The sequence below is a fragment of the Triticum urartu genome, chromosome 6 (assembly GCF_003073215.2).
Source record: "Triticum urartu cultivar G1812 chromosome 6, Tu2.1, whole genome shotgun sequence".
NCBI lineage: Eukaryota > Viridiplantae > Streptophyta > Magnoliopsida > Poales > Poaceae > Triticum > Triticum urartu.
In genome coordinates this window covers 325759055-325903233 of record NC_053027.1, presented here as the reverse complement: position 1 = coordinate 325903233, position 144179 = coordinate 325759055, and the positions used below count along the sequence as shown (strand labels likewise).

General features: G+C 45.1%; 1 long non-coding RNA gene across 3 annotated transcripts; it reads right to left on the bottom strand.

The window, feature by feature from the left end:
- Window positions 1-13283: 13283 nt before the first annotated feature.
- Window positions 13284-15786, bottom strand: LOC125513385. 3 transcript variants are annotated; one of them, XR_007285888.1, is made up of 4 exons: window positions 15489-15786; window positions 14761-15416; window positions 13690-13893; window positions 13284-13508 (listed from the first exon to the last, which is right to left on the bottom strand). It is a non-coding gene; the product is annotated as an uncharacterized LOC125513385 (long non-coding RNA). The 3 variants fall into 3 exon arrangements; XR_007285887.1 differs by having other exon boundaries at window positions 13284-13893; window positions 14761-15023; window positions 15364-15416; window positions 15489-15783; XR_007285886.1 differs by having other exon boundaries at window positions 13284-13893.
- Window positions 15787-144179: the final 128393 nt, after the last annotated feature.

Sequence of the window (144179 nt, the reverse complement as noted above, 5' to 3'; positions counted from 1 at the left end):
AACAGCCATCGATCGATCGCTTGGGTTCAGTAACGCGTAGCCTGCAGTGCAATCGCTCGAGTTCAATAGGCGAACGCCTCGCTCGGGTTCAGTTAGAGCCCAACGCCTCGCACCCACGTGTGCTCGTGTATGAGAGAAAGGCGCATCGCTCGGCCCCGACCACCCACCGTAACCGGGAACACCCTGATATTATTCTCGGCCTCGCTTCTACCATGGTTTTTTCCATCATGGACGGCCCAAAGAATGTCATGTAGCTGCGTCTCCGGCCCACCCAGGATGAAAAGCCCATTTTCTGTCATGATTTTTTGTCATAGAAGTAGGAGGATACCACATCTATGATGATACCGGATATTGTCCCAATTATCATCATAGAAGTGTCATAAGTATGATAGAAAAAATTTTGTTCGGCCCAAAATGTCACGGATGTGTCTTTTTTTGTAGTGAATGTTGCCTCACATTTCATGGACGGGATCCTTCCAGTTGGAAGAGCACAGACCCATGCTGCACTCTCTGATGTCACAGATGGGCTGTTTCTGTTGGGTTCTACGGTAGGGTGCGTCGACTGCAAATTAAAAATTCCTACGTGCAGAATAACCAAGAACATGCTACGGGAGATGGATCACAGTTCGTTAGCACTAGACGCGCAGTGTCGTGCAGCGGAAGAAGAGTTGGGGCAGCGCGTCCGCGTGGATCGTCTCCTCCTTGTCTGATCTCCCTCGTACAACCGGTGGTCGGTTCCCACGTACAGGTTCGCTGGAGCGGCGCAAGTGCACCGCCTCTAACGGTATCCGCGCGTGCAGGAGGAACATCGTGCGGCGGACTGCTAGTTCCGATCACACAACCGGCGGCGAGTGGAGGTGTCTATTCGCAACACATGCAAACCCTAGTGACAGCGCCGAAGCGATCAGCCCATGAGTGTGTCGCACCTACACTACATATAGGTGTCCGTCACGGGCTCAACACTTGGGCCTCGCACGGACCCTAAAGCCCATTAGTCTACTCGGCCACAATCCGAATACAGTTCGGATCACATCCGACCAGTGTCCTCGGGTCCGACCTCGTAGGTTCCTTCCCTTAAGCGCGCGACCCCTTAGGTTCAAGTCGTCTTGGTCGCAGTTCGGATCACCTCTGAACTGCGCGGTTGATAGCGGCCTCTAGCAAGGCATGCCGAACACCAAGCAGACTATGAAGCTGGTTAGCGAACCTGTACATCACACTTCCATTCCTTTTGCCACACGATATATGTTGTCGAGCTCAAGGCGAGTCTGTCATCCTTGTGCTAGCCCGACCTCTTTCTCGTTCCAGTGATGCCGACCACAAACCGGATTATCTCATAATCCTTGTCACATGGCCATGCTTATCCTGGTCGGATCACACGAGGGGCCCAGAGTATATCTCTCCTGATCGGAGGGGAAAATCCCATCTTGCTCGACCACGTCTCGCAGCATGGTTCTGGACAAACTTGAAACCTACCTTTATAACTACCCAGTTATGGAGTAGCGTTTGGTTGGCCCAAAGCAAGTCTGTCATCATCCTGAGTACATGCGTCAGCTCAGGTCTTAGGACATAGAACATATGTTGTACTAGAGACTCACAGATGACATATTGCTGCGCCTCATAGTTGGGTTTGTCCGACTTTGGACCTTATCTCGACTCGGATCTGACTACGTCGAATCCGACCAGATCCTTCCAAGTCCATATTATCCGGTTAGCATCCAATGCTCCATGGCTAGTGAGACCAAGCCATCGACCGTGTCATATGCTAGTCTAGTTGGCTGCGCGTCCACACAGCCCTTTCGACTAGGGACCTTTTAGGACAGTCATCATACAATGCATAGTCCCACAAACAAGTCACGTACTTGTTGATACACATCATTGATAATGTCCAAGGACTATCTTTATTCATAAACACATAGGAAATATCATCATACATGATTGCCTCTAGGGCATATCTCCAACAGTTTCACCTTGGAAGAACCTTCGTGGGTGCCCTCCTCGTGGTCGTGGTCGGTGAGATCTGAGTTGCCAATTGAGGATCCCAAGCCACCGCCGTAGATTGTTTACTTCAGAAATGACAAAATGGGCTTGATGGCGTATAAAGCTCACAAAACCTTGACCGCTTGGCGGAGGAGATCAGCGGCAGGGCCGTCGAAGAGATCGACGGCGGTTGAACCAAAGGGGTGGGGATGGACCACTTAACCTGTGACAAGGCCCGCGTGAAGCCGTTGGTGTGGACGAGCTTCATGTCGTAGCCAACTTTCCCGAGATACAGTAATACACTAGCCCACTGACATGAAGCCTTCGGCATGGCAACATAGTCAACGTCTTCGCCGGCTTCCGCAGCGACGTGTTGCTCCAGGATCGACATGTCGGGGCGAACGGAGGGGCCATGATAAACCTCGTCTTGGCTGAACGCTCATCGGGCTCCCTGGGATACGTGGTCTAGCTTAGGCTGCGACATTCTGGAGCAGGGATGTGGATCTGGCAGGGAGGGACACCGCAGGCCTCATCTAAAAACTCAGGGGAGTGGGGCGACGGTATGGGAATCATTGGGTAACCTGAACTTTCTTACCTAAGCTAGGAGGAACGGGCAGACCGGCAGGGGTTGGCGGCGGCGCCAGTGGCGGCCGCGAGCTAGGGTTTGAGGGGGGAGGGGCGGCTGGGGGACTGTGGAGGGGGTGGGGGCTTGGTGTTTGAGGATACGCTGCAGCTACTGAAAATTTTAGTAATGGTGGGTGGATCGATGGTGGTGGAGAGGGATGGCGGCGGTTCAAATGCCTCGTCTACTGCAATTTTACTATAAGGTCGGTGCTGGAGGAGTGTGGGCGACGGTTGAAGTACGACGGCTACTACAATTTTGGTAAAGGAATTGATCCAGGGCGGGAGTGCCCAAGATCGCGCACGGTCCAATAACAATATGTGTGTATGATAATAAGGAAAAGTGGCGTGGAACCGCCGATTTTTGCAACACTCAAAGCGGATAGTTTGTTTTTTATATTTCTAGCTAGCTAGTCTATCGCACACGGTTCGTCCTAATTTCCAAATAAACTTACCCACCTTTAGCTTGCATAGGTAGTGGTTTTACAACGCACTTGCATCGCACACGATTATGCCAGTACCTCCACACTTTGCTCGCGCTTGCGCGGTCGTGGTGATTTCAGCGCACTTGCATCGCACACAGTTGAGCCAGTATCTCCACCTTAATTTGCTCGCGCTTGCGCATGCGTGGTGATTCACAACGCACTTGTACCACACACAGTTAAGATATTATACCAGTGTCCCTTGAGCGTCATCAGAGTATTTGCAGCAAAAAAAACGTTAGAGAGGGTTAAAAGACAGCCACACCAGCATGTGGCCCAAATATATATGACTGAAAAGGGTGGTCTGTGATGTTCAAAATTCCAATGCACAACTTTGACCGCGCGGGCCCACGGTTGGGCACGTCGTTGAAGATCGATGAGAGGGGCTAGAAGTAAAGAACCACCTGGAAGTGGCCAAATACATGAAGGAATATTGCGGATGTTTAAAACTTCAAATACACAATGCATAACTTTGGTGGCACCTGCCTCGCAAACCTGAAAGCACCCTTGGATATATATATATATATATATATATATATATATATATATATATAATGACATATTGTCGTACCTAGCTAGGATGCTTGGCCCACCACCTCCCACTTCGTGTCAGCGGGGTGGATGCATGTAATGATCGATACTTTGGTCATACATGCATGTCGCCATGACCTACCATAAGACGAACCAATGAATATATCGTTTGGTCAAATAACTGTTGTTGTTGTCAATAAACTGCTTGGGCCAATAGATTGAAGCATCATAAAAATCGCACGAGAGGGACCATAAAACTAGCACCTCTTGCATGCGGCCCAAAATGATGTACGTTGGGAAGGGTGATGTGTGTTTTCAATATAAAATAATGTACAATTTAGATGTGGTGCCTACCTCTCGATACAGACAACAACCATGAAGGCAAGGTAGTTAAGGGGGAGATGGATACGTCTCCAATGTATCTATAATTTTTGATTGTTCCATGCTATATTATATCCTGTTTTGGACATTATTGGGCTTTATTATACACTTTTATTTTTGGGACTAACCTATTAACCGGAGGCCCAACCCAGAATTGCTGTTTTTTGCCTATTTCAGAGTTTCACAGAAAAAGAATATCAAACGGAGTCCAAACAGAATGAAACCTTCAGGAACATGATTTTCAGAATGAACATGATCCATAGGACTTGGATCCTACATCAAGCAATCAACTAGGAAGGCACGAGGTAGGGGCGCGCCTACCCCCCAAGGCGCGCCCTCCACCCTCGGGGGGCCCACATTGCTCCACCGACGTACTCCTTCCTCCTATATATACCTATGTACCCCCAAACTACCTGATACATAGCCAAAACCCTAGTTCCGCCGCCGTAACTTTCTGTATCCATGAGATCCCATCTTGGGCATTTTATGGAGCTCCGTCGGAGGGGGTATCAATCACGGAGGGCTTCTACATCAACACCATAGCCTCTCCAATGAAGTGTGAGTAGTTTACTTCAGACCTACATGTCCATAGTTATTAGCTAGATGGCTTCTTCTCTCTTTCTGGATCTCAATACAAAGTTCTCCCCCTCTCTTGTGGAGATCTATTCGATGTAATCTTCTTTTGCGGTGTGTTTGTTGAGATCGATGAATTGTGGGTTTATGATCAAGTTTATCTATGAACAATATTTGAATCTTCTTTGAATTCTTTTATGTATGATTGGTTATCTTTGCAAGTCTCTTTGAATTATCAGTTTGGTTTGTCCTACTAGATTGATCTTTCTTGCAATGGGAGAAGTGCTTAGCTTTGGGTTCAATCTTGCGGTGTCCTTTCCCAGCGACAGTAGGGGCAGCAAGGCACGTATTGTATTGTTGCCATCACGGATAATAAGATGGGGTTTATATCATATTTCATGAGTTTATCCCTCTACATCATGTCATCTTGCTTAAAGCGTTACTCTGTTCTCTTGAACTTAATACTCTAGATGCATGCTGGATAGCGGTCGATGTGTGAAGTAATAGTAGTAGATGCAGGCAGGAGTCGGTCTACTTGTCTCGGACGTGATGCCTATATACATGATCATACCTAGATATTCTCATAACTATGCTCAATTCTGTCAATTGCTCAAGAGTAATTTGTTCACCCATCGTAATACTTATGCTCTCGAGAGAAGCCTCTAGTGAAACCTATGGCCCCCGGATCTATTTTCCATCATATTAATCTTCCAATACTTAGTTATTTCCTTTGCCATTTATTTTACTTGCATCTTTATTTCTCTTTATCATAAAAATACCAAAAATATTATCTTATCATATCTATCAGATCTCACTCTCGTAGGTGACCGTGAAGGGATTGACAACCCCTTTATCGCGTTGGTTGCGAGGAGTTTATTTGTTTGTGTAGGTGCGAGGGACTCGTGCATGGCCTCCTACTGGATTGATACCTTGGTCCTCAAAAATTGAGGGAAATACTTACGCTGCTCTGCTGCATCACCCTTTCTTCTTCATGGGAAAACCAACGTAGTGCTCAAGAGGTAGCAAGAAGGATTTCTGGCACCGTTGCCGGGGAGTCTATGCAAAAGTCAACATACCAAGTATCCATCACAAACCCTTATCTCCCGCATTACATTATTTGTCATTTGCCTCTTGTTTTCCTCCCCCCACTTCACCCTTGCCATTTTATTCGCCCTCTCTCTCTCTCCATCCTCCCTCTCTTTCTCTATTCGCCTCTTTTTGCTCGTTTCTTGTTTGCTTGTGTGTTGGATTGCTTGCTTGTCATGATGGCTCAAGATAATACCAAATTGTGTGACTTTACCAATACCAACAACAATTATTTTATTAACACTCCGATTGCTCCTCTTACTAATGCTGAATCTTTTGAAATTAATGCTGCTTTGCTGAATCTTGTCATGACAGATCCGTTTTCCGGCCTTCCTAGTGAAGATGCCGCTAACCATCTAAACAACTTCGTTGATTTGTGTGATATGCAAAATAAGAAATATGTGGACAATGATATTGTTAAATTGAAGCTATTTCCTTTTTCGCTTAGAGATCGTGCTAAAGCTTGGTTTTCGTCTTTGCCTAAAACTAGTATTGATTCGTGGAATAAGTGCAAAGATGCTTTTATCTCTAAGTATTTTCCTCCCGCTAAGATCATCTCTCTTAGAAACGATATTATGAATTTTAATCAACTTGATCATGAACATGTTGCACAAGCTTGGGAGAGGATGAAATTAATGATACATAATTGCCCTACACATGGTTTGAATTTGTGGATGATTATACAAAATTTTTATGCTGGATTGAATTTTGCTTCTAGAAATCTTTTAGATTCATCCGCGGGAGGCACTTTTATGGAAATCACTTTAGGAGAAGCTACTAAACTCCTAGATAATAATATTATTAATTATTCTCAATGGCACACTGAAAGATCTACTAATAAGAAAGTGCATGCGATAGAAGAAATTAATGTTTTGAGTGGTAAGATGGATGAACTTATGAAATTATTTGCTAATAAAAGTGTTTCTTCTGATACTAATGATATGCCTTTGTCTACTTTGATTGAGAATAATAATGAATCTTTGGATGTGAATTTTGTTGGTAGGAATAATTTTGGTAACAACGCGTATAGAGGATACTTTAATCCTAGGCCGTATCCTAGTAATTCCTTTAATAATTATGGTAATTCCTACAACAATTCTTATGGAAATTTTTATAAGATACCCTCTGATTTTGAATCTAATATTAAAGAATTTATTACCTCGCAAAAGAATTTCAATGCTTTGATTGAAGAAAAATTGCTTAAGATTGATGGGTTGGCTAGGAACGTTGATAGAATTTCTCTTGATGTTGATTCTTTGAAGCTTAGATCTATTCCTCCTAAGCATGATATCAATGAGTCTCTCAAAGCCATGAGAATTTCCATTAATGAGTGCAAAGAAAGAACCGCTAGGATGCATGCTAAGAAAGATTGCTTTATAAAAGTGTGTTCTTATAGTTTCCATGATAATAAAGATGAAGATCTAAATGTTATTGATGTGTCCCCTATTAAATCTTTGTTTTGCAATATGAATCTTGATAATGATGGGACTAAATATGATCCACCTTTACCTAGAAGGCGTTCCAAAAATTCAGAGTCTTTAGATCTTGATGCTAAATTTGAAAAAAGTGGGATTGAAGAGATCAAAACTCTAGATGTTAATGAACCTACTATTTTGGATTTCAAGGAATTTAATTATTAAAATTGCTCTTTGATTGATTGTATCTCCTTGTTGCAATCCATGCTAAATTCTCCTCATGCTTATAGTCAAAATAAAGCGTTTACTAAACATATCGTTGATGCCTTGATGCAATCTTATGAAGAAAAACTTGAGTTGGAAGTTTCTATCCCTAGAAAACTTTATGATGAGTGGGAACCTACTATTAAAATTAATATTAAAGATCATGATTGCTATGCTTTGTGTGATTTGGGTGCTAGTGTTTCCACGATTCCAAAGACTTTGTGTGATTTTGATGATTGCTCCTTAAACTTGCACCTTGCGGATTCCACTATTAAGAAATCTATGGGAAGAATTAATGATGTTCTTATTTTTGCAAATAGGAATTATGTGCCCATGGATTTTATTGTTCTTGACATAGATTGCAATCCTTCATGTCCTATTATTGTTGGTAGACCTTTCCTTAGAACGATTGGTGCAATTATTGATATGAAGGAAGGGAATATTAGATTCCAATTTCCATTAAGGAAAGGCATGGAACACTTCCTTAGAAATAAAATTAAATTACCATATGAATCTATTATGAGAGCCACTTATGGATTGCCTACCAAAGATGGCAATACCTAGATCTATCTTCGCTTTTATGCCTAGCTAAGGGCGTTAAACGATAGCGCTTGCGGAAGGCAATCCAATTTTATTTTTATTCATTGCTTTTTGCTCCTGTTTAGTAATAAATAATTTATCTATCCTCTGTTTTGGTTGTGTTTTTTGTGTTTAATTAGTGTTTGTGCCAAGTAGAACCATTGGGAAGACTTGGGGAAAGTCTTTTTAATCTTGTTGTAAAAAACAGAAACTTTAGCGCTCACGAGAACTACTGCCATTTTTATTTGGAAAGTGATATTTAGTTAATTATTTTTGCAGATGATTAATAGATAAATTTCTCACGTCCAGTAATTTATTTTAGAATTTTTGGGGTTACAGCTCTTGCGTTAGCTACAGATTACTACAGTCTGTTCTGTTTTTGACAGATTCTGTTTTTCGTGTGTTGTTTGCTTATTTTGATGAATCAATGGCTAGTAAAATAGTTTATAAACCATAGAGAAGTTGGAATACAGTAGGTTTAACACCAATACAAATAAAGAATGAGTTCATTACGGTATCTTGAAGTGGTGTTTTGTTTTCTTTCGCTAACGGAGCTCATGAGATTTTCTACTTTAAGTTTTATGTTGTGAAGTTTTCAAGTTTTGGGTAAAGATTTAATGGATTATGAAACAAGGAGTGGCAAGATCCTAAGCTTGGGTATGAACATGGAACCCCCAAGATAATCTAAGGACACCTAAAAGCCAAAGCTCGGGGATGCCCCGGAAGGCATCCCCTCTTTCGTCTACTTCTATCGGTAACTTTACTTGGAGCTATATTTTTATTTACCACATGATATGTGTTTTGCTTGGAGCATCTTGTATTATTTGAGTCTTTATTTGTTATTTTTCCACAATCATCATTGCTGCGCACACCTTTTTGAGAGAGACACACATGATTCATAAATTGTTAGAATACTCTATGTGCTTCACTTATATCTTTTGAGTTATATAGTTTTTGCTCTAAGTGCTTCATTTATATCTTTTAGAGCACGTTGGTAGATTTGTTTTATAGGAACCATTTTTCTCTCATGCTTCATTTAGATTATTTTGAGAGTCCTACAAAACAGCATGGTAAATTGCTTTAATTATGTTAGGCATTCAAGATTAATAATAAAATTTTCTTATGAGTGTGTCGAATACTATGAGAAGTTTGATACTTGATAATTGTTTTGAGATATGGAGATGGTGATATTAGAGTCATGTTAGTTGAGTAGTTGTGAATTTTAGAAATACTTGTGTTAAAGTTTGTCATTCCCGTAGCATGCACGTATGGTGAACCGTTATGTGATGAAGTCAGAGCATGATTTATTTATTGATTGTCTTCCTTATGAGTGGCGGTCGGGGACGAGCGATGGTCTTTTCCTACCAATCTATCCCCCTAGGAGCATGCGCGTAATACTTTGCTTTGATAACTTGTAGATTTTTACAATAAGTATATGAGTTCTTTATGACTAATGTTGAGTCCACGGATCATACGCACTCTCACCCTTCCACCATTGCTAGCCTCTCTAATATCGCGCACCTTTCGCCGGTATCATACACCCACCATTTACCTTCCTCAAAACAGCCACCATACCTACCTACCATGGCATTTCCATAGCCATTCCGAGATATATTGCCATGCAACTTACCACCGTTCCGTTTACTATGACACGCTCCATCATTGTCATATTGCTTTGCGTGATCATGCAGTTGACATTGTATTCGTGACAAAGCCGCTGTTCATAATTCTTTCATACATGTCACTCTTGATTCATTGCATATCCTAGTACACCGCCGGAGGCATTCACATAGAGTCATATTTTGTTCTAAGTATTGAGTTGTAATTGTTGAGTTGTAAGTAAATAAAAAAGTGTGATGATCATCATTTTTAGAGCATTGTCCCAAGTGAGGAAAGGATGATGGATACTATGATTCCCCCACAAGTCGGGATGAGACTCTGAACTAAAAAAAAAGAGGCCATAAAAAAGAGAGAGAGAAGGCCCAAATAAAAAAATGAGAGAAAAGGAGAGAAGGGACAATGCTACTATCCTTTTACCACACTTGTTCTTCAAAGTAGCACCAAGATCGTCATAGAGAGTCTCCTATGTTATCACTTTCATATACTAAGTGGGAATTTCTCATTATAGAACTTGGCTTGTATATTCCAATGATGGGCTTCCTTAAAATGCCCTAGGTCTTCGTGAGCAAGCGAGTTGGATGCGCACCCACTTAGTTCTTTTTGTTGAGCTTTCATATACTTATAGCTCTAGTGCATCCGTTGCATGGCAATCCCTTCTCACTCACATTGATATCTATTAATGGGCATCTCCATAGCCCATTGATACGCCTAGTTGATGTGAGACTATCTTCCCCTTTTTGTCTTCTCCACAACCACCATTCTATTCCACCTATAGTGCTATGTCCCAAACACACAACTTCGATGAGCCACCAACTACATTACAAACCGAACACCGTACCCAACACCAAGCCTAGTTCAATATGTACGATGTCAGTTTCCCAACTTCGAGGGGGGGTTGTCCCACGCATGTTCTCAAACTTTATTTTGTCTAGCATGGGAACATATATAGTGTGCGAATAACTTTGAAAGTTGGTCATTGGATGAAGCCAAGCCAACAGTACAGAGATGGCAAATCTGAGCACTACTGGCAGTTGGATATCATCTACATTCCGCTAGATTCTGCCACATGTACAATCTAGAACACTCCATGGTTGAACGTAAGCATAGTGCACAAACCTCAAAACACAAGCACTTCTCCTTTGTTCTTTGGAATCTTCCATATCTTAATTGCCCAAACATTTTTTTTCTAAATGAATTGTCACTTTTTTACCTTGAAAATGCACAATTCCATGAATCTTAAATTAGATTTTTTATATAAAACTAATTGATTTTGGATGAGATGAACTATAAGAATTAAAAGAACATCTACATCATGCATATATGACTCAAAGTTTGCATATTATAGTGTGGTATTTATTCATAATTTGGTTACCAAATCTCATGCGTGCAATGCACGTGTACCTTAATTTTACATTATAGAACTTGGCTTGCATATTCTAATGATGGGCTTCCTCAAAATGCCCTAGGTCTTCGTGAGCATGCGAGTTGGATGCACACCCACTTAGTTTCTTTTTGAGCTTTCATACACTTATAGCTCTAGTGCATTCATTGCATGGCAATCCCTACTCACTCAGATTGATATCTATTGATGGGCATCTCCATAGCCCATTGATACGCCTAGTTGATGTGAGACTATCTTCTCCTTAATGTCTTCTCCACAACCACCATTCTATTCCACATATAGTGCTATGTCCATGGCTCATGCTCATGTATTGCGTGAAGATTGAAAAGTTTGAGAACATCAAAAGTATGAAACAATTGCTTGGCTTGTCATCGTGGTTGTGCATGATTTAAATACTTTGTGTGGTGAAGATAGAGCATAACCAGACTACATGATTTTGTAGGGATAAATTTCTTTGGCCATGTTATTTTGAGAAGACATAATTGCTTTGTTAGTATGCTTGAAGTATTATTGTTTTTATGTCAATATTAAACTTTTGTCTTGAATCTTTCGGATCTGAATATTCATGCCACAATAAAGAAAATTACAGTGAAAATTATGCTAGGTAGCATTCCACATCAAAAATTCTGTTTTTTTACCATTTACCTATTCCAGGACGAGCAGGAATTAAGCTTTGGGATGCTTGATGCGTCTCCAACGTATCTATAATTTTTTATTCTTCCATGCTATTATATTATCTGTTTTGGATTTTAATGGATTATATATACACTTTTGTATTATTTTTGGGACTAACCTACTAACCCAAGGCCCAGTGCAAATTGCTATTTTTTTTGCCTATTTCAGTGTTTCGCACAAAAGGAATATCAAACGGAATCCTAACGGAATAAAACCTTAAGGGGAGTTATTTTTGGAACAAATGTGATCCAGGGGACTTGTAGTGGATGTCAAGCAACCAATAAGGAGTCCACGGGGCAGGGGGGCGCGCCCACCCCCTGGGCGCGCCCTCCCCCCTCGTGGGCCCCTCGTGGCTCCACCGACCTACTTCTTCCTCCTCTATATATATATATATATATATATATATATATATATAGACACACCCCGAAAACATTCAGGAGCACCACGAAACCCTATTTCCACCGCCGCAACCTTCTATACCCTAGAGATCCCATCTTGGGGCCTTTTCCGGAGCTCCGCCAGAGGGGGAATCAATCACGGAGGGCCTTTACATCAACTCCATGGCTCCTCCGATGATGTGCAAGTAGTTTACCTCAGACCTTCGGGTCCATAGTTATTAGCTAGATGGCTTCTTCTCTCTCTTTGGATCTCAATACAACGTTCTCCTCGATCTTCTTGGAGATCTATTTGATGTAACTCTTTTTACGGTGTGTTTGTCGAGATCCGATGAATTATGGTTTTCTGATCAAGTTTATCTATGAACAATACTAGTAAAAATGCCCGTGCGTTGCACCAGGCGGTAAAAAGGGGCACAACCTGCTTCATGTTGTGTGCTTTTTTTATATCCAGTTCTAATAAACGTCGATAATAAGGTTAAACATGGAAATACCCTTATTTTTAATAAAAGTTAATGTTTTCATGCCCCTTCAGCCCATCAACCGTGCTACAATCTTGAACTTCAATATCAAGCATGCTATCATCAGAGACGCCCGAGTAGTTCCGCTGTAGTGAGAGCGCTCTGCTAATGTTGTGCAGTGCAGCCTGCTTGTGCTGCTGCTCTTGCATGCTCAGGCTATCAGGTGTCCGGAAAGAAGAAAAATTATTAGAGCTGCGGGAGCAGCAGCGTCAAGTGCTGACGTGCTCTCAAGGAATCCTTCCGTGTCAGAAAATTCATTCTCCAATTTCTTAGCATAGATAAGATATATATCAATTTCTTAGTCTGTGTTACTACTCATGAATTCTTTTAGCCACTGATGTGGTTAATAAAAAGATCAAAAAGTTCAGCATAACTCAGACCTGAGGTGTCAACTCTGTTGTTGCTTGTAATAAATATGGGCAAAGAGCACCGTTTGAGTGGTGCATTATCTCTCCAAATATATAGCGCTTGTACTCAACCATGGACTTCTCGTGTATGATGTAAGGCCAGATTAGCTATATGAACTTTTTCAAGTAATAATATGACAGCCAGCAAAATTTCACATCAACAAGCTCAAAAGGCAATGTTTCGAATGTTAGGATACGCTAAACAGGAATAGATTAAGACTGCTCCAGTTTAGCTAATTATCACTACATTCTAAAATTAAGAAAAACAATATGGTGAAATGTGCGAGCTTGACTTTAAATTGTGCATTAGAAACATGACAAAAAACCCCTCTCCAATAAAAGGGAGTAGATCCATAAAGAACACACATGAGTAATTCAAATTATGAATTGGACAGAGTTTTTCATGGTTGCTCAGCATAGCAAATGAAAATAGCACCTTATCATATATTGGGTCTTCAATAGAATCGAATACATGGTCACAACATTCCTGAGATTGATGGTTTTTGAACTTTATAACAATAATAAGAGGACCACAGCAGCAGCTGAAAGGTTTGCTACGAACCTATAATTTGCTTGCTCCTGAGAAGATAAAACCGACATAAAACTGATTATCATCCTGCAATAATTAAAATCAAGACTCCTAGGTCCCAGCAAATTACCATGCTAAAAGGAAAAAATACTAAAACTCAAAAGCAACTGAAATTAGAATGTAACAACAAATAGTTTTCCATTATCCCATTCCAAGTTCAGCACGGACTACCTCTTTTGGTTGGTCCCCCTCATCGAGGATAAGTAATGTTCAGAAGGGCTTCTTTTTTCCATAATCAGGCATGCAAATTAATTTCCCTTCCAATGGAAGGATCATCCCTTGGTGAGCCTCGCCTTTTCTCTAGTAGGTTGGCAAAGCATGGTTTGGCAGCCGGGGTACACCACCAAAGTCTGACAGTTGCTGAACACAGTCGTTCTGTGAGAAAAAAATATAGTAAGTTGGATTTTGTCATGGAAGAGAGATAATTAACAATTATATCAGATTATGTAAAGACCCCATGGACAGGTAAGTTGATTTAGCCGAGCGCAGTGCAGGTTCCGTGTAGATTTCTAAGCTAGATTTGCCTTGCGTTACATAGATTGCCTATTTCGTGGACTGTGAATTAAGTGCTTTGGCTGGACCTGCGCAGATGGATGATGCATACAACTCCCAGTCTAGGAGCTTTGCGGACTGTGAATTAAGTGCTTTGTGCTTGCTGAACTTCTACTATGCAGCTAGCTTGTGTGAGTCAGAAACAATGTAACTATGCAAGTGATCTATATTTTTTTAATAAGAACAGAAACATATCAAATGATGGTATTATGGTTAAAGAAAAGGACTACTCCAGGAACGAGATATTAGACCAATACCAAAGCACACTATCAGCTAAACCAAAAGAAAATGTACCTGCAGGAAACTACTGCAAATTACTTAGCTTTGATGCAAAAATTTCCCTATTTTTTCAAGTGCACATCTATGTCTTGCATTTGAGGATAATGACTGAGAACAATTATGTTGAAACTAATCCAGATTAATTAGGAGTACAAAAGCAAATCTCTCATGCTTTTCTAATAGAAAAGTGCAGAATTTGTATGGCAATGACATCTATTAGTGTATAGAAAAGGATATATAGAGAGGTCTGGTCACAGAGGCATCTCCATGAGCTGTCTTTACCCTCAGAGATTTAAACAAACTGTTATTGCACACAATCCAACCTCAAAATAGGAGAGCAAAAGAATGCTATAGATCAGACTGGAATTTCATGGCTGGGTGAGAAGGCTACATAAAGAACACATGTTATACCTGAGCATGGTTCAGGAGTCCTCGCCGGCCGAGGCGGCTCCCGCATCCTTGAGAGTTGTGGTGTGTGAGTGTGCTCACGTACTCGCTGGCCATGGAGACTCCCGTGTTCTCGGAAGTTGCAGCGCCCACATGAGCTCGCGTCATCGCTAGATGCGGTGCCGTCATCATGAATCTGGACCCGCGATGAACGTCTAGAAGAAGGACGACACCATGGTGGTAGCCGCTGGCCTCGGCCCACTTGGACGGCGCCACAGGAAAAACAACTGTTCATAATGATTTACCACAAACATGACAATTTGTTTGGGCACACATCATAGGCAGCTAACTACTCATAACAAACCCTAAACTCCCAAATCCTTGGGCTACATGTGGACAAATTAATTAAGGATCCCTTCACTCAAGCCTCTCATACATCATAATAATCATACACGAGATAAAGAACTGTATATCAGCATTGATGCGGTCACTGCTTAGGCATATTGTCGGACATCATAAGTGCAAACCAAACATGGGGCATTCAAGAGATATTTTCGAGGAGAAGTAGAGCATTAGGCAGAGTACTGCACTCAGATTAGCATAGAGATGCAGGGGTGGCGTAGTTACATGCGAGATGCCGTCCCGAGCCTCACCTAAGCCGCCTCACCACTCTCTCCTCGCTGCAGATTGATATAGTCAAGAATCAAATCAAATTGAATAAAACAACTTTTACAGATTGTACAAGGATGTACCTCAAGTGGGCACGGCTAGCAGGACGGCGTTTCAGTTAAGTCCATGTTCCGGCGAGATTGGAAGGGCTTGACAGCATGAGATTGGAGGTTGAGGAGGCTTCAGGTGGCGCCGGAGAAGATTGGTACGGATGGGGAGGGGAAAGAGAATAGGCGGATGGCAGAGAGGCGGCGCGCGGCAGTGGCGGCGGATGGCCGGAGAGGCCGCGTGCGGAGGCGGCAGCGGCGTACCCGTACGCATCGAAGGCGAGCCCTCGTGCTCGTGTGTGCCTGTGTTTTTCTTTTACAATTCTGCTCGCTCGTGTGTATTTCTTCTCCATTGTAAGGCCCAGGCCCACCCACGAAACGTTTTCTCTACAGACATAAAATAGCACTGCGGGTTGAATACGTAATTTATGAGGGATTTTTTTTTATAAAAATGCCGCGACGGTGAACCCGAGAGACTCCACCCGTGCTTTATTATTATTATTATATTACTAGCACAAATGCCCGTGCGTTGCAACGGGAGAAAACATTGATCATGAGAAACTGTATCGTGGGACAATGGACGCTCATGAGAAAAAAAGATGGATCATTTGAGAATTGCGCATGAGCTCATGACATGGGGCCCATATTACTCCGAGTAAATTTATGTTTCTGAACCAAAAAAATTAGCAATATCAATAATCTTAAGTAATAGTAGCAGCAAACAAACCAACCTAGAATAACAATTGCAGCAGCAAGCAATTCCAAACATTATTTTGGTCCATTTAGCAGACGATGAGAGCGTTGTGGGTGGAGAGGGATGAATGTCCTGAGGAATTCGATCGGTGCCTTCCACTTTGCAGCATATTCTTTGAGAGTTTAATAACTGCTATTTCTAAATGGTGCATCATTGTAACCTTTACAAAATTATTACATGTCACTAAGGTGATGGACGAAAGGTTTATACATGTGCACTTTGTGAACCTCCACTCATTTAATCAGATTGGTAAATTCACGTGTAGTCGATGTGCAGAGTTTATCCCAATCACTACAAATAACCACCATCCGTCCCAAAGCAGAGGAATATTCTAAATCTGAAGGTAGCGGTAGTTAAGTTCTATTTTTTTGGTAGAAAGCTAAAACTCAAATTGTTGACCGTACTGGTTTACAGCCAACGAAACCTCGGATACATGTCTAAAGTTCATTAGGGATGCCAGCCAACACACGAAAGCTCCTTTCTCTGAACATCACACATGTCATGTTCACTTGTTTAGAGGAAATGTAAATTTTCTCCATCAAGTAAATCAACCTTCACAAAAGAATAAAGTTACCAGATGTCCTTACATGATCATTTTGCACAAACATACGCCACCTATACTGGAGAACAAAGTTGTCCGGCAACCCACAAAATGTTCAGATTACTGTATAAAGACTGTCAGTTTTTATTATGATGAAACCTTTAAAATTGTGTACCAAAGGTTCGGATCAAAGGAAATGTAGGATCCTCATTCATACAATGGAATTTTCCAAGAGGTGCCACATCTGGAGTCTGTGTGAACCATACACGATACTCTCTCTGGTAAAACCACCCTAAATATGGGTCATTTGACATATATCAGTTTTACTTTGGGTTTTCTAGATATGACTTACTAATTGCAGGACACCAGCATGCATGTTGTCTTAATTTTCTTTTGCAATCTCAGGAAGAAAGCTGCAGATGTTCAGTTTTTTTTCTAATGTGAGTTGTAATTTGGGTAACATAATCTTCAAAATGACTGTACAGATGACTCTTCCATGATCTACTTTTCTGAGTAAGATATTTACATATAAAGTATGCAATCCTTTGATGTTTAAGTACTTCTCAGGAGCTGAATATATGTCCTATGAAAATTTCTTACCAGATTCTGGAAGAATTTTCATATCAGCAGAGGCCGCTCAGCTGTCATACTCAACGACCCAATGTACAGACTCTACTAAAATTGACAAGTGGTGCCTGCTTAGTGTGATATGAAAAATGGTTACAATTTGCAGAGAAAACTAAAAATCAGAGCCTTTCTGTGTGTGGCAATGGAGATGAGTTGAATGAATCTGCAACTGAATTCAACTGAAAAAATCATGGAAACCTGAACAAAAGGGAGGATCGTATACAGCTACATAATTTTAATCTGAGTGGAGTTGGTCATGCCGCATGCAGACCGTGGCGTTGTGCTACTGTGTGCAAAACATGGAGTTTCGAGTTGCTGCCTCTATGCTCATAGCTCTACGGGTGCCTGCAGCAGCGCAACCATCTCCTCATCGGTGATGGCGCCCAGCCGCACGAGCTCCACGTCAAACACCTCAGCCATCCACTCCTCGCGCACCACCGACTATACCAACGACGTACGGCAGGTCGAGCGCGCCGCTGACATCGTCCTGCATGGATGCGTGTGTCGGGGACTTGCAGGTAAGGAGCTCCAGTAGGAGCACTCCCAGGGAGTAGACGTCCGCCTTCAGCGTGGGCTGCCATGTGTCCAGCACCTCCGGGGCGCGGTAGCCGCCGGCGCCTGCGATGGCGAACGTGCGCGCAGATGGGGTGAGTCGGGGAGCGCGTGCATGCTCCCCCGTCTCCGTCGATCTCGGCCGTGCCTGTTGCTGCTGCTGCTGCTGGCGGCGGCGGCGGTTGCTGCTACATAATGGGATTGTCTTCGAGCCCGGTGATGGATCGCGATGAAGACGGGGAGGAAGGCCGGCGAGGTCGGGATGGCGCGGATCCAGCTGCAGGAGGTCGATTCCGGCCTGATCCGGGCGAGGCGGCGTTAGTCGTTGGCCATGGTTGCTCCTGTAGAAGAAGTGAGAGGCAGTCCTTGTGTGAGAGAGAGAAACAGAGGGGAAGGAAACGGAGAAGAGGGAGAGCAGGGAGAGGGTTGCGAGGCATGGAGGTCCGGCGGTGCGGCAGCCGGTGGCGAGGCCGAGCGCGAAGGCGACGGGGCGGCAAGGGGCTCCCGGATCGGCGGGGGAAAACAACAACGCAGCCGGGATATATACAGATAGATTAGTTCCACTTTGGATATGGTAAATAAATATAGATGTGTTACAGAAAAAAAACTGAAAGCGTAAATTCATGAAAAGAAAGCGTATTGTGACGGTGAACCCACGGAGTCAATCCGTGCTTTATTATTAGGGATAGATTAGGGATATATATATATATATAATGACATAATGTCAAACCTAGCTAGGATGCTTGGACCAGCAACTCCCACTTCGTGTTAGCAGGGCGGATGCATGTAATGATCGATACTTTGGTCATATATGCATGTCGCCATGACCTACCATAAGACGAACGAATGAATCTATCATTTGGTCAAAAAACTGTTGTTGTTGTCGATAAATCGCTTGGACCAATAGATTGAACCATCATAAAAATCACACGAGAAGGACCACAAAACCAGCACCTCTTACATGCGGCCCAAAATGATGTACGTTGGGATGGGGTCATGTGTGTTATCAATATAGAATAATGTACAATTTAGATGTGGTGCCTACCTCTCGATACAGACAACAACCATGAAGGCAAGGTAGTTAAGGGGGAGATACGCAGGGTTTGATGTAGGTCGAACCCAGCAATCCGAGCATGTGAGAGGGAATCCTGACAACGCATGAGCTCGAGCTTTGGTTGATTGACATGTGACGGTGACCGGCCCTAACACGAACTAGGAGGAATCCATTCATGGCCAACACACACCCCTCATTATCGGTCAAAGGGATGATATATATACACTTGGGGAGCCAACAGATATGCGTGTCGTCACAAAAAACTGCACAAGGGAGACGTGGTCGATCAAAAGACCCCGTATACACTGCATGCGGCCCGAAAATATGTATGGGTATGATGGTGTATGATGTGTTTAAATCCCGAATGCACAACTTCGATGAGCCACCAACTACAGTACAAACCGAACACCGTACCCAACTCCAAGCCTAGTTCAATACGTACGATGTCTGTTTCCCAACTTCGAGGGGGGGGGGTCGTCCCACGCATGCGCTCAAACTTTATTTTGTCTATCATGCGACACACACACACATATAGTGTGCGAATAAATTTGAAAGTTGGTCGTTGGATGAGCCAAGCCGACGGTACAGAGATGGCAAATCCGAGCACTACTGGCAGTTGCATATCATCTACATTCCGCTAGATTCTGCCACATATACAATCTATAACACTCCATAGTTGAACTTAAGCATAGTGCACAAACCTCAAAACACAAGCACTTCTCCTTTGTTTTCTAGAATCTTCCATATCTTAATTGCCCAAACATTTTTTTCTAAATGAATTGTCACTTTTTTTACCTTTACAATGCACAATTCCATGAATCTTAAAATAGATTTTTTTATATAAAACTAATTGATTTTGGATGAGATAAACTATAAGAATTAAACAAACATCTACATCATGCATATATGACTCAAAGCTTACATGCTATAGTGTGGTATTTATTCATAATTTGGTCACCAAATCTCATGCGTGCAATGCACGTGTACCTTACTAGTATCAATAGGAAACCATCATGGTTAAACCCTTCTCGTTGTTGGGTCAAAGGGATAGATTGTGTGGGGCCCCCTAATTGTCGGTAAAGGATAGTATATATACCTCGGGGAGCGCACATATATATGTGCCGCATCTATAAGCCGCACAAGGGATACTTGCTCGAGAAGAACACCCTGCCCCCTATACCCTGCATGCAACCTGAAAAAGGTTTATATAATCGCCATGACAGGTCAAGTCAATCATTCTTTAATTTTTAGAGGAAAAAATAACCGATAAAAACATAGTAGGTTTATATTATCGCCATGACAGATCCAGTCAATCATTCTTTAATTTTTTTAGAGCAAAAAATAACCCATAAAAACATAGTCTACAAATTAGGAAAACAAGGATCCCAAGGTTTATATAATTGGCATGATAGGTCACTATAGAGATATAATATATCTTTATAATGACCGTGTGATGGCATTTAAATGAAGCTTGAGATATGCAACTTCCCACCGGGTCACCCATCCTTGGACTACTCCAGCCCGACGCTTAACTTTTGCGTTCTATTCGACTAGGCTAGCGGATGGGAAGTCGACCCTTGCTGATAAGAATTGCCTCCTTGCCATTAAGGCGTTTCACGCTGGTCACCCTGTGGGACCTACTCCCTCCTATCACACACATTTGTGCTTTTAGAAACTACTTGGGATATTTTACATGGCCGGTGTGTCGCCGCTAGCCTTCAATGAGCACTGACACTAGTAGCAGGAAAACGATGGGAGAAGAGGCGGGAAACCGATGAGAGGAGTGGCGATAAACGGTAGCCTGTTTTGAATGAAAACCTAGTAGAGAAGGAAGCATGAGCTACACGATGCATGCACACAGTGCTTACCCATGTACTGCATGTGCTGTCGAAAGGGCTCAGGGTTGCCGTTCGATCTTGGAGCAACCAACGATGCACACATACGATCCGTGGGGTTTGGGTTCTGGCCAATCAGAACGCAGACTCAGATCGCGCGCGCAGCAGGGGGTGGAGAATATCATACGGAAACCAACATTCGGTGGAAACCGGTGAAAACCATGAGAAAAAGATGTTCTGAAGTTTTTTTTTAAATGTGGGATGTTAAGAGGATGATGTTTTATTGCCACACAAAATTTCAAGTTGAAACACATTACGAGATGTGAGCTATGAAAAAGACAAAATCAGCATTGAATAGTGACGAATAGTAATATCACTATTCGGGGCTGAATTTGTCTTTTTCATAGCTCACATCTCGTAATGTTTTTCAACTTGAAATTTTGTGTTGCAATAAAACATCACCTTCTTAACATCCCACATTTTTTTCTTCAGATTTTTATGAAACTTTAAAATATGGTCTCCACGAAGTTTTCATTGAATATTGGCTTTCGTGAGTGAACCATGTGCTATTTGAAAACATTTCGTGAGAAGAATCTCGGTTTTTAAATCCCCGTAAATCCAAAACTAAGCCAAAAATCATGAAACCTGGCATGGTGTCATGACATGGTACTTATATGTCGAGGAATTTTTTTCGTCCATTGTGGCGCAAGTTTTATTACAAGCCTCTTACAAACCGAAGCTTCTCTCAAAGAAGCCTCATGGTTCCGATATGAAAATGTGTCCCCCTTGTGGGCGAAACTATAATCACTGCCTCTTTTCGCCTTGTCTTTTCTTCTATGGGCAACATGGAACGAGAGGATATCCGTGCTGAAATTTGAACTTATTTAGGGTTCGTTTGGCCTGTTTATACACTAGTAGTTTCCTAGGCATTTAATGTCCATAATTCAAATCTGAACTTCAAAATACATGCTCCAGTTCACCAAAATGGCTAGAAAATTTGTAAATGTGTCCTTGGGTGCATGTTTAGGTCCCATGCTAGGAATGGGAACGAATTACAACCGTACCCGCATCCTGGCTCGTCCTCAAACATTTGGAATCTCTTTTTTAAATCCCCGTAAATCCTAAACTCACCAGAAAGCCATCAAAGGTGGCATGGTGTCACGTCATGGCACATATATTTTGTGGTAAAAACATTGTCCAATTTGGGCCAAGCTTTATTACAAACTTCTTACAAAAACCGGAGCTTCTCTCAAAGAAGCCTCGTGGTTCCGATAGGGAAATGTGTTCCCCTTGTGGGTGAAACGTAATCATTTCCTCTTTTTGCCTTGTATTTTCTTCCACGGGCAACATGGAACAACATGATATCCATGCTGAAATTTAAACTTATTCAGGATTTGTTTGGCCTTTTTATACACTAATTGAGTTTCCTAGGCATTTAATGTCCATACTTCAAATCTAAACTATAAATACATGCTCCAGTTCACCAAAATGTCTAGAAAAATTATACGTGTGTCCATGGGTGCATGTTTAGGTCCCATGCCAGGAATGGGAACGAATTACAACCATACCAGTGTCCTGGCTCGTCCTCAAACATTTCAAATCTCGGTTTTTAAGTCCCCATAATTCCAAAACTCTCCAGAAAGTCATCAAAGGTGGCATGGTGTCACGTCATGGCAAAAAAATTGCCAATTTGGGCCAAGATTTATTACAAACCTCTTACAAACCAGAGCCTGCCGCAAGAACCCTCGTGGTTTCGATAGGGAAATGTGTCCCCCTTGTGGGCCAAACGATAATCACTCCCTCTTCTAGCCTCGTATTTTCTTCTACACGCGACACGGAATAACGGGAGATTCGCGCTGAACTTTGAAATTATTCAGGGTTCGTTTGACCTTTTTGTTCATTAATTGAGTTTTCTAGGCATTTAATGTCCATAATTCAAATCCGAACTACAAATACATGCTCCAGTGCACCTAAAAGGCTAGAAAAAATGTACATGTTTCCTTGGGGTGCATGTTTAGGTCCCATGGAACGAATGGGAACGAATTCAACCGTCTCGCCGTCCTGGCTTGGCCACAAACATTGTGAACCTCGCTGTCCTGGCTTGGCCACAAACATTGTGAATCATGAAACTTGGCATGGTGTCACTACATGGTACATATAATTGTCCAATTTGGGCGAAGCTATATTACAAGCCTTTTACAAACCGGAGCTGGTCGCGACCCTCGTGGTCCCGGTTGGGAAACATGCCCCTCTAGTGGGTGAAACGATAATCGCTGCCTCTTCTTGCCTTGAACTTTGTTTTCTACAGGCAACATAGAATAACATGAGTGTCAGGCTGAAATTTGAAATTGTTCGGGGTTCGTTTGGCCATTGTATATATATTACCAATTACTAAGTTTTCTACGCATTTAATGTACCCCATAAATCAAATTTGAACTACAAGCACATGCTCCAGTGAAGCAAAATGGGTGGGAAATCGTACATGTGTCATTGGGTGCATGCTTAGGTCTCATTCAAGGAATGGGAATGAATTACAAACTTGTTGTCGTCCTGAAACATTGAGAATCTTGGATTTTAAATCACAATAAATAAAAAATTCACCCAAAAAACATGAAACTTGGCATGGTTTCATGACATGGCACATATATGTCGTGGTAAAAAAATTGTCCAGTTTGAGAAGATGCGCACACATTAGTAGCCAACGAAGTCCTTTTTGAAACAAAAAGCTGACACGTTAATATCGCAAATGGTTGTATAATATTAGCCATGTCAAAATTTAACCATACTCGGTGGCATGCGTGGAGCTGTTTGATTAGATGGGACGAGCGCGAGAAGTCTGCCTTGCAGGCTCGATGGGACGCGTGCGAGCATTCCGCCGCGCATGCTCGACGGGACGCGTGCATCCTGTCCACCTCACAGGCTCGACGGGACACGTGCAAGCAGCAAGGCCGCCCATGCTCACTGGGAAGCGAGCTCTTTGACCTCCATGCACCAGCCATCGCCCGCCTCGCTCACAACTTCTCCATTAATGGGTTAATTAAAGCACCTAGACGGAGGGTGTTTCCTTTTGATCCCATGGCAACATTTTCTTCGTTCGTGTTTTCAAGTCGTATTACACCCTAATTTAAATTGCCACATAGGGCAACGGATAATACGACCATAAATAAAATGGCAACAGATAATACGACGACAAATTTACAATGGCGCAGATAATAATTGTCTTACATATTCTAGATAATTTAAAATGCCACATGCGGCAAAGCCCGGAAGACACCGGGGAAAGAGAAGAAGGAAATTGCACACAACGATCTAGGTCGCTACTGTCTCTACTCGTCGATGGATCGCCGGGCGACGAAATCCTCCAGCTCCTTCTTCAATTCCTCACGACTTTGCTTGAAACCAGCCATGGATTCCTCCACCTCCTGCTCGCGCTCGATTCGGAGCTTCCTCAAGACACCCATTAGTTCCTCGACGACCGCTTTCAACGTCATCTCTGAGGCACTGCTCTGCTCATGCAGCATCTTCCAGCCGGCGACCTCCTCCTCCTTCTCGGCAACCAACTTGAGGAGCTTCGCATTGTCACCCATGAGTTGCTCGACAAGGCCGGTCGCCTTGTCAATCGAGGCATCACTGATCTTGAGCGGCTTCATCAAGCCGCCGACCAGCTCCTGCTACATAGTGAAGCCAACGAGAATGTCGTCGTCACTGGCGAAGGACTTCAGGAATGCTGGCTCGTCGCGATGGCCAACGCCGTGAATGCGCTTGTGAGAGCCCTCGTGGGCCCATGAGAGCTCGTTTGAGGGATCCGCGGCGAGACCTCTCTAGTGCTTCCGCGGCCTTGGTCTTTGCTGCCTGGTTATATGTCCACCCTAAACTCCTCCTACCGGTCATGGCGGAACGACTTGATAGAAAAACCAGTTTTGTGGGTGATGAGGAGAGGAACTGTGAAGTAATTTTCGAGTGGGTAGTTTTTATATAGGTGTGAACACATATTAGTTTGATAGGTGTGAACAGATTTGCAATTACTTATTGCGTTGTAATCAACAATGTGATGAGAAACAAGGTCAAAATTTATTGATGGCAGAAGGTTGACCACGTGGTTGCTCGCCATTGAGGCGGCCGCGGCGCGCTCCGCTCTGGCATCTCTACACGCGCTCTACTCGCCATTGAGGCCAAGTTACAATGGCAACGGTTAATAATTCTTAATAATTGTCTTACATATTCAGGATAATTTAAAATGCCACATGCGGCAAGGCCCAGAACACTCACAACCTACATATGCATACAATTATAATAAAATATAAGCTAAAAGGCTGAGCTGGCGGCCTTCTGACGATGGTCTTCTCGGACTCCATGATCAGCATAGCACCCTTGCGGCCGTTCACTCCAAGTGTCCCGACCCGCCTCCGCCTACGGAGCTGCTGGCGCTGGGAGGCTCTTGGGGCTGCTGGGCCTCTTCCAGAAGAGCTTGATAGCATGCAATCACGCGCATGACAACTCCGTGGAACTGCTCCATTTCCATGTCTCTGGCCTGATAGCAAATCCCGTCGATCACTTGCATCCTCAAGATATCACGTTGGCAATGTTATACTTCGTCGGGGACGTCAACTCCTCCAAGGATGCGCTCGATCCTAGCCACCACATCATCGGGATCGAGGTTGACACGGCTGTCAGCGTCCTGGGAACGGGGGTACCCAGACTTGCCTGCCTGCGGCCCGGGGCGTGGCTCATCCAGCGGACTGGTACGGCCCACCTTCACCAGCAACCACTCAAGACCCTCGCGAGGGGCCAAGCCTCGCGAGGCGGACGACACCAAGGCCTCCTCCGGGGCGGCCTCCCTAGGATGGCCCCCGAGGAGCGGAGATATCTATGCAAGGGGCACCTCACGAGGTTCACGTGACGTGAGCCATGACGACCAAGGCCAGGCGGGCGCCAGCGGCGTAGGGTGCCAGTTTCCTCTTTGGTGTTAAAGGGACAAGCGCAGGCGAGGAGTCCCGAGGTATCAGGAAAAGGTTTCCATATGGGTGCAACAAGACCAAGACCAGCAAGACAGAAGGGCGGAGGTCACCGTGGAGCCCACAGCAGCGTCACCGCCAGAGCCTTTGGCAGGCGAAGACCACCTTTTGTCAGGATAACTTATACTAGTTGTCCCCCTTCGAATTTGGCCGTTGTGGGATCCCTTCCCGCCCAAGCATTTGGGAAGAGGACCAGGGCCTCTATAAATAGGACTAGCCACCACCGTAGTCAAGGATCGACTCATCTTGGACCGGATCCACTCCACCAAGGCCACCTCACCAGCTCATGGAGCTCAAGAACGCCTCTCCTCAGGAGGCTATTCGTCGCCTGTACTAGTTCATCCTCATCCTACAAGGCAATCCACCACACCACACTGGAGTAGGGTATTACACCACAACGGTGGCCAAACCAGTATAAACTCTCGTGTCTCTTGTTCCTTGGGTTCGGCGAGCTAGGCCTAGAGATCGTTATGAGAGTGAGTGAGGAAGGGAGAGATCTTTGTGCGCACCCCAGTGTTCGAACCTCAAGGGTTTGCCGGAACCCACGATCCAACAACGGCCGCCGCGGGCAATGATGAAGCCGCAGGCTGCCTTTGTCTTGACTGAATCGCAGAGGTCCTCTGCCCATTCCTTGCGGGGCATCAGGCTCTCGATGAGCACTGGTGATGGAGGCTCTTCGGGTGGGTCATCGATCATGCCGCCGAGCAGCTCTGGATCTTTTGCACGGTGGATGGTAAACTGCTCATCACACCTCCACTGCAATATGTCGATTGTGCTCCTAAGGACTGTGACGCCGATATCGCCGCCGATGGGCCATGGTGCCTGCACCGGCCGATGAAGCTCTTTCTCCCCGACCTGCTCTGGCTCATTCTCCTCGCCGAAGATGTAATGCAAGTAGGCGTCGATGTCGAAGCTTTGGTCATTTCCTGGCATGCTTGGAATAACTAATGGCAGAAGGGTGAGGACTAGATCTTCGCAGAGTGTCGCGGTGGTGCGTTGCTGCCTGGAATATATGCAGCAAGCCGTTAGCTGGTGGCGGGAAACCAGTGAGGGAATAGGCGTGGATTTCACGATTCACCCACGTGGAGTGCGGGAAGCATTTGCTGGAGCGCGGGAAGACTAAGTGGAGCACACACACCACTACAAAAAAACACACATCCGTGACATTTTGGGCTGAATGAATTTTTTCTGTCATGCTTATGACACTTCTATGACGCTAATTGTGACAAAACCCGGTATCATAGATGTGATGGGGTCCTACTTCTATGACAAAAAATCATGTCAGAAAATGGGCTTTTCGTCCTGGGCGGGCCGGAGACGTAGCTGCACGACATTCTTTTGGCCGTCCATGACGGAAAAAACTGTGGTAGAAGCGAGGGCGAGGAAAATATCGAGGGAGTTATCGGTTACGATGGGTGGTCGGGGGCGAGTGATGCGTGTTTCTCTCGTACGTACGCGCGTGTGTGCAGGGCGTTGGGCTCTAACTGAACCCGAGCGATTGCACTGCAGGCTACGCGTTACTGAACCCGAGCGATCAATCGATCTCTTGCTGTTAACTGAACCCAAGTGATTCCTTCGCTACTGCTGCTAACTGAAGCCGATCGATGCTGCCTCTGGATGGACAGTGAGTGTTGTTGGGGGGTTTGGATGAATAGTTCCCGGTGGGGGGTTGGATGAACATAACCCCGTGGTAGTAGAGGCCGTTGCCACTTGATGAACAGGACCCCGATCAATCGAGCCAGTGGAGGGGTGGATGAACAGGACCCCGTGGAGGGCTGGATGAATAGGACGACCCTGTGGAGGGCTGGTTGAATAGTAGCCGATGGAGGGCTGGATGAATAGTAGCCCATGGAGGGGTGGTTGACCAAGACCCCGTGGAGAGGGCTTGTTGAACAGTAGCCGGTGGAGGAGCGCACGGTGGAGGCTGGATGAACAGGAGCCTGTGGATGATCAGTCACAGGTGGAGGCTGGAGGAGGTCAACGGTGGATGAACAGTAGCATGCCGACGGTGGAGATGAACAATATCCCATGGAGTCCCGTTTTGCGGTATGCCACACCCCTCCCGACAAACAGTACCCCCGTTTCACCCGTAGCGCTCCAACACAAGTCTGTTTCCTCCATTTTGCGGTATGCCACACCCCTCCCGATCAAAAGGACCCCATTTTGACCATAGGAGGTCCAAGAGAAGTCCATTTCCTCCGTTTTGCGGTATGCCAGACCCCTCTCAATGAACAGGATCCCGTTTCGACCGTGGCCATTGAACACAAGGCCGTTTGCTCCGTTTTGCGGTATGCCAGGCCTCGTTTCCATCGGTTGTTCCGTCCAAGCCGGTTGGCTCCCGATGAACAGCACGCGTTCCGTTGCCTCCCGATGAACACGGCACATTCCATTGCATCCCGATGAACACGACGACGACGCAGTTTCTCCGTTCCGACCCAGCCATGTACATGAGCCCTGGCCGTACGTATGCGCGAGTGATACGTCTCCAACGTATCTATAATTTTTGATTGCTCCATGCTATATTATCTACTGTTTTGGACATTATTGGGCTTTATTATCCACTTTTATATTATTTTTGGGACTAACCTATTAACCGGAGGCCCAGCCCAGAATTGTTGTTTTTTGCCTATTTCAGAGTTTCACAGAAAAGGAATATCAAACGGAGTCCAAACGGAATGAAACCTTCGGGAACGTGATTTTCGGAACGAACATGATCCAGGAGACTTGGACCCTACGTCAAGAAATAAAGGAGGAAGCCACGAGGTAGGGGGGCGCGCCTACCCCCCAGGCGCGCCCTCCACCCTCATGGGCCCCCTGTTGCTTCACCGACGTATTCCTTCCTCCTATATATACCTACGTACCCCCAAACGATCAGAAATAGAGCCAAAAACCTAATTCCACCGCCGCAACCTTCTGTATCCACGAGATCCCATCTTGGGGCCTGTTCTGGAGCTCCGCCGGAGGGGGCATCCATCACGAAGGGCTTCAACATCAACACCATAGCATCTCCGATGAAGTGTGAGTAGTTTACCTCAGACCTTCGGGTCCATAGTTATTAGCTAGATGGCTTCTTCTCTCTTTTTGGATCTCAATACAATGTTCTCCCCCTCTCTTGTGGAGATCTATTCGATGTAATCTTCTTTCTGCGGTGTGTCTGTTGAGACCGATGAATTGTGGGTTTATGATCAAGATTATCTATGAACAATATTTGAATCTTCTCTGAATTCTTTTATCTATGATTGGTTATCTTTTCAAGTCTCTTCGAATTATCAGTTTGGTTTGTCCTACTAGATTGATCTTTCTTGCAATGGGAGAAGTGCTTAGCTTTGGGTTCAATCTTGCAGTGTCCTTTCCTAGTGACAGTAGGGGCAGCAAGGCACGTATTGTATTGTTGCCATCGAGGATAACAAGATGGGGTTTTATCATATTGCATGAATTTATCCCTCTACATCATGTCATCTTGCTTAAGGCGTTACTCTGTTTTCATGATCTTAATACTCTAGATGCCTGCTGGATAGCGGTCGATGAGTGGAGTAATAGTAGTAGATGCAGGCAGGAGTCGGTCTACTTGTCTCGGACGTGATGCCTATATACATGATCATACCTAGATATTCTCATAACTATGCTCAATTCTGTCAATTGCTCAACAGTAATTCGTTCACCCACCGTAAAATACTTATGCTCTTGAGAGAAGCCACTAGTGAAACCTATGGCCCCCGGGTCTATCTTCATCATATTAATCTTCCAATACTTAGTTATTTCCTTTGCTTTTTTACTTTGCTTTTATTTTACTTTGCATCTTTATCACAAAAATACCCAAAAAATTATTCTATCATATCTATCAGATCTCACTCTCGTAAGTGACCGTGAAGGGATTGACAACCCCTTATCGCGTTGGTTGCGAGGAGTTATTTGTTTTGTGCAGGTACGAGGGACTCACGCCTAGCCTCCTACTGGATTGATACCTTGGTTGTCAAAAACTGAGGGAAATACTTACGCTACTTTGCTGCATCATCCTTTCCTCTTCAAGGAAATCCAACATAGTGCTCAAGAGGTAGCAAGAAGAATTTATGGCACCGTTGCCGGGGAGGTTCGCACAAGTCAAGATTTGACTCCCGATAACAAGCCATTTCTGGCGCCGTTGCCGGGGAGTCTACGCAAGAGTCAACATACCAAGTACCCATCACAACCCTTATCTCTCGCATTACATTATTTGCCATTTGCCTCTCGTTTTCCTCTCCCCCACTTCACCCTTGCCATTTTATTCGCCCTCTCTCTCTATCCTCCCTCTCTTTCTCTATTTGCCTCTTTTTGCCCTCTTGCTTTTTGTTTGCTTGTGTGTTGGATTGCTTGCTTGTCACGATGGCTCAAGATAACACTAAATTGTGTGACTTTACCAATACCAACAACAATGAATTTATTAGCACTCTGATTGCTACTCTTACCGATGCTGAATCTTGTGAAATTAATGCCGCTTTGCTGAATTTTGTCATGAAAGATCCGTTTTCCGGCCTTTCTAGTGAAGATGCCGCTACCCATCTAAATAGCTTCGTTGATTTGTGTGATATGCAAAAGAAGAAAGATGTGGATAATGATGATTTGGCTAGGAATGTTGATAGAATTTCTCTTGATGTTGATTCTTTAAAGCTTAGATCTATTCCTCCTAAGCATGATATCAATGAGTCTCTCAAAGCCATGAGAATTTCCATTGATGAGTGCAAAGAAAGAACCGCTAGGATGCGTGCTAAGAAATATGCCTTTATAAGCGCGTGTTGTTCTAGTTCCTATGAAAATAAAGATGAAGATCTAAATGTTATTGATGTGTCCCCTATTAAATCTTTGTTTTGTAATATGAATCTTGATAATGATGGGAGTGAATATGATCCACCTTTACCTAGAAGGCGTTCCAAAAATTCAGAGTCTTTAGATCTTGATGCTAAATTTGATAAAAGTGGGATTGAAGAGATCAAAACTCTAGATGTTAATGAACCTACTATTTTGGATTTCAAGGAATTTAATAATTAAAATTGCTCTTTGATTGATTGTATCTCCTTGTTGCAATCCATGCTAAATTCTCCTCATGCTTATAGTCAAAATAAAGCATTTACTAAACATATCGTTGATGCCTTGATGCAATCTTATGAAGAAAAACTTGAGTTGGAAGTTTCTATCCCTAGAAAACTTTATGATGAGTGGGAACCAACTATTAAAATTAAGATTAAATATCATGAGTTCTATGCTTTATGTGATTTGGGTGCTAGTGTTTCCACGATTCCAAAGACTTTGCAATTCTTCGTGTCCTATTATCCTTGGTAGACCTTTCCTTAAAACGATTGGTGCAATTATTGATATGAAGGAAGGAAATATTAGATTCCAATTTCCGTTAAGGAAAGGCATGGAACACTTTCCTAGAAATAAAATTAAATTACCTTATGAATCTATTATGATAGCCACTTAAGGATTGCCTACCAAAGATGGCAATACCTAGATCTATCCTTGCTTTTTATGCCTAGCTAGGGGCGTTAAACGATAGCACTTGTTGGGAGGCAACCCAATTTTATTTTTATTCCTTGCTCTTTGCTCCTGTTTAGTAATAAATAATTTACCTAGCCTATGTTTTGGTTGTGTTTTTGTGTTTAATTAGTGTTTGTGCCAAGTAGAACCGTTGGGAAGACTTGGGGAAAGTCTTGTTATCTTGCTATAAAAACAGAAACTTTAGCGCTCACGAGAACTTCTGCAATTTTGATTTGGAAAGTGATATTTAGTTAATTATTTTTGAAGATGATTAATAGATAAATTACTCACGTCCAGAAATTTATTTTAGAATTTTTAGGGTTCCAGATCTTGCGCTAGTTACATATTAGTACAGACTGTTCTGTTTTTGACAGATTCTGTTTTCCGTGTGTTGTTTGCTTATTTTGATGAATATATGGCTAGTAAAATAGTTTATAAACCATAGAGAAGTTGGAATACAGTAGGTTTAACAGCAATATAAATAAATAATGAGTTCATTACAGTACCTTGAAGTGGTCTTTTGTTTTCTTTCGCTAACGGAGCTCACGAGATTTTCTACTTTAAGTTTTGTGTTATGAAGTTTTCAAGTTTTGGGTAAAGATTTGATGGATTATGGAACAAGGAGTGGCAAGAGCCTAAGCTTGGGGATGCCCATGGCACCCCCAAGATAATCTAAGGACACCTAAAAGCCAAAGCTTGGGGATGCCCCAGAAGGCATCCCCTCTTTCGTCTACTTCCATCGGTAACTTTACTTGGAGCTATATTTTTATTCACCACATGATATATGTTTTGCTTGGAGTGTCTTGTATGATTTGAGTCTTTGCTTTTTAGTTTACCACAATCATCCTTTCTGTACACACCTTTTGAGAGAGCCATACATGATTTGGAATTTGTTAGAATACTCTATGTGCTTCACTTATATCTTTTGAGTTATATAGTTTTGCTCTAGTACTTCACTTATATCTTTTAGAGCACGGTGGTGGATTTGTTTCATAGAAACTATTGATCTATCATGCTTCACTTAGATTATTTTGAGAGTCTTAAATAGCATGGTAATTTGCTTAATAATCCTACTAAGCTAGGTATTCAAGATTAGTAAAAAATTTCTTATGAGTGTTTTGAATACTAAGAGAAGTTTGATGCTTGATGATTGTTTTGAGATATGGAGGTAATAATATCAATGTCGTGCTAGTTGAGTAGTTGTGAATTTGAGAAATACTTGTGCTGAAGTTTGAAAGTCCCATAGCATCCACGTATGGTAAACGTTATGTAACAAATTTGAAACATGAGGTGTTCTTTGATTGTCCTCCTTATGAGTGGCGGTAGGGGACGAGCGATGGTCTTTTCCTACCAATCCATCCCCCTAGGAGCATGCGTGTAGTGCTTGGTTTTTGATGACTTGTAGATTTTTGCAATAAGTATGTGAGTTCTTTATGACTAATGTTGAGTCCATGGATTATACGCACTCTCACCCTTCCATCATTGCTAGCCTCTTCAGTAATGTGCATTGCCCTTTCTCACATTGAGAGTTGGTGCAAACTTCGCCGGTGCATCCAAACCCTGTGATATGATACGCTTTTTCACACATAAACCTCCTTATATCTTCCTCAAAACAGCCACCATACCTACCTATTATGGCATTTCCATAGTCATTCCGAGATATATTGCCATGCAACTTTCAACCATTCCATTTATCATGACACATTCATCATTGTCATATTGCTTAGCATGATCATGTAGTTGACATAGTATTTGTGGCAAAGCCACCGTTCATAATTATTTCATACATGTCAGTCTTGGTTCATTGCATATCCCGGTACACCGCCGAAGGCATTCATATAGAGTCATACTTTGTTCTAGTATCGAGTTGTAATCATTGAGTTGTAAATAAATAGAAGTGTGATGATCATCATTTTCTAGAGCATTGTCCCAACTGAGGAATATAAAAGAAAGAGAAAGGCCATAAAAAAAGAGAAGGCCCAAAAAAAATATGAGAGAGAAAGAGAGAAGGGACAATGTTACTATCCTTTGCCACACTTGTGCTTCAAAGTAGCACCATAATCTTCATGATAGAGAGTCTTTTGTTTTGTCACTTTCATATACTAGTGGGAATTTTTCATTATAGAACTTGGCTTGTATATTCCAACAATGGGCCTCCTCAAGTGCCCTAGGTCTTCGTGAGCAAGCAAGTTGGATGCACACCCACTTAGTTTCTTTTGTTGAGCTTTCATACATTTATAGCTCTAGTGCATCCGTTGCATGGCAATCCCTACTCCTTGCATTAACATCAATCGATGGGCATCTCCATAGCCCATTGATTATCCTCGTTGATGTGAGACTTTCTCCTTTTTTGTCTTCTTCACATAACCCCCATCATCATATTCTATTCCACCCATAGTGCTATGTCCATGGCACGCGCTCATATATTGCGTGAAAGTTTATAGGTTTGAGATTACTAAAGTATGAAACAATTGGTCGGCTTGTCACCGGGGTTGTGCATGATGAGAGCATTCTTGTGTGACGAAAATGGAACATGACTAAACTATATGATTTTGTAGGGATGAACTTTCTTTGGCCATGTTATTTTGAGAAGACATAATTGCTTAGTTAGTATGCTTGAAGTATTATTATTTTTATGTCAATATGAAATTTTATCTTGAATCTTCCGGATCTAAATATTCATACCACAATTAAGAAGAATTACATTAAAATTATGCCAAGTAGCACTCCGCATCAAAATTATCTTTTTTATCATTTACCTACTCGAGGATGAGCAGGAATTAACCTTGGGGATGCTTGATACGTCTCCAACGTATCTATAATTTTTGATTGCTCCATGCTATATTATCTACTGTTTTGGACATTATTAGGCTTTATTATCCACTTTTATATTATTTTTGGGACTAACCTATTAACCGAAGGCCCAGCCCAGAATTGCTGTTTTTTTGCCTATTTCAGAGTTTCGTAGAAAAGGAATATCAAATGGAGTCCAAATGTAATGAAACCTTCGGGAACGTGATTTTCGGAACGAACATGATCCAGGAGACTTGGACCCTACGTCAAGAAATAAAGGAGGAAGCCACGAGGTAGGGGGCGCGCCTCCCCCCAAGCGCGCCCTCCACCCTCATGGGCCCCCTGTTGCTCCACCGACGTACTCCTTCCTCCTATATATATACCTACGTACCCCCAAACGATCAGAAACAGAGCCAAAAACCTAATTCCACCGCCACAACATTCTGTATCCATGAGATCCCATCTTGGGGCCTGTTCCAAAGCTCCGCCGGAGGGGGCATCCATCACGGAGGGCTTCTACATCAATACCATAGCGTCTCCTATGAAGTGTGAGTAGTTTACCTCAGACCTTTGGGTCCATAGTTATTAGCTAGATGGATCCTTCTCTCTGTTTGGATCTCAATACAATGTTCTCCCCCTCTCTTGTGGAGATCTATTGGATGTAATCTTCTTTTTGCGGTGTGTTTGTTGAGACCGATGAATTGTGGGTTTATGATCAAGATTATCTATGAACAATATTTGAATCTTCTCTGAATTCTTTTATGTATGATTGGTTATCTTTGAAAGTCTCTTCGAATTATTAGTTTGGTTTGGCCTACTAGATTAATGTTTCTTGCAATGGGAGAAGTTCTTATCTTTGGGTTCAATCCTGCGGTGTCCCTTCCCAGTGACAGTAGGGGCAGCAAGGCATGTATTGTATTGTTGCCATCGAGGATAACAAGATGTTTTTTTATCATATTGCATGAATTTATCCCGTTACATCATGTCATCTTTCTTAAGGCGTTACTCTGTTTTCATGAACTTAATACTCTAGATGCATGCTGGATAGCGGTCGATGAGTGGAGTAATAGTAGTAGATGCAGGCAGGAGTCGGCCTACTTGTCTCGGACGTGATGCCTATATACATGATCATACCTAGATATTCTCATAACTATGCTGAATTCTGTCAATTGCTCAACAGAAATTCGTTCACCCACCATAAAATACTTATGCTCTTGAGAGAAGCCACTAGTGAAACCTATGGCCCCCGGGTCTATCTTCATCATATTAATCTTCCAATACTTAGTTATTTGCTTTGCTTTTTACTTTGATTTTATTTTACTTTGCATCTTTATCACAAAAATACCAAAAATATTATTATATCATATCTATCAGATCTCACTCTCGTAAGTGACCGTGAAGGGATTGACAACCCCTTATCGCATTGGTTGCGAGGAGTTATTTGTTTTGTGTAGGTACGAGGGACTCGCGCATAACCTCCTTTTGGATTGATACCTTGGTTCTCAAAAACTGAGGAAAATACTTACGCTACTTTGCTACATCATCCTTTCCTCTTCAAGGAAATCCAACGCAGTGCTCAAGAGGTAGCAGCGAGTAGGCATTTGAGACCGCTCCCGTATGTACGTACATGGCCGTATTTACTTTCTTGCACCCTGCCCCCTGTACGTACATGTACCTGCTACGTGCGCGCCTCTACTACGACAAGTGCCCTTCCCTACACGGCACGGTTCGTCGCTGCAACCTGCAGATAGACCGATCGTATGTACATACACATTCGCGACCAGAATGGCAACGCTACGTACGCTTCGACCAGGTGGGTCCCGACTGTCAGGCACTTTCTTGCGTGCTAAGATGTAGCTAGTGGGTCCCAGTAGTCAGGGGGCGAATCATTATTTTTTTCCCGTAATATGGACGCACTTCCTTGCATGCAAAGATGTAGCTAGTGGGTCCCAGCAGTCAGGGGGGAATGTTTTTTTGCGAAATACGGTGGCCTGTCCGGTGGGTCCCTGCTGTCAGGTGGAGGAATCATTATTTTACGCGTAATAAGGAGGCATTTCCTTGTGTGCGGCCGGGGACCCAGCTGTCAGCCTCTCCACGTACAGTCCACGTTCGATAGATGTCGTTCATTGACCACGTTGACCATGGCGCGCCGAGAGCACCAGGGCGGTGGACAATGGCGAGGCCTAGGAAGGGAATGACATGGAGCCAGGGAAGACTCGGCAGTGGTTGCCCATGCGGTGGGGAGTACGAGGGTATACTGGTCCGGCTGCCGTCGCTGGAAAATAACAGGAGGTGTGGGTGAGTACAGGAATGGCATGGCCAACAATGGAGTAGGGTGGGGCGGTGCGGCCTGTGCGACAGCACAGCCGACCACGGGAGGCGGGAGCAGGCAGTACCACCGGCGCTGGTTTGGGCGGCTGAAGCAAGAAGACCAGAGGTTGAAGAAGCACTACGGCCATTGGATGGACATTATACGGTCTCTGCAGCTAGAATCGTTTATATTGACTAAGTTGACAAAGCCCTTGGTACGTGTCAACTCAGTAGGCCCACAGGCCAGCCTCCGAAATGGTGCGCCCCAGATGTCAGGGGGAGGAATCATTTTTTGGGCGGCTGAAGCTAGAATATCCTAGATTGAAGAAGAAGCACGACATCTGTTGGATGGACATCCAACGACCACCGCTGCTAGAATCATGTGTTCACTATAAGTTGACAAAGCCTTGCATACGCGTCAACTTACTTTTTTTAGGGGACACGTCAACTTAGTAGGCCCACAAGTGTGTGGTAGAGAACTTATAGCCCATTTGCGATTTGTAAGAATGTACAACCCATTTTGGAATTCTAATGGAATTTTACTACATCCCAATTATAGTTTGTTAAAAGTACAACCCACTTTCTAGCTAGGACAACGATTAATAATTTCAACCAACCGTTCAAAACAAAATTCAATAAAATTTCCCACATTTTGATGGGATCCGAAATATTTTCATCCCGAAATTTCTAGTCAGATTAAATACAATTTCAATATAAATTTGTATTACGTAAAAATCCAATGAAACATTGCGCGCGCAACAATTAATGAAATTAAAATTTTCAAAATCCAAAAAAATTATAAACTAATTATGTGTTTGGTGCATTTTTTATAATTATTGCCTAGTTTTTACAATTACATCCCTTTTATTATTTCTTAAAGCCCATTTTCTTGTTAAGCCTAATGCATCCCTCCTTGGAAAGATTTGCAGCCTAGCGGGGCGGAGAATAACAAGTTGACCTTGCCTGGGTATTCCTCAAGAAAAGTATAGCTGGGCTAGCCATTTTCATCTTGAAAAAAAAATTAATATCTGGGCTGGATATCTGGCCTGGGCTAGGTGGGCCATAGCCTGCCCAGTTAATACCCTACTCTCCTCTGAACAACAATGAAAACATCGCTCAAGAAAAACTCTGCAGTGCTCACACCTCAAAAACTCAAATACTGCTCGCACTGCTTGGTCCCAGTTGTCGGCCGCTCCTTGTGCAATCCTCTCGTTTATTGACTACATAGGTTGACAATGGTGTGGGACCGTGATGTCAGGAAACCAGGAGGAAGCAAAAAAATAGTTGTATATAATAAGGAGGCACTTGGGTACGTGTGGCTATGGCCCTGGTGGGTCCCCACTGTCATCCTCTCCAAGTAAAGTCATCTCCTCATTCCTCATGTCCGTTGACCATGTTGACAACGCGAGACGGCGGCACCACGGCGAGCACAACAACTTGAAGGACGATGGAGAGGGCCTCGCGGGCCCTACGAATGGTCTGATACAGCGCCAGGTGTTCATTCGGGAAGCCAGGATCATAGGGCCACATGTCCGCAACGGCATTGTCGTTCGCTTGTTCACCGGTGCTCGTGCGCTGGTAGCTCTTCCGCCAATAGGTCATCAAAGTGCGGCCGCGCCTGCTCTATGGTGAACACGGCATGAACTGGCTTGGACAGTGGTGCCGGCTCCTGGTCGGAAGCTATGTCCATCGTCTGATTGTAGACGCTCAGCTCGGCAAGCTCGTTGGCAAGCCAGGATGTCCGGCTGCTGGACCGACCCACTGCCAAGCACGAGTCTGACTGCCATGGCCCACTCAGATTGCCTCCCTCGCCCACGTGCGCTTTCAGCCCGAGCGGTCAACAGCCCGCCCCGTTTCCCGGTGCAGGCGATTGCTCCACCTTCAAACGACACAAGTGCCGTCCGTCCGTCCGTCTGCCACCCACATTAATGATATGCAGTTGCTGAGGCGGCTACTCCGGCGCCACACGTCCGTCCCTCGGCCGCCCACCATTGCCATATAAACTGCTGCGCCAGCCATAGCCGCAGTCATCCGCCTCCGTTCCCTTTCTCTTGTCCACACCACTAGTGCCCACCATGGCTTCCTCACGCTCCATCGCTCTTCAGGATGGGCGGACGACGGACCACAAGGAGATGGCAGCCATTGCTACCGACTGGCTGGCCGGCAGCCAGCCAGAGGACGACGATGTCCCAATGGATAACATGGTAGTCGACGATCCGGCGCCAACCCCTTCCTCCGCGCCATCCTCGCCAGTGCATGGCACCATGACCATCGGTGAGTCCCGTGCCCAATACATGGACACGGTGAGGCAGAAGCGTCAGGAGCAGTTCCAGGAGGCGCAGGCTGACACTGCCTACAACCACCATCTCCTGCAGGAGCACCTGCAGGTGGAGGAGCAGATCGCCACGGAGCAGGCGGAGTAGTTGCTCGACTCGTACCGCTCCGCCCACGAGGTCCACCTTGAGCGCTGGCGGTACCGCATGCGGGTGGCGGAGGCTGCGGCCGCCTACAAAGAGAGCGATGAAGCGGGCGAGGCGCTGTTTGGCGAGACCGAGGACGAGGTAGAGGACAATGTCGGCTCTGACGAGTCCCCGCTCCGCTGGCGTCGATGAGGCCCTGCTCCGCCGAGGCCCAGCGGCGCCAACAACAAGGCAGAGGACACCGCCGGCTCCGTCGAGGCCCCGCCCTGCCAGCACCGAGGCGGAGGACCTCGCCGGCTTCAGCGAGGCCCTACTCCACCGAGACCCCTCCCCGCCAACAACGAGGCAGAGGACATCGCTGGCTCAGTCGAGGCCCCACCCTGCCGGCAACGAGGGGGAGGATTTCCCCCGCTTTGCCGAGGCGTCGCCCCGCCAGCAATGAGACATAGGACATCGTCGGCTCCATCGAGGCCCCGCCCCGCTTCCAACGAGGCTGTGCCACACAGAAAACAAGGAATAGTAGAACACGGTCGGTCGCCGCCGCTCGTGTCCAAGTAAGGCCATCGCTGCTACCCTTCAGTTGAAGCTAAGCTAGGCGAGTTGACAATTGACGGCCGGTTAGCTTCTTGGCGGCGACCAGGAGTCAGAGAGCTATGTTGGAGAAGGACGCTGCTTCAGTTACTTAACTGCTGGTGCAGTTGGGTCACTGACATGTGGGCCCAACAGGCATCTGGGTCACATGTCAGTTATGCAACTGCACATGTAGTTAAGTCACTGAAGCTCAGTCCGCTGGAGAATAAGCTTCTTTCGGCTCAGCCGTACACATGTGGTTAGATTCAGTTAATTAATTATACCTCCAGTGCACCCCTTTTTAGTTGAAGAATGTATGAAATGTAATGAAATCCGGCATGTTTATATGAAATCCGACCGTGTATGAATGAATTTAGTTTGATTAGTTTGAATTCTTGTATCACTGGCATTGGATGAACATGCAAAACAATACGTACTAGGATTATTCCCAGGGTGATCACCTCGTTTGCCGCAGTTTCACATGTACTCCATCCGGTCCTTTTTAGTCTGCATACAAGTTTTTTCTGCAACCAAAGTATCTCCACTTTGACCAATCTTTTAGAAAAAAAGTATGAACATTCACAATGTAAAATCAACTGACTTGAAAGAAATCTAATATGTGAAGTAAAAAGGAACAGATGGAGTAGAAAGAGTTGGAGCTGCTTTTTAGCGTTCCTGTACATTGCAATCAAGCACACAGGCCTGGCAATTCATAGAGAACATTCAAAACAATCGATGATTATGCACCTCAGCGATTCACATGTCAAAGCCAATATTTACTACACAACTAAACAATAAAGAAAAATCGATCGATGCTACTGACAGCAAAGGGCGTCCCATTCGAAAATATCAAACGCATGTCTTCTTGCTAACATCAATGAGCAAAATTTGACAAGGTTGTCCCATTCCAAAATGTCAAATGCGTGTTGTTTTGCATACATCAATGAGCAAACTTTGACAAGGTTTTCCCATTCCAAAATATCAAATGCCCACGATTATGGAATGTGCAGGGTTTGCCATCAGTTCGTACATTGACATGGCACCTCGTGCTAAATAAACCAGCTATTCTTTTTGTGCAGTTCCACCAAAATCAACCAAATTCGCGTGTAGCTTGTATGATTTTGCCTTTATATGTTGCAACGTCTTGAACATATCGGCACCTCCTTTCTTGTGTTGGAAATGAATGATTTGATGTATTCATGAACATTTTGTGCAGTTCCCATTGAAATCAAGCTGAGCACCCCTGTTTGCATAAATACAAAATAAGTGATTAGTATAAAGAAAACTATACTATGAATTGACAGTTTAAATAGGCACCTACATGGTCCATGTAGAGAACACTTAAAAAATGGAACTCACAGGAAAGAATCCTAGAACAACATTGTACTTGTGCATCACAGCAAAAAAGATGGAGATCTGTCAGTCCTTCTGAGCTGAAGTTAGTTTGGTCTTGTGGGGAGTAATGTAATCATCCTTCAACTGCTCCTTCTTATGAGAAGATAGACAGGGCTTCGTCATCCTGGCATAATCAGAACTAGTCACTTCACGTACTCCATATTCTTCTTCGGAGGAGGATGATCCTGTTGTGCAAAGACAAGAGGACAACTAAATGCTAGCATCCTTGTTTGCTCGAAAAAAGTACAGGAAATATTTAAAATAACACAAATGAAGAACTTCTCAAGGACAATATCACTTTCTCATGACAATATCTAAACAGTAGCACAACACCCATAGAAATGACAAAGCTCAATCATATGGATGAAATCCGTGGGCAAGTAACAACCTTTGCCAGGAGGCTTATTGTGTAGAGCATACAGATCAAGCACTTCTCCGGAACCATCTGTTGTTATCTACTATGGTTGCCATGCTTACTATATACTCCTCGATTAGTTTAATGTTTCCAACATTTTCTTCTGCAGTTCCACTAAAATATATGGTATCTTCAAAGAAGATCCCTGTTTGCACAACTAGAGATAATTACATATTACATTAAGAGTGACATCAAATCAGTGGCAAAACAATTGCTCGTTCCAGCATAACAAAAAATTAAGATGCAAAACTATATCATTACTTGTGTCTTCACAGTTCCAGTGCTTCATTACAGCACCGGGAGTTGATTTTTGTTTTTCTTCCGCTTGTTCTTCCCCTTCATCACTTGGTTCAATAACAGACACACTTTGCCTTCAATGTAAGATTTGGCATGTCAATTAGGGAGCACAAGTATAGCACTAAGCAACGAGATTAATTTTCTGATGAAAGTGGTAAAATACATGCCAAAAGTTGTGCAATATCCTTATCTTACCTCAATGGGATATTACGGTGCACATACAGATTGGAAGTCTTGTCTCCATTTGTGCAGTTCACTAAAATCAAGCAATATTACCGTACAAGTAGCACAACATATGAAAGCACACTGCACAATCATGTGAAAGAAGGCTAGTACTGACCTCTCATGATGCGGAATTCAAACAACTCACAAGAAGAAGATCCAAACCAAATTTGCCAACACGGACAAGAAGTAAGATCTCCTCTTGTGCAGTTCCACTAAGATCAAGCAATCAAGAAACGTTTTCAGTGTGACATTTTGGTTAAACTGCACAAAACACTCTTAAAACAAAAGTATTTCGTGCAGTGCAACAAATGGTCACAATAGCAACGAGGTGAAGTAGATAACCCTATTTACACAAAGGTGCAAAGGAAACAAAAAGTGGTCAATAACGGTGGATGACACAGAAGCCAACAAAAAGAAGCATCTAACTTATCTAATTGGGAAATAAAGAAAGACAGTAGCATTTCTCAAACGGTGGCATTGATTCATATTAACAAAGATATTATATTAACAATAAAATTCATTAAACATGTAATTTCCTTTAAATGTGGCATTGCATCAATTTTCCAGCGGCATTATTAGAGGGTGTTTGTTTACAGGGACTTTTTGGTGTAGGGACTAAAAAAGTCCCTTTCAGTCCCATCTAAACCAAACAGGACGGACTTTTAGGGACTAAAAGTGGGCATTTGGGACTAAAGAAAGAAGACCCCGAGGGAGAGTCTTTTTGGGACTTTTTCCAACATTTTCCCCTGCCCCGCATCGCACCTTATCTCTATTAGTTCATTACTAGGGGTAACATGGTCTTTTAGCATGTCATTTAATAACCTCTAGTCCATGTATAGTCCTTGGAACCAAGCAGGTAGGGACTGGGGACTTTTTAGTTGGGACTAAAAAAAGTCCTAGGACTTATTAACCAAATAGGGCCTTAGATTAACAAGAGCTAAAGAGTTGCACGGGACAATGGACTCACCATCACCATGTGCATCTACCGATGTTTGAAGGGGTGATGCACAATATGTTGCAACAAAGAACAAACAACCAAGGAGCATATTTGTGTTGGTCCTAGTTTTGTTATCTTTAGACACCTTTCCCTATGTGAGCGCAACAAATCTAGTCCTGCTGAAACTCTACAGCCTTGTCCCCCAAAACAAAAAGATCAGTTCGTTACAGATGTGTGTACTTCGTTTGTCATTGTTTCTCTTTTGGACCAACGTAGGTGCTGGATAGCCAGTCTGTACTAGTACTTTCCCCCTTCCTTTCCTCTTTGAACCACTTCCTAGATTCATGCTATACAACTTTCCCCACAACTTTCCCCTTCCTTTCCTCTTTGAACGACGTCCTAGATTCATGCTATACAACTTTCCCCACTACTTTCCCCCTTCCTTTCCTTTTTGAACCACGTCCTAGATTCATGCTATACAACTTTCCCCACTACTTCCCCCCATTCCTTTCCTCTTTGAACCACGTCCTAGATTCATGCCATAAAACTTTCCCCACTACTTTCCTGTTTGATCCAACACCAAGATTCGAGTGCAGAAGTGGAAAAAGCCCACATGCAGCTAGAGCAATGCATGTGGAGTAAGTAAATTATACCTTAAGGTTCTTGGGGTATGGTTCGGTGGGCGACCGGAGGCCGTTCTGCCCACACTATGTACGATGGCGATGAAGAATGGGTCGGAGGCCCTCCCGCGCCGCCGCTGGGTGAAAGAGAATAGCTGTGCCGGTAGTAGATTCCCGCCCTCACCGACGGCGACAACGTTAAGCCTCCTTCCCTTCCCGGCGGATGGATCCTGCCGGCTCTTTGACCAGCAGTGAGGGGAGAGAGAGAGGGAGAGGCCAACGAAGTCTTGTTTATATCTGGAGAGGGTGAGATAGTGTGGAGAGAGCAACTACAAGCGTTGAGACTTCAGCGTGTATATATATAGTGGAGAGAGAGTGTGAGGATTGCAAACCCGAGAAAACAACAAAATTATGCTCAAGTGCGCTTATCGAACCCGAAACCTCAAGTTTGATGAGAGAACAGGCTAACTAGCTACACCACCCTCAAGTTTGATGTCGTGTTTTTTTTGCGTGGGAGTCATTGGGATTTAAATCATAATCATGTCATGTGGCTTTGGTGATAAGGTCTTTTGGGATTTAAAGCAGTGTTGGTAGTACAGAAATAATGCAGCCTTAGTCACCTTACCTCTCTCCATGTAGTACGTTGGGCCCCACTAGTCAGAGGGTGAAACAAACAAATTAATAAGAAAAATTAAAAGTGCCAGCGGTGTATCTTACCTCACACATCTCACTACTACTCATGAACACTGTCGAATTGATCCCTCTGTTCGCTCATGTACTATTTTAAGTGAATCCTTATTATAACATGCACACAATTTTGGGCACTGGTATTCAACCTAAGTCAGTGTGCCACCATATCTCGTACTACTCCCTTCGTCTAGGTGTAATAAGTCACGTTAGAAGGTGCAGCGGGACCAAGGTGCAAGAAGATTGGAGGAGAAGGAGAAACTTGACCGGTCCTTCCTCCAATCAAAGCCCTTGATTTCTGTCTCTAAATGCAACAATTAATCACAACAACTAAGAGATGCCGTTTTAGCTACCATGGAGGGCCACATATTAACTCGCATGCAAGCCGACTTTCATTTCTTGGCTGATCAACGCGTAGTTGCGCTCCATGCATTGGGTTTCCGGGGGAGATAACAAGGCAGAGTAAGGAGCATTTGGTTACATTGCTAGGCTGGTCATAGTGGTGAGTAAGTTGGACTAGTAACATGCATATGGATGGTAACATGCAAGTCTTCATTAATTGAGATATAGACTCATTTTACATCGGCGTGTGTGTGTGTTTAACAGCATGTGTGTGTTAGAGAGAGCGACACATCGACCTACGCCTACAAAGAGATGGTGTGTAGTGTACGATTTAGCCGCAAGAGTCGGTGCATCCTCTCGTTTCCGGGCGTCCGGTCGGGATAGGTGGATAGCTGCCATGCCCGCTCCTGACTAGCCTGGCCCACCGAAAGCCCATCCATCGCTCGCGCGCGCTTCCCGCCCTAAACGGTCAGCGCCGCTCCAAAGAATTGGTGCCGCATGCATGACCGGGCAAAGCGGACGCTACCTCTCACTAGCGCCTGCGTTGAAGGGAGAAGCGGATTCAAGAGTGATGGTTGCTTTGTCCGTCCAACTTACTGCTGGGTCTATGTGATTTGACGGCTCATTGGTCATTATTACTGAGGTGGTACGACTTCTGGATGTCCCACGCTTTCGGCGAAAGGAGATACTACTAGAATACAATTTTCTCCATTCTTATAGCGGAGAAGTGCCAAAGTAGTGAAAACATGCAGACTCAGTGATTACATGGCCCATCTCACACTATCACCATATTTTCTAGACACCATGCGACACCTAACTCTTTACATCATACTGTACTAGTATAGTACATACTGTAATTTCTCAGCGAGATAAATTTGTACAATGCTATGAAGCTTCCAGCTTCTGTTTCATGTATCTTGCGTCCAAGGTTGCCCGTTGCAACATTTCATCAAATACAAAGGAGACTAACATGCATGCTATTGCATCTCAATGATTGACAGATCATAGCCAATATGTACTCCCTCCATTCCAAAATTAGTGTCTCAACTTTATGCAAACTTTAGCACAAAGTTGTACTACTAATAAAGTTGACACTTATTTTGGAACAGAGAGAACTAAAGAAAAAAACGATCCATGCAGTCCCTAGCCCTTGAACCGTAAACCCAAACCAGGCTTTAATTTGCTGGCAACGTTGGAGCTTCTGAAGAAATGAAGTTTGCAACCCTTTGACCATCGGATCATTTTGTGCGGTTTCACCAAAATCGAGATGAGCATCCTTGTGGCAACGAAATTGAAGAAGCGTGATTAGAATAAGATTACTGGGACTAGTTGATGAGACATAAACTCATCACAAATACAGTACGTAGAAGCCAGTAGAGGTATGTGTGGGGCAAAGAAGTAGAGAAATATCCACATGGAGTGATGTGGGCAGCTGGAGCAGTGGTGCAAGACGGTTGTAAAGGAAGTTGTACCTGAGGGATGTCGGGATGTAGCTCAACCTAGAGGAGGGCGGCGGGAGGCGGCAACTGCCCACGTCGCGGCAGTGAGCAAGTGACGAAGGCAACCTCACCGGCTTTGTGAGAGAGAACGGCGGGGACCCCTTTTTGGGACGTGCCGACAATGCCTCCATATGAACCTATTTATATTACGTATGTGCCACTAAATAAAAATACTTTATTTATAAATGACGCGGCACCATTCATGCATGGTTCCCGACCCTCCATTATTTATAAGTGAGTAACTACTAGTGGACGCGTCAAATTATCACTTGGCCTGCATCATCTTACAGAAATGATCTCCACCATGTCACGTGTGTGGTTGGGGAAGACGCAAAAGACGCAAAGAGTGCTACTATTAAACTACGTGCGTGGGTGCGTGCACCTCTTCTCTTCAAGCATGGTTATTAAAAGTATAGCGCACTACCGTACTACCACGCGGTTATTATATATGGGCAAAGAGTATAGGCAGTAATAATGACTAATAAGCCGTGAAATCACAAGGCCCACCTTTCTCTATGTTTGACCGAGGAAGCAACCATCATTTCACTCCTCGTTGAATATCCATCCGCTGCTACCTCCGCGAATAAATAGAAATCCGCTTCTACCTCCGTAGCATGGTTAATAATATAGCCATGTCAATCACGACGTAGAAATATAATTCACTGATACAATAGGGCTGGATCTAAGGCTGGTGATTTTTTTACTTTGTCTCTTTCTCTTTTTGTCTCATTTACTCATTTTACATAGGAGCACGTGTAGAGGATGGCTATTCCTTTCGATGGGACTTCTTCATGGGGTTTAAGACTAAGGCTAGTCATAGTGGGGAGTAACTTTGACTAGTAACATGTTTTTGTTACTAGTCCATGTTACTACCTTCATAATGGGTAGTAACATATATATGGTAACATACAAACCTTCTTTAATTGAGACATAGACTCATTTTACCTCGGGGTGTGTGATGTTACAGTAACATATTATGTTACCACAAGCATCTCTTCCCTCATTAACTCCATGCCACATAAGCAAATTTGTCTTGGGATGTGTCATGTTACTGCATAAGTTACTCCAACTATGACTAGCCTAAGTAGCTCCGAATTATGCCCGCTGCCCACAACTCTAAATCATGCCATCTATGATAGGGAGAAGTCCCATTGCAACAATGAGGTCCACTAGGTCTAGCACGTCCTGTAAGAAGAGACTGTCACACAAAACATACATCTTGTTGCCTTCTTCCTCGTACAGTACGTACCACTGGTACGTACTACTAGTACTACTACTCGTTCTCCTATAAACCTTGCACTTGGCATCTACAAAATATTAACCTTGCGATTGGCTCTTCGCCTCTTTGGGAAGTTGAGCAATAATGGTACTGTAGTTTATATCGTTCTGGCTATATGAGACCGAATGAATTGTTGCACGTCCACCACGTGGGCGAGGGAGAGTGCGTACTATTACGTCTGTTTCAATATTGACTACATACGGAGCAAAATGAGTGAATCTACACTCTAAAATACGTCTATATACATAAGTGTTTGGAGTATGTACTAGTAGTTCATATTGAAATCTACTAAAGGATATATATTCCAAACAATATGATAATCTCTCTAACCAAGGTAGGGACGAAGAGTAAACACAGGGAGTAGTAAAATTTTCTCCTTGTCTTGGGAGCCACCGCGCGCGTGGGCGAGGGAGCAGGCATAAGGTGTAGTAAGCAAGATTCATCTCATCCTGCGAGCCACCACGCCCGTGGGCGGGGGTGACGGCGTACTAAGCAAGCTTCTCCTCGCTCTGTGAGTTGACGGGACACATCAAAAGTAATACGCATAGAGCATCCTGAGTGCATAGAGAATTGCCTCTAAGGGAGGCCCCACATGGTTTTCCTCTTTTTTAACATAATGCGTCAAGTTGCAAATTGTTTGTTCACCCGTGTTAGACGATCCTCCATCAAGTGGACAACCAGTACATGTGCCAAATTACCATGTGGGCTGCCTTTTCATACATAAATGAGCTCCATCGTGTACCTGCGCGGGTGTGGTTGGGAAAGAGATGGGAGTACGTGCGCCGTGCGTGCACCTCTTCTCTTCGTGCACGCCCCCCACGTACATGGGTGTGTGTGAGCGAGATACAAACCTAGATAGATGGCGTGTGCATTTGTGAGTGTTTTTTGTTTGGGGGGTGATTTCGTGAATGTATTTGTGGGAATATGTGTCGATGACATCTCAAACAAAAATTTGACACATGCAATGTGTGTGAAATAGAGGCCTATCGTTATCATATATAGAGGGGGCGATCCATGAGAAGAGAGGGAGGGATCTTAGATATCGATAGAGTCGAAGAGAGGATAAAATGGGTGGGTGCGAGATCGATGAAGAGAGCCATCAAAATTGTGTGTGTGCAAGTCAAAGATATAGGGCGACTGACCTACCGGAACGTCGGAGGGTATAGGGCAAGTTTGTGTGTGGTAGGGAGACATGACTAGAGCGCTTGATGTATCGGTGTGTGTGGGGGAGGAGGGGGAGGCAGAGGCCTAACTAGAGAGGTAGAACAACTCATATATGTGTTGAGAAGGAGAGACCCAGCTATGTCTTGAGGGAGATCAGTCGACATCCATACATAACTGAAGGACAGGAAATAGGTTGGGACAGAGAGAGAGAGAGAGAGAGAGGAGAGAGAGAGAGGAGGGGAGGGAGAGAGGTAGAGTGCTGGATGGGTGATGGAGTTGCTCCTCGAAGATGGTGGGAGAGGGCTACTAGATAAATTGACGGTAGAACTGCAATATTATCAATAAGAGTGGGGATGTGTTTCTGTGTGTGCCTGTGTGTGATAGATGTGTCGGGACGCATGCATGGATGATGAAGGGGAACCATGTGTTTGGCAAGCAAACCTAACTAGATCGGTAGATCAATTGTTGTTTGTCGGAGGAAGGGAGAGACTTAACTAATGAGGTAGATCGATCGACGCATGGGGAAACGAGTTATAAGGACCTAGCTAGCTATATGTATAGTGGGAGATCGGTCGGTGTACATCCATTTGTTAGAGGCAAATAAGGCCCAGCGAGACGGATAGACAGAGAGCATGGAGCTAGGAGGTGGTGCGAGATGCCGAGCTACTAGCTAGATAGGGGGAGGAGTGTGCAATTGTGAGATCGATGAAAAGAGGGGCGAGAGTTGATACGTCTCCAACATATCTATAATTTTTGATTGTTCCATGCTATTATATTATCTGTTTTGGATGTTAATGGGCTTATTTTTACCCTTTTAGGGACTAACCTATTAACCGGAGGCCCAGCCCTGATTGCTATTTTTTTGCCTATTTTAGAGTTTCGCCGAAAAGGAATATCAAACGGAGTCCAAAAGAAATGAAAAACCATCGGGAGCGTTATTTTTGGAACAAACATGATCTAGGAGACTTTGAGTGGACGTCAAGAAACAATCGAGGAGGCCACGAGGCAGGGGGGCGCCCACCCCCTGGGCGCGCCCTCCACCCTTGTGGGCTCCTCGTTGCTCCACCGACCTACTTCTTCCTCATATATATATATATATATCCATATACCCCGCAAACATCCAGGAGCACCACGAAACCCTATTTCCACTGCCGCAACCTTCTGTACCCAAGAGATCCCATCTTGGGCCTTTTTCCGGAGCTCCGCCGGAGGGGGCATTGATCACGGAGGGCCTCTACATCAACTCCATGCCCCCTCCGATGATGTGTGAGTAGTTTACTCTATACCTTCGGGTCCATAGCTAGTAGCTAGATGGATTCTTCTCTCTCTCTTTGGATCACAATACAAAGTTCTCCTCGATTATCTTGGAGATCTATTCGATGCAATCTTCTTTTGCGGTGTGTTTGTTGAGATCCGATGAATTGTGGGTTTATTATCAAGTCTATCTATGAATAATATTTGAATCTTCTCTGAATTCTTTTATGTATGATTGGTTTATCTTTGCAAGTCTCTTCAAATTATCAGTTTGGTTTGGCCTACTAGATTGATCTTTCTTGCAATGGGAGAAGTGCTTAGCTTTGGGTTCAATTTTGCGGTGCTCGATTCCATTGACAGAAAGGGAAACGACATGTATTGTATTGTATTGTTGCCATCAAGGATAAAAAGATGGGGTTTACATCATATTGCATGAGTTTATCCCTCTACATCGGGTCATCTTGCTTAAGGCATTACTCCGTTCTTATGAACTTAATACTCTAGATGCATGTTGGATAGCGGTCGATGTGTGGAGTAATAGTAGTAGATGCAGGCAGGAGTCGGTCTACTTGTCTCGGACGTGATGCCTATATACATGATCATGCCTAGATATTCTCATAATTATTCGCTTTTCTATCAATTGCTCGACAGTAATTTGTTCACCCACCGCAGTACTTATGCTATCTTGAGAGAAGCCACTAGTGAAACCTATGGCCCCCGGGTCTATTGTCCATCATACAAGTTTCCAATCTATTTTATTTTGCAATCTTTACTTTCAATATATATCATAAAAATACCAAAAATATTTATCTTATTATTATCATCTCTATCAGATCTCAGTCTTGCAAGTGGCCGTGAAGGGATTGACAACCCCTTTATCGCGTTGGTTGCGAGGTTCTTATTTGTTTGTGTAGGTACGAAGTGACTCGCGCGTGGTCTCCTACTAGATTGATACCTTGGTTCTCAAAAACTGAGGGAAATACTTACGCTGCTTTACTGCATCAGCCTTTCCTCTTCAAGGGAAAACCAACGCAGTGCTCAAGAGGTAGCAAGAAGGATTTCTGGGGCCATTGCCGGGGAGATCTACGCCAAGTCAAGACATACCAAGTACCCATCACAACTCTTATCCTTCGCATTACATTATTTGCCATTTGCCTCTCGTTTTCCTCTCCCCCACTTCACCCTTGCCGTTTTATTCGCCCTCTTTTCTCGTTCCCCTTCTCTTTTTCAAATTGCCTCTTCTGCTTCTTCACTTGTTTGCTTGTGTGTTGGATTGCTTGCTTGTCATGATGACTCAAGATAATACTAAATTGTGTGACTTTGACAATACCAACAATAATGATTTTATTAGCACTCCGATTGCTCCTCTTACCGATGCTGAATCTTGTGAGATTAATACTGCCTTACTGAGTCTTGTCATGAAAGATCCGTTTTCTGGCCTTCCTAGTGAAGATGCCGCTACCCATATAAACAACTTTGTTGATTTGTGTGATATGCGAAAGAAGAAAGATGTGGATAATGATATTGTTAAGCTTAAGATATTTCCGTTTTCTCTTAGAGACCGTGCTAAAGCTTGGTTTTCATCTTTGCCTAAAAATAGTATTGATTCATGGAATAAGTGCAAAGATGCTTTTATCTCTAAGTATTTTCCTCCCGCTAAGATCATCTCTCTGAGAAGCAATATTATGAATTTTAAGCAACTTGATCATGAGCATCTTGCACAATCTTGGGAGAGGATGAAATTAGTGATATGTAAGTTCCCTACACATGGATTGAATTTATGGATGATTATACAAAAATTTTATGCCAGGTTGAATTTTTCTTCTAGAATCCTTTTAGATTCGACTGCATGAGGCACTTTTATGTAAATCACTTTAGGAGAAGCTACCAAAATCCTATATAATATCATGGTTAATTATTCTCAATGGCACAATGAAAGATCTACTAGTAAAAAAGTGCATGCAATCGAAGAGATTAATGTTTTGAGTGGAAAGATGGATGAACTTATGAAATTATTTGCTAATAAGAGTGCTCCTACTGATCCTAATGATATGGATTTGTTTACTTTGATTGAGAATAATAATGAATCTATGGATGTGAATTTTGTTGGTAGGAACAATTTTGGTAACAACGCGTATAGAGGTAATTTTAATTCTAGGCCGTTTCCTAGTAATTCCTCTAATAATTATGGTAATTCCTACAACAATTCTTATGGAAATTATAATAAGATGCCCTCTGATTTTGAATCTAGTATTAAAGAATTTATTACTTTGCAAAAGAGTTTCAATGCTTTGATTGAAGAAAAATTGCTTAAGATTGATGAGTTGGCTAGGAACGTGGATAGAATTTCTCTTGATGTTGATTCTTTGAAAGTTAAATCTATTCCACCTAAGCATGATATCAATGAGTCTCTCAAGGCCATGAGAATTTCCATTGATGAGTGCAAGGAAAGAACCGCTAGGATGCATGCAAAAAGAGATTGCTTTGTGAAAGCGTGTTCTTCAATTTTTCATGATAATAAGGATGAAGATATAAAAGTAATTGATGTGTCCCCTATCAAATCTTTGTTTTGCATATGAATCTTGATAATGATGGGACTGGAGATGAGTCAACTTTAGTTAGAAGGCATCCAAAAATTCAGAGTTTTTAGATCTTGATGCAAAAATTGATAAAAGTGGGATTGAGGAGGTTAAAACTTTAGATAGCAACGAACCCACTATCTTGGATTTCAAGTATTTAATTATTATAATTTCTCTTTGATAGATTGTATTTCCTTGTTGCAATCCGTGCTAAATTCTCCTCATGCTTATAGCCAAAATAAAGCTTTTACTAAACATATCGTTGATGCTTTGATGCAATCTTATGAAGAAAAACTTCACTTGGAAGTTTCTATCCCTAGAAAACTTTATGATGAGTGGGAACCTACAATTAAAATTGAAATTAAAGATCATGAATGATATGCTTTGTGTGATATGGGTGCTAGTGTTTCCACGATCCCAAAAACTCTGTGCGATTTGCTAGGTTTCCGTGAATTTGATAATTGTTCTTTAAACTTGCACTTTGAGGATTCCACTATTAAGAAACCTATGGGAAAGATTAATGATGTTATTATTGTTGCAAATAGGAATTATGTGCCCGTAGATTTCATTGTTCTTGATATAGATTGCAATCTTTCATGTCCTATTATTCTTGGTAGACCTTTGCTTAGAACGATTGGTGCAATTATTGATATGAAGGAAGGGAATATTAAATTCCAATTTCCGTTAAGGAAAGGCATGGAACACTTCCCTAGAAAGAAAATTAAATTACCATATGAATCTATTATGAGAGCCACTTATGGATTGCCTACCAAAGATGGCAATACCTATATCTATCTTCGCTTTTATGCCTAGCTAGGGGCGTTAAACGATAGCGCTTGTTGGGTGGCAACCCAATTTTATTTTTATTCCTTGATTTTTACTCATGTTTAGTAATAAATAATTTATCTATCCTCTGTTTTGGTTGTGATTTTTGTGTTTAATTAGTGTTTGTGCGAAGTAGAACTGTTGGGAAGACTTGGGGGAAGTCTTTTTGATCTTGCTGTAAAAAACAGAAACTTTAGCGCTCACGAGAATTGCTGCCATGTTTTATTGGAGAGTACTATTTAGTTAATTATTTTTGCAGATGATTAATAGATAAATTCCTCACGTCCAGAAGTTTATTTTAGAATTTTTGGGGTTCCATAAGTTTGCGTTAGTTACAGATTACTACAGACTGTTCTGTTTTTGACAGATTCTGTTTTTCGTGTATTGTTTGCTTATTTTGATGAATCTATGGCTAGTAAAAGAGTTTATAAACCATAGATAAGTTGTAATACAGTAGTTTTAACACCAATATAAATTAATAATGAGTTCATTACAGTACCTTGAAGTGGTGTTTTGTTTTCTTTCGCTAATGGAGCTCACGAGATTTTCTGTTAAGTTTTGTGTTGTGAAGTTTTCAAGTTTTGGGTAAAGATTTGATGGATTATGGAACAAGGAGTGGCAAGAGCCTAATCTTGGGGATGCCCAAGGCATCCCAAGGTAAAATACAAGGACACCAAAAAGCCTAAGCTTGGGGATTCCCCGGAAGGCATCCCCTCTTTTATCTTCGTTCATCGGTAACTTTACTTGGAGCTATATTTTTATTCACCACATGATATGTGTTTTGCTTGGAGCGTCTTGTATGATTTGAGTCTTTGCTTTTTAGTTTACCACAATCATCCTTGCTGTACACACCTTTTTAGAGACACACACATGAATTAGAATTTATTAGAATACTCTCTGTGCTTCACTTATATCTTTTGAGCTATATAGTTTTTGCTCTAGTGCTTCACTTATATCTTTTAGAGCACGGTGGTGGTTTTATTTTATAGAAATAATTGATCTCTCATGCTTCACTTATATTATTTTGAGAGTCCTTTAGAACAACATGGCAATTTTCTTTTAGGCATAATAAAAACATTCATATTAGTGCATCGAATACTAAGAGAAGTTTGATACTTGATAATTGTTTTGAGATATGGAGATGGTGATATTAGAGTCATGCTAGTTGTGTAGTTGTGAATTTGAGAAATACTTGTGTTGAAATTTGTGATTCCCGTAGCATGCACGTATGGTGAACCGTTATGTGATCAAGTCGGAGCATGATTTATTTATTGATTGCCTTCCTTATGAGTGGCGGTCGGGGACGAGCGATGGTCTTTTCCTACCAATCTATCCCCCTAGGAGCATGCGTGTAGGACTTTGTTTCGATAACTAATAGATTTTTGCAATATGTATGCGAGTTCTTTATGACTAATGTTGAGTCCATGGACTATACACACCCTCACCCTTCCACCATTACTAGCCTCTCTAGTACCGCGCAACTTTCGCCGGTACCATAAACCCACCATATACCTTCCTCAAAACAGCCACCATACCTACCTATCATGGCATTTCCATAGCCATTCCGAGATATATTGCCATGCAACTTTCCACCGTTCCGTTTGCTATGACATGCTTCATCATTGTCATATTTGCGGTAAAGCCACCGTTCATAATTTTTTCATATATGTCACTCTTGATTCATTGCATATCCCAGTACACCGCCGGAGGCATTCACATAGAGTCATATTTTGTTCTAAGTATTGAGTTGTAATTCTTGAGTTGTAAGTAAAAATAAGTGTGATGATCATCATTATTAGAGCATTGTCCCAGTGAGGAAAGGATGATGGAGACTATGATTCCCCCACAAGTTGGGATGAGACTCCAGACGAAAAAAAGAAGGCCCAAATAAAAAAATGAGAGAAAATGAGAGAAGGGACAATGTTACTATCCTTTTTCCACACTTGTGCTTCAAAGTAGCACCATGATCTTCATGATAGAGAGTCTCCTATGTTGTCACCTTCATAAACTAGTGGGAATTTTACATTATAGAACTTGGCTTGTATATTCCAATGATGGGCTTCCTCAAATTGCCCTAGGTCTTCGTGAGCAAGCAAGTTGGATGCACACCCACTTAGTTTCTTTTGTTGAGCTTTCATACACTTATAGCTCTAGTGCATCCGTTACATGGCAATCCCTACTCACTCACATTGATATCTATTAATGGGCATCTCCATAGCCCATTGATACGCCTAGTCGATGTGAGACTATCTTCTCCTTTTTGTCTTCTCCACAACCACCATTCTATCCCACCATAGTGCTATATCCATGGCTCACGCTCATGTATTGCGTGAAAATTGAAAAAGTATGAAACAATTGCTTGGTTTGTCATCGGGGTTGCGCATGATTTAATATTTTGTGTGATGAGGATAGAGCATAGCCAGACTATATGATTTTGTAGGGATAACTTTGTTTGTCCATGTTATTTTGAGAAGACATGATTGCTTAGTTAGTATGCTTGAAGTATTATTATTATTATTATTATTTCTATATCAATATTAAACTTTTATCTTGAATCTTTCGGATCTGAACATTCATGCCACAATAAAGAAAAATTACATTGAGAAATATGTTAGGAAGCATTCCACATAAAAAATTATGTTTTTTATCATTTACCTACTCGAGGACGAGCAGGAATTAACTTGGGGATGCTTGATACGTCTCCAACGTATCTATAATTTTTGATTGTTCAATGCTATTATATTATCTGTTTTGGATGTTAATGGGCTTATTTTTACACTTCTATATTATTTTTGGGACTAACCTATTAACCGGAGGCCCAACACAAATTCCTGTTGTTTTTGCCTATTTTAGAGTTTCGCCGAAAAGGAATATCAAACGGAATGAAACATTCGGGAGCGTTATTTTTGGAACAAACGTGATCCAGGAGACTTGGAGTGGACGTCAAGAAACAATCGAGGAGGCCACGAGGCAGGGGGCGCGCCCACCCCCTGGGTGCGCCCCCACCCTCGTGGTCCCCTCGTTGCTCCACCGAGCTACTTCTTCCTCCTATATATATCCATATACCCCGCAAACATCCAGGAGCACCACAAAACCCTATTTCCACCGCCGCAACCTTCTGTACCCAAGAGATCCCATCTTGGGGCCTTTTACGGAGCTCTGCCAGAGGGGGCATTGATCACGGAGGGCCTCTACATCAACTCCATGGCCCCTCCGATGATGTGTGAGTAGTTTACTTCGACCTTCGGGTCCATAGCTAGTAGCTAGATGGCTTCTTCTCTCTCTTTGGATCTCAATACAAAGTTCTCCTCGATTCTCTTGGAGATCTATTCGATGTAATCTTATTTTGCGATGTGTTTGTCGAGATCCAATGAATTGTGGGTTTATGATCAAGTCTATCTATGAACAATATTTGAATCTTCTCTGAATTATTTTATGTAGATTGGCTTATCTTTTCAAGTCTTTTCGAATTATCAGTTTGGTTTGGCCTACTAGATTGATCTTTCTTGCAATGGGAGAAGTGCTTAGCTTTGGGTTCAATCTTGCGATGCTCGATCCCAGTGACAGAAAGGGAAATGACACGTATTGTATTGTTGCCATCGAGGATAAAAAGATGGGGTTTACATCATATTGCATGAGTTTATCCCTCTACATCATGTCATCTTGCTTAAGGCGTTACTCTGTTCTTATGAACCTAATACTCTAGATGCATGCTGGATAGCGGTTGATGTGTGGAGTAATAGTAGTATATGCATGCAGGAGTCAGTCTACTTCTCTCGGACATGATGCCTATATACATGATCATGCCTAGATATTCTCATAATAATTCGCTTTTCTATCAATTGCTCGACAATAATTTGTTCACCCACCATAATACTTACGCTATCTTGAGAGAAGCCACTAGTGAAACCTATGTCCCCCGGGTCTATTCTCCATCATACAAGTTTCCAATCTATTTTATTTTGCAATCTTTAATTTCAATCTATATCATAAAAATACCAAAAATATTTATCTTATTATTATCATCTCTATCAGATCTCACTCTTGCAAGTGGTCGTGAAGGGATTGACAACCCCTTTATCGCGTTGGTTGCGAGGTTCTTATTTGTTTGTGTAGGTACGAGGTGACTCGCATGTGGTCTCCTACTGGATTGATACCTTGGTTCTCAAAAACTGAGGGAAATACTTACGCTGCTTTACTGCATCACCCTGTCCTCTTCAAGGGAAAACCAACACAGTGCTCAAGAGGTAGCAAGAGTTTACATGTGTGTGGGACCGTATGAGAGACACGAGGCATGGATACAGAAAGGAGGAGATGGATGGTGCATGTGTATGTTGTAGGCAGACATCGCTGAAGAGGTTTATCGATCGGTGTGTGTTGGAAATGATTTGTGGGGACTGTGGGAGAACAACCTAAAGAAGAAAAAAAGAATGTGCGTGATGGATAGAATGCTGAGGGAGGGGGAGGGCGAGGAGGGTGTGTGCATGCACGAGTGAAAGTTAGTGCTAGCTACAAAGGTTAGAGGATTATGTGGGTGTAAGAGACTAACAAAGATGATAATTTGATATGAAAGTGGATTCATATATTTGAATAGGAGATCATAGTGTTATAAACATATGCATGCATGAATATAGCGGTGATACGCATGCTGTGGTTTTGCACATATTATACCATACCGTGATAATGCATGGCGTTTGCAACTCACAGCTAAATGTCGAACAATCTAAACCATACTATACATCGAACAATCTCACATTTTATTTGAATTTGTGATAATGTGTGGCGTTTGCAGCTTACAACTAAATATCGAACAATCTAAACAATACTATATATCAAACAATCTCACATTTTATTTGAATTTGTGGTAATGTGTGGCGTTTGCAACTGACATCTAAATACTTGTAGGAGTGGGGGCGGGGCACCATACATTATGTGATAAACACGTTATACATATGGGACATGGTTTAGATTATGAAGATCTAGACAGAGCTTGAAATGTACTGTGATTTGAAATCAACATAAAGTGGATTCAAAAAATCAATTTCGAGTTCATATAGTACACATAGTTCATATCTAACTCAACAATAATCATGTGGTGTACTGTGAAGATAATACACAAATGATGGTTTAACTTGACAATAATGATGATTGTAAATATTATTAAAATAGAGAAAAGAACTCAAATGGTTTGACTTCACAACAATCATTATTGCAGATCTTATTCAAATAGAGAAACAAATTCAAATTTAGCTCATATTGAAGCGGTAGTATATACGTTTGGAATGCACTAAAATGTTCATTTGAGTAGCAGGTTGCATGCAGTAGACACGTAGTGAAATATTTTGATTGAACATAACATGAATTCAATGTTTTGAATGGCATTTGTAGTGCGAATTTATTTGGTATAGTAAACGGGACTAGACTCTCTTGTGTTGTGCGGATTGATTTCTTTTTGGTTTTTCGTCGACGGAAGTGCGAATTGATTTGGTACAGTACACGTTAGGCTTGTCCGGAAATTTCAACCTGCGCCTTGTTACCTGAAATATTTAAGATACTTCTTTGTCTTGTTGTGCTTCAAAAACTCCCTCCATGTCAACCCGCGCCTTGCTATCCCAAAATTACAACGTGCGCGAAAACTCCCACCTCCTGCGAAATCCCGACACGTGAAATGCCCGTGATACCCCTGGACCGAAAGAACCACCTAGCACAAATCGGTGGGGGTACTTCCATAACTTACCCCACATTTTGGACAAGCGCGTCCCTAAGCCATGGTTCCCCACTCCCATCGCATCAGCCCACCCATTCGTACACCGAAGCCCCACACCCTCCTCCGCCCGCCACTTAGCCGGATCCTCTTCCCCGACGATGTCGTCCACAACAACACCTCGACGTCCCTCATCCACCGTACCGGATGAGGATCCGTCGTCGATCTCGTCGTCCCGCCGGTTCAGCCACCCCATCCTCCACCTCTAAGGAGCTGCCCCGATGTTCCCCTCATCTTTCACGCCACTTCCATTCCCACACCGCCGTCTTTACCTGCACCACCGGAAGAGCAGCATCATCACCGTTTCCTCAAATGAAGTTGAGGCCTAATCGGTGCCACCAAAGAGTTTGTACACTAATCGCCACATTTTCTTCTTGATTCGATCTCACGGTGCTGCCGGCGCTCGGTCCCGAGTCGACATGGCGCGGCTCCATCCACGGTGGTGTCGCCGGCCACTTCCTCCACGGTGTCGCTCCCTCGGCAGTGACGTCCACATCAGTAGGAGCTATTGCTGCTTTAGCTCTCGCTCGCGCTGCTGCTCTGCTCTTGCTCTCGGTCCCCTGCCTGGTCTCCTCTTGCTATTGCTCTTGCTCTTGCTCACGCTGCTGCTCTCGCTCTTGCTCTTGCTTGCAATGCTGCTATGATTTGGCTATAGTTCAGTCAACTGAATCGACTTTTGGGTCAGTCGATTTTTAGGGGTGGGGGGCTCGCCGGAGTTAAGGAAGAACCAGCCGCAGCAGGGAGGTGGGTTCGCCAGAGAGGTACCCCACTATCTATCTTAGGGTTCAGGGTGGGGGCGGTGGTGAGGCGGTGGCATGGGAATTGCCGGAGAAAAAGCTTGGCACGGGGGGCCTAGAGGGATGACCGAGGCGGCGGCGGACCGGCGGTGGGCTGTGATTTCGGGGCGCCGCACCGCCGGTTGCGGGCGGCGGGGGCGGCGGTTTGGCCGGTGGTGTCAGTCGACTGATGCTACTACACGACCAGTTACCCTGGCTCTCGCACGCGCTACAGCTACTGCTTTTTTGCTACTAGTGCGTTCAGTTTCGACAGTAAAATTCAGTTTCAATAGCAAAATTTAGTTTCGACAGTTAAGTTCAGTTTCAATAGTTAAATTCAGCTTCAACAGTTAAGTTCAGAGATGAGCAGCTGATGTATTTTACATCTAGCACTTTGTGGTTGTGTATTTTACGTCCTCTATTGGAGATGCTATTAAAATTCCACTCAGGTTAACGTTGTCTCTCTTGTCCTGCTTCAGCCTCGGCCTCGTACAACTCACCGGAGCCGCTCCAATAATGAAACCCTCCATCACAGCGGAGCAGTACCCCGGGCTCCATCTCAAGGTGCCTAAGATGTTCTTCCCCTCCTCCGACAACCAAGTCAGCCGGATCATCTGTTTGGATCTACGGTAGGATGCGTCAACTGCAAATCAAAATTTCCTACGCGTAGAACATCCAAGAACATGCTACGGGAGATGGATCACAGTTCGTTACCACTAGATGCGCAGTGCCGTGCAGCAGAAGAAGACTTGGGGCAGCACGTCCGCATGGATCGTCTCCTCCTCGTCCGATCTCCCTCGTACAACCGGTGGTCGGTTCCCACGTACAGGTTCACCGGAGCGGCGCAAGTGCACCGCCTCTAACGGTATCCGCGCGTGCAGGAGGAACGTCGTGCGGCGGACTGCTAGGTCCGATCAGACAACCGGCGGCGAGTGGAGGTGTCTATTCGCAACACATGCAAACCCTAGTGACAGCGCCGAAGCGATCAACCGCGTGAGTGTGCGGCACCTCCACTATATATATAGGCATCCGTCGCGGGCTCAACACTTGGGCCTCGCATGGACCCTAAAGCCCATAAGTCTACTCGGCCACAATCCGAATACAGTTCGGATCACATCCGACCAGTGTCCTCGGATCCGACCTCGTAGGTTCCTTCCATTGAGCGCGCGGCCCCTTAGGTTCAGGTCGGCTTGGTCGCAGTTCTGATCACCTCCGAACTGCACGGTTGGTAGCGGCCTCTAGCAAGGCATGCCGAACACCAAGCAGACTATGAAGCTGGTTAGCGAACCTGTACATCACACTTCCATTCCTTTTCCACATGATATATGTTGTCGAGCTCAAGGCGAGTCTGTCATCCTTGTGCTAGCCCGACCTCTTTCTCGTTCCAGTGATGCCGACCACTATCCGGATTATCTCATAATACTTGTCGCATGGCCATGCTTATCCTGGTCGGATCACACGAGGGGCCCAGAGTATATCTCTCCTGGTCGGAGGGGCAAATCCCATCTTGCTTGACCATGTCTCGCAACATGGGTCTGGACAAGCTTGAAACCTACCTGTGTAACTACCCAGTCATGGAGTAGCGTTTGGTCGGCCCAAAGCAAGTCTGTCACCATCCCGAGTACATGTGTCAGCTCAGGTCTTAGGACATAGAACATATGTTGTACTAGAGACTCACAGATGACATATCGCTACGTCTCACAGTTGGGTCTGTCCGACTCGGACCTTATCTTGACTCGGATCCGACTACGTCGAATCCGACCAGATCCTTCCAAGTCCATATTATTCGGTTAGCATCCAATGCTCCATGGCTAGTGAGACCAAGCCATCGACCGTGTCATATGCTAGTCTAATTGGCTGCGCGTCCACACAGCCCTTTCGACTAGGGACCTTTTAGGACAGTCATCATACAATGCATAGTCCCACAAACAAGTCATGTACTTGCTGATACACATCATTGATAATGTCCAAGGACTATCTTTATTCATAAACACATAGGAAATGTCATCATACATGATTGCCTCTAGGGAATATCTCCAACAGTCTCCCACTTGCACTAGAGTCAATCAAATAGACATTGAATGCCCATAGCTCTAACGTGCCCCTTATGCTTGGGTTGTGGAAGCGGCTTAGTCAACGGATCCGCAACATTTGCATCCATGTGAATTTTGCATAACTCTACATCACCACTCTTTACGATCGTTCGTATTAGGTGATATTTCCGATTTATGTGTCTGACCTTGTGGTGATTCCTCGGCTCCTTGGCTTGTGCGATGGCACCAGAATTATCACAATAAAGGTCCAACGGTTTTACCGAGGCTGGGAAAATACCAAGATCATCCAGAAAGTTCCGGATCCAAACACCTTCCTTTGCAGCTTCACAAGCCGCAATGTATTCGGCTTCTGTAGTAGAATCGGCCACCATATCTTGCTTGGAACTCATCCAGCTCACTGCTCCTCCATTCATGACGTACACGAATCTGGACTGTGATCGACAATCATCTCTGTCGGTTGGGAAACTAGCATCGGCGTAACCCCTTACGACGAGCTCTTCCTCACCTCCATAAACTAGGAACATCTCTTTAGTCCTTTTTCAGGTACTTCAAAATATTCTTTATCGCTGCCCAGTGACTCTCACCTGGGTTGGCCTGGTATCTACTTGTTAGGCCTATTGCAAAAGCAACATCGGGCTGCGTACATATCATGGCATACATGATGGATCCGATTGTCGAGGCATATGGAATCCTACTCATCCTGCTTCGCTCATCAGATGTCGAAGGACTCTGAGTCTCGCTTAGCCTTATACCATGTGAGAGTGGCAAGAACCCTTTCTTTGCCTCACTCATGTTGAACCGCTTCAACACTTTATCTATGTACGTGCTCTAGCTTAAGCCGAGCAGCCTCCTTGATCTATCTCTATAGACCTTAATGCCTAAAATGTACATTACCTCACCAAGGTCCTTCATCGAAAACTTGCCATTCAATGACTCCTTGACCGAGTTCAGCATCGAAATATCATTTCCGATCAGTAGTATGTCATCCACATAAAAGATCAAAAACACTATCGAGCTCCCACTTAACTTCTTGTATAAACAAGAGTCCTCTTCGCTTTTGATGAAGCCGAAACCAGTGACGACCTCATCAAAATGAATGTTCCAGCTCCGAGATGCTTGCCTCAACCCATAAATGGATCTCTTGAGCTTGCATACCTTACTAGTGCTAGTCGGATCGACAAAACCCTCGGGCTGTATCATATACACGTCCTCGGTTAAATTTCCATGAAGGAAAGCCGTCTTGACATCCATCTGCCATATCTCGTAATCGAAATATGCAGCTATAGCTAGTACGATCCTCACCGACTTCAGCATCGCTACCGGTGAGTAAGTCTCGTCGTAGTCAATTCCTTGAACTTGTCCATAACCCTTAGCGACAAGCCGAGCTTTGTGGATCTAAACATTCCCATCCACATCGGTTTTCTTCTTAAAGACCCATTTGCAACCAATGGCCGTTATGCCAGGTAGCGGATCAACCAAGTCCCAAACTTGATTCTCATCCATGGACTTTAACTCGGATCTCATGGCCTCCAGCCATGCCTCAGAATCTGGGCTCACTATCGCTTCCGCATATGTGGCTAGCTCGTCGCTTTCTAGCAACAATACATCACGCACTCTGCGCAATCTTCCCGACCTCCGTGGTTCCGGTGCCGCTTCCACTACGGGTTCCCTGACTGACTCCGGTATGATCTCATCACCAGCTGAGCCGTCCCCGAGTTGTCCTCGAATTTCTTCGAGTCGGATCGTCCTCCCACTGGCCTCCCGACTGAGAAACTCTTTCTCAAGGAAAACCCCGTTTCGAGCAACAAACACTTTGTTCTCTTCCCGGTTGTAGAAGTTATATCCCAAGGTTTCCCTCGGATATCCCACGAATATGCATTTATCCGACTTGGGTGTAAGCTTGTCTGACATAAGTTTCTTGACAAATGCTTCACAACCCCAAATCATTAGAAAAGACAAACTGGGACTCTTCCCGGTCCACATCTCATGTGGTGTCTTGTCTATGGATTTTGATGGTACCATGTTAAGTGTGAAAGCTGCAGTTTCTAGAGCATATCCCCAGAATCACAAGGGTAAATCCGACTTGCTCATCATAGATCAAACCATGTCCAACAAGGTGCGATTCCTCCGTTCTGATACACCATTTCTCTGTGGCGTACCCAGAGGTGTGAGCTGAGGTACTATACCTCTGCTTTTCAGATGATCATCAAACTCCTGGCTCATGTACTCACCTCCACGATCAGATCGTAGAAGTTTATAGTCTTGCCGAGGTGATTCTCCACCTCGTTTTGAAACTCTTTGAACTTTTCAAAAGTCTCTGACTTGTGCCTCATCAAATAGATATATCCATATCTAATCAAGTCGTCGGTAAAAGTCACGAAGTACTGATAGCCACCTTTGGCAGTTGTGCTCATTGGTCCACACACATCACTGTGTATCAGTTCCAACAGCTCGGATGCCCTCTCACAACTCTTTGTGAAAGGAGACTTAGTCATCTTGCCGAGCAAGCATGATTCGCATGTCTCGAACGACCCAAAGTCAGTCGAAGTTAGGAGTCCATCATCATGGAGCTTCTTCATGCGTTTCAGACTAATGTGTCCAAGCCGACAATGCCAGAAGTATGTCGGATTTATCTCATTGGGCTTATGCCTCTTGACATTCACGTTATAGACCGGTTCCTGTTCTAGATTCAATATAAATAACCCATCAATAATGGGTGCATAGCCGTGGAACATACCATTCAAATAAATCGAACAACCATTGTCCTTTAAATTGAATTCATAACCCTGACTCATCAAGCATGAGGCGGAAATAATGTTCCGACTAAGTGTAGGAATGTAATAACAATTATTCAATTCCAAAATAAATCCAGAAGGAAGCTGGAGCTGCATCGTGCCGACCTCCAACGCAGCAACTCTTGCTTTGTTGCCGACCCTGATGTCAATATCCCCTTGTGCCACACGCCTAGTTCTTACCAGCCCCTGCATCAAGTTGCAAATATGAACAACCGATCCGGTATCAAATACCCAAGAGCTACTAGGTATGTCAGCAAGGTAAACGTCTATAACATATGCAACAAGTGTACCTTTGCCTAAAGCAGCATTCCCGGCCTTCTTGCCATGCTCTGCAAGCCACTTGCTACAGTTCCTATTCCAGTGACCAGTTTCCTTGCAATGATAACAAATGGTCTTTGAGTCCGGTCCAGACTACGGCGCAGCGGCGGAGGTTACCATCTCTGTGCCCTTTGCCTTAGCCTTCTTCTTAGACCAACTCTTCTTGAACTTAGCCGATTTCTGCACCATCAACACTTGATGCGTACCTCTCTTAATATCCTGCTCTGCCACTTTGAGCATCCCATGGAATTCGGTGAGCTTCTTATCCATGCCATGCATATGATAGTTCGAGATGAACGTCCCATAGCTGGGCAGAAGAGAACCCAGAACTGCATCAGTAGCCAGCTCATCCAAGAGCGGGAAGCCCAACCGATCCTGTAACATCCCAAAATTCTAAATTTTGGAATGTTATAATAAATAGATAGATTGATTGTTCTTTGATTGTTGTGTGATTGATTGAGTGAAATTCGAAACCTTTTTGAAAGATTAATGAGAGGGAATAAAAGGACTTTCCCAAACTTTCACCTTTTTGCATTTTGATCTCCGTGAATTCAAATACTTTTCATCACAAAACCCTGGAGAGAAGATGCCATGACTTCTTCCATTTATTTAAATGAAAAGAGGTGTTGAAAATATTTGAATTTCATTTGAAAATATTTCAAATTCAAAAACTTTAAGCAACTCAATGATTTTCATGAGAGAAGATAAAATGACTTCTTCAAAACATATGAAATATGAGTTGGGAGTTTCAAAGAATTAAATTCAAAGTTCTTTTGAATTTATTTTCAATTTGGAGTTATTTGAGTTTTATTCAAATTATTTTTCTCCAAAAATAAAATATATGGAAAATAGGGTAACATGATTCCCTACATCAGAAAATTGGAGAGAAATAAATTTGAATTAGTTTTGGTTTTTTAAAATGACTTTTATTTGATTTTAGTAGGGCAGTAGCACTCTTTGATTTATTTGAAATTGTGTGGATTTTATTTGACTCTAAAAAATGTTCATGTTCTAGGAAATCTTTTTCTGAAAATTTTGATATATTATATGCCTATGTAATATTTTTTTTATTTTTTTTGTCTGAGAAAATGTTTAAAAAAACCTTTTCGGCGAACTGGGCCGGCCCAGCCAACCGGCCAGGCCACGGCCCAGCCCAGCCGCACCGCCTCCCTCCACCCGAGCGGGAGACCGCCGCCGCCACGACTGCCGCCACCGACCTCGGCGTCCGTGCCGAGGCAGGGGACCTCTGCCCCCTTGCCCAAGGCGCTCTGCCCCGCCTCCCATAAATAGGCCGCCGCCACCCCGCTCCTCCTCTTCTCGCCGCCGCCTGCACAACCGCGCCGCCGCCGCATCTCGCCACTGCACGCCGCCGCAACCGCCGCTTGCCGCGCCGCCGTAGTCCACCTCATCGGCTCCGCCGTTTGCCGCGCCGCCCCACGCTGTCTTCGCCTGTCGCCGCCGACGCCCGCAGCCATGGCCCCGCTTCTCACCGCCGCCCGCCGCCGCGGGAAGCCGCCGGAGATCCACCGCCGGTTTTTGACGAAGGACCGCACTGAACCGGTAATAAAACCGCTCTGGTCTGGTTTAGTCGTTTGGTTTTCTTAGGTTTTGTTTTTAAAAAACCGGTTTTCTTTTAGTTGGATCTAATTAGTGAATGTTCATTAGGTTAGGTTCTGTAGTGAACGGTTTCATTCGTTAGCGTTCGGTAGCGAACGTCCATTCGATAGGATTTTTTTCTTTTCTTTTAAATTTTCTGCCAGGGACCCATTTGGGAATAATTATTTGCAGAATAGCCCTTGATCTTCAAAACACCGTAACTTTTTGCACGTTTATCCAAATTCAACGAAACCAACGCCACTTCTTCGTTATGATCTCCTCTATCCAATAAAACAACTCAAACATGTTTCTGAAAGTTTAAAATTTTGAATTAGACCAGATTTGAATTCAAACTTCGTTTGATCATAACTTGAGTTTCATAACTCCGATTTAGTTGATTCTTTTTGCAAATCGAAGCACTTGACCTAAACTTTCTGATAAGGCCAAATTCACATAATTTTGGTACTGTTAGAAATTGTTTTATGTTGCAAGAGTTATTTTCTTGGTTTTGATGTTTTCCGAACTGTCTTCTTCGTTCTTCCTGATCTTCTGAGTGATTGCTTATGTGTGGTTACTATTGCTTGATCACGATAGATTGAACGGAGTATGACGAGTAGAACTATCAAGAGTTTTGAGTGTGAATCATCTTCATCAACATTGCAGGCAAGTTCACTTTGATCATATTCCTTTCATACCCAGTTTTATGCATTAGTTTCAACCTCAAACATTGCATGAGTAGGATTGATAACATGTGGGTATTGGGAAGTAGTTGATGAGGTAGGAACCTATTTCCCTGCATTCAAACCTTGGGAGTTACTATTACGTTGCTTATATTGCTATGCTATGCTCGTAGACGTGGATTGGGTTTGAGAGTATTCATGACAGATGTGAGATTGTTAATTAATGGTTTACTTAAGGTGGCCACTTTAACACACATCTGGGTGGATTGAGGCACCTGGGTATTCCAGCGATTGCCTGTTTTTCTTTATGGACTGCCACCCAGGCTCAAAGGGATCATGAGATTATTCATACTAGAAACTTCTATGTGCAGCCACAAGTTACTATGGGCTCTAGCATAGTTGATTAAGTCGTGCGAACTCTTACAGTGGTAGACTAGCAGATGTAGGGGAAAGTAGGTGTAACGGTCTACCCGATCGTAAGGTGCTAGCGCTTCTGAAAGACTATGTCTCGGTAATCCATCTCTCAAACACCATGTAGTGCGAGAATCCCAACGGAGGAGATCGAGGAGTCTTGTGGGGAAAAGTGCGCAAACCTCTGCAGAGTGTATAAACTAATCATGATTAGCCGTGTCCCCGGTTATGGACATCTTGAGTATCTAGTACTTGGATTATCATGTGAATCTCATCATGTGACTTTAATTAATTTTGTTGGGTTTTAATGATGATGCTTAATTGGGATTGAGAGGGTGTCTACACTCTCAATGTTTAACAAACCATTGATAGTTAAATAAAATGTATTCCTTTGCAGTAGGGAAAAATTGGCTTTTCGCAAAAACTATAACCATAGAGCTTTTCCACCAGCCAAATATGCATGTAGTGATAGCCATTGTTCATCATTTCTCTATGGTGTGAATTTGCCAGTACATTCAATGTACTGACCCTTTGTGGCTGCAACGTCTCATGTTGCAGGATTTCTTACGACGAGTAAGTGATACGTTAGGGTTACGATTTCTACACTCAACTTTGCCGTTGGTGTTGATGGGAATCCACAACCTTGTTACTTCCGCTATTTTGGATTGAGGTAATAGTATTTACGTTACTTTATACATGTGATTTACCTCTGTTATAAATCCTCGAGTACTATGTGTGTCAGCATACCGATCCAGGGATGACACTTAAGCACAGAGACTTGACCGTCTGAGGTTGGGTCTCACTACAAGATGGTATCAGAGTACATGTTGACTGTAGGACGTGACCCCTAGAAATTGGCAAGCCCATAGGAAGGATTTTCTCTAAAACTTTCTTTTTCAAAAAAGATCTTTTACCTCTCTTCTCTTCTGAGCTTATTCAAATATTCCCTTTTAGTGAGACCAAATACCCTTTTCCCCTTTTGACCACACGAAGATTCGGCTGATGAGACCACTTCAAGAAGTACAAGATATCGGACAACTAAGACCACTTCGGAACGAAGAGGATTTTACCATGTATTATAATAATGGAAACCACAACGGTTGAAGACTCCGAAGACTAGGAGAATTTGAAGGCTCTGTAGAATTTCCAGATTTGTATGACCTAGGAAAGCTACCCTTATGGAACCTGGCAGACTAGGGAAGTTGTCAATACCCGAGATCAAGGTGTATCGGAGAAAGACTGAAACAAGGAGCATGGAACTTAAAGTTTTGTCAAGAAAACCCTAAGCTAGGAGATATCAATTATGGAAGATAGCTCATGACAATGACAAGGGCAGAAACACGGCTATCCCCGATGATACCGCCCGTTGATGCTATCGTCACCGTGCTGAGCTAAGGATGCATTTCTTCAGAATGGATTGGATGGAAGAAGGCTGATGGAGCACCTATCAGCAAAAGATGAAGTTTTAACCTAGGCCGGTGTATCACCAAGATCTGGAGTAATACATCAAGAAGTTTAAGATGGACTGGTAGGAAGTCATATTTGACAAGGAGGCCATTCGTCAAGAACTTAGGACCCAGAAGCTGAAGTAGACAAATTAGAGGAACAAAACCTCGAGATACCGGAGATTTGTCAGGAACTAAAGGAGAGTAGGACCATGGCTCATGCCAAGGGTGTTGAAACCCAGAAGTTTGGAATGCAACTCCAGAAATATTAAAGGATGTCATGAGAGACTTCGCGTCAACAGGAATGATCTGGCAAAAGAACTTGAGAAGGACAAGCACGATCGAAAGAAGCCATCGAAGTGAGGAACAAGACTTGAAGAGTTTAGTGATGTTGACCTTTAGAAGACCAATCCCCTGTTATATACCTACGTTAGATGCGACGATTGTGAGCTGTCATTTGTTTGATGTTTTTCGACAGCCACAATAAAATCTGTCTTTTCAAAACTGTTGTTTGCATTGTGTGTATCCCTCTCTATCTCTCTTATCTCACCCAAACCCTTGGACCCAATAGAGGATGAATGGAGATGAGCTTGTATTTTCTGAACCGATGAGTCAGTTGGAGACAGACAGATGGATTCAGAACATGGAGGATCACATGGAGAATAACTCTATAGTTGGAAATGATATGACATAGCATGCTCTTCAGTGCTTTGAAAGAGGTGCTGCTACTTGGTGGAGGATGTACCAAACCATGAATGGATGGCAAGGAGTAACCACTTGGAGAGAATTAAAGTTGACTCTGCAAAGATCTCACCTTGCGTCCCAGAAGTTGAAGCCTTCTGGAAAGTATATGAAGAAACCTTGTGCATGCAAGATCTGTGGAGAAATAGGACACACCCATAAAGAACACAAGGATGAATGCCCTAATTGTGAAGGAAGTAACCCAGTTGAAGAATGCCCAACTAGGCAGATTACTTGTTTCTTGTGTGAAGGGACTACCCACTATCCTGCTCAGTGTCACATTTACCCCATGGTACAATGAACCATCCAGCAGAAGAAAGAAGTAATGAAAGGAGCCCTCATGGAAATTTTAGAAGAAGCTGTGATGAAGGAAGAGATGGAGGACACACCTAAAGAAGACCCGAGTAAACCCTGCACTAAGTCTTGCTATTCATGTGGAGAAGAAGGACACATCTCCCAAAATTGTTTGAATGGGGATCTAGTAGAATTCCCGACAGCGGAAGTAGAATATGACCCACAGGAAATAGAAGCCCTGATTGGAATGGAAAAGTCCAGGAAGAGAAGCTGATTGGATTCCAGGAAGGACCTGAGTCATATCACCTGTTACAGGTGCAAGGAGTCAGGGCACTACCTCAGCAGTTGCCCAAAAAGGAAACCTTGAGACTTGTCAGAAGTAATATGTTTTGTTGTAATGAAGCAGGGCACTTTGCTAGGGATTGTCCCAAGGAGAAGGAGACTTGTGATAATTAGTTGTGTCTGTGAGAAGTAATGTAGTAGTAGTAGAAGTAGTGGGAACAACTCTTTTGTATCAAGGTGTTGAAGTTGAGACATGTAATGGAAAAGCGAGAGATTGTAATCATTGGAGAATGAATAAAGTTAGCATTGTTGGTACTGATATGGATTTTATGAGTTGTTACTCTATGAAGAAGATTTTTGACCATTTTCAAGGATATGAGAAATATGGTCTATGGATGAATTTGTGCATTTCAAGGGTGGTAGTACCCTGTAAGAACCCTTGACCCCTGGAAAAGATAAGGATACTCCACTGAGTGGATTTCGGACAAAATGAATACGAGTTTTGTCTCGATATGTGTGATGCCCCAAGACTATGTGGGATAAAGTTGGAGACCGTCAGTTGTTTGGACCAAATGTGATCAAGGAGTCATAAGAGAATGTTAAGTTGATTCGAGATAGACTGAAGGTAGTTCAGTCCAGGCAGAAGAGTTATGCAGACTCAAAAACTCAAGGAGGTAGTCTATGAGATTGGAGAGAGAGCATGTCTTCATTCCCTCTACGAGGAGTTAAACGATTTGGAGTTAAGGGACAGTTAGGCCCGAGATTTGTAGGACCATACCGAGTTTTGGAGCGTATGGGAGAAGTGGCCAACAAGTTGGAGTCACCCGAAGGACTGTCAGGAGTTCATGATGTGTTTCACGTTTCCCAGTTGAAGAGTGCCATGCAGAGATGGCCAATATTCCCCTATAAGGATGCTTGACCCTGGAAAGGATAATGATGTTCCACGAAGTGGAGTATGGACTTCATGAGTATAAATTTTATCTCGGTATGTGGGATATCCCACGAGGATGAAGAGATGAATTACTATTGGATATAAAGGAGGTATGATGTTAGAAATATGGATCAATGGAAATTCCATGATGAGTCTGAGTAATCATGCATGTCCTAGTTTGGTGCCAATAGAAGGAAGGAAGACAGTACAATTTGATGGATTTAAGAATACTAAGAAGTTGGAAGTTGGAATAATGATCAGTTGCCCCTAGGATGAGCTCAAGGATTACAAGTAATGAGATGGGCCATAACCCACAGGCCCCAGGACCTGCCAAGGAGCTAGCACACTCTTGCTGAAGGAAAACCCTGGAAGAGATTGCGACCTTACCCACAGATGATTTTATAGGAGTAACGCAAAACCCAAGAGTTGTGAAGAAATGATAGATGTTTGTTCGGCTTGCAGAATCTATGGATATATTCGAACTTGGTTCGTCGACAAGAGAAATTCTGCAATGCTTGTGAGGATGACCGAGTGTTAGAATGCGAGATTCGCTAAACCGTATACAGGGTAATGATTTGGGTGCGGGATGGATTGATCACCATACTGACTTACTCTTATTATTCGCCTTGCTATATGGGATGGTAAATCTGAGTGACTTACCTATAGTAGAGAGACAACGACATTTAACCATGTTTAAACCTTAGAATAGTATAGCAATTTTTCCCTTTTACGAGGCAGCTTTTGCTAACCGTAGGTGATACGGTGGGGATCAAGCAGACCCATTTCCTGCAGAAGAAACCATAATTGGATGACCGCCATGAGATATCGACAGTTGTTTAGTATTGGCGCCAGACCTGTTAGCTAAGAAGACCCAGTCTCCGGACAACCTTACCAAGAAAAAGGAAAAAAGAATTGAGGAAAAGGTTATGCCGCTACTAGAAGAGCCCAGAGAAGGAATTATCTTGAAGATCTGAGAAGACCGACACTGTTAACAATATGGATGAAATATATGAGTTTTCATGAAACTGTAACCATGCTTCTAAGGGTGGTAGCACCCCAGACCCCATCCTGCGACAATTGATGTATTTTGAGGAGACCCCAACCCTAACCTATTTCTTGCTAGCCTCTCCAAATCTCGAGGACGAGATTCATTTTAAGGGTGGTAGGTTTGTAACATCCTGAAATTCTAAATTTTGGAATGTTATAATAAATAGATAGATTGATTGTTTGTTTGATTGTTGTGTGATTGATTGAGTGAAATTCGAAACCTTTTTGAAAGATTAATGAGAGGGAATAAAAGGACTTTCCCAAACTTTCACCTTTTTGCATTTTGATCTCCGTGAATTCAAATACTTTTCATCACAAAACCCTGGAGAGAAGATGACATGACTTCTTCCATTTATTTAAATGAAAAGGGGTGTTGAAAATATTTGAATTTCATTTGAAAATATTTCAAATTCAGAAACTTTAAGCAACTCAATGATTTTCATGAGAGAAGATAAAATGACTTCTTCAAAACATATGAAATATGAGTTGGGAGTTTCAAAGAATTAAATTCAAAGTTCTTTTGAATTTATTTTCAATTTGGAGTTATTTGAGTTTTATTCAAATTATTTTTCTCCAAAAATAAAATATATGGAAAATAGGGTCACATGATTCCCTACATCAGAAAATTGGAGAGAAATAAATTTGAATTAATTTTGGTTTTTTATAAATGATTTTTATTGGATTTTAGTAGGGCAGTAGCAATCTTTGATTTATTTGAAATTGTGTGGATTTTATTTGACTCTAGAAAAATGTTCATGTTGTAGGAAATCTTTTTCTGAAAAATTTGATATATTATATGCCTATGTAATATTTTTTTAAATTTATTTTTTGTTTTATTTTTTTGTCCGAGAAATGTTTTTAAAAAAAACCTTTCCGCCGAACTGGGCCGGCCCAGCCAACCGGCCAGGCCACGGCCCGGCCCAGCCGCACCGCCTCCCTCCACCCGAGCGGGAGACCGCCGCCGCCACGACTGCCGCCACCGACCTCGGCATCCGTGCCGAGGCAGGGCACCTCTGCCCCCTTGCCTAAGGCGCTCCGCCCCGCCTCCCATAAATAGGCCGCCGCCGCCCCGCTCCTCCTCTTCTCGCCGCCTCCCGCACAACCGCGTTGCCGCCGCATCTCGCCACTGCACGCCGCCGCCCGGACAACTGCGCCGCCGCCGCATCTCGCCACTGCACGCCGCCGCAACCGCCGCTTGCCGCGCCGCCGTAGTCCACCTCGTCGGCTCCGCCGTTTGCCGCGCCGCCCCACGCCGTCTTCGCCTATCGCCGCCGACGCCCGCAGCCGTTGCCCCGCTCCTCATCGCCGCCCGCCGCCACAGGAAGCCGCCGGAGATCCACCGCCGGTTTTCCATGAAGGACCGCACCGAACCAGTAATAAAACCGCTCCGGTCTGGTTTAGTCGTTTGGTTTTCTCAGGTTTTGTTTTAAAAAAACCAGTTTTCTTTTAGTTAGATCTAATAAGCGAATGTTCATTATGTTAGGTTCTGCAGAGAACGGTTTCATTCGTTAGCGTTCGGTAGCGAACGTCCGTTCGATAGGATTTTTTTCTTTTCTTTTTAATTTTCTGTCAGGGACCCGTTTGGGAATAATTATTTGCAGAATAGCCCCTGATCTTCAAAACACCGTAACTTTTTTCTCGTTTATCCAAATTCAACGAAACCAACGCCCACTTCTTCGTTATGATCTCCTCTATCCAGTAAAACAACTCAAACATGTTTCTGAAAGTTTAAAATTTTGAATTAGACCAGATTTTAATTCAAACTTAGTTTGATCATAACTTGAGTTTCGTAACTCCGATTTAGTTGATTCTTTTTGCAAATCGAAGCACTTGACCTAAACTTTTTGATAAGGCCAAATTCACATAATTTTGGTACTATTGGAAATTGTTCTATGTTGAAAGAGTTATTTGCTCGGTTTTGATGTTTTCCGAACTGTCTTCTGAGTGATTGCTTTTGTGTGGTTACTATTGCTTGCTCACGATAGATTGAACGGAGTGTGACGAGTAGAACTATCAAGAGTTTTGAGTGCGAATCATCTTCATCAACATTGCAGGCAAGTTCACACTTTGATCATATTCCTTTCATACCCAGTTTTATGCATTAGTTTCAACCTCAAACATTGCATGAGTAGGATTGATAACATGTGGGTATTGGGAAGTAGTTGATGAGGTAGGAACCTATTTCCCTGCATTCAAACCTTGGGAGTTACTATTACGTTGCTTATATTGCTATTCTATGCTCGTAGACGTGGATTGGGTTTGAGAGTATTCATGACAGATGTGAGATTGTTAATTAATGGTTTACTTAAGGTGGCCACTTTAACACACATCTGGGTGGATTGAGGCACCTGGGTATTCCAGCGATTGCCTGTTTTTCTTTATGGACTGCCACCCAGGCTCAAAGGGATCATGAGATTATTCATACTAGAAACTTCTATGTGCAGCCACAAGTTACTATGGGCTCTAGCATAGTTGATTAAGTCGTGCGAACTCTTACAGTGGTAGACTAGCAGATGTAGGGGAAAGTAGGTGTAACGGTCTACCCGATCGTAAGGTGCTAGCGCTTCTGAAAGACTATGTCTCGGTAATCCATCTCTCAAACACCATGTAGTGCGAGAATCCCAACGGAGGAGATCAAGTCTTGTGGGGAAAAGTGCGCAAACCTCTGCGGAGTGTATAAACTAATCATGATTAGCCGTGTCCCCGGTTATGGACGTCTTGAGTATCTAGTACTTGGATTATCATGTGAATGTCATCATGTGACTTTAATTAATTTTGTTGGGTTATAATGATGATGCTTAATTGGGATTGAGAGGGTGTCTACACTCCCAATGTTTAACAACCAGCTTGATAGTTAAATAAAATGTATTCCTTTGCAGTAGGGAAAATTTGGCTTTTCACAAAAACCTTATAACCATAGAGCTTTTCCACCAGCCATATATGCATGTAGTGATAGCCATTGTTCATCATTTCTCTATGGTGTGAATTTGCCAGTACATTCAATGTACTGACCCTTTGTGGCTGCAACGTCTCATGTTGCAGGATTTCTTACGACGAGTAAGTGATACGTTAGGATTACGATTTCTACACTCAACTTTGCCATTGGTGTTGATGGGAATCCACAACCTTGTTACTTCCGCTATTTTGGATTGAGGTAATAGTATTTACGTTACTTTTTACATGTGATTTACCTCTTTTATAAATCCTCGAGTACTATGTGTGTCAGCATACCGATCCAGGGATGACACTTAAGCACAGAGACTTGACCGTCTGAGGTTGGGTCGCTACAGATCCAAAGCTTGCACATATCCGATCATCTTGATCACATGCGGGCTCAGTGGATCACCTTCCTTCAGCTTACAATCCATCAATGATCGCCAGACGTTGAACCTTTCGGTCCTAGCTTGCACCTGAAACATGCTCTTGAGACTCTCGATCATATCAAAAGCCCCAATGTCTTCGAAATGCTGCTGCAAATCAGGCTCCATACAAGCCAGCATGAGGCAGCTAATCTCGTTTGATTCATCAATGAGTTTCTGGTAGGCATTCTTGGTTGTGGTACTAGCATTATCGGCCGGTTCCTGTGGAAGCGGATCCTCTAGAACATGTTCCTTTTTATCATGCTTGAGAACAATTCTAAAATTTCTATACCAGGTAGTAAAATTTGTTCCATTCAGTTTATCCTTTTCTAGAATTGATTTCAATGCAAAGTTGGGTTGAGCAGGTGGTGCCATTGATCTACAACAGAAAAATATGCAATCACTAAGCAATGTGTTTATGTAGAGTAATTCTAGCCTTAAACAGAAATACTCCCACTGAAGTCAGCATCCCTCCGCAAACTCTCAGTGATTCAGGATCCGACTAGCACATGCGACTAGTGAGCTTTAGCATCACTACTAGACAACATGCCTATCCGGTAAGCAACTGCTTGCTAATCGTATCTCTATACGACTCCTATCGGTCGGGTAGGTATATCACACCCCAGCTCCCGACCTCTTTTGCCACAAGGCCCAAAACCGTTTTGATAGCCTTTTCAAGTCAACCTAATGCAATGCATGTCTGTGTCCGACACGAACCCTTCAGTTCAAGGACACCTAGCAACACCCCAATTTTATGATCCCACTACTAGACGTACTTGACGTGCGAAGGTGCAACATCGGGGATGGCAATTCTCTTGATATTCATGAGGGATCTTTCTACCATTCTAACATGCATAGAAAACAAGGAAGCATAACAATCACAAATAAACACATATTGTGAAATAATATGGCTCCTTCATGGATGTTCTTCTAGGTTGGCTCCGACTCCGATGACCATCTAGGAACTCCATCTTGTTTGTCTCGCCGGGACACCAAGCCACCAACCTGATCTCTATTATCCAACTACTACATCTAGTAATGAATATTACATAGAGTCACAAGTCGACACACAGGTTGTTATACAATTAGTGACGGCACTCTGGCTCCTGCCGGCTGCCAAACATGACAGGCAGGCCATGTATAATTTACACACGTGCATCACATACACATGAGCCATACTATTCACATCAAACCCTGCAAAATAAAGTTATTCATAGAATCGTATTCTACCGGTTTGAGTGATCGGATTTACGTTTCACTATTAACCCCGATGGCGGATAACCGACCGGTAGGGGTAGGTTGTGTCACAACCTCATCGACTCCGATCATCAGAAAACATAGCCACATAGAACCCCATGTGCAGTTGATCTCATCAACCGTGCACATAGCCGATCTCAACAATGACAACAGATCTCATCTATCGCCTCCACATATCTAATACGCATACGATCTGAATGCAAATCCTATAGCAGAGGCTCTGATACAACTGTTGGGATCTATGATAGGATGCGTCGACTACAAATAAAAATTTCCTACGTGTAGAACATCCAAGAACATGCTACAGGAGATGGATCACAGTTCGTTACCACTAGACACGCAGTGCCGTGCAGCGGAAGAAGAGTTGGGGCAGCGCGTCCACGTGGATCGTCTCCTCCTCGCCCGATCTCCCTCGTACAACCGGTGGTTGGTTCCCACATACAGGTTCACTGGAGCGGCGCAAGTGCACCGCCTCTAACGGTATCCGCGCGTGTAGGAGGAACATCGTGCGGCGGACTGCTAGGTCCGATCACACAACTGGCAGCGAGTGGAGGTGTCTATTCGCAACACATGCAAACCCTAGTGAAAGCGCCGAAGCGATCAACCGCGTGAGTGTGCGGCACCTCCACTATATATATAGGCGTCCGTCGCGGGCTCAACACTTGGGCCTCGCACAGACCCTAAAGCCCATAAGTCTACTCGGCCACAATCCGAATACAGTTCGGATCACATCCGACCAGTGTCCTCGGATCCGACCTCGTAGGTTCCTTCCCTTAAGCGCGCGACCCCTTAGGTTCAAGTCGGCTTGGTCGCAGTTCGGATCATCTCCGAACTGCACGGTTGGTAGCGGCCTCTAGCAAGGCATGCCGAACACCAAGCAGACTATGAAGCCGGTTAGCGAACCTATACATCACACTTATATTCCTTTTGCCACACGATATATGTTGTCGAGCTCAAGGCGAGTCTGTCATCCTTGTGCTAGCCCGACCTCTTTCTTGTTCTAGTGATGCCGAACACTATCCGGATTATCTCATAATCCTTGTCGCATGGCCATGCTTAACCTGGTCGGATCACACGAGGGGCCCAGAGTATATCTCTCCTGGTCGGAGGGGCAAATCCCATCTTGCTTGACCATGTCTCGCAACATGGGTCTGGACAAGCTTGAAACCTACCTGTGTAACTACCCAGTCACGGAGTAGCGTTTGGTCGGCCCAAAGCAAGTCTGTCACCATCCCGAGTACATGCGTCAGCTCAGGTCTTAGGACATAGAACATATGTTGTACTAGCGACTCACAGATGACATATCGCTGCGTCTCATAGTTGGGTCTGTCCGACTCGAACCTTATCTCGACTCGGATCCGACTACGTCGAATCCGACCAGATCCTTTCAAGTCCATATTATCCGGTTAGCATCCAATGCTCCATGGCTAGTGAGACCAAGCCATCGACCGTGTCATATGCTAGTCTAGTTGGCTGCGCGTCCACACAGCCCTTTCGACTAGGGACCTTTTAGGACAGTCATCATACAATGCATAGTCCCACAAACAAGTCACGTACTTGCTGATACACATCATTGATAATGTCCAAGGACTATCTTTATTCATAAACACATAGGAAATATCATCATACATGATTGCCTCTAGGGCATATCTCCAACATCATCCTCACTGACCAACCCAATCATGCTGAGATCGACATGGCTTCGCCAAAGAGGTTGTACACTTGTTGCATCTCTTTTTTACTCTACATATTATATATATTGTCCACTGAGCACACATAGTAACGTGAAATACGATTAGTTTCTCCTACTATACGACAAGCAGTGAGGTACCAGGATACTTAGCTATCCGTGATGGACTCTCTCGAATGCCATCATTATTTGTATCTGCGCATTTGAGCTGTGCATTTGTCGATGGACCTGGGAGTTGAGCTAATAGGGCAGTGGCCTGGGTCCAAAGTAGTAGAAGTAGCACAAATACATTTTTCGAGTGTAGGCTTTTCCTTGCTCAAGCCTGCCTACTAGAATCGCCAATGCTTGAAAGGAAAAGTGAAGGAAAAAATATATGAATTGGAAAGTTTCCTATGGTACTACTATTCATGCATTTGGTTCAAAGGAACGGAGCAAAGGAAAACTGCAGGATTTGTTCTTTTAGTGTCTCCTTGAAAGAAAAATCGTAGGAATTTTAATATCCACTTGTCCTCCTTTCCAAGTTCCTATTCATGAAGCACAAGACTAAGAGATAGTAGCATAATAGCATTATAAGCGAACATTTTCTGGTGGTTTGACTTAATCTGACCATCCTTCTTTGCATCTTGTGATCTTCCAATTCTTGTGAACCAGACACCCAGATTGGCAGAAATCCTGGGTTTTTAAATTATCTGTTTTGCACATGCATTCCTATCCTATTACTGTGTATTTCATATCCATGCATTGTTAGAATCCTCCAATTCAAACGAGCCCTTACGAAATTACTTCTCTTACAGATAGTTGTCAAAGAAAACCTTGTGTGGTTTGTCCCGCTCCTGCTACGCCGTCGTCCACCCCAGCTCAGTTGCTCCAACGACAGAAGGGTCCAGCACAACAGGGATCCGGCCTCCTGACTATCTTTTGCTGCCTCAGATCTTCTTCCCCCCTGCGGGCAACCATGACAACTGCATTACCATCATCAACCGAGCAGATGACCTCGAGGACTACACGGGACCGCAAGAGAGGTCGCACTCCTTCGTGTCTGCTTACGTTATGCATCGCTTAATATTACATGCTACTTTATCGTCCTGTTCACTGATTAGACTCTAAGTCAGCTCCAAACTAATGGTGAAACTTGAGTTTTTAAATGGTTGTGAGGTACATATCGGGGCCGCAATCAATAGTATCTATCTACTATCTAGTTAACCTCTAGTGTCTAGTATGAGTTTCATGTTGAGTGGGAAACAAATAGTAAAGAAGCCATTATCCGCATTTTTTAACTAAAGACATTATCTGCCTGCTATCATTGGTTTTGGGTCTATCCATAGGTTGCTACCATCACTCTGGATTTCTGCATGCACTCCTTACATAATCTCACTATGTTTTATTCCTGTGCATGTTAGTTATTGTACAAAGTGGAACTGAACATGCAGAGCAAAAGAGACGAGCCTTACGTGGCAACAAAATTTCATGCAGACGTCGCTCCATGGTAGGTGCAAAGGCAGCCCCCGTCCACCCATTTTGGATTATAACCGAGAGGAAGATATCTGTTCTGAGGGGGATTCAGAAGGAGAAGGCCACTCCTATTTACCCCCTGAGGTCTTCACTCAAACTTGGCATGCCGATGTTGGTTATATCATGCATATGGTGCCTTGCATTGCTTACTTTATACATCAAATATGTCATGTTCTTAGTTTAGACAGGCTTTGTGCGAATGCCATCTGTTTAGTTTATTCATCGTTTATGTGAATTATGCAACGCCATCTTGTTTAGCCAGGCATCATATCTGTGAATTTTGCAATGCCATCCTGCTTAGCCAGTCATCTTATATGTGAATTATATCAGGACATCCTTTTTTTCGTTACGTATTACATTTGTCAACAATGTTAGTACATTAAATTACTCTTCATGTGCATCAGCCATTTGACACGGTGATGGAAAATTCTAGAGTGAAAACAAGGTCTTCAGAGTAGACTATGCTATCTGATGAAGTGCATATCTCGCTGGTTACGGATAGCTCCTCAGAGGAGGATTCAGAGACAGATGACTAGCCCTATTCCCGCCGAGGTGTTTGCTCTAACTTGGCAGGGTTATGTTGCTCATATCATGCGTATGGTGTCTTGAATTGCTATGTCATTTGATTAGTTTAGACATGATTTGTGTAAATGCCACCTGTTTAGTGTCTAATTACCATATATATGAAGTATGCATTGCCATCTTGTTGCAAGACATTATATATGTGAATTATGCAATGATATCTTGTTGCAAAGGCATTATATATGTGAATTATGCAATGCCATGCTGTCACTACTGCAGGATGCTGCTAACGCGACAGTACGATCAGAGACCCTTCAAGAAACTGTGTGCGATGCAATAATCGCAAACGGTGTTGTATGAAAACCGTCAGAAATGCATAAAACATTTGCGATGACAGATGCATCAAACACAGTCCAGGTTTTATTTGCGTGTGCAATGAAGGGCATACGGTTCAGTTCAATGAACTATTTGCGATGAGGAGAAACAAAAGAAATGGGCAGCCAGATGAAGGTGTGTGCGATACACAACATACGGTTCACTCGGCTGAACTGTTTGTGATTAGGCAACACAAAAGAAACGGTCAGCCAGATCAAAGGTGTGTGCGATATACGGCATGCGGTTCACTCAGATGAACTGTTTGCGTTGAGACATGAGAACAGAAACGGTTCAAATGAACAAGATGTGTGTGATACGAGGCAAAAAGGTCTGTAATCAGAGACGTGTGCGAAGACCGATAACAACACAGACGAGCACTGCTAACAAGCCATGTGTGTTGTGAGAGCAAACGATTGCTGGTGTAAATTGTGAGTGATTGATGAAAAAATCACCGACGGGTTCCATTGTTTAGTCCGTGTGCGATGTGATTTTCTTTGTCCACACAACATCTACGCTCTGTCTACATCATCAACATATATACTTAAAAAGACAACATTGCATAACCAAATTAAGCATACGATTACACAAGTGACTACGCACATAACATTTCCGCACACCAAAGAAAGCAATTACATGCATACTAGAGTAGGAGAAACGGGGATCTAATCATCTACTTATTGTTGCAACGACGCTTGCCATTGCTCTGCTTCCGGTTGGATCCCTGGCCCTTTTGGGGAAGGAGGGACTTCCTCATGTCAACGATTCGCCTGTACATGTCGTAGCTCGTGTATGCCTCCTTGGCCACGTATGACGTGACCTTTGTCGAGTTTCTCCATCCAGGCCGAGTGCCAGGCACGCTTGTCCTTGTTGCACGAATCCTTCATGTCTCTGTAGTAGGGGTCGATGATGGCCTCGGCGAGGTGAACCAGTGAGTCCTTCTCATGCTCCTTGTTTCCCCTGATCTTGTATTGGCCCTGGATGTCGACAAGATTCTGGCAAGCGATGCCTGAATTCTCGAGCGCCTTTACATCGTTGGTGATGTCCACCGCAGCGAACATGTAGTGGGGGCTGTTGACAAACCTGGGGAAACGCTCGCAAGGCCTTGTGGCCAGGCAGTAGTGGTAGACGAGGACGTGGTGGAGCACGCACATTTGGGCGACGGCGACCTTGGGACGAGACCCGGCACGAGCGCCGGTGTACTCGAGGTCGAACCCGACCACCTTGTACTTCTCCTGGCAAGCAACAACTCCATGATGTGGATGGAGTGCTCCGCCCAGACCGGGTCGTTAGTGTACACCACTGAGAGGTCCATGAACCATCTGTGGGTGTCCACCACGGCACGCATGGTGAACTGCTGCTCGTCGTCGGTAGCCGCTCAGAGCGCCATTGGACCCGCGCAGGATACCCTCTAAGAATTTCTCATGGTGGGTGTGCTTCTTGCAATGGTGGGGCGCGATCGAAAGGTTGAAGAGACACAAGGGTAGGTTAAATGGCCGCTGTAATAAATGGGGGCTGACCAGCCTGTAATCATCACGTCTTGTCACGGTGTTCATAGCGGAGGATTCCAGAATCCAGTGCACGCTTGACAACACCACACCCCAGGCGTGGGCTCGAAGAGCCTGTTCCTGCGCTATCGCGCTGTTTACCATGCAAGCTTCCCGCCCAGCTAGTTTGGCCACGCGTCGGCTAGAAGAGGGACAAATCGTGGGCATTTATTGGCAAAAATCTTTGTAAAAAGGATGTGTGTGGAATGACTTCGGTCATAAGTTTACCCTTGGGTGATGAGGTCAAAGTTACACAGAAGGGTGATGATGGACACTCGAGTGCGATAATTAATTCTGGGCTCTGCAGTGCACATAGTGGAAGAAACCAAATGTGTGCAATATTGTCAAAGATCGCAGTTGAGTTAGCTATATAGACCGTGTGTTGTGAGATCGACAAGGTAAACTGATTCGAGAACGGTTAATAAAATCTAAGAACATTGCATATTAAGGTCAAGATAGTGCTACCAATATATGAGTCCCATACGATGCCATTTCAATGATTGTACCACAAAAGCTCGAAATGTTACAAGGTTCAAATTCCAGAGTTTTATGGCTCAAATTCGAAGATTACAAGGATTCAAACTGATATTAGAAATGAAATTCAGCTCATCAGCTCCAAACGCCTGCGTTGATGCGCTGAACATGGATATCAGAGAGGTTCAAACTAATATCACCGCTTCTAAGTCTGGCTTCGAAACCTCACAATTTTTGCAAAGGGGTCAGCCACTAAGAAGTCATGTATGGGGTTGACCCGATGACTTGTGATTACTTTGTCATCTAAAGTTCCAAAATGAAATTCAGCATTTTTGGAGCCTACTCCATTCTGCCGCAGGCACCAGCGCTGATCAACAGACCATTCATTTTTGTGAAATAAATGTAGGGCAAACCTCATTTCCTTCAGCACCCTTGCTCTGAGAACAAAGAACCTGGCGAATATAATCTCCAGTAAGGTCCCTCGGTAGGAGTTCAAAGTAATTTCCGAGAGATGCAGATCTAGGCATTCGACGTGATTGTTATATTGTATCACATTATCCACCACTGGGCCTAATCTTATCTGCAAAAGAAGAAAACGTGTTAGTTCCTACATGCAGTTTTGAACATTACTATAGGCCTTGCTATTTGGTTTGTAGGATTTGTAAAATGCACTAACATGCCATCTTCCATCTGATATGATTAACATGGGAATTTGATTTCATTCTAGAAAAATGTAGCCTTCTTCACAAGAGGTTGGAGTGGATGAAAATTTCCCTAAGAAAACTAGTACAGATGAATCCAAAGGAGAAATGCTTATTGAATGTAACCATATGGATCAAGCAACCAATATGGGGGGCATTTATGTACTAAAATCCTCCAAAAGAACCTTCAGAAATTGTAGTACATTGTCATTGTAAACTTGGAAAAAGGTATCACAAATTGAAATCCCTTATGGTTAACATTTAACAGGAAAGGAATGCCACCTCGATATATAGCTTCTCCAGGTACGAAAAGCATCTCAGTAAACTGACAACTTGCTCCTGGTCGGGCTCGATAGATTCTAGTGTCAAGACCTTCACTGTACGTAGTTTCGGGGTCAAACTTGTCGGAATCATTTTCTGAATGACAGACAAACAAACATCTTCAAAATTAGAAATAATGCTAATTTGTAGAAGGAGAGGTAGAAGGCGGCTGTTGTTCCTGAACGGGTGTGGATCCAGTAACAAGTTCGGAGTATTTGTCAGACAAGTAGCCCACCACTGTCAATTTCGGCGCAGAAATGACATTGATTCTTGTTGGACCTTCTTGATCAACTACAAGTAATTTCTCAAGTGCAGGTGTGTCCTGGATGACCATACCATGTTCCACCTTTTGTGATGTCTTCCTGCCGCACCAGCAACACACAAAAATAGTCCGGAGAGTCATGGAGGTGATGTGGAAGGTACTCAACCCATTGACCGCCTGAAGACGAATGTATTCAAGTGCAGTATAGCCACGGAGCAGGTGCTCCATGTCACCCTTTGATAGGCAGACGACGACGAGCTCGAGGTGCTTCAGTCGTGGTAGAATAAGAGCGTGCGCGTCATTAAGAGGCGGGAAATGGCAGTTCCTGAACCTGGTGACGAGTAGCGTGGGTGCGAGGCGGAGTGCGGATGTTGGCAGCGACCGCATATGCCCATCATCAAAAGTGAGCTCCTCGAGCTGATCTAGGGCGGGGGATCGGAACCAGTCGTCAAGCTTGGCTCGGTCCTTGCCGTTGGAACGGAACTTGCCCATTCTAAGGCCTTTGGTTGGGCCAAGGTGACTGCCAAGGATCTTGTAGAACGCATCCAAGCTTTTGCGATAGCCATGGCAGAGCTCGTGGGTGTCGATGAGGTCGAGATGGCTGGAGTTCCATAGGGTGCGCCACCGCCGGGAAAGGAGGGTTGTCCGCGCCCCCTATTTGATTGGGAGGAGGGAGATGATGACTCTCAACATATCATCAAGGAGGCTGCTGATTAAGTCTAGGCCTGCTGGAGTCGCTTGCAGTTCTAGCTCGCCCTTCCTCTTCTTGTTGGCATCCCCATTCTCCACCTCCGGAGTCTCCTTGTCAATGGCGTTTTCTGATAGAAATGGGAGTACAGGGAATATTTAGTTAAAACAGGGCAATATAAAAATGTATTGGTAACTAGAAGTTATTAGGTAGGGATATAGTAAGAAAAGGGAATAACAATTGGTTGCTTAAATACTACACAATTCATTTGACATTGCTGGGTAAGTCAACATATGCAGATAGTTGAAAAAAAAACTTACTTCGAACAAAGTCTGGACGGATGATTTTGTCGGGGAAGTTAGCATATATCTCATGACCAGGCCCTTCTATGTGCAGTGCAATTTTAGTGCGAGCTTTCAGTACATAAAGCATTGCAATTTCATTCCGAAAGCCAGTGCCAAAATAGGAGTCACCACGTTCATCAAGTCTTAAAGTAGCAACGATTGTAAATCCATGGTTTGTGTGCAGTATGACATTCATGGAGCCTTGATGTATGTAAAGGGAAAAATTGTGAACTACATAATCTGTTGCATAGGGAGGGATATCCTACAGAAAATGGTAGGATTGTTAAAGAAAATATGGTAAGATGCAAATATGGGCCCAAATTGAAAGAACTGTACAGCAGTTGAAATCGAAGGACAAAAGTCTATAATTAAACAGATAGGGTAAACATGATGTCATGGAAATATGAGAGTAATCAAAAGAACAATACATCATTAATTTTCCTAATATAGAAAGAAGATGGGAAAAATCCCCTTTGACGTATATGGTGCATGTGGCACCTTTTATCCAAATGTAGCAATATTTAGAATATGTTCAGGAAAGTAGGCCATGCCAACCGATTTAGGGTGAGATTGAACATACCGCACACGTCCTCAAGTTATCTGGTACGATGAGATGGAATCGCTGGCGGCGGTCGCCAAGTCCTGAAGTGTCGGTGCACTATACACTCTATGAATGAAAGAAACCCCTCAAATCAGCTCGAATAAAAATTAATTCACGGCGATTTCCGCCGGGTGATTAATGGAGGCAGATGAACTGGGATAACAGATGAGATAATATCTCGTTAAATGAGTTACCTTGTCTCCCATGAGAAACAACCCTCAGTACGGCAGATTCTCCAACCAAGCGGAGCTGGGTCGACCGCGAGCAGCATCGAGAAACTCTATGGCGATAGGCGGCGGTAAGCAGAAGTGGCGAAATGCGGCGGGCTTTGCCAGCAGCCTGGCAGCAGCGGCAGGCGTCGAGCTAAGTGTTTACCACCGCGATAGGAGGTGCCATGGCATAGACGCGGAGGAGCTTGTGCAGGTGTGAATGTGGAATGTACCGGAGGGGCCGAGGGGGTGGCAGGCGGGGTGAGGGTTTTTTGTGGCGTGGAGATGGTGAGGGTTTTCTTTTTTATTTTTTGAATTGGGTGGTGAAGGTTTTCTGTCCCACAAAGAATTTTGGGGGCGACGATTTGCTAGAGCGAACCGTGTGCGATTCACGTAGCAGGCAAAATGAAAGTCATTGCACACGCTTCCAATTTTGGGAACCGTGTGTGATTGACGCACTACCTCCGTCCTGGTTTATTGGTCCCCGGTTGTAATTTTTACCAAAATTTGGCGAATTTTTAACATACTCATACATAGATAATAAGCGTACATGTACATAAGCATAGTTCAACCGTCATTAAGTATACTCAAGCGTACATAGTTCGATCCATCCCACATCTCATCTCACATGCGGCCGACACGATCCTGAAGCTTCTCTAGGTATTCGGCATACGCGTCGTGCGCCACCCATTGAGAATACTTCTGCTTGAAGGAGCCAACGACCCATCCTCTTGCATGTGCCAGAACACTTAGATACACGTCATGAATCTTGTGGTGGCAAAATGGGCATCCATACCCGTCGTTCCAGGTCCTAATACGCCTGTTATGCATTCCCGCATAAAGCTCCCTCAGGATTCTCCTCTTGTACCTCCTCTGGGCATCTTCATCCTCGATGTCCACATCGTCAGATAGCACCTATACAAATAGTAACACAAATTTGGCATCAAATCACTGATTACATGTCGTGAAGTAGGATTAGGAATTTATGGCTATTTATTTATACATATCCAGAGATTATGGTTTGATTTTTAAGCACAGTCGTCTATGTACAAACCAATCTTGAAGAAAATAATGGCAGAAACATAGGTAGGTCATTCAAAATCAATTGTCAAGTCCTGGATAGGAATTATTAGCACGAACACTAACCCTAGTCGGATTACTAGCAGAAATCATTTGCACATATGAAACAACTAATCACTTATTACCTGTACCATTCAAACAATCAATACACTACATGGATCTAATGGAACTTACTCAGATTTCATGGATTGGGAGAACATAACCACATGATTTCGATTCCAAAAAGGGGGAGGCAGGAGTAACCAGAGAAACCCTATGATCTATTTGACACATAAATGGATATAGATGACTAACCAGCTGTCCGTCGTTGTCGGAGTCATCGCTGGAGTGGTCGTCGGAGTCGGTGTGGAACTCCGCCTCCGGCTGTGGAAGCTCGACACTGTCGACAACGTCAGGGTGCAGCGATAACTCGCCGGTGGTGACGGCAACCTCTGTCTCCATCTCCACACGATGTTCCGGTGCTTTAACAGCCCCGATATCGCCACTCCCTCCGATGGGGCGCTTCGGCGACATCCTCATACACTGAAGGCTTTGAGGACTGAGAGCGGCGTCGAGGATGCAATCGGAGAGATAGGGTTGTGTGTGTGCATAGTGACGATGGGGGTGCGGCCGCTCGGGAGCACCATTAATATGGAGTAGTGGGAGTTGTTGGAGAGAGGCGGGCGGCGGTCAAACCGATGGCTCGCCTCCCGGTGAGCCTGCGCACCGGACTGCTGGCATGCCTACCAAAGTTTCACACAGCTACTCGCACGCCTCCCGATGACACTGCGCAGTGAGCACGCCTCCGTCAATTCACACACCTGCACGCACGCCTCCCCGTCTGCCTGCGCGGTGGACTTCTCGCATGCATCCCGTCAACTCACGCCTGCTCGCACGCCACACGGGTCGTGCGGCAACAAGTATATTTTTTTTCTATTTGGATGATTAATGCTGCCGCTTTATTGCTTAACCGAAGCATGGCACGTATCCATTGTTGGTCTAATGCTCACGGTTCAAATAAATAATCTGTTTGGGATATTGGTTCCCAATTATTAATAATCTGCCATCTATAATTAGAAAAAGATTACATCAAAACTGGTCTCAAATTTGACAAAAAAGTACAATGCCACTTTGTATTGGTGTCCATATGACAACACAATAAGTTTCATGAACTTCAAATAAGTTTTGGATGTACTAGAATTTAAAAATCAAGATTCTCAGTGTTTGAAATTTGTTGCACGGGGAGTAAACATGCACCCAGTGAGACACATGCGTTTTTGTAATCCATTTAGGTGCATTATCACGTGTGCACGTAGCTCAAATTTGATTTTTGCACATTATACCCATAAAAGATCAATCAATCAATGTTCTAAAACGTCTTAATGATCTCTGTGAATTTTTTGAAATTAAAGCGTCCCTCCTTTGGTAACATGTATGTTCACCACGGGATAATTAATTTAACATTCATCATAGTTGCGGTGGATTCGTGGTGTGTGTGTGGGTGTGTGCGTCTGGGGGTGGCGGGTGGCTCGCAGTAACTATGAGTAGTGAATCACCGTGTGGGTTGGCTGTTTTGTTAGGCAGGCTGGTGCCACATCAGAGTCGTGAAATCATTATTTAAAAAATTACACAACCCTTTCATATATTACTCAGTGTCAGGACTTTTTGGTTACCGAGGCACGTGCCACATCAAAATTGTGAAATTGGTTATTCAAACATCACACAACACCTTTTTGGGCCACATGCATATATATCCTAGCTAGGACACTCGCGTGTGACGCTTCCATCTGTGGGCCCACGAGGCCATCGTTGATGCATGCATGCATGCATGCATCACTTTGACCTACATCGGGAGAGGTTAATTAATTTCACCATCGATGAGGATTCATTTGGGTTGTACATATATTACGGCAGGAGCATATGGTATGCGGTGAAGAGGGGGGAAGGGGACCATCATATGTAGCATGCTTGATATGAACCTCACTCTGTGTGGGTGCATGGTTTACGGTTTTTGAGGCATGTGGCACATCAAAGTTGTGCATTTTGGGTATTCAACATATATATGTTTTTCCCACATGCAAAGCGGTGGTGGTTGTCCTCTCGCACCCACTTAAGCGGTTATCAGCGATATCGATGCTTTCCATCTATGGGCCCGCTTGGTCCATCACTTCTTTTTGCCCGACAACAAGAGAGGTTAATTTGACTTAGGAGGGGATTATTATTTTTGCTCTGGGATGACATGCATGATACACTTTGAGCACACACACATGCATGTGTATGCATGGATCCCTCCCATCGAGTCGAAGTGGCTAGTACAACGGCGCCATCATGAACCGATCTCTCTTTGTGTGGGGAGCTAGTGTATGATTTTTGACACGCGTGCCAGATCAATGTTGTGTATTCAAACATGCATGCATGCCTCACCTCCATACATATGCATGTAGTGGTTTCCTTCAAATGATACACTCCCTCATGTGGTTATCGGCGACAAGCCTATATATTCGTGGGCCTGCATGGACATCCATGATCACCTTGAGAAACAACAAGATAGGTTACCATGGCAGATTCTTCATTTGGTTCGTGTTATCGTAGTGTAGGTCATGCTGAGATTCAGACCTAATTATGTTTGAGCGCATATACTATGCACGCATGCATGCATATATGAATCCCCGTCGTTGGCTTGAAGTGTGGTGTAACATACATATGCATCATCAACCTAACCCTCACTGAGTGTGGGGATTTCTAGTTTGAAATCACGGTGCCACATCAAAGTTGTTCCATTGTTACTCAAAAACACACCTCTCCATACATATGTTTAGGCCACACGCATGTAGTGGTTGTCTTCGGGGACTAGCTACTTGCGTGATTATTGGCGAGCTAGCGCATCTACGGGGTCGCATGGACGTCCATCACTTTGACCAACAACAAGAGAGAGGTTGTACATCCAAGGTGGATTATTCTTGGTCCGTTTACGATCCATCTTGGTGAGATATATGCCTCTCTGGCCCGCCAACTGAAAGTGTGTGTGTGGGGGGGGGGGGTTGCTACATCGCACTTTGCTAGGTGAACCTCGGTTGGAGGGCATGCATTCATAACTTAATTAGGATTCCCTTCGTGGCGACACAAGGGGGGTGGGGGCTGCTAGCTACTTTGCAGTTTGCTAGGTGAACCTCGGTTGGGGGGGGGGGGGCATGCTCATAGCTTAGGATTCCCTTCGTGCCGACACGAGGGGGGGCTGCTAGCTACTTCGCACTTTTCTAGGTGAACCTCGGTTGGGGGGCAGCATGTGCATTCATAGCTTAGCATTCCCTTCGTGCTGACATGAGGGGGGATGGCTTCTTGCTAGTTTGCACTTTGCCAGGGTGAACCTCGGTTGGGGGGAGGGCATGCATTCATAGCTTAGGATTCCCTTCATGCCGACACGAGGGAGGGGGTTTGCTAGCTATTTCACACTTTTCTAGGTGAACCTCGGTTGGGGGGGGCATGTGCATTCATAGCTTAGGATTCCCTTCGTGCCGACACGAGGGAGGGGTGGCTGCTAGCTACTTCGCACTTTGCTAGGGTGAACCTCGGTTGGGGGGGGGAGGGCATGCATTCATAGCTTAGCTAGGATTCCCTTCGTGCCGACATGAGGGAGGGGGGCTGCTAGCTACTTCGCACTTTGCTAGGTGAACCTCGGTTGGGAGGGCATGCATTCATAGCTTAGGAATCCCTTCGTGCCGACATGAGGGAGGGGGCCTTCTAGCTCTACTTCACACTTTGCTAGGTGCACCTCAGTTGGGGGGCATGCATTGATAGCTTAGGATTCCCTTCGTGCCAACACGAGGGAGGGGGCTACTAGCTACTTCACACTTTGCTACGGTGAACCTCGGTTGGGGGGCATGCATTCATAACTTAGGATTCCCTTTGTGCCGACACGAGGGAGGAGGGGCTGCTATCTACTTCGCACTTTGATAGGTGAACCTCGGTTGAGGGGGAGGGGGCATGCATTCATAGCTTAGGATTCCCTTCGTGCCGACACGAGGGGAGGGGGGGGGTAGGGGCAAGCAATACCGTGCGCTTTGTGTAACACCCACGATGCGGCTATATCTCCCACGTGTCGGAGCACGACTTAGAGGCATAACCGCATAGTAGGCATGTCGCAAGAGGGGTAATCTTTACACATCCCATGTACTGAATAAGAGAGGGGATAAAGAGTTGGCTTACAATCGCCACTTCACACAATACATAAATATAGCATTACATCTTCCGGAATACAATCAAGGTCCGACTATGAAACCAAATAAAGAAAGACAACCCCAAATGCATAGATCCCCGATCGCCCCAACTGGGCTCCTCTACTGATCGTCCGGAAAAGAAACATAGTAACATCCCGAATCCTCGTCGAACTCCCACTTGAGTATGGTCGCGTCCCCTGCACTGGCATCATCGGCACCTGCATCTGGTTTTGGGAAGTAATCTGTGAGTCACGGGGACTCAGCAATCTCACACGCTCGCGATCAACTATTTAAGCTTATGGGTCGGAAAAGGTAGTGAGGTGGAGCTGCAGCAAGCACTAGCATATGTGGTGGCTAACTTACGCAAATGAGAGCGAGAAGAGAAGCAAAGCTCGGTCGAGAAGCTATAATGATCAAGAAGTGATCCTGAAACTACTTACGTTCAAGCATAACACGAGACCGTGTTCTCTTCTCGGACACCACCGAAAAGATACCATCACGGCTACACACGCGGTTGATTCATTTTATTTAAGTTAACTTTCATGTTCTCTACAACCGGACATTAACAAATTCCCATCTGCACATAACCACGGGCACGGCTTTCGAAAGTTCAAAACCCTGCAGGGGTGTCCCAACTTAGCCCATCACAAGCTCTCACAGTCAACGAAGGATATTCCTTCTCCCAGGATGACCCGATCAGACTCGGAATCCCGGTTACAAGACATCTCGACAATGGTAAAAAAAACCAGCAAAGCCACCCGAATGTGCTAACAAATCCTGATAGGAGCTGCACATATCTCCTTCTCAGGGCACACCAGATTGTCCAAGATTCTGGTAGGCCAGCCCAGAGTTGCCCCTGGTGGCCACCGGCTGCTGACAGGTTGGACCAACAGTCAGAGGAGCACTGGCCCGGTGGGTTTAAAATAAAGATGACCCTTGAGTCTGTGGAACCCAAGGGAAAAAGGCTTAGGTGGCAAATGGTAAAACCAAGGTTGGGCCTTGCTGGAGGAGTTTTATTCAAGGCGAACTGTCAAGGGGTTCCCATTATAACCCAACCGCGAAAGGAACGCAAAATCAAGGAACATAACACCGGTATGACAGAAACTAGGGCGGCAAGAGTGGAACAAAACACCAGGCATAAGGCCGAGCCTTCCACCCTTTACCAAGTATATAGATGCATTAAAGTAAACAAGATATAATAATGATATCCCAACAATAAACATGTTCCAACAAGGAACAAACTCCATCTTCACCTGCAACTAGCAACGCTATAAAAGGGGCTGAGCAAAGCGGTAACATAGCCAAACAACGGTTTGCTAGGAAAGGTGGGTTAGAGGCTTGACATGGCAATATGGGAGGCATGATATAGCAAGTGGTAGGTATCACGACATAGCGATAGAGTGAACAACTAGCAAGCAAAGATAGATGTGATTTTGAGGGTATGGTCATCTTGCCTGCAAAGTTCTCCGAGTTGACGTAAGCTTGATCCTCGTAAGCATACTCAATGGGTTCCTCGATCACGTAATCGTCTCCCGGCTCTACCCAAAGCAAGAACACAAGCAAAGGAAACGACAATAAACCACGGTGCAATGCGCAAGCAACATGATGCAAAACATGGTATGATATGCGGGATGTGATATGCAATGCATATGCGAGCTCCGGAAGGAAAATATTGTTCAAGGAATCAACTTGGCAAACCAAGTGCGCCGCTGGAAAGATGAGTTGATTTCAGTCGAAAACGATATAAAGATCACCGGAATCGGATGCACGGTTTGCAAATGGCAAGCAAAACAAGAATGACACAATTCTACGATTAACAGCACGATGCCATCTAGAATGCAACAAGAAACTAAGCTACTGCACTCCAACATAGCAACAAAGCACATGGAAGTGATATACTCAAGATGCTTGACAAAAGATGAACACTGAGCTATGGCTAAATCACACAAGAGTAGGTTCAAACAACCATGGCAAAAGGGAAAAAGATATCAGCTTCACAGACTTAGTGGAAATACTAACATGTCAGGAATTAACATCAGGAAGCAATGTTTAGAGCAAGAAAACAACATGCTATAGGAACTTATCATAGCAATACAAGGCATGGAATGAATCTACTCAAAGCATAGAAAAAATTCCCTTACTTAGCATAGTTAAGGCAAAAGGAATCAAAAGATATGATGGCACCCATGTAAACATAGCAAGTTTCGTTAACAGATTCAGACTTAGCAGAAAACTGGACATGGCAAAAACAGAGTTATGAAGGCACGTTTGCGAGCTCGATGCACTCAACAAAAGGCATTGCATGACAATATCACGAGAGCTTCTTTTGCATGCTTGTGCTAGTCACCACACTGATCACAAAAATACATGGCATACACCCCTGTAAAGATGGAATGGCATAGCCCAAAACACATGTAGAGCTCAAGTCCATATGCAGCACACAATAAATGTAGCAAAAATGACAAATGCTCATACTCTGCTAAGAATCAGCACCTAACATTTTATAGCACTCTGGCAACAATGATTTGGTCATCAAGATGGACTCAGAAGAGCATGGCACAATGGAAAAAAATGAAGAGCACATCCTGATGAACATTTTGATATATCGCACACACAAAACGGACCTACGGTCATGAAGTTATGATGCATCGAACAGGGGCATAAAAAATAGCAGAAAAAGGACTTAGACGAAAATATCACCTCCGAAACAGATCTAGGGTTTCGAGCACTCGAATCGAGGAACGCCGGAAGACGGCCGGAGTTGGTCGGAGACGAAGAAGGAGGCGTCACCGGAGCTAGAGCTCGCCGGATCCAGGGCCGGGGAGGAGGAGAGGCGGCGGGGCGCCGGTGGGGACAAGGAGGCACGGGCCGAGGACGGAGCGGCGCGGCCCCACAAGGCCGGCGGCGGCAGCCGGCGTCGGAGCAGGCGGCGAAGGGCGGTGGCCGGCGGAGGCGAGCAGCGACAGGGCGTGTCGGCGGCGGCGGGCACGGCGCTCGGGCGCAGTCGCGGGCTGCGGGGTGCGGGACGGCCGGAGGTGGGGACAGCACGGCGGAGCGCCACGTGGCAGGCGGCGGTTGGACGAGCGCGGCGGCGGAAGCGTCCGGCCGATCTGGACGTGTCCGGCGGCGCGAGGAGAGGGGGAGCTTGCCCGAATTTTGGATGGGGAGGACATATTTATACATAGAAGGAGGTGCGAGTGTCCAAATGAGGTGTAGTTTTCGGCCATGCGATCATGATCGAATGGCCGAGAGGATGGAGGGGTTTTGGATGGGTTATTGGGCCACTTTGGAGGGGTGTTGGGCTGCAACACACACGAGGCCTTTACGGTTCCCCGATTAACCGTTGGAATATCAAACAGACTCCAAATGGCACGAAACTTGACAGGCGGTCTACCGGTGGTGTACCAAGGCCACATGGCAAATCTCGGTCCATTCCAAGAAAGTTTAACACCCGCACACGAAAAGAGACAAAAGGGGGTGCTGGAGGACGTAGGAGTGCTGGATTGCAAAATGGACAATGGGGAAAATTCTCGGATGCCTGAGACGAACCCGTATGCAAAAGCGATGCACATGATGACATGATATGAAATGCATGACATGGACAAAATGCAAACGAAGACAAAAACCCAACCACGAATCTGATAACTTAGTGCCGAAAATGACAAGAGTTGGAATACAAATATGGTAAGTTACATCCGGGGTGTTACAACACTCCACCACTACGAAAGGATCTTGTCCCGAGATCTAGGAATGAAAGAACTCTGGATATTCGGAACGGAGGTGGTCCTCGCGTTCCCAGGTGGCTTCTCGGTCGGAATGATGTTACCACTTCACTTTCAGGAATTTGATAGACTTGTTGTGAGTCTTGCGCTCAGTTTCTTCAAGAATAGCAACGGGATGCTCATGATAAGACAGGTCTTCTTGGAGATCAATCTCTTCGAAGTTGATGCTGCACTCAGGCGTCTTGAAGCACTTGGGAAGCTGTGACACATGAAACACGTCATGCACATTTGCAAAGTTGGACGGAAGTTCAAGTTGATAGGCGAGATCGCCTCTTTTGCCAATGATCTTGAAAGGACCCATGTATCTAGGGGCAAGCTTCCCTTTGATACCGAAGCAACGAGTACCTTTCATTGGAGAGACGTGGAGGTAGACATGGTGTCCTATCTCAAAAGCCAAGTCACGATGCTTGCTATCATAGTAACTTTTCTGGTGTGATTGCGCGGCTTTGAGATTTTCACGGATGACTTTGCACATTTCTTCAGCCTCTGTAATTAAGTCATTGCCAAGAAGTTGGCGTTCACCAGTCTCTGACAAATTAAGAGGAGTACGGCACTTTCTGCCATAGAGAATCTCGAATGGGGCCTTGCCCGAACTCGCTTGGAAGCTGTTGTTGTAGGAGAACTCGGCATATGGAAGACAATCTTCCCACTTCATACCGAAAGAAATAACATAAGCCCTGAGCATATCTTCAAGAATTTGATTGACTTGCTCGACTTGTCCACTAGTTTGAGGATGGAAGGTTGTGCTGAAGCGAATGTTGGTGCCCATGGCCTTCTAAAAGGAGTCGCATAACTTAGAAGTAAAGATGCTTCCATGATCTGAAGATATGAACTGCAGATTGCCGTGCAAGGAGACAATCCTGGAGGTATATAGCTCTGCCAACTAAGCTGCTGTGATAGATTCTTTGATAGGAAGAAAATGAGCCACTTTAGTAAGCTTGTCGATGACAACAAAGATATCATCATTTCCACGTTTGGACTTGGGGAATCCAGTCAAGAAGTCCATCTCAATATGGTCAAACTTCCATTCTGGAATGGCAAGAGGTTGGAGGAGACTACCTGGCCGTTGGTGTTCTGATTTCACTCTTTTGCAGACATCACATTCATTCACGAACTGAGTAATTTCTCGCTTCATTCGAGTCCACCAAGAACAATAGGAGAAGACAGAAACTTATAGTTGCCCATCTTGATTGAAACATCCGGAACCATGGAGTTGGCGTTCATGCATTTACCCAGTGAGACAACTGCTAGCGGACTAGGCAAAACTTGGAAAGCCAACTCATGCTTAGATGCAAATGGTCTTGAGATGAAACTAAGTGATGCACCAGTGTCAAAAAGAACTTCTGCAGGAATATCATTTATAGGAAGATTACCCATGATTACTTCTGAAGAGTCCTCTGCCTGAGCTGCGTTCATCATGTTGACCTTTGCAAACTTGGGATTATGCTTGACCGCTGCATTGCTGGCAGATCTCATAGGAGGAGGAGGCGGAAGGCGCCTTTGGTTGAAGCATTTGTTTGCATAGTGCCCTTTCTATTGACACTTATTGCAAGTAACCTCTGAGAGCGGACGGTGATAAGGAGCACTTGACCTTGGAGCATGAGACGGAGCTTTGTTCTGATAGCCTGGGTTGGGTGGGTGGGACGATTCATTGCCACCTTTGCTCTTCTATTAATAAGGCTGACGGAACGGAGGAGGAGGAAGCACCCAGAACTTCTGTTGCTTAGCTGCCACTTCAGTTGAAGAAGAAGAAGGAGTTGCATCCTTGACTCTCTTCTTAGAAGCATCACACTTGAGCTGAGCAGCTTCTTGCTTTAGTGCCATGTTGTAGAACTCATCATACTCGGTCGGCTCAAAAAGCACGAGAGCTAGTTGTAGATCTTCTCTGAGGCCACCTCTGAATTGATAAATCATGCTCTTCTCGTCAGGGACGTCTTGTTTGGCGAAGCGAGCGAGCCTCTGAAACAGGATGTTGTATTGGTAAACAGACATGCTGCCTTGCTTCAGATTGCAGAACTCCTCATGCTTCCTCTCAGCAACACTTTGAGGAATGTGGTGAGCTTTGAAGTCTCGGCGGAAATCATCCCAGGTAATCACACGACCTCCTCTGGAATATTTGTATTGTTGATACCACTCAGCAGCTTGGTCTTTGAGTTGGAACGAAGCAAACTTGACAAAGTCCTCAGGCCTGACGTTACTACACTCAAAATGTTTGCAGATATCCACGAGCCAATCGTCAGCGTCTGTGGCCTCGACACAGTTACTGAAAGACTTCGGCTGGTTTGCGAGGAACTGATTGAGGGTAGCAAACTGAGCTTGATTGTTGCCTTGGCCTTGATTTCCTTGGTTGCACTCTTGCAAGAGTTGCAAAAGCATCTGCGTGTTGGCGTTGGTGGCGGCCATGACAGCTTGCCATGCCTCCTGAGGTGGAGGTGGTGGCGGAGGTTCCGGATTCTGACGCGTTGGAGGAGCCATCCTGAACAGGGTGACATCCGTTAGCATCTTTAAAGACATATATTCAAGCTGAATCAATGGATCGAAATTGCAACATATAGCCTTAACATTCGAACAAGGATGAACGGATGAATTCCAAAATAAATGATCACACTTCCATAAAGTTGAGAAGCCACTTAGATAGATATAGATGAATAAAACAACAAGGTACGGATATGAACAGATAATTAGTAAGTATTACCCAATCACAAACCAAATATCTGCAGGAAGAAATACTAGAGCTACATGAATTCCCACCTATAAAACTCCCGAAACTTTCTGGTTATGCAATCGGGTGTTGGGGATACAGGGGAAGCATTATATCTCACACAAAACTAGCAAATCCTACATCCAGTTGTATCCATCCTTCAACACATAACCAAGAAACCCTCGGAAATCATTCACCTCAACCTTCGAAAAGCATCCGTTATACGAGTTATGGCAATACTCCCGAACTCCCGCCCCAGTATTGGGTGGTGTCGAGGTTATCTCACCAACAACTGCACAAAGGAGATTTTCGATGTCGGCAAACTCAGGTAATCCAGAACTGAAACGATAAAATTGTGACGACAACACCTCGGAGCTCAATTCCCCAGGACACTTCCACAACCCCTAAATGTCAAGAGGCACCAAGAACAATGTTCTCGTCACAAAACCATCGAAATGATTCCAAGATACCAGCGTGATCCTAATTTTTTTAGTGAAATTTGAGAAGAGAAGAGTCAAAACTCTACGTCAGGAGGCCTCACCAGAGCGACGAAGGGACTGAGGAGTAAAAAGAATCCTACTCTCCGATATATATATAACCCTATAAGACTCAAAACATTTTTCTAGACTCAACAACGTCAGCGATTCGATCAAGCAGGGGGCTCCTAAGTCGGGGAACGCTCTGAATACCAACTTGTAACACCCACGATGCGGCTATATCTCCCACGTGTCGGAGCACGACTTAGAGGCATAACCGCATAGTAGGCATGTTGCAAGAGGGGTAATCTTTACACATCCCATGTACTGAATAAGAGAGGGCATAAAGAGTTGGCTTACAATCGCCACTTCACACAATACATAAATATAGCATTACATCATCCAGAATACAAGCAAGGTCCGACTACGGAACCAAATAAATAAAGACAACCCCAAATGCATAGATCCCCGATCGCCCCAACTGGGCTCCTTTACTGATCGTCCGGAAAGGAAACATAGTAACGTCCCGAATCCTCGTCGAACTCCCACTTGAGTTTGGTCGTGTCCCCTGCACTGGCATCGTCGGCACCTGCATCTGGTTTTGGGAAGTAATCTGCGAGTCACGGGGAGTCAGCAATATCACACCCTCGCGATCAAGACTATTTAAGCATATGGGTTGGAAAAGGTAGTGAGGTGGAGCTGCAGCAAGCACTAGCATATGTGGTGGCTAACTTACGCAAATGAGAGTGAGAAAAGAAGCAAAGCTTAGTCGAGAAGCTATAATGATCAAGAAGTGATCCTGAAACTACTTACGTTCAAGCATAACACGAGACCGTGTTCTCTTCCCACACTCCGCCGAAAAGAGACCATCACGGCTACACACGCGGTTGATTCATTTTAATTAAGTTAAGTTTCAAGTTCTCTACAACCGGACATTAACAAATTCCCATCTGCACATAACTACGGGCACAGCTTTTGAAAGTTCAAAACCCTGTAGGGGTGTCCCAACTTAGCCCATCACAAGCTCTCACAGTCAACGAAGGATATTCCTTCTCCCAGGATGACCCGATCAGACTCAGAATCCCGATTACAAGACATCTCGACAATGGTAAAACAAGACCAGCAAAGCCACCCGAATATGCAAACAAATCCCGATAGGAGCTGCGCATATCTCGTTCTCAGGGCACACCAGATTGTCCAATATTCCGGTAGGCTAGCCCAGAGTTGCCCCTGGTGGCCACCGGCTGCTGATAGGTTGGACCAACACTGAGAGGAGCACTGGCCCCGGGGGTTTAAAATAAAGATGACCCTTGAGTCCGCGGAACCCAAGGGATAAAGGCTTAGGTCGCAAATGGTAAACCCAAGGTTGGGCCTTGCTGGAGGAGTTTTATTCAAGGCGAACTGTAAAGGGGTTCCCATTATAACCCAACCACGCAAGGAACGCAAAATCAAGGAACATAACACCGGTATGACAGAAACTAGGGCGGCAAGAGTGGAATAAAACACCAGGCATAAGGCCGAGCCTTCCAACCTTTACCAAGTATATAGATGCATTAAAGTAAACAAGATATAATAATGATATCCCACCAATAAACATGTTCCAACAAGGAACAAACTCCATCTTCACCTGCAACTAGCAACTCTATAAAAGGGGCTGAGCAAAGCGGTAACATAGCCAAACAACGGTTTGCTAGGAAAGGTGGGTTAGAGGCTTGACATGGAAATATGGGAGGCATGATATAGCAAGTGGTAGGTATCGCGGCATAGCGATAGAGCGAACAACTAGCAAGCAAAGATAGAAGTGATTTCGAGGGTATGGTCATCTTGCTTGCAAAGTTCTCCGAGTTGACGTAAGCTTGATCCTCGTAAGCGTACTCAACGGGTTCCTCGATCATGTAATCGTCTCCCGGCTCTACCCAAAGAAAGAACACAAGCAAAGGAAACGACAATCAACGACGGTGCAATGCGCAAGCAACATGATGCAAAACATGGTATTATATGCGGGATGTGATATGCAATGCATATGCGAGCTCCGAAAGGAAAAGATTGTTCAAGGCATCAACTTGGATAAACAGGCGCGCCGCTGGAAAGATGAGCTGATTTCGGTCAAAAATGATATAAAGATCACCGGAATTGGAAGCACGGTTTGCAAATGGCAAGCAAAACAAGAATGGTACAATTCTGCGATTGACAGCACGATGCCATCTAGAATGCAACAAGAAACTAAGCTACTGCACTCCAACATAGCAACAAAGCACATGGCAGTGATATACTCAAGATGCTTGACAAAAGATGAACACTGAGCTATGGCTAAATCACACAAGAGTAGGTTCAAACAAGCATGGCAAAAGGGCAAAAGATATCAGCTTCACAGACTTAGTGAAAATACTAACATGTCAGGAATTAACATCAGGAAGCAATGTTTAGAGCAAGAAAACAACATGCTATAGGAACTTATCATAGCAATACAAGGCATGGAATGAATCTACTCAAAGCATAAAACAAAATTCCCTTACTTACCATAATTAAGGCAAAAGGAATCAGAAGATATGATGGCACCCATGTAAACATAGCAAGTTTCGTTAACAGATTCAGACTTAGCAAAAAACTGGACATGGCAAAAATAGAATTATGAAGGCACGTTTGCGAGCTCGATGCACTCAACAAAAGGCATTGCATGACAAGCTAAGCATACTACCAGCAAGAAGACATGTTCAAGAAACTAATCATGGCAAGAACAAGATCATAGCATGCATGGATCAACTACAACAACCTTGGTAAAATTGATTAACATGTAAACTATCGGCCAGGAACATTTCATAGCAAAAGTAGAGCAAGATTGAGTCATGCTAGGGCACTCCATAAATGCAAACATGGGCATGGATGGATAGAGCACAACCATATGTCCAAATCATCCTTACTAGACATACTCAAAAGAAGCATGGATCTCTCTATAGCAACATGAAAACATGGCATAAAAATAACAGCAGAGCAAAGACTTAGTGAAATTCTAAGTCCCTAAAATCAGCAATATCACGAGAGCTACTTTGCATGCTTGTGCTAGTCACCACATTGATCACAAAAATACATGGCATACACCCCTGTAAAGATGGAATGGCATAGCCCAAAACACATGTAGAGCTCAAGTCCATATGCAGCACACAATAAATGTAGCAAAAATGACAAATGCTCACACTCTGCTAAGAATCAGCACCTAACATTTTATAGTAATCTTGCAACAATGATTTGGGCACCAAGATGGACTCAAACGAGCATGGCACAATGGAAGAAAATGAAGAGCACATCCTAATGAACATTTTGATATATTGCACGCACAAAACAGAGCAACAGTCATGAAGTTATGATGCAATGAATAGGGGCATAAAAATAGCAGAAAAAGGACTTGGACGAAAATATCACCTCCGAAACAGATCTAGGGTTTCGGGCACTCGAATCGAGGATCGCCAGAAGATGGCCGGAGTTGGTCGGAGACGAAGAAGGAGGTGTCGCCGGAGCTAGAGCTCGCCAGATCCGGGGCCAGGGAGGAGGAGAGGCGGCGAGGCGCCGGTGGGGACGAGGCGGCGCGGGCCGGGGACGGAGCGGCGTGGCCCCGCGAGGCCAGCGGCGGCGGCCAGCGTCGGAGCAGGCGGCGAAGGGCGGCGGCCGGTGAAGGCGAGCGGCGGTGGGGCGCGTCGGCGGCGGCAGGCGCGGCGCTCGGGCACGGACGCGGGCGGTGGGGTGCGGGACGGGCGGCGGCGGCGCGCACGGGCCGGGAAGGCCTGTTGCGGGCTCGGCGGGCCAGCGGAGGGAACAGTGTGGCGGAGCGCTATGTGGCAGGCGGCGGTTCGACGGGCGCAGCGGAGGAAGCGTCCGGCCGGATCCGGATGTGTCCGGTGGCGCGAGGAAAGGGGGAGCGAGGGTTTTTGCCTGAATTTTGGAAGAGGAGGACATATTTATACATAGAAGGAGGTGGGAGTTTCCAAATGAGGTGTAGTTTTCAGCCATGCGATCGTGATCGAATGGCCGAGAGGATGGAGGGGTTTTGGATGGGTTATTGGCCCACTTTGGAGGGGTGTTGGGCTGCAACACACACGAGGCCTTTACGGTTCCCCGGTTAACCGTTGGAGTATCAAACATACTCCAAATGGGACGAAACTTGACAGGCGGTCTACCGGTGGTGTACCAAGGCCGCTTGGCAAATCTCGGTCCATTCCGAGAAAGTTTAACACCCGCACAGGAAAAGAGACAAAAGGGGGCGCCGGAGGACATAGGAGTGCCGGATTGCAAAACGGACAACGGGGAAAATGCTCGGATGCCTAAGACGAACACGTATGCAAAAGCGATGCACATGATGACATGATATGAAATGCATGACATAGACAAAATGCAAACAAAGACAAAAACCCAACCACGAATCTCATAACTTAGTGCCGAAAATGGCAAGAGTTGGAATACAAATATGGCAAGTTACATCCGGGGTGTTACACTTTGCGAGAGAGGTGCCACATCGAAGTTGCATTTGGTATTTGAAAATCAAACCACCCTTTTGATACATAAATTTGGTCCACATGCAACTGTGTTTGTGTTCTGACCCTCTCCAGCGTCATTTTTCGCCAAATTTATGAACATTAGACAAGTCGGATGACGCAACAGACATGGTTCACTCAAACTAACCATTTGCCACGCCGGTGCACCTGTCACACACACATCCGCATAGTACATTGGGCTCCATGAGGACCCCCCTCTCAAAAATATCTGCTCGCCTCGAGGGTTTTTCTGTTTCATAACACACAGTTGTTATCTACAGACCGTGTGCGATGTTTCTTGTTCCCAATCCCGCCTGCATCCCTAGAAAATATCTGCCCGCCTCGAGGGTTTTTCTGTTTCATATCACACGGTTGTTACCTCCAAACCGTGTGCGATGCACTAAATTTTCAATAGCCTGACATTTCACTCCCGCCTTTGACTCCCGCGTAGTAAAATTTTCAGTACCCGCATCATTTCCTCAAACACCCCGCGCCCCCCTCCACACACACACACCAAAACCTCCTCGGGCGTGCGCGCACACACACACACACACCCCTCCCTCGCTCGAAACCCTAGAAAAGTCCCCGCCGCCGCTGTCATCGCTGCCGCCACCGCAAGGCCTCCATTTTCAACATCTGCCGGTTTGCCTGTGTAGCTTACCCACCGATCTCCATATGCAGGCCGCCCTGAGTTTCTTAGATGACGCCTGCCAAACGCCCCCTTTCCCACAGATCCCCATTCCCATCCCCCACTCTAGAGCGTCGTAGCCTAAGCCCGGCTATGCTTCCCGTGGAGCTCGAGGAGCAACTAGCCCAAAAGAGGTGTATAGCCGTCTCTTCGCCCGACGTCACCGAGGAAGCTGACGACCATTACTGGCGGTAGGCACTCAAGCAGCGGGCTAGAGTATGCGGGCATGTCTCGTTCGCCGCCTACGACATCAAGGTCATCGACAACGACGCCCTGAGGCGGGCTGTGTCACAGGTTAAGTGGCCCACCCCCAACCCCTCGGGTTCAACCGCCATCGATCTCATCCATGGCCCCTCCACTAATCTCCTCTGGCTCGCTGTCAACAATTTGCCATTCTACATCGCCATCGAGCCCCTTTTGTCATTTCTGAAGGACACGTTCTGCGACGCTGGCTTGGGATCCACAGCTTCCAAGCCAGACCTCATCGACGGCGACCACGAGAAGGGCACCCTCTCCGGCTCTTCCAAGGGGAAAGAGCCCATCTGCTCTTCCAAGGGGAAAGCGCCCATCTGCGACATCAGGGAGGGCAACCTACAACCATGCTCTTCCAAGGGGAAGGAGCCCATCCGCGACAACATGGAGCACATCCAGGGTTCGTGCTCTTCCCACGGGAACGAGCCCATCCGTGACAAGTGAGGAAACCCATGATTTTTTTGCCGTGCCTCTTCACAGGGGGAAACCCATGATTTGTTTTGTCGAGTCCCTTTTGTAGTGTAGTGAGAATATGTCCAGTCTTAATTGTTATATCTGGTTGTTTGCAGCATGCCTTGTTTATTTCAGTTGTTCACAATGTGATGCTCTATATGTCCAATTATTTACCGTGCAGTACAGTTTATCAATCCAGTTTTAAACATACCGATAGGAATGCATATATTTGCTTGCTGTTAAGCCTGTTATAGCTAGCATATGCCTCTTTTAAAGTTTCTTGATTGTTCGGTTGTTTGTAGTTAGCATATGTTCAGTTTCAAATGCTATCTTTGGTTGTTCGTAGTATGCCTTGTTTATTCCAGTTATTCACAACGTGATGTTCTATATGTGCAAGTATGAACTGTGTAGTTCAATTTCATCAGTACCAGTTTCAACAATACCACTATGAATGACTACATTTGGTTGCTGCATCTTGTAGTTAACACACCTTTCCATTTTATTTAACCATAACCAGTGTACTTAGACCGGCACAATACCAGTTTGAATGACCATGTTTGCTTGTTGTTGAATGTTTGGCCTGTTGAAGTTAGCACACCTTTCCACTTGTTTTGCTTTACTAGCGTGCTTAAACCTACACACTGAAGCTATCTTTTGGAGATTATTTTGTCTGCCATGTGTAATTTTGGTTGATGTTTATCCTGTTGTGCTTAACATGCTTCTTGATGTACCGACACAGGACAATTTTGGGAACGACTGCTGTTTTCCATCGAGGTTAGTTTCATCCCATGGCTTGTATCTGCTCACTATTCAGGATATCGGTAGCTGGTACCATATAGGCCGGCAGCTGATAAGGGACTAATTGGTGAATCGGACTTTTAACTGAATATATCTGCAACCCATTTTTCCTTAGGTTAACTAGGGCCATATGTAATATATCTGAGGCTACATAGCAACATGCACTGTACTTAATGTCTAAATATGCAATCCTAGGCTACATAGCAACAAGGAAGAGTGCTACATTAATGTTCTAATGATGTCTAGATATACGTAGAAGAGTAGCAGCAGCAACAACAACAACACAATCCTGTTTGGATACTCAACTTAGCTAGAGGTTAGAGTTAGTTTCTAGCTCATTATTAACCCTGAACTAACTCCATCCAAAGAGTTGTTTGGATGGCAGGGTTGGATTGACAATAAATGCACTAGGAGAACTAGCTCCAATTAGCACCTCTTGGGTTGGATACTAGTTTTTTTGGGTGGGTTATAGATACAACTAGATCAAACTAGCCCTCTTGTTTGGATATACTTTAGGGCTATTTGAGCCCGAACTAGCTCAAACTAACTGTAACCCATGGATACAGCAGCAGATAATTTGTAAGAATGAACTAAACTCCTTCCGGCCCATAATATAAGATGTTAATTCATCTAATATGTGAGTATATTGGATGTTATAAGACACTCCCTCCGTTCCTAAATATTTGTCTTTTTAGAGATTTCAAATGGACTACCACATACGGATGTACATAGACATATTATAAAAGAGTGTTGTACTACATCATTGTGCAATTGTTGTTTAGCTTATAATATTAACTTGGTGCTTTAGGTGCATATGTCATTAGTAAAGATCTGCGTTTCGACCCTTTCTGCGTATGGGGCAATGAGATATCGATGAACCAGCATCAAGTGAGGAAGCTGATAAAGATTGTTAGTAAAATGGGTCCAAAGATGGCAATTAAACTATTTGTTTACACTTTATCCAAGACAACAGCGAACTGCAGGATGGTAAGCAAGAACTCTACAACCTTGTTTTTACTGCCCATAATGAGTTGTGTTAGATGACAATGTCTGAATCTTTTTTCCTTTTTAGTGGTTGCCAAAGAAGTTTACTCAAGATTAACTCTCAAACTACATGATTGCTGGGCATGCAAAGGTTAAAGTATTTCTACCAAAACACGATGATTGATAACCCAAAAGTATAGAGAATCGCAACAGTTTTCGATGGTAGTGTTTTCAACCCATACTTATTGATTCGACACAAGGGGAGCCGAAGAATATTCTCAAGTATTTGCAGCTGAGTTGTCAATTCAACCACACCTGGATAACTTAATATCTGTAGCAAAGTGTTTAGTAGCAAAGTAATATGATAGTAGTGGTAACGGTGGCAAAAAGTAACGGTAGCAAAAGTAATATTTTTGGGTTTTATAGTGATGGTAACAGTAGCAATGGAAAAGTAAATAAGTGAAAAAATATATGGAAAGCTCGTAGGCAGTAGATTGGTGATGGAGAATTATGTCAGATGCGATTGATTATGTAATAGTCATAACATAGGGTGACACAGAACTAGCTCCAGTTCATCAATATAATGTAGGCATGTATTCTGAATATTGTCATACGTGCTTATGGAAAAGAACTTGTATGACATCTTTTGTCCTACCCTCCCATGGCAGCGGGGTCCTATTGGAAACTAAGGGATATTAAGGCCTTCTTTTAATAGAGTACCAGACCAAAGCATTAACACATAGTGAATACATGAACTCCTCAAACTACGGTCATCACCGGTAACGATCCCGGTTATTGTCACTTCGGGGTTAACGGATCATAACACATAATAGGTGAATATAGACTTGCAAGATAGTATCAAGAACTCTCATATATTGATGATAACATAATAGGTTCAGATCTGAAATCATGGCACTCGGGCCCTAGTGACAAGCATTAAGCATAGCAAAGTCATAGCAACATCAATCTCAGAACATAGTGGATACTAGGGATCAAACCCTAACAAAACTAACTCGATTGCATGATAAATCTCATCCAACCCATCACCGTCCAGCAAGCCTACGATGGAATTACTCACGCACGGTGGTGAGCATCATGAAATTGGTGATGGAGGAAGGTTGATGATGACGATGGCGACGGATACCCCTCTCCGGAGCCCCGAACGGACTCCAGATCAGCCCTCCCGAGAGAGTTTAGGGCTTGGCGGCGGCTCCATATAGTAAAACGCGATGAATCCTTCTCTCTGATTTTTTCTCCCCAAACACGAATATATGGAGTTGGAGTTGAGATCAGTGGAGCATCAGGGGGCTCATGAGGCAGGGGGCACGCCCAAGGGGGTAGGCGCGCCCGCCACCCTCATGGACAAGGTGTGGGCCCCCTGACGTGGATTCTTCCAGTATTTTTATATATTCCAAAAATAATCTCCATTGATTTTCAGGTCATTCTGAGAACTTTTATTTCTGCACAGAAATAACACCATGGCAATTCTGCTGAAAACAGCGTCAGTCCGGGTTAGTTCCATTCAAATCATGCAAGTTGGAGTCCAAAACAAGGGCAAAAGTGTTTGGAAAAGTAGATACGACGGAGACATATCAATCCCCCAAGCTTAAACCTTTGCTTGTCCTCAAGCAATTCAGTTGATAAACTAAAACTGATAAAGAAAAACTTTTACAAACTCGGTTTGCTCTTGTTGTTGTAAATACGTAAATCCAGTATTCAAGTTTTCAGCAAAGATTATGAACTAACCATATTCACAATAACATTTAGGTCTCATGTTTACCCATATCAATGGCATAATCAGCTAGCGAGCAATAATAACAAATCTCGGATGACAACACTTTCTCAAAACAATCATGATATGATATAACAAGATAGTATCTTTCTCGCCCTTTCTGAGACCGCAAAACATAAATGCAGAGCACCTTTAAAGATCAAGGACTGACTAGACATTGTAAATCATGGTAAAAGAGATCCAGTCACAGTCATACTCAATGTAAACTAACAGTAATGGATGCAAATGACAGCGGTGCTCTCCAACTAGTGCTTATTAATAAGAGGATGGTGATCCAGCACAAAAGTAAATAGATAGGCCCTTCGCAGAGGGAAGCGGGGATTTGTAGAGGTGCCAGAGCTCGGTTTTGAAATCGATATGAATAATATTTTAAGCGTTATTCTTTCATTGTCAACATAACAACCGAGAGATCTCGATATCTTCCATGCTACACACATTATAGGAGGTTCCCAAGCAGAATGGTAAAGTTTATACTCCCCCACCACCAACAAGCATCAATCCATGGCTTGCCCGAAACAACGGGTGCCTCCAACTAACAACAATCCTGGGGGAGTTTTGTTTGCAATTATTTTGATTTGATTTGCTTAAAGCATAGGACTGGGCATCCCAGTGACCAGCCATTTTCTCGTGAATGAGGAGCGGCGTCCACTCCTCTTGAGAATAACCCGCCTAGCATGGAGGATACAGACAACCCTAGTTGATACATGAGCTATTCGAGCATACAAAACAAAATGTTTATTTGAAGGTTTAGAGTTTGTCACATACAAATTTACTTGGAACGACAGGTAGATACCGTATATAGGTAGGTATGGTGGATTCATATGGAACAACTTTGGGGTTTATGGAGTTGGATGCACAAGCAGTATTCCCGCTTAGTACAAGTGAAGGCTAGAAAAAGAGTGGGAAGTGACCAGCTAGAGAGCGACAACAGTCATGAACGTGCATTAAAATTAATCAACACCAAATGCAAGCATGAGTAGGATATAATTCACCATGAACATAAATATCGTAGAGGCTATGTTGATTTTGTTTCAACTACATGCGTGAACATGTGCCAAGTCAAGCCACTCGAATCGTTCAAAGGAGGATACCACCCCATCATACCACATCACAACCATTTTAATAGCATGTTGGCACGCAAGGTAAACCATTATAAACTCCAGCTAATTAAGCATGGCATAAGCAACTATAATCTCTAATTGTCATTGCAAACATGTTTCTTTCATAATAGGCTGAATCAGGAACTATGGATTAATCATATTTACAAAAACAAGAGAGGTCGAGTTCATACCACCTTTTCTCATCTCAATCAGTTCATCATATATCATCATTATTTCCTTTCACTTGCACGACCGAATAGCGTGGATAATAATAATAGTGCACGTGCATTGGACTAAGCTGAAATCTACAAGCATTCAATTGAAGAGAGAAGACAAGATAATATGGGCTCTTTGTTAGATCAACAATAATGCATATGAGAGCCACTCAACATTTTCATTATGGTCTTCTCCTCTCGACCCCCAAAGGAAAGAAAGAAAAGAAACAAAACTATTTACACGGGAAAGCTCCCAACAAGCAAAAGAAGAACAATAAATCTTTTTGGGTTTTATTTTTAATTACTACTACTACAGGCATGGAAAGTAAACTAGCTAGAAGCTAAAACTATTTTTTTGGTTTTTCTTAAGGTTTTTCAAACACACAAGAAGAAATCTAAAAAAGAAAATAAACTAGCATGGATAATACAATGAAAAAGTATGAGCACCGACAACTAGCATGAGTGTGTGAACATGAATGTAATGTCGGTGAGAAATACGTACTCCCCCAAGCTTAGGCTTTTGGCCTAAGTTGGTCTATGCCCAAGGATCAAAGTGGTAGCTGGGGTCGTACTGAGATGCAGCGGCAATTGCCTGATGATCTGCAGCTTGGAGGCGAGTTGCCTCCGCCCTCCTCTCCTACTCGTTCGCCTCCTCCCTGGTTATAACATATCTCCCTTTTGCCTGAAAGTCAAAGAAGGCAGGAGCAGGGAGAGCGATGTGATAGGTGCGTCGTCTGTCAAAGATTAGTCGGTACTGGAGGAACTGATTGTTCCTCTAAACAAACTGATGATGAACCATGGCATTATAATCTAAATAAACAGGAGGCAACTCAATATCATCTCCACGTATGGGTATCTCAAGAAAATCAGCTAAATGGGTTGCGTAAATTCCACCAAAGAAATCTCCATTAATTTTGTTATTATCCAACATGCGTGCAACAATGGCCCCCAAGTTATATTGTCTATCTCCTAATACAGCACTCTTGAGAACACTAAGATCTAGCACACACATGTGACATGCCTCATCCTTACCATTTATGCATCTACCTATAAGGAGAGCAAAATAATGTATAGCAGGAAAATGAATGCTCCCTATGGTAGCTTGTGTGATTTCCCTAGATTCCCCCACAGTTATACTAGCAAGAAAGTCTCTATATTCAGATTTGTGAGGTTCACTAACATTACCCCACTATGTGAGTTTACAAGCAGTGTTAAAATCTTCTAAGTCCATGGTATAAGATTTATCATAAAGATCAAACATGACAGTTTGAGAATTGCGTGATGATGAAAATTCAAACCTTCTCACAAAGGAATCAGTGAGGTAGGGGTACTAACGGCACTTATCTGCCATGAAGCTCTCAAGATCAGCATTATGCACATATGCTTGAAATTCCTCCTTGATTCCTGCTCGAACCATGAAGTCCTTTGACGGCCATTCACAAGGCCGCACTTGAGCATCCCTTGGTGGTTCATTGTTCGGCTCGCGTATTGCGGGCCTGGGTCCTTGCTTCCTTGAGGAACCGCCTTGGTACATTTTCCTAAACATATTTCTTCCTCTGAATTTTTTTTTGAAATTTTTAGTAACTTAAAAATAAAAGTGAACCAAACTCAATAAAATTGATAGCAACTACTCCTACAAGTGCCTACAGGCCATATCATGCATTAAAACTACTTTTGACCACATAAATTTGACATGTAAGCTCAAGAACAAGGTCACCTAAGCAGCAAAAATTTGCAATAAATAAAGCACTAGAACAAAAACTAATTGGACCATTGGAGGAGTCACATACCAAAGAACAATCCTCCAAAGCAGTTTTGTGAATGGAGCTTTGAGCAAGGAGATCAAAAATGGCAGCAAGATGAGCAAGAACACGGGTTTGAGCTGGTTGGTGATTTTTTGGGAGGAAGGAGTGTGTGGTGGCTGGAATAAGTGGAGGGGGCCACCATGGGCCCACGAGGCAGGGGGCGCGCCCAGGGGGTGGGCGCGCCCTGGACCCTCGTGGCCAGGTGCTGGCTCCCCCTGATGTGTTCTTAGTGCCATATATTCTCAAATATTTCAGAAAAATCATATTAAATTTTCAAGGCATTTGGAGAACTTTAATTTTCGAGGTATTTTTTTATTGCACGGATAATTCAGAAAACTGATAGAAATTACTATTTTTGCTATATTTAATATAAATAACAGAAAGTAAAAAGAGGGTACACAGAGTTGTGTTCTCTAAATTCACCCATCTCATGTTCTTCAAAAGGAACCCACTAACAAGGTTGATCAAGTCTTGTAAACAAAATCATTCTGAATTGTATGAAACCGGAGAATTTTCGAATAACACTAGGTTACCTCAACGGGGATATGCACATCCCGAACAATAATAATATCATATTTGTTCTTGACAGTAGGAAGAGGAAATTCAAAACCTCCAAAAATAATCGATGAAATTTTTCCAATAGAATTGATACTGTGGACTGGAGGTTGTTTCCTCGGGAAGTGTACCATGTGCTCATTACCATTAACATGAAAAGTGACATTTCCTTTGTTGCAATCAATAACAGCCCCTGCAGTATTCAAAAAGGGTCTTCCGAGAATAATAGACATACTATCGTCCTCGGGAATATCAAGAATAACAAAGTCCGTTAAAATAGTAACATTTGCAACCACAACAGGCACATCCTCAAAAATACCGATAGGTATAGTAGTTGATTTGTCAGCCATTTGAAAAGATATTTCAGTAGGTGTCAAGTTATTCAAATCAAGTCTACGGTATAAAGAGAGAGGCATAACACTATAACACCGGCTCCAAGATCACATAAAGCAGTTTTAACATAGTTTCTTTTAATGGAGCATGGTATAGTTGGTACTCCTGGATCTCCAAGTTTCTTTGGTATTCCACCCTTAAAAGTATAATTAGCAAGCATGGTGGAAATTTTAGTCTCCAGAATCTTTCTTTTATTAGTAACAATTTCCTTCATATATTTAGCATAATGATTCATTTTAAGCATGTCAGTCAAACGCATACGCAAAAAGATAGGTCTAATCATTTCAGCAAAGCGCCCAAAATCCTCATCATCCTTTTTCTTGGATGGTTTAGGAGGAAAGGGCATGGGTTTCTGAACCCATGGTTCTCTTTCTTTACCGTGCTTCCTAGCAACAAAGTCTCTCTTATCATAACATTGATTCTTTGATTGTGGGTTATCAAGATCAACAACAGGTTCAATCTCTACATCATTATCATTACTAGGTTGAGTATCAACATGGACATTATCACTAGGTTCATGTTCATTACCAGATTGTGTTTCAGCATCAGAAATAGAAATACCTATGGGATTCTCAGGTGTGTCAATAACAAGTTCACTAGAAGCATCCAAAGTCCTTCTTTTCCTTCTTCTTAGAAGGACTAGGTGCATAAATATTAGTTCTCTGAGAATCTTGCTCAATTCTCTTAGGGTGGCCCTCAGGATACAAAGGCTCCTGAGTCATTTTACCACTTCTAGTCATAACTCTAACCTCATTATCATTCTTATTGTTTAATTCATTGAGCAAATCATTCTAAGCTTTAAGTACTTGTTCTACTTGAGTGGTAACCGTAGAAGCATGTTTACTAATAAGTTTAAGTTCACCTTTAACACTATCCATATAATCACTCAAGTGTTCAATCATATAAGCATTATGTTTCAATCATATAAGCATTGAAGTTTTCTTGTTTAACCATAAAGTCATCAAACTCATCCAAGCACGGGCTAGCAAACTTAGTAAATGGGATTTCACATTTATTGAATCTATAGAGAGAATTTACCTTTACTACCTGTGTCGGGTTATCAAGACCATGTATTTCTTCAACATGCGGCAAATTAAGACCATGTATTTCTTCAATAAGTGGTAAATTCTTAACATCTTCAGCTTTAATACCTTTTTCTTTCATAGATTTCTTTGCCTCTTGCATATCTTCAGGACTGAGAAATAGAATGCCCCTTTTCTTCGGAGTTGGCTTAGGAGTTGGTTCAGGAAGTGTACAATTATTTTCATTAGTCAACATATTATTCAATAATGATTCAGCTTGATCAATAGTTCTTTCCCTGAAAGCATCGGTTAGTACATTATAAAAGATATCAAGTATTTCATTTTTCTTTAGAGGATGATTAGGAAAAGCATTAAGTAATCGGAGAAGCCTCGCCCAAGCTTGTGGGAGACTCTCTTCTTCAATTTGCACAAAATTATATATTTCCCTTAAAGCAGCTTGTTTCTTATGAGCGGGGAAATATTTAGCAGAGAAGTAATAAATCATATCCTGGGACTACGCACACAACCAGGATCAAGAGAATTAAACCATGATTTAGCATCACCCTTTAATGAGAATGGAAATAACTTAAGGGTAAAGTAATAGCGAGTTTTCTCATCATTAGTGAACAGGGTAGCTATATCATTTAATTCAGTAAGATGTGCCACACAGTTTCAGATTCATAGCCATAGAAAGGATCAGATTCAACCAAAGCAATTAACTCAGGATCGACAGAGAAATCATAATCCTTATCAGTAATAAAGATAGTGAAGTAGCAAAAGCAGGGTCATATTTCATTCTAGCATTCAAAGACTTTTCTTTAAGCTTGGCTAATAATTTCTTAAGATCAGATCTATCATTGCAAGCTAAGAAATCTCTAACAGTTTCTTCATCCATAACACAACCCTCAGGAACAATAGGCAATTCATATCTTGGGGGAGAATCTTCATCATCACTTTCATCAATATTATCAGTTTCAATAATTTCATTCTCTCTAGCCCTAGCAAGTTGTTCATTGAGAAATTCACCTAGTGGTACAGTAGTATCAAGCGTAGAAGTAGTTTCATCATAAGTATCATGCAAAGCAGAAGTGGCATCATAAATAACATGCTAGCTATCAGAATCAATAGCATGTGTAGGTGTCGCAAGTTTACTCATAACAGAAGGTGAATCAAGTGCAGAGCTAGATGGCAGTTCCTTACCCCCCTCGTAGTTGAGGGATAGATCTTCGTTCTTTGATCTTTCAAGTTCTTCATAGTGATAAGCAGATATAAATCCCAAGTGACTCGGGTGACACAGAACTAGCTCCAGTTCATCAATATAATGTAGGCATGTATTTCGAATATAGTCATACGTGCTTATGGAAAAGAACTTGCATGACATCTTTTGTCCTACCCTCCCGTGGCAGCGGGGTCCTATTAGAAACTAAGGGATATTAAGGCCTCCTTTTAATAGAGTACCAGACCAAAGCATTAACACATAGTGAATACATGAACTCCTCAAACTACGGTCATCACCGGTAATGATCCCGATTATTGTCACTTCGGGGTTAACAGATCATAACACATAATAGGTGACTATAGACTTGCAAGATAGGATCAAGAAATCTCATATATTGATGAAAAATAATAGGTTCAGATCTAAAATCATGGCACTCGGGCCCTAGTGACAAGCATTAAGCATAGCAAAGTCATAGCAACATTAATCTCAGAACATAGTGGATACTAGGGATCAAACCCTAACAAAACTAACTCGATTACATGATAAATCTCATCCAACCCATCACCGTCTAGCAAGCCTACGATGGAATTACTCACACACGGCAGTGAGCATCATGAAATTGATGATGGAGGAAGGTTGATGATGACGATGGCGACGGATTCCCCTCTCCGGAGCCCCGAACGGACTCCAGATCAGCCCTCCCGAGAGAGTTTAGGGCTTGGCAGCGGCTCCGTATCTTAAAACGCGATAAATCCTTCTCTCTAATTTTTTTCTCCCCGAACACGAATATATGGTGTTGGAGTTGAGGTCGGTGGAGCGTCAGGGGGCCCACGAGGCAGGGGGCGCGCCTAAGGGGGGTAGGCGCGCCCCCACCCTCGTGGACAGGGTGTGGGCCCCCTAACGTGGATTCTTCTTCCAGTATTTTTTATATGTTCCAAAAATAATATCTGTTAATTTTCAGGTCATTCCGAGACCTTTTATTTTTGCACAAAAATAACACCATGGCAATTCTGCTGAAAATAGCGTTAGTCTGGGTTAGTTCCATTCAAATCATGCAAGTTAGGGTCCAAAACAAGGGCAAAAGTGTTTGGAAAAGTAGATACGACGGAGACGTATCAATGATTATCTAGATGTTTTCGTGAAGACCGTGGAGGATGGTCGGTCGGCCATCACAAGGGGTTGGACTAGAGTCGTGCGTGCCTTCTGCATGGAGGAGGGCACAGTATGGGCATTCTGCTTCACCTTGTTCAGCAACCAAAATATATTTCGCCTCTTTCTTTACCGTCTTTAATAGTAAAAGTATACAACTATGGTTCATCATTCTTTATTTGGTTCTTATGTAATTCGTGAACATATGTGCCTATGAATCGAATAATGCATTGCTTGTTTGAACCTGATGGATATGAATAAAGCTGTAGTATACATTCAAGTTCAAATCCAAATCCGGTACAATTTGGAAAAGTAGCAATTAAATTATGGTGAAATTACGCTCTCCAGGTTGTTACGGCACACACGGTTGGTAAAACACAAATGTTTGCGATATGCACCATAATCGGAGACGGTTCACAGAGAGGAAACGTGTGCAAGTATGCACACAGTTGCCGTTTGCAAAGAGTGTGCGATGTCAGACAATTTTACAAACGGTGCGGGCGAACTAAACGTTTGTGTTAGTTGCCTTATCGTACACAATTCACAGCCATGAACTGTTTCTGATGAATTATGCATCATAAATGTTGCACCACAGAATAGCGTGTGCGATAGTTGTCGTGTACGACGATGTTAGGATGGTCCGACGTTTCGTAATCCTGTCCGACACTCGTACATCGATTAGCTAATCTTCTTAATGGTGAACCGTTTGTGATGGGCCGCACATCATACATGTTCTATAATAGTGAACCGTTTGTGATGGGCCGCGCACTGTAAACGTAGCATGATAGAATACCGTTTGGGATAGAGTACTGTAGGGGCCCTATCCCCGATGGTTTCTGGGTCGTGTGGGAAGGACCCCCCTATCGCCCACACTCACTTTGCGACGGTTCCAAATGCCGTCACGGAAAGGGGTTTTAAACCTGTTGTTTAGGACCGACGCGCACCAGTGTGTTTAGCCAATCATCATGTATGTGAATTATATCATGCTATCATTTTTTCGTATTACGTGTTCCATTTGTTGACAACGTTTGTATATTCAACTACTCTTCCCGTGCATCAGTCATTTGAAGCGGTGATGGAAGTATCTTTAGTGAAAACAAGGTATTCAGAGCAGACAAGGCTACCTACTGAAGCAGACATCTTGCTGGTCATAGAGAGCTCCTCAGAGGAGGATTCAGAGATTGATAACCAGTCCTATTTCCCCCCTAAGGTCTATGCTCAAACTTGGCAGGGTTATATTACCCATGTCATGCATGTTGTCTTGCATTGCTTAGTTTTTACATCATATATGGATTGCCATCTGCTTCTTGATTACTATATAAATCATATATTTTAATTATATCATGCCATCATGTTTACATAGGCAGCATCTATCTGAATTGTGGCATGGGAACCCATTTAATAAAGACATCATATAGTTATATCAGCTCATCCTATTTAGTGTTTACATTCATCATATTTTGAATTATGTCATTGTATCCGTGAATTATATCATGCTATCATGTTTCCATTGGTGGCATGTATGTGAATTATGGCATGCCAACCTATTTAATAAACACATTATATAGTTATATCATGTCATCCTATTTACATAGTCATCATATCTTGAACTATGTCTTTCCATCTTTTTTAGTTAGCCATCATAATGTGAAATTGTGTCATGCTATCTTGTTTAGTTAGCCATAATATATGTGAAATCGTGTCATGCTATCATGTTTGGTTAGACAACATAAATGTGAATTATTTCATGCCCTCTTTTATTCCCCACTATCCATTTCACCTGTCTATCATACAATGTCTGTACATTCAATTACTTTTCTTGTTTATTAGCCATTTAAATTGGAGAGGGTGATGGCAGTATCTAAGGGAGTAACTACACGATCTTCAGACAAGATAGTGCTACGAGTTGATGCAGATAGAACCATGGTTGTACTTGCCCAAGAACTAGTCCCACCACACATAACCCAGTCTCTCGCAGATTGTACCCCTACCCAGTTGGACAGAGAACCAGCTACACCCCTTCTAACCCCAACCCCAGCAGATAGTAACCCAGTTCCAGTTGACACAACACCGTCTCCACCGCAGAGCACCCAAACACGAGCAGTTAGTAAGGGAACTGCAGTGCCCAAAGCACGAGGACCACCACTCCGAATCCCAACTCAACGGTTAAAGGAGAAGAAGAATTGTTTTCAGGTCAGGTTCTGTAGCTATGGTTCATACTACTTTGCTCTTGCATCACTGTATTTACTCATACCAACTATTTTCAAATTTGAAGGATGGAATTGAAACTCCAATGGCGCAATAGGTATGTTTTAAACCCATTTCTTTAACTGGTTTGTTGTTGTAACTTACTCTATGTTGATTTTAGTTTCAATTGAATAAACAGTTATGTTCTCATGTGATGCACATTACAATTATTGTTATTGCTCTATAGTTTCCCACACTTACATTCTGTCTATTCTGCTTTGTCTTGAACAAATATTATTTGAACTGTGTCTCTATCTTGATTTGGCAACAAAAACTGGAATGATATAGACCATAAAGTGACCATGGTACATAGATATATGTTTGTTTCATGTTGTTATCCTATCCACTTTACTACTGAACTAATTTACCAAAATGAGTTTCATATACAACATGGTAAACCTTTTATGTGTCTGCTTGTGTCTCTTTTAGAATGCGGACAAAATATTGGAGAACAGTACCCCATTATGCAATGGTAAAGGAAGTAATGTAGATAAGGTTCAAGATAGTGAGACATCCCTATCAGTCTCCAAGAAAGCTAATAAAAACTATCTTGACGACAGTGAGAGAACCCAAAAGTCCTATCTTGATGTAGTGTTCGAGTTACTGGCCACTAGTACTGGCACAAGATCTTCGAACTCGCTGCCTAAATCAGTTCGTCTTCTTGAGTTGCAACTTCAAGTTGAAATACATCGATCAGATGTGCTGCGACAGGAAGCTGAAGGACTGAGGAAGTCCCTGCAGAATTCAGATGCATACTTTCTGGTGCAACAACAAGCGCTGGAGGATTTAAGTGCCAAACAAGAGAAAGTTAATAAGCTTGCTAAGCATCTTGCCAGCATTATGGGTACCCAGGATATTTTTTCTTGAGCTCTTCTAAAGTGGTTTCAGTTCTGGACTTGTTTTGCTGCGGCGTTTATTTGCACTGGTCGCCAACTTTGACAACCAGTGTATATGATATGCTCCTTTGTTCCCTATATTTGCCCGTGTGGCGAACTTTGATGCCCAGTGGATGTAATATGTGTAATAGCCGTGATAGCCTAGCGTAAGTTGCTTGTTTATTTATTTCCTTGTTGTCTTGTTTATTTGTTTGCTTGTAGTCAGTGCAGCTTTTTCCGTGGTTTGCTACTGGCCGCAATAACCTATTTTTTTAAAACTAGGCCACAATAACCATGGGCTACATATTTACTGTAGTTACCATGCGCCTCCTACGGGCCGTAGAAACAATGGGCCTTCTATGGGTCGTAGCATCAATGGGCCTTATATGGGCCGTATGATCGATAGGCCAAACATGGGCCAATAACAGACCGCATTATGCGCCGTAAATGGGCTAGATTTGGAATCGTCCATTCATGGGCCAACAATAACGGGTCGTCTTTAGTCAGCCATTTTTGATGACGCTATGAAAATGGCCCAACGGATTAACGGGCCGCAAACGGGCCAATTGTAACCATGGGCTGAATTTGGCCCACAAGCAGAAAAGGCCAGGAACGGGCCGTAAGTAACCGAATGCTGGAAATGGGCCCAAGAATAAATGGGCCCTGAGAAGGCTGAAAGATAACACGGGTTGGAAACGACCCAATGGAATAATGGGCCATTGATGGGTTTAAAGAGGTACACTGTTCATTGCGGGCCAGATTCACCACGGGCCGTTAATGGGCCAAGAGTTACAAATGGCCTCGTATGGGCCGAAAGACATCATGGGCCATACATGGGTGGAAGTTACAATGGGCTGGAATCATATTGGACGGCCTAGATGAAGCTACTGGGCTTAATTCCAATAGGCTGTAATGGGTCGTAAGTTAGCAGGCCGTAAATGGGCTATATACGAATAGGCCGTTAACAGGCTTTTCGTGGGCCAGCCCCTTACCTTCTGACCAAGTCAAACGAGCTGGCCTTTTCACTGGAATGGGCCTCTGTTGGGCCGTGGCACGTGTCGACGTATCATAGGCGCCTCATGTCCAATGAATGGATGACATCTGTCCCAATGGTGAGCCAACACGTGTTTCCTCCGGCCAATGAGAATTTTACACGTGGAAAATCCTCATTAGTCCAGGTTGTTAGTGGGTTATCGGATCCAAAACTAGACCCGATAGCTTAACGGCGACCCATTACGGTGGATGCCACGTGTCGGTCACCCTTGACGAAAGCACTTCCATGATGCGCCATTTATCGTCATGGAAGTGGACACTTCCGTGATGATAATTTTGGTAATGTCATGGAGCACTTCTACGACAGCACAGGTATGACTATCTTGATTTTGTAATAAAATCGTCATGGATGTACATGCATGACAGAAAACATGACTTACTGTGACAAACATGTATCATCATGGAAGTGTATTTTTTTGTAGTGCACAACCCGAATACCATATCCAGTGCCACATGTTATTTATCACACAAGTGTTAACATAAGGAAACATATGTGTAACTCGCAGACGCATTGTGTGCGATACTCCTAGCCACCGCAAGCAACTAGTTTGCATTTTTCAAAGTTTTTTGTACACACAGAATCGCACACAAACTAACTGTATTAACTGTCTATGTTGTAATTTCTCATCGCAAACAGTTCATCTGAGTCGGCTGTTTGCCACATATTACACACATCTTGTTAAGTTGAACCATTTCTGTTGTGTTCGCTAATCAAAAACAGTTTGTCTGAGTGAATCATATGCCCTATATCACACACACCTTGATCTGGCTAATCATTTATGTTGCCTCCCTAATATCAAATGGTTCATCGGAGCGAACTTTATGCCATATATTGCACACACATTGATATGGCTGCCCGTTTCTGTTGTTTTTCCTCATCGCAAACAGTTCGAACCGGTTAATCGTGTGCCCTGAATCTCACACACAACTAAAATATAAACCGTGTTTGATGGCTCCGCCATCGCAAACATTTTGCACCTTTTTGACGGGTTTTTACATCCCCATTTGTGATTAGTGCATCGCACACAGTTTTGTCAAACGATCTCTGATCGTAGTGTCACATTAGCAGCATGCTGCAGTAGTGCATGTCCGGTGTTTCGAGGAAGGTGACCTTGTCCTTAGGCGCGTTCAGTTCGCCAAGGGTACAAACAAGTTGTCACCAAAGTGGGAAGGCCCGTACCTGGTGGTACGAGTCACCAGACCTGGCGCAGTCTGTCTAGTGACCAGAGATGGCACACCATTGCAAAACTCATGGAATATTGAGCATCTCCGTAAGTACTACCCGTAAGACACGAGGCTGCCGGGTAGCCCGGTAGCCACCCTTTTGTACAGGCCTTGCCTCAGCTTCATGTAACCCCTTGTACAAAGCTGGGGCGATGACACCGTGCAAGAGAAAATAAAGAAGCACTGTAGGGGGGGGCAACTAAGATTGCATGCATGCACGAGCACACCCAGATCACTCCATAAACATTTCATGAGCATTTGCATATGCATATAGATAGGAATGCATCCTGCATTCATTCTCATCTGCATGGAGTTTCAGGTCCTTGCCGTGAACGTGACTTCGACAAAGGATGAGAAGCTTGCACGACGCAGCGATCCCCGGCAAAGCCAAAACATATAAGTTTACCTCTTGTCAATTAGTGTTCTGTAAGGCTATAACTTTGCATGAGAAAACCTCGCCTCTCTTTTGAAGCTTAGGTGCTCCCATCTATGACTCGAATGTTGCTTCGGTCAGGATGGTCGCAGTACCCTTTGATGAAAAAGAGTTAGCGGGGGGCTGGCCCCTCTATCTATTCCCCGGCAAACAGAGCTCTCCGGTAGACAAAGAGGGTACCGGCAAGATATCCTCCCGGGAAAGCTCGTTTATTTACGTTAAAGAGGCACTCCACCTCTGCATGGACATATACATGCACGGGTTCCCGGCAAGGTTCATCTTTTTCATTCATATGATAACACAAGTACAAGCATTATAGAACACAAAGATGGACTCGAGGGATTATATTATTTGAATTAAAATTTGGCAATTGCCTACGAGTTTAAGATTGAAAAGATGTGAAAACCCAATAACCCCTCTTTTCCTTTCTCTGCTCCTCTTCCTCGGGATACTGGAGCAAGAGGGAAAGGAGAATAAAAGGAGCATTTGGGAGAGGGCGGCAACCAAGGGACCGGCGGAGCAGTTCTCTGCCACGGCCCGCGGGAGGCATGCACCCAGGAGCTACGCAAGGTGACGAGCAAGGACCGTCACCCCTCCCCAAGCAAAAAGAAGAGGGAGGGAAAGGGGGAAGGGGCAGATATGGTAGCGTCATCACCCACAACGGGCATGCAATGCTACCATCGCCTCGGCGGACCGAAGGATGCGCCTCTCATTGACAACTGCCCCAAGACCTCCAAGAGGGGCAATGCTAGGAATTCCAACGATCTCCAGCCCCGCCACCTGACCGAGCCTCGAAGAGACCAAGAAATTCACCACGTCAAGGACTAGGCTCACTCCCCGAGCGCCAACACCAGAATGAGGCAACCATGGCCCCAAGCAGGAGCCCGGGGGCTGGCCCCAAGCTCTTCTCTTTGACATTGCCTGTGGAAGCAGAGAACAAGGGAAGAAGAAAGAGGAGTGCAGAGATGGATGACTCCGTCCTCCTCCGCCCCTCCCTTTTATAGGTCGGGCGGGGGAGGGCACACTGCTCCATCAATGGGTGACCACTGAGGGAGTCCGGAACTAAGGGGTCCTCGGGCTTCTGACCTATCGGATATGGGCCGAACTGATGGGTTGTGAAGATACAAAGACCGAAGACTCTACCCATGTCCGGATGGGACTCTCCTTGGCGTGGAAGGCAAGCTTGGCGACCAAATATGAAGATTTCCTTTATCTGTAACCGACCTTATATAACCCTAGATCCCTCCTATGTTTATATAAACCGGAGGGCTAGGTCCATAGTCACATCCTCTTAATCATACTCAGGCTAGACTTTTAGGGTTTGGCCATTACGATCTCATGGTAGATCAACTCTTGTAACACTCATATTCATCAAGATCAATCAAGCAGGAAGTAGGGTATTACCTCCATAGAGAGGGCCCGAACCTGGGTAAACGTTGTGTCCCCCGTCTCCTGTTACCATCGACCTTAGACGCACAGTTCGGGACACCCTACCCGAGATCCACCGGTTCTGACACCGACATTGGTGCTTTCATTGAGAGTTCCATGGTGCCATCGTCAAAAGGTTTGATGGCTCCTCCAATCATCTACAACGATGCTATCCAAGGGACAGTCTTCCTACCCGGACAGGTCTTCGTGTTCGGCGGCTTTGCACTATGAGCCAAATCGCTTGGCCATCTGGAGCAGATCGAAAGCTACGCCCCTGGCCACCAGGTTAGGTTTGAAAGCTTGAACTACGTCACGGATATCCATGGAGACTTGATCTTTGATGGATTTGAGACCATTACAGTCGCTCCCCATCACCTCGATGAAAATGACTTAGATCTGTCATCGGGCCATACCCAGGAAATTGCACCTGTAACCGCTCTGGCCTTAGATCCGGAGCAGGCCACGCCATCCGAGGACAAGGAGCTCAACCCCGCTATGGAGGCCGCAGACCCTACGACGTTGGAGCCGCACACAGACCTAACCTCTGGCAATGCCTCTGTTACTGGAACCTCAGACTTGTGTCCGGATGTAAGTTCCGAACTACGTGTGTCCACGCATGTCGAGCATGATCAGTCATCGGTCGTCGAATTCAGCGCCGCCGACATCTTCCGGCACTCGCCTTTGGGCGATGTGCTAAACTCATTAAAAAATTTATCCTTAAGAGGGGATTCACAGCCGAACTGTATCCAGTTCGAACTAGAAGATGATGACATGGAATTTGGCTTCCCACCCGCCACCCACTTTATAGCCACTGTCGAAGACTTAACAGATATGCTTGATTACGACTCCCAAGACATCTACGGTATGGACGATGATGCAGATAAGGAGCACGGCCAAAACCCGCCGTTCACCGGATGCTGGACGGCCACTTCTTTGTACGACGTGTACATGGTGGATACACCTAAAGAACCTAACGACGACGACAAAGAAGATCTAGTCGAGGATAAACCTCCTAGGACACAGCCCAAGCACCGATGTCAGCGGCGCTGCTCTAAATCACGTCGTACGAAAGATAACAATAGCGGCACAGGAGAAGATAACACTCCGGACGGTGCTGAAGATAATGAAGACCCTGTTGAAGCAACTTCCGAACAACAAGGACGGGAAGATGGGCAAGTTAGCCCCAATGAACAGGCCATAAACAAAAACTCAGAGGACAGCAATTATATTCCGCTCTCCGTGGATGAGGTGAGCCTCGGCAATGGGGATTTAATCATGCCCGAGGAACCTCTTGAGCAGGAGCGCTCTAAGCGTCGGCTAATAGCCACTGCAAGGAGACTAAAAAAGAAGCAGCAACAACTTCAAGCTGATCAAGATATGCTAAATGATAGATGGACTGGTGTCCTCGCAGCCGAATAATACGGCCTTAAGCGCCCAACCAAAAGCTACCCGAAGCGCAAATTGCTACCTCAGTTCGACGACGAGGCGTTGGAGCCCATACCATAATCACGCAATGGGGCTGACCAACCACCACGTGGTCGGGATAAAGCGGCAACTCAAGCCGAATACCAGCCCGCCCCGCCTCATTCTAAAGGAAAAGATAAAACAGTTCGTGGTCACACATATGACCTTCGGCAGGACCTGAACAACAGAGCAGCACATACCACATCGATCTATGGATCGCGAGGATGTACCTCAACATGTGTCGACAGCTATCTACTCGGACGTGACAAACCTAGTCACACACTAGCCGAATGCCGCAGACGGACCCCATCGGAGCTACATCACGAGGTGGCCCGATATAGAGGCGCCGCACACCCTCTTTGCTTCACTGACGAAGTAATGGATCACGAATTCCCAGAAGGGTTTAAACCCGTGAACATCGAATCATACGATGGAACAACTGACCCAGTAGTATGGATCGAGGACTTTATTCTCCATATTCATATGGCTCGTGGAGATGACCTCCACGCCATCAAATACTTCCCGTTAAAACTCAAAGGGCCAGCTCGGCACTGGTTGAACAGTCTGCCCGAAAATTCTATCGACAGCTGGGAGGACTTGGAAGAAGCCTTCCTTGACATCTTCCAAAGAACATATGTCCGGCCACCGGATGCCGATGACTTAATTCATATTGTCCAGCAGCCCGGAGAGTCAGCCAGGAAGCTCTAGACTAGGTTCTTAGTTAAAAAGAACCAAATCGTCGACTGTCCGGACGCGGAAGCCCTAGCGGGCTTCAAGCACAACATCTGGGATGAATGGCTCGCTCGCCACCTCGGTCAAGAAAAACCAAAATCCATGTCAGCCCTTACAGCTCTAATGACCCGCTTTTGCGCGGGAGAAGACAGCTGGCTCGCTCGTAGAAGCAACAACGCCAGTGATCCGAGCACCTCCAAAGTCCGAGACAGTAATGGAAAACCACGACGTGGTAAATACAAATGTCACAATGATAATGAAAGAACACACGACACAGTGGTCAATGCCGGATTCAGCGGCCCCAAAACCGGTCAATGGAAAAAGCCATTCAAGGCAAACAGAGACGGACCATCCAATTTGGACAAGATATTGGATCGGCCCTGCCAGATTCATGGCCACCCCAACAAACTAGCTAATCATACCAACAGAAGTTGTTGGGTCTTCAAGAAGGCTGGCAAGCTAAACGCTGAACACAAGGGGAGGAGGCCGCCAGTCGATAGCGACCGCGAAGAGGCTCACCAACCACATACCGAGGGCCAGAAGCAATTTCCCCCGAAGTGAAAACAGTGAACATGGTATACGTGATACACAACTCTACGGGGGAGCAGGAGAAACCCTTCCTCCGGATTGAGGATCACACTACGGCAACCTCAGCCGAAGAACAAAGCGGTCGCATTAAACCGCATACCTTGCTGGCCATCAAGCCACCGGTCTCCATTCAATAGGATCGACCAATTTCGGAGCAGGAATAGCAGTTCGGCTTCTGCCGACCGCCTCATACACCTGCGAAATCTGTATCACGCACACATTACTATGCACTTCAAATACCCTGGGCATCGGCGGAAGCACAATACGAACGGCTCGACATATACTCCCATAAACTACTTCCTTTTTCTTTCCTTTTTTAAGTTACTTTCTTTTCCTTTATCCTTTGCCACAGGTGGCGCAAAGGCTGATCATCTCATGGACTGTATCAGAGTTCGGGTTCATAAATTCACTCAAAAGGCTACTCCTGTTAAGGATCCCCTCCACCGAGGAAAGGCGGCACAGACATGCGACAGGAGGTCCAAAACAACTTTCTATAGACCGCACTCTCTATTTTGCGAGCCTGTAAAGTGCCCGTTTCCTCAGCCGCCGACCCCTGGCATGTCAAATAGTCGGGGTTGTGGCGTTATTATCTATAAAATAACATTTGGCATGTCACTCAGGTTCTAGTGAATATACTCTATATCTGGTATTCACTTTTCTATAGAGAACTGAATTTTGCTCCATTTTGGTTGTTTCATACACCCACCTCGACATACCTTGCTAGGGGCTTGACATAGGAACAAAACGAATTGCCAACAAAGTCCGAACAAGCTTCATAGCATACTTCGGCGTCGCGAGTTCGACCTTATATGCATCCGCTTCGAATCATGTCTTGGGTCAATAGTTGGGTTGCCCGGATCCTGTGCTTGCTACCTTACGTTCCGCTCTATTGGCTAGGGTAGTAATGGGAGAACTACTGTGATAGTGTTTCCGGTTCACCTGGTTAAACACCTTAGTAGAGAAAGCCAAAAACTGACTGTCATGATGCGGCGAGAGCTGGTCAACCGCTTGACGACTTAATGGGATATTTTGCGATTCCCTCGTACTATACGAAGGACCTTCTTTCAGGTATTACATGTAATGCACCACATTGGGACAACCGCGTACATAACAGGATCTATATCGTAGATCCACCATAAAATTCCTATGGCTAAGTGAAAGTGTTAACGCCTTATAGTCCGATTGCCTAGTTAACCGCATTGACACCTCCTTTATGGACCAAGACGTTGGGTTAAGAGCGATCAATTGCTTTTCCGAACACCTCCATATTTCCCATGAAAGGGCTGAAGCCAACGACTGGAAAACTTTTAGATTATATAAAAACGGCCGCATAGGAGGATCCAAATCTTTTAAGCAACTCTAAAATAAGATTTATTATTTCATAATATTGTCTTTTACAATGTCAATACATCTCACTCGAATATCATATCTTTCGAGCACTGACCCTCTATCTAGCGGGCAGCCCCTAAGACATCTTTGAAATAATGCTCTAGTTCGTGATGGTCCTTGCCCTTGGGTGGACTCTTCGCTGCAACATCGATGTCCTTCATTTTCGTCCAGTATGTTTTAACACGGGCAAAGGCCATCCGTGCACCTTCAATGCATGTTGATCACTTAACGACGTCAATACGCGGCACTGCATCAGCAAGTCGCCGCACCAAACCAAAATAACTATCCGGAAGTGGCTTGGTCGGCCACAGCCGGACTATGACGTCTCACATGGCAGCGCCGGATAGCCGGTGCAGCTCTGCCCATTGGGTCATCTGTTCGTTCAGCAACAGTGGGCGCTTTGACGTACCAAATTGCGACCAGAAAAGCTTCTCCATTGCATACCCTTCTTGCGTTTGGTAAAACTGTGCCGCATCGGAAGCACTCTTAGGCAAATCCAATAAAGCATCTGGAGAACTCCACACTTGATTAAGCGGGGCATAATTCGGATCACCGAACTTAGTTCGAAATAAAAAAGGGCTTACCAGCCATGATCTCCCCACCTTGCCGGATCTCCTCCCGGGCCGCTCTAGATTCGGACCGGGCTTCTCTTGCCTCTCGTAAGGCCTTGTCAAGATCATCCGTTCTTGCTTTATTATCCCTCTCGAGGAATTCGCAGCGGCTGGCGGTGTCCGTTAGTTCACGCATCATCGAGGATATTTTCTCCTCGCATTGGTGCCGAGCAGCCTGTTCGGCCTTTAACTCAGCAGATGCCTTTTCGGTAGCCGCATTACTAATCCTGGCCTGCTCCTTGGCCCGGGCTAGCTCAACCTGAAGGATCTCGATTGTGGCTGCACCATCTGCAGATATGTATATCTTATTACACAAATTCTTCGCGCCATGCTTATATTGTAAACACGTGCATATTATGACTGCCCCAACAACATACCTTGCGCCTTGTCAAGTCGCCTGTTGATAAGCGCGATGTCATTATCCGCCTCATCAATATTGTGTTGCAAATCCGCAACTTCTGTAGTACGGGCAGTTGCCGGGAAGGTCACCACCTGTGTTCCAATTAATCATATTATCTCCTGGGCCTATCTTTTGATCCTCTGATCGCCTCCCTCGGGAAGCCAATCAGAGTCTCAGGGGCTACTATCTATACACAGGTGCATTTTGTGAACAAAACGCAAATCAAATTTTTTACAGTACAAACCTCGAAGCATCTTAGCAGGCCCAGGAAGACCTCATTCAATCCTCTTTTGGTGGACAAGACCTTTTCAATCACCGTACCCATCAAGGTACGATGTTCCTCTGAGACGGATGCCCGTCGCAACATTGTCATCAATATATCCAGCGCCTCTGGATCTCCGGAAATTTCTGTAGGAGTACGGCCTCCCTTCGAAGGGATCCGTTTATTCGTCTCTGGCTTTAGACCGGACTGTTCTGGACCTTCATTCTTGGCCCCCGGATCCTGGGCCACTGAAGTATCACCTTCGGGTAGTGTCTTCGTCAGCCCTCGCACCACTTGATCAGGGGAGACCCTCCGCGACGACACCTCGAAGTCGTCCGCCCTATTGGGCGAGGAGATCGGTGGAGGCGTCTCGCTTTCCATCATCTCTGGGAGGAGATCACCCGAGGAAGAGAATGGTTGAGGAAGACTGCATGCCGAATTGCAAAGAATATATATTCTAGATGTTACAAGAAAGGAATGGGACATGCTTAAAAACACCCTTGTCCACCTATGATTCGGCCTGAGGCTTATCCTCATCATGGGACTGCGCGATGACGTCGTCCTCCAAGCCCGAGCCACCCGAAAGAGGCATCTTGCCTTGTTTAGGAGCCTTCTCCTCCCATCCTTCGGAGGCAGCCCTTTTCTTTCCATGGGGGAAAGTGACGTTGACTTCCCCTTCACTTTTGTCCTCGGACGATGGAATCTTGATTCCCCCGGACACAATGTCTGATATACCTCCGGGATAGAGGCCATCTTTGGTCCTCTTATTCTCCGCCTTTCCCTCCTTCACACGCATCTGGTATGGTGCCGGGGCCAGCATCCTAATTAATACGGGTTCCGCCGAGGCTTCGGGAAGGGGCAGAACACTTAATTAGTTCCGCTTTCTTTATCCAGCCATAGAAGAAGACAGTTTGCTCGGTAACATATTACGGTATACTTAACTACAAAATGTTCGGAAGACAAGTGCTTACCGGGATATCTGGATGGTTGCAGTTGAGGCTGACGTCCTTAGTGGTGTCCGGCCAATGTTTTCGTTTCCCGAAAAACATATTCGACATCCCTTTGTGCGTAGCACCGAAGAAGTGTTGGAGGGTTCGTGGTCCTTCTGGATTAAATTCCCACATGCGAAGAGGCCTACGCTGGCATGGCAGGGTTCCGCAAACTAGGATTACTTGAGTCACGTTGACAAGATCGATGCCCTTCTCGAGGAGGGTTCTGATGCTGCTCTGCAGAGCCTGCACTTCATCAACTGATCCCCAGTCTAGCCCCTTATTGATCCATGATGCAAGCTGTAACGGAGGGCTGGAACGGAACGTTGGTGTAGCTGCCCACTTGGTACTATGGGGTTCTGTGACGTAAAACCACTCTCGCTGCCATTGGTTGGAGGTTTTGGTGAAAGAGCCTTTTGGCTAGGGAGTGTTGGTAAGCTTGCTTACTATGGCACCGCCGCACTCCACCTGTTCCCCGTCAACTACCTTCGGCCTCACACTAAAGGTCTTGAGCCATAAGCCGAAGTGTGAGGGGATTCGGAGGAAGGCCTCGCATGTGATGATAAATGCCGAGACGTGAAGGATAGAATCCGGAGCTAGATCGTGAAAATCTAGTCCGTAATAAAACATTAGCCCCTGGACGAAGGGGTGGAGAGCGAACCCTAGCCCTCGGAGGAAGTGAGAGATGAATACGACCCTCTCGCCAGATCTGGGGGTCGGAATAACCTGTCCTTGAGCAGGAAGCCTGTGGGGGATCTCCGCGGTCAGGTATCTGGCCGCCCGAAGCTTTGCAATATCCTCCTCTGTGACGGAGGAAGCCACCCATCGGCCTAGAGGGCTGGGTCCGGACATGATGGGGAAGCTTGAAGCAAGGAAGTCGAACCTTGGGTGCTAGAACTCGAGGATGGAAAGGCTGACAAGAGGTTTGGCGTAAAAAGACGGCCCTTGGTTCATGTATAAAGGCAACGGGTATTGAACGCCTCCTCCTAAGCCTGAAAACTTGCCTATTCCTAAGAAATCTTTCTAGTAGAACGGTTGGGTTACCCACGCTCATATTAATGAGGATCCCGCAATAAGGGGACACGATCTCTGCTTCAATAGGACGTGCCAATAAAAACCACACCTCGAAACATGGAACAGTGAACAGGAAATAGTTCGAAATAACGACCGGGTAAACGTGATGTCACGTTACAAAAGTTGTCAGCAGGTTGGACTCGTGAAATATTATACTCTCTACGGCTATGTGTGTGGTACTTGTGTTACAAATCCGGAGACGTTTTGATTCATCCGAAGACTATCTTGGAGTATTCGGAAAGGGGAACCCGCCTTGCAATGCTGAAGACAATCTGCGCGCCGGACACCTCGTCATTGAAGCCTGGTTCAGGGGCTACTGAGGGAGTCCGGGACTAAGGGGTCCTCGGGCGTCCAACCTATCGGATATGAGCCAGACTGATGGGCTGTGAAGATACGAAGACCGGGGACTCTACCCGTGTCCGGATGGGACTCTCCTTGGCGTGGAAGGCAAGCTTGGCGACCAAATATGAAGATTTCCTTTATCTGTAACCGACCTTATGTAACCCTACATCCCTCCTGTGTCTATATAAACCATAGGGCTAGGTCCGTAGACACATCCTCTTAATCATAGTCAGGTTAGACTTTTAGGGTTTAGCCATTACGATCTCGTGGTAGATCAACTCTTGTAACACTCATATTCATCAAGATAAATCAAGCAGGAAGTAGGGTATTACCTCCATAGAGAGGGCCCGAACCTGGGTAAACATTGTGTCCCCCGTCTCCTATTACCATCGACCTTAGACGCACAGTTTGGGACCCCCTACCCGAGATCTGCCGGTTTTGACACCGACAACCACCGCCCTCCTTCGCTAATTCAAGGTGGACGGGCCCTCTCCAAGATGCCCTCCCGTGCCATGCGCCTACTTTACTTACCCCATGCAGTGGATGCAACATACGTGGCTAAGGATAAGGGCGCGCTGTGGGAAGAGTAAATTGGCGGTTTCTACCCCATGCGTTAAAGCCATTCATGGGCCATCACTAGAGCGGACCCATCATTATTGTGTTTATGCAACACATAGGGAAGCCAGAAATTGGCCCGAAATCAAGACTAGTGAAGCAGCAAAGGAAAACTCAAGGGGCCAACCCCTTCAGCAATCCTGCCTGTGCACTTATTAGGCCCTACCCCGACGACGCCAACACTGCGTTCGGGGTAGGCCCTGGGGCTTCTGTCAGTGCAACAAACCCTGGGTCTGTTGCCCAACTTCGCGCAGACACAAGATCAAGGTTGTAGCACCAGCTTAAGTCATGGATTGAAAGAACCAAGAGATTTGAAGAACCAACATGCAGCTTAGAGGGACCCAAATCGAGCCTGAGGAGAAAGGCATTGACAAGAGAAGGGTCTCCCTTGCCGAGCAGGCGAGCCCGGCAAAGGGCGAGGCCACCACCAGAAGCAAACAACCAAGACTCCCTGGCAGAGCCTGCTAGGGCTCGCGGGGGTAGAACCACCCCGCCAACCACTCAAGCACGACTCACGTCGTCAAGCAGTGCGGTGTCAAGCCGTAAGGTGATTACGTGGCAGCCATTCACAACATGGCAGCCATTTCCTACAAAAGAAACCCACAGATGACACCCATCCTGCGACGTGTCAAGGGAACAGGCACGAAGCTGGCAAGAAAGCCTGGCAGGCCTTGCCGAGCAACCAGTGATGTGACACTGAGCGGTGCATTTAATGCACTCTGTCAGCCTACAGAGTTAGGTATGATAGCACTGTTTGCTATCATATCAATGGATAATGACCACTTTGCCAATGTGGTGACCCCTTTACCTATAAAAGGACGCCCATGGCACTCGTAGGGGGGGTTAGAAGGTTAGAAAGTTGACAACCCCCAAGCCACGATACGCGCGTAGTCGTTGTGGCCTTGAGGCGAGCCTTGCCGGGCAAGTGTACTATGCATCACCAAACTTATCCCACCATCAATCCACCAAAGCAGGAGTAGGGTTTTACGCCCCGCGGCGGCCCAAACCTGGGTAAATTTCTTGTGTGCTTTCTGCCGCGCTACCGTGCGCTATTCCGCTATTTGTGCAACGTGACGTCCCCCCGTCGAACCAGCAAGGGGCTACCTGGTCCTATGGTTGCCGCGGATATCCCGCGACAAGTGCAGAGGGTCCTGATGCAAAATCGTGATGCAGTGAAGCCAGCTGGTGAAGTGGCGTCGTCTTCTTCGTCATTGACTCCCGCAATAACAGTTGGAGCCGAAGATGAATACTCAAAATCTTCAATACAAGAAGTTGAACACCAACTTGCTGATTGTGGAGGCCGGGGGTCAAACTTGAAACGTTCAGTGAAGCCATCTACTTCAAGATCGTCTTCAGAACAGAGCATTGTGAGGCTCTTCAAGGCACGCCGACAGGCTTCGTGAGCAACAAATGAGTTCTTGGTTGCAAGGTTGCGTATGCGATTGACATCTACAAGGAGACTCTGCATCTGCCTCTTCACCCAGTCATGATGCATGCTTCTGATGAAGTGAAACGGGAAGCTCTCAACTATTCAGTACACGAGCATGCTTCTGAGGCCTTTGATCTACTGTGCTGCTAGTTGCATCAGTGTCAGCATGACACAGCAGCCAAAGCTGGCCGAGAAGAGGACCAGCAACATTAGTGGTTGGGTTCAGCACATGAATCCCTCCAAGGGGTTGAGTGATGCTTTGAAAGGCAGCATTGTCTTCACGAACAGGCTCTTTGGCAGGCTTAGGATATATGGCTTCATGAGACATATCCATGTAAGGCAGAAACACAACATGGTTGCACGCTGAAGCTTGATAGTTGATGGTGGAGTGAAGCTTAATCAACCACATGACCCTTGGAGCATAGAACTTGAGGCCAAACAGATCAATGCCTGAAGCTGCCAAATAATGGATGAAGAAATCTTGAGTGTTGAATCTGATGCCATTGAGAATGTAGAAGACCAATGTCTTCATAGTGCCTTCAAGCTTGGCGTGAGGAGAATTCCCCTTGATTGGCCATAGAGTATGCCTCAGTATGTGATAGATGATGCCGGGCAGATACTCGAGGTCATTGACATAGAATTCCTTGGGGTATTCAGCATCAACTAGCAATAGCTTCATCATGCTGAGCATTTGACTCATGTTTGGCTCAAGCTTCTGGAAGATGCTCTGCAATTCTTGCTCATAGGACTGACAACCTGGCTCATACAGATCACCATGAGTGGGCAGGGAAGTTAGCTCAATGATATCTTGAGCTTTGGTTTCATGATGTCACTACTGCAGGATGCTGCTAATGGGACACTACGATCAGAGACCCTTTGACAAAACCACGTGTGATGCATTAATCGCAAGCGGGGATGTAAAAAACTGTCAAAAAAGATGCAAAATGTTTGCAATGGCGGAGACATCAAACACGGTTCACGTTTTAGTTACATGTGCGATGCGGGGCATACAGTTGATCCATAAGAACTGTTTGCGATGAGGCAGAACAACAGAAACGGGCAGCCATATATCAATGTGTGTGCGACATAGGGCATATAGTTTGCTCCAATGAACTGTGTGCTATTAGGGAATGCAACAGACATAGTGAGCCAGATCAAGGTGTGTGTCATATACAGCATACGGTTCACTCGGGCGAACTGTTTTCGATTAGGTAAGAGAACATAAATGGTTCAACTTAACAAGATGTGTGTGATATGCGGCATACAGTTCACATAGATGAACTATTTGTGATGAGCCCAAAGAACACAAACGATTCATGTATGTGTGTGATACATAGCAAACATCTCACTCGGATGAACTATTTGCGATGAGAACTTATAACAGAGACGATTACTATAGTTAGTTCATGTGCGATTCTGTTCGTACAAAAAACTTTTAAAAAAATGCAAACTAGTTGCTTGCGGTGGCTAGGAGTATCGCACATGATGCGTCTATGAGTACTCATGTGCGATGATTAGTAAGTTACACATATGTTCCCTTATGTTAACACGTGTGTGATAAATAACACGTGGCACCGCATACGATATTCGGGTTCTGTGTGTGCTCCACTTATTCTTCCCGCACTCCAGCGAATGCTTCCCGCGCCCCACATGGGTGATTTGTAAAATCCACGCCTCTTCCCTCATCGGTTTCCCGCCACCAGCTAAAGGCTTGCTGCATATAACCTAGGTGGCAACACAACATCGCGAAACTCTGCCCAGATCTAGTCCTCACCCATCTACCATTAGTTATTCCAAACATGCTAGGAAATGACCAAAGCTTCAACGACGACCCCTACCTGTGTTACATCTTCGGCGAGGAGAACGAGTTGGAGCAGGTCGGGGAGCAAGAGCTTCATCTGCTGGTGCAGGCACCATGGCCCATCGGTAGTGATATCGACGTGACAGTCCTTGGGCACACAATCGACATATTGCAGTGGAGGTGTGATGAGCAGTTTTCCATCCACTGTGCAAAAGATCCAGAGCTGCTTGGTGGCATGATGAACGACCCACCCGAAGAGCCATCGTCACCAGTGCTCATCGAGAGCCTGATGTCCCGCAAGGAATGGGCAGAGGACCTCTGCGATTCAGTCAAGACACAGGCAGCCTGCGGCTTCATCATTGCCCGTGGTGGCCGTGTCAACCTCGATCCCGACGATGTGATGGCCAGGCTCGAGCGCATCCTTGGCGGAGTTGACGTCCCCAATGAAGTAGAACATTGCCAACTTGATATCTTGAGGATGCAGGTGATGGATGGAATTTGCTACCAGGCCAGAGACATGGAAATGGAGCGGTTCCGCGGAGATATCATGTGCGTGATTGCACGCTGTCAAGCTCTTCTGGACGAGGCCCAACAACCCCAAGAGCCTCCCGGTGCCAGCAGCTCTGTAGGCGAAGGCAGATCAGGACACTTGGAATGAACGGCCGCGAGAGAGTTATGCTGATCATGGAGTCCGAGAAGACCATCGTCGGAAGGCCACCAACTCAGCCTTTTAGCCTATATTTTATTATAATTGTGTGCAAATGTAGGTCGTGAGTATTTTGGGCCTTGCTGCATGTGGAATTTTAAATTATCCTGAATATGTAAGACAATTACTAACTGTTACCATTGTAAATTTGCCTCAACGGGGAGTAGAGCACGCGTAGGGATGCCAGAGCGAAGTGCGCCGCGGCCGCCTCAATGGCGAGCAAAACACATGGATGGACATGAGCAGAGCATACCGCGGCCGCCTCAATGAGGAGTAGAGCGCGCCGCAGCCGCCTCAACGGCGGGCAACCACATGGTCAACTTTCTGGCACCTCGTGGGAGGCACGACGGTGCATCCATAGGACACAGTTGTGATATCTTGGCCGTGTGTGATAGTGGGCAGACACGTACACGTACATCCTAGAACGCAGGCCCACATTTCGGGCTTCCCATGCGTGGCATACGGTTGATCTAAAAAAACTGTTTGCGATGAGCCAGAACAACAGAAACGGGCTTTGTAGGCCCAGAACCATCAATAAATTTTGACCTTGTTTCTTGTCACATTGCAGATTACAATGGAATAAGTAATTGCAAATCTGTTCACACCTACCAAACTAATATGTGTTCACACTTAGTACCTGGCTATAAAAACTACCCACTCGAAAATTACTTCACAGTTGCTCTCCTCATCACCCACAAAATCGATCTTTCCTGTCAAGTCGTTCCACCATGACTGGTAGGAGAAGTTTCGGGTGGACATATAACCAGGCAGCAAAGACTAAGGCCGCGGAAGCAATAGAGAGGTCCCGCCGCGAAGTGACAGCCGCAGCAAAGATGTCCCGGCGCGCCACGGAGCCCTCGAACAAGCTCTCACGGGCATGCGAGGTTTCTCACAAATGCACTCATCGCGTCGGTGATCGCGACGAGCTGGCATTGCTGAATTCCTTGGCCGGCGACGACGACATTCTCGCTGGCCTCATTAAGCAACAGGACCTGGTCAGCGGCTTGATGAAACTGCTTCAGATTAGCGATGCCTCGGTTGACAAGGCGACCAACCTCGTCGACCAACTCGTAATCTCCTTAAGGAGCTTGCCGAGAAGGAGGAGGAGGCCGCCGGCTGGAAGATGTTGCATGAGCAGAGCAATGCCTTGGGGATGACGCTGACAGCGGTCGTCGAGGAACTGATGGGTGACTTGAGGAAGCTCTGGATCGAGCGCGAGCAGAAGGTGGAGGAATCCGTGGCCGCTTTCAAGCATAGTCGTGAGGAATTGAAGAAGGAGCTGGAGGATGTCGTCACCCGGCGATCCATCGACGAGTAGAGACTGTAGCGACCCAGATCGTTGTATGCGATTTCCTTCTTCTCTTGCCCCCGTGTCTTCAGGGCTTTGCCGCATGTGGCATTTTAAATTATTCGGAATATGTAAGACAATTATTATCCACGCCATTGTAAATTTGTCGTCGTATTATCTGCTTCCATTTTATTTGTCGTCGTATTATCCGTTACCCTATGTGGCAATTTAAATTAGGTCAGAATACGAGTTGAAAACACGAACAAAGCAAATGCTGCCATGGGATCACAAGAAAACACCCTTCGTCCATGTACTTTAAATAACCGCGTGTTAAACAACGACTCGGCCACCATCAATGGAGAAGTTGTGAGTGAGGTGGGCGGCTGGTGGATGGAGGTCAAAGAGCTCGCTTCCCGTGAGCATGGGCGACCTTGCTGCTCGCACATGTCCCGTCAAGCCTACGAGCTGGGTAGGATGCACGTGTCCCATCGAGCCTGCACGACGGACTGCTCGCACGCGTCCTGTCGAGACTGCACGACGGACTTCTCGCACTTGTCCCTTCTAATCAAATAGTTACACGCACGCCACCGAGAATGGTTAAATTTTGGCAGAGGGTAGTGGCCACACTTAAATGGCTACGGGAACACACGGTTCATATAATACAACCGTTTGCGATACTAACGTGTCAGGTATTTGTTTGAGAAGGACTTCGTTTTCTATTAATGTGTGCGCCTTGTCTCAAACTGGACGTTTTTTTACCACGACATATATGTGCCATGTCATGAAACCATGCCAAGTTTCATGTTTTTTGGGTGAGTTTTCAATTTACTGCGATTTAAAAACCAAGATTCTCAATTTTTCAGGATGACAAGAAGTTTATAATTCATTCCTATTCCTAAAATGAGACCTAAACATGCCCCAATGACACATGTACGATTTCCCACCCATTTTTGCATCACTGGAGCATGTGCTGTAGTTCAAATTTGAATTATGGACTACATTAAATGCCTAGAAAACTTAATTAATATATACAATGGCCAAACGAACCCTGAACAGTTTCAAATTTCAGAACGACACTCCTGTTATTCTATGTTGCCTGTAGAAAACAAAGTTCAAGGCGAGAGGAGGAAATGATTATCGTTTTGCCCACAAGAGGGGCATGTTTCCCTACCGGAACCACAAGAGTTGCAATAAGCTTCGGTTTGTAAGAGGCTTGTAATATAGCTTGGCCCAAATTGGACAATTATTTTACAATGACATATATGTGCCATGTAGTGACACCATGCCAAGTTTCATGATTTCCTGGTGAGTTTTGGATTTACGGAGATTTAAAAGCTGAGATTCGCAATGTTTGTGGCCAAGCTAGGACGCTAAGACAGATGAATTCATTCACGTTCGTTCCATGGAACCTAAACATGTACCCCAAGGACACATGTACATTTTTCTATCCATTTTGGTGCATTGGAGCATTATTTGTAGTTCAGATTTGAATTATGGACATTAAATGCCAAGAAAACTCAATTACTGAATAAAAAAGGTCAAACGAACCCTGAATAATTTCAAATTTCAGCGCGAATCTCCCATTGCTCCATGTTGCGTGTAGAAGAAAATACAAGGCTAGAAGAGGGAGTGATTATCGATTCGCCCACAAGGGGACACGTTTCCCTATCTAAACCACGAGGGTTCTTGCGATAGGCTCTGGTTTGTAAGAGGTTTGTAATAAAGCTTGGCCCAAATTGGACAATGTTTTTACCATGACATATATGTGCCATGACATGACACCATGCCACCTTTGATGACTTTCTGGTGAGTTTTGGTTTATGGGGATTTAAAAATCGAGATTCCAAATGTTTGAGGACGAGCTAGGACGCCGGTACAGTTGTAATTCATTCACATTCCTGGCATGGGACCTAAACATGCACCCAAGGACACATGTATAATTTTTGTAGCCATTTTGGTGAAATGGAGCATGTATTTGTAGTTCAGATCTTAATTATGGACATTATATGTCTAGGAAACTCAATTAGTGTATAAAAAGGCCAAACGAACCCTGAATAAGTTTAAATTTCAGCATGGATATCCTGTTGTTCCATGTTGCCCATAGAAGAAAATACAAGGCGAAAAGAGGCGGTCATTACATCTCGCCCACAGGGGGAACACGTTTCCCTACCGGAACCATGAGGCTTCTTTGAGAGAAGCTCCGTATTGTAAGAGGTTTGTAATAAAGCTTGGCCCAAATTGGACAATGTTTTTACCATGACATATATGTGCCATGACGTGACACCATGCCAACTTTCATGACTTTCTGGTGAGCTTTGGATTTATTGGGATTCAAAAACCGAGATTCCAAATGTTTGAGGATGAGCCAGGACGCCAGTATGGTCGTAATTCGTTCCCATTCCTGGCATGGGACCTAAACATGCACCCAAGGACACATGTATAATTTTTCTAGCCATTTTGGTGAACTGGAGCATGTATTTGTAGTTCAGATTTGCATTATGGATATTAAATGCATAGGGAACTCAATTAGTGTATAAAAATGCCAAACGAACCCTGAATAAGTTTAAATTTCAGCACAGATATCATGTCGTTCCATCTTGCCCGTAGAAGAAAATACAAGGCGAAAAGAGGCAATGATTATCATTTTGCCCACAAGGGGGACATGTTTCCCTATCGGAACCATGAGGCTTCTTTAAGAGAAGCTCTAGTTTGTAAGAAGCTTGTAATAAAACTTGCGCCAAAATGGACAAAAAAATTGCCTCGACATATAGACACCATGCCAAGTTTCATGATTTTCCGGTGAGTTTTGGATTTACGGGGATTTAAAAACCGAGATTCTTCTCACGAAATGTTTTCAAATAGCACACGGTTCACTCACGAAAGTCGTGTGCCTACCAAACCATGGCCGATGCCCATCTCCCCCCTGCAGCATGCATGGTCTGAGTCATGCGTTCTGATTGGCTAGAACCCAAACACCACGAATTGTACGTCTACACCGTTGGATGCTCCTAGATCGAATGGCAATCCTCAGCCCTTTCGACAGCACATGTAGTATATGGGTAAGCACTGTGCGCATGCATCATGCTAGCTCACGCTTCCTTCTCTACTAATGTCGGCGTCCTGGGAACAGGGGTCCCCAGACTTGCCTGCCTGCGGCCCGCTGCATGGCTAAGCCAGCAGGCCGTACGGCCCATCTTCATCAACAAGGCATCCAAGACCCTGGCGAGCGGCCAAGCCTCGCGAGGAGGACGACACGGGACCTCCTCTGGAGCGGCCTAGTCAGGCAGGCTCACGAGGAGTGGAGATATCAAGGCGAGGTGAACCTCATGAGGCTCTCGTGACGTGAGCCATGACGATTGACACCAGGTGGGCGCCAGGCGGGCGCCAGCACGCGCAGCGTCCTTGTTTCCTCTTTGGTGCTAAGGAAACTAGCGCAGGTGAGGAGTACCGAGGCATGAGGCGAAGGTTGCCATTTTGGTGCAACAAGACCAAGACCAGAAGGACGGCAAGACGGAGGTCATCGTGGAGCCCAAGACGGCGTCACCACCAGAGCCTTTCGCAGGCGCAGATCACCTTTTGTCAGGATAGCTTGTACTAGCTGTCCCCCTTCGAATTAGCCCACCGTTGTTGGCTCCCTTCCCGCTCAATATTTGGGAAGAGGACCTGGGCCTCTATAAGTAGGGCTAGCCACCACCATAGAAAAGGGGGGGGGGGTGAGGAGACGGCATCTTAGATCGCTCTCTCACCCACACAAGTTAGCCACACACAGGAACACCTCAACCTCAAGAGGCTGTTCTTCCCCTTGTATTGTTCATCATCAACCCAAGAGGCAATCCACCACCACCACACTGGAGTAGGGTGTTACACCACAACAGTGGCCCGAACCAGTATAAATCCCGTTTCTTTCTGTGTTGCGAGTTCGTCGAGTTCGTACGTGAGATCTTTGCGAGCTAGGGCATAGATCGGTAGGAGGGAAAGACTTCGCGCGCACCCCAGTGTTCGAACCTTAAGGGTTTGCCGGAACCCCACATCCGACATTTGGTGCTCCAGGTAGGGGTGCGCCGTAGCTTTCCTTCCGCCAGTTCGTCGCTCCGTCGCTCCATCGTCTCCATGGCGGACGCTTGCCGCGCTCGAGCTGAGCGTCGGGCTGCTCTCACCGCCCGCGTTGCTAGAAAGCTCCCATCGGCGGGCCACCACGTCACTCTCCGTCCCCCGCCGCCAATGCTGCCACAGGCCCGGTGGGGAACGAGCAGCAAACGTCTTTGCTGCATCCTTCTGTGCGGCAGGATGGCCGCACCGCCACTCCATTGCTGGCCCCAGCCGGTTCTTCGTCTCACGCACACCGCGCTCCCATGGAGACGCAGGCCGCACTCCTCGCTGCAAACGAGCTCCTGCGCTACCGCCCAGTCGACGACCTCTACGAGGAGTGGCTCGACCGCGTCACCGAGCTTGTCCGCACCGCAGGGGGCTCCCCGGAACCGTCCCTCTCTCGGCCTCACCCTTAGCCAGCCATGGGCGACGAGGCCCGAGGCGCGCCTCCACCACCCCAGCCCAAAGACAGCACCTTGGCACCAAGGCGTGCGGCCCCGCGATGCGATCCGCCACGACCGGTGCCCGCGCATGAAGAGAGAAGCTGTCAAGAAATGCCACGGCCGTGAGAAGCTGCACCCGCGCTTCCCGCACTGCCTCCTTAAGACCGTGTGCCGCTTGCGGCGGTGCCGCACAGGCCTCGACAAGACCAAGCTCCACCTCCGAGGCGGGCCCCAGTAACCGCGACTGGCTGCCGCGCCTTCACCCCCGAGCTCCGCAGCGTCGCCTGGCCAGGCAAGTTCAAGCCGGATCCGCCTCCTCGCTACGACGACACCGCCGACCCCGCAGAGTTCCTGCTGCTCTACGAGGTGAGCATCGAAGCAGCCAACGGCGACGGGAAAGTCATGGCGAACTGGTTTCCCATGGCTCTCAAGGATGGGGCCCGCACCTGGCTCCTGAACTTGCAGCACGGCTTGATCTCCTCCTGGAACGAGATGTGTGACCGCTTTGTCGCCAACTTCCAGGGCACTCGCGACCGCCCGCCGGCCACGACCGATCTGCGCCGCATCAAGCAACAACCAGGGGAGACCCTCTAGAAGTACATCCAGCACTTCAAGAACACCCGCCTCAAGATCCCCAAGGTCACAGATGAGGCCATCATCTCCGCGTTCTCCGACGGTGTCTGTGATGTCAAGATGAAGGAAGAGCTTGCCATCCATGAGGAGCTCTACACGTCTCAGGAGCTGTTCAACCTGGCAACCAAGTGTGCAAGAGCTGAGGAGGGGCGCCTTTCCCTCCTTGAGCTGCCAGCCGCAGGCACAGAGGAGAAGAAAGCCAAGGCCAAGGACGTGAAGCGCAAGGAAGCGGTAGTGCTAGCTGCGGAGCCCGACACCAAGCGGGGCAGAGATCAGCCCGAGTCATCCGAGAACAGCCGACCGTTCTGCGCCTTCCACAACCTGAACACCCACAACACCAAAGACTGCCAAGAGCTCTGAGCCCTACGCGAGGGACGCTACGGTCGATGCCCCGAGCATGGCGAATGGGGCTACGGCCGTGGAGGAGGACGAGGAGGCGGACGCTGGGATGACCGCGGCCCGCGCCAGGAATGCCGCGACAGGCCTCGTGAGGACCGCTGGCAGGACCATCCTCGCGAGGGGCCCTGGAGGGACCAGCCTCATGAGGATCACCCCCAAGGCAACACCTGTCTTCCTCCACTGCCGCCACAAAGAAGGAACGATGACCATCATTAGGACGAGGGGGCTGGGGGCTTCCAGGAGCCGCGTGCAATCGCCTGCATCTTGGGCGGTGCCCAGGCCCCTGCCTCTCAGCGCATCTTCAAATGATTCGCTCGCGAGGTGAACGCGATGCTCCCCAAGCTTGAGGCCGCGCACCCGCTCAAGTGGTCCTAGTGCGCCATCACTTTCGACTCGGCAGATCAGCTCAAGTGCGCGGCCACCGCCGGCATCCTCCCGATGTTGTGTTCCCCAGTCATCAGCAATGTGCAGGTTACCAAGACTCTCATTGATGGCGGTGCCGGACTCAACATCATGTCTGTTGACACTTTCGACAACCTCCAAGTGCCATATGAGCAGCTCCAGGCTACCAAACCTTTCTCGGGAGTGACCGACGGTTCCACTACACCGATAGGGCAGGTCCGCCTGCCTGTCACCTTCGGCACATGCGACAACTACCGCACTGAGCTCATCGACTTCGATGTCGCGCACAACCGCCTGCCGTACAACGCTATCCTTGGGTATCCGGCCTTGGAGAGGTTCATGGCGGTCACCCACCACGGCTACAACGTCCTCAAGATGCTTGGAAGTGGTGGGGTCATCACGGTCCTGTGTGAAGAAAGGGATGCGGTGTGCTCCCTCGAGCGCGCTACCAAGCTGCAGCAATCGACGACCCCAACAACAGAAGTGAGGGTCCTCTGGAGGCCATCCCCAAGAAGAAGCAGATGCACCGCGCAGGACCTTGGGAGGATGGCATCGTGGCAGGAGCCTCATCAGGATCAGCGTCCGTCCCAGGGGTGCCTCCCTCCATCGCATAGGAAGGCGCGCCCGGCGCCCTCCTCGGGCAGGGCTTGGGAGCTCTCTTTTGGAGGACCTCCGACCTTGCCCACCTCATGAGGGAGACGCTTGGGCACCACTTGGAGGCGTGCTAAGCAACACGTCTTCCTTAGGAGAACATTGGGCAAGGGGTGCCCGCCATTCAGGAGTTCATCACCAAGACCACACAGGAATTGCAAGACGCAAGAGCCATGCACGGCGATAGCCGCTCACAGGGTGCGGCTCACCACCCAGGAGAGGGTGCCGAGCTGCATGTCCGCATCGACATTCCAGGGCTCAATAGGGCCGCGTCTCAGGAGCGCTTCTGGCCTTCACGCGTGGGCCGTTGCGGAGGCCCGCTACACAGCTACGTTCGCATGCCCCTCGGCTTGCCGAGCGTGGCGTCGGCCTATCAGCGCGCCATGCGGCGTGAACTGGCAGCTCAAGAGGCCAGGTACCACGTCGTCCTGGAGGGAATGGAGACGGTCTTCAGGGAGCCTCCTGAGCCCCTAGAGCCTCCCGAGGCTTAGGGCTCCGGTGGCTCATGAGGAGTCGCTTCTTCGATGCACGCCTTCAGCTGCACCAACTCTGCTTCGTCTACAGAACCAGGTGACATCTTCCAAGCTCGTTAAGTTGGGAGCGCCCCTTGGGCTGCATCATTCCCAGGCCATGTGGGTCCATCCCTACGACATGTATCACATTTGCTTATGTCTTTAGCTTACCATGCACGGGACACCCCTCGGGCTGCATCATCGCCAAGCCGCTCGGGCCGGACCCAGTGGCATGTATCTTCCTGCATTTACCCAAGCTGATTTGCCTTCCCTGCTTAACCTGCCTAGGGTCATCATCTGCCCAATCATCGCCTCCCATGGGGCCTCCTCACAGGCATGGCACTGGTGCATGGGTCCGTCCCTGCCACGTCGACAAACCTGAGCGGTCGAGGTCTGGCTCGCGGCATGCCCCGCGCACGTCACCTCACCAGGCCCTCAGTGCCTTCATTTCATCTGGACCAACCAGCGGCAGGCTGATGGCTGTAACGGCAAACCCTGTTCTTCTTGTGCCTATTCACAGGGACCCCGCGGGAAGGATAGCAGGCGGCACCGTGAGTCTCTTCTTCTCTCATGCAATTCACTTGCGCGTTAAAAGGGGGGCTCCTGAGCATCGCGATTCAGCAGCTCTTACTGGCTCTCCAGCCCTCACCCCTGGCCTTGACCACAGCATCACGACCTGGCATACCAGCGGCGGCTGAGCTCGCTCGAGGGCTGGGACCTGAGGACGCAGAGCACTAAGGAGAAAATGGGAGGAGGGAAACTTGTATGGGCCAGGCCGGCTATGCCGCACAAGTTGGCTTACAGCATGCCGCACAAGTTGGCGCGCAGCCCCAGCGCAACGTCAGGAATCGTCATGAAGTTCGCAAGATAAGTCTCGCCCTCGGATCGACTAACTGTCTGGGCCTCATGGACACTCACGCCTTGCCTCAATCCCGTTGCAGCCATGTCAACTCCCTTTCTTTCCTA